This window comes from Hyperolius riggenbachi, chromosome 8 (genome assembly GCF_040937935.1).
Source record: "Hyperolius riggenbachi isolate aHypRig1 chromosome 8, aHypRig1.pri, whole genome shotgun sequence".
NCBI lineage: Eukaryota > Metazoa > Chordata > Amphibia > Anura > Hyperoliidae > Hyperolius > Hyperolius riggenbachi.
The window spans coordinates 9,856,133-10,000,311 of NC_090653.1; the positions used below are offsets into that span (position 1 = coordinate 9,856,133).

Sequence of the window (144,179 nt, forward strand, 5' to 3'; positions counted from 1 at the left end):
CCAGAACCCTATCTAACTAAACACATACCTCCCAACTTTTTGATATGAGAAAGAGGGACACTTAAGCCACACCCCTACCACACCCCCATCACACCCCTAGTCACACATACCATAAAGATTTCATAAGAAAAAGATGTTGTTTTATAATTCAAACCACACTGGTCCTTTCTATCCTGGTTCATTTTCCTTCATATTAACTTTTTAAAATTAGTAATATATCAATTTAAAGGATGGAAATAAAGTTTAGAGTCAAACAAACACATTTTTTTAGTAGAGAAATATACATATTTATATAGAAAGAGGGACAAATGAGCAGGAAAGAGGGACAAATGAGCAGGAAAGAGGGACAGGGATTCCAAAGAGAGACTGCCCCTTTTGGGAGCAATGCTAAACATACGCAAGAAATAAATCAGTGTCATTGTTTTAACAAAAGAAGAGCAAACCATTGCATCTGTAACACTAACAAAGGCCAAGAAGAGAAAAAAAAAAACCAGTGAAAAACAAAAACGTTTTCAAGAATATAAAATTATTCATCAGATAAAATTATTTATCAGATATACCAAATTATGATAATAACAAAATGGGTTAGGCAATCTTATATTTGAGTCTATGTATACCACAGACTTGTTGTGACTAAAATGACCACAAGATGGCAGCAAAGAACTAATTTCCATCCAACTCACATTTTGAATAAAAAAAAATAATAATGATTAGGATTTCATTTAACCACTTGAGGACCCCCCCCCAAAGACCAGGCTATTTTTCATTAAATTGGCCACTGCAGCTTTAAGGCCAAGCTGCAGGGCCACACAGCACAGCACACAAGTGATCAACCCCCCCCCCCCCCCCCCCCCCCCCCGATGTTTGTTTGTTTGCTTATTTATGTGTTTGTGTGTGTGTGGTTTTTTTTTATAAAAATGTGTTTTTTTTTAAAACTGTTGTACACCCCCCTCCCTCCCCCCCTCCAGCCAATCCCTGTGATAAGCTCTCATAGGCTTCAGCCTCTGACAGCTGATCACCTCTGTTCCTTAGGAGGGGACAGCCGTGTCACACAGCTGTCCCCAGTACAACGCTGCTGCAGATCGCAGCACTGTACCAGTAATTAGACAGAGATTACGCTGTCTAACAGTCTCCCAAGCGTCGATCGCTGCTCGGAGACTGAAGGCGTTTCGCTGGTCTGAGCCCGCTTCCTCGGGCCAATAACAGTGCCAAATGAAAAGATCATTATGGCAAAGAGAGGCTCCCTTTGCCATACTGATCTTTTCATTTGGCACTGTTATTGTCCTGAGGAAGCGGGCTCAGACCAGCGAAACACGTTGCCTGCCTGTGCTAAATTAAAAATCTTTTGTAAATTACAGAGATTTTGTCATTGAGGTAAGCTACCTCTTGTTATTTTTCTATTTTAAGCTGTTTTTAGATGCTTTTATCCAACCCGGGCGCCTCTTTCCCCCAGTTGTACCTTGCCTAGAGCCCCGTTACATCTTACTCCATCTCTGTGACCTGCAGATCTTCATGTCAGATCTCCATGGAAATAATTGCATGCTTTAAATATTTTCTCTGTATTTTATTAGTTTTTACAGTTGTGCTTCCTCTGTGCCCAGCTGACAATGTGGATTATTGGTGAGCTGTATAAGTTAATATTAACTGAAAGTCAGTATTTCACCTGCAATAAAATGCAATAGTAACCAGTATCCATGTCCATGTGACACTGCCTGCGCCCTCGTCCACCCCTGAGCTCATATGAGCAGTGCATTGCATATCCATGCCCGTGTGACACTGCCTGCGCCCTCGTCCACCCCTGAGCTCATAGGAGCAGTGCATTGCATATCTAGGAACTGCAAGAGCTTAAAGGGGAACTGAAGTAGGAGATATACGGAGGCTGCCATGTTTATTTCCTTTTAAGCCATACCAGTTGCCTGGCAGCCCTGCTGATCCTCTAATACTATTAGCTATAGCCCCTGAACAAGCATGCAGCAGATCAGGTGTTTCAGACTTTAAAGTCAGATCTGACAAGACTAGCTGCATGCTTGTTTCTGGTGTTATTCAGATACTACTGCAGAGAAATAGACCAGCAGGGCTGCCAGGCAACTGGTATTGATTAAAAGGAAATAAATATGGCAGCCTCCGTATACCTCTTGCCTCTGTTAACAGAGGTGTTTAACTTGAATCCTTGTGCAGATCGCTTGATACTCATCCCTGTATTGCCTGATGAAGCGGGATTGAGCCTGTGAAACGTGTTGCAAAATTTTTGCGGAGTTTCTAATAAATGTGTTTGACTGTCTGAATCGCAGTCGTTGTCGTGTCTGCTTGAGGGAGGTAAGACCACCACTTCCTCCTTCATTTTTGCCATTTAAGTTGGTTTTTAAGCTCATTTAATCCAATTTTATACTTTTGGCGCCTCTGTTCATTGTATACACTTAATGTATTATGTACAGTATATCTACGCCTCTGCAGACTTCATTTTAGCTCCAGGGGCATAGATATATACGTATCTTTGCTGCTACGGCTGCTGTGTGCACTCCCGCTCGCTTGTGTGCACGTTCCTGAGCACGTACTCTCCGCCGCCCATTAGCCCAGAAATCTGAGATCATTCTGAGAAAACAAATGTTTCCCATCCACCATTCACTTCCTGTAAGCGTAATATTACGGTTACAGGATGCATAAAAAATGACTAAGGCCATCTTGTGGCCAAATAGTAAAATTACATCTACCGGTACATACATTTTCTTTTAATAAAAAGACCTACACTTATTTTTAAATTAACTAGTTAATTTTCATACTCTCCCACATTTACCCAATAGAAATATTTGCATAAACTGACAATGAAGAAAAAAAAAACATAACTAGTTACCTTAGGGACTGAACTTAATTAATATGTATGTCAAGAGGGTATATTACTGTTATTTTTTAAATTATGGGGTTGTAAATAGTGATGGACGCAAAACTGAAAAAAAAATGCACCTTTATTTCCAAATAAAATATTGTCACCTTACATTGTGATAGGGATATCATTTAAATGGTGTAATAAACGGGACAAATGGGCAAATAAAATACGTCGTGGCATCCATTATTTTAAAAACTCTAATGGTCGAAAACTGAGAAATAATGATTTTTTTTCATATTATTCCCGTTAAAATGCAATTAGAAAAAAACAATTCTTAGCATAATGTACCACCCAAAGAAAGCCTAAACGATGGCAAAAATACCAAGATATAGATCATTTTGTTGTGATAAGTAGTTATAAAGTTATTGGCGAATGAATGGAAGGAGCGCTGAAAGGTGAAAATCGCTCTGGTGCTCAGGGAGTAAAACCCCTCAGTAGTGGAGTGGTTTAGGCCTCTTTCACAGTGCGATGTTAAAGTCGCACATTAGAAAAAGTTTTAACGTGGACTAGGGGCGCCTCTAGCCATTTTGTCACTCCAGGTGAGAAAACCTGTGGCGCCCCCCCTCCCCCCGGGGGTTAATGCAGCAGCGTTCCACCAGAAAATACACGTATTGCAGAAGCGTTTCACCAGAAAATAACCATATTGCAGCAGCGTTTCACCAGAAAATAATCGTAATGCGGAAGCGTTACCAGAAAATAATCGTAATGCGGCAGCGTTTCACAAGAAATTACAGTTACTGCGGCAGCATTTCACCAGAAAATACACAACGCGATCAGCGTTTCACAAGAAAATGCACACATAGGCAGGGCTCCACTTTCATGAGGCACATGAAGAGGCACAAAGTGGGCAGAAGGAGGAACAGGGAGACATTAGGAGGCACAAAGAGGAAGAGAAAGAGGCACAAAGGGGGGACAGCAGAAGGCAGAGGGGGATGTAAGGAGGTGAAGGGAGACAGAGAGAGGCAGAGGGGGACAGACACAGCCACAGGGAGACAGAAGAAGGCACAAAGGGAGACAAAAGGAGGCACATGAGTATAGAAGGAGGCAGAGTGTGACTGAAGGAGGAACAGGGAGGCAGAGGTAGCTCAAGGGGACAAAGAATGCACAAGGGGACATAAGGAGGCACAAAGGGGCACAGAAGGAGGCAGAGGTGGCACAGGGGGACAGAAGGAGGCACAAAGGGAGATAGGAGGCATAAAGGGAGACAGAAGAACAGACAAGGGGTCAGACATGGCACAAGGGACTAAAGGAGGCACAAGGAGACAGAAGGAGGCACAAAAGGGACAGAAAGAGGCACAAAGGGAAAAGAAAGGATGTACAAGGCACAGAGGGACACAGTGACAGCTGCCTGCAACTTACGCTAAGCAGATGCAGCAGAAGCATGTAATAGAAGAACCATGGGGGTGGGGCTTCTTTCAGGGGGTGGGGCTTCACTCAGGGACAGGGCTTAATCCAGCAACATGGCGCCCCCAGGACCAATGGCACTCCAGGCAATAGCCTGCACTGCCTATGCCTGAAGGCGCCCCTGACGTGGACTAACGCAGAGCAATACTAAGTCTGTGCGACATTCACAGTGCACACGTTGCGTTTGTGTGTAACGTGTAGCGTTATTAGAAAGTACTGCATGCCATGCGTTATACACGTTATTAGCTGCGTTGGACTGTTTGCACATGCTCAGTAATGACCTGGAAGCATACTTTTCATTGCCTGTATGCTCTACTGTATGCAATGATAACATGGCAGAGAGTTGCGTTGTGACATTTTTGGGACGTTGCGCTGTTAGTTTGCGTTGCGACTTTAACGTCGCATCAAAAAGCAACGTCCCAGTGTGAAAGTAGCCTAAATCGCAGAAGGGAGTCACAGATGACACCACCCACATTCCTTTCACTATAGAGTTACTTTATTCTGAGTCTCATTTATAAAGTTGATGGAAAGTGAGTTGGCTGGAAAAGTACCATTAAGTCTGCATTCATTCTGGTGCTTCCCAGATTCATAAAACCGTCTGTAATATTGTTACAATTCAGCCCGGGTATCACCTTTATATACAGTGACCAGATTTTTCAGGGGGGGGAGGGGGGGAGGGGATGTTCGTGGCGCCGAAAAATGGCCGTGGCATTGTATGGGCGGAGCGTAACCGTAACCCCAAAGCAGCAAATATAGGCAACTATGACCATTAAATAATAAATTCAGCAACAGTTACCCCAGAAACCAGAAAATAAACACAATTTGGGCAACATTTCAGCAAAAAACAAACGCATTTTGGACAACATTTCAGCAGAAAATACACACATTTCACCTGCAAAAAAAAAAGAATTTACTCACCTGACAGAATTCTCCTCTCCCGGCCGGCCTCTGGCGCGCAGCTCCCCCGGAGATATTGCTCCTGCATATCTCCCGCGCTGAATGGAATAGCAGGGCTACGGGAAGATGGCGCCCGAAGCCCTGTACTGGAGACACAAATAGTCTCCATTACAGGGCTTCGGACGCCATCTTCCCGTAGCCCTGCTCTGCCTGCCAGAAGAGTATGCAGGCTGGAGCGGAGCTGCGGGCTATGAACTGGCGCGGCGTCTATTAGACATACCGCAGCCTGGGACAGCGGACCCCGAATCCGGGATGCGTCCCGGCTAAAGCGGGATGTCTGGTCACCGTACTTTATATGATCTCAAAATTTCCATGAGAAATCAACGATCCAAACCCATCATAGATGATTACAATAGAGAGAGGTGGAGAAAGCAAGTAGCATGTGAAGAGGAGATGATGTTCTATCGGTAAGGAAGGAGACGTGTGGGGAAGGTATACTACCTGGATGGAGAGTGCAAACTAGCGCGCTACACTCCTCCCAGCCTGACACGTGTTGTGGGCCACGGCCACTTCATCAGAGGCATGTCACCTTTCTTCACCTCTCTCTATTTGTGGAGGTCACTTCTCTACTCCTTTACTCTGTTTTTATGTTTTTTAAGACTTTCATGCGGTAACATATTATTAGCATATCCTGGTGCGACCTTTTGGTTTTTCTCCTTTTGTGCAATCATCAACGATGTTTATCATTTTTCACGCACCCGAATTTGCATACTATGAAGAGATTGTGCAGGTTAGCTCTCAGAGTCACACTACATGGAAGTGGCATACAAAGGCCGGTCATTGCCCAATCTAAATTGTATGTGTGTACCAGGGTTTAGTCCACCGCAGATCACCATCTAACATGTTACTAATCTGACAATATAAAAATGGCGAATGGATTGTAAAAATCTTTTCTCTCTACTCATTTATACATAATTGACCCCCCCCCCCCCCCCCCGCCCTCCAGAGTTCAGCATCTGCTCAGAACTGTCAGAAAAGGGAATGTTTATCAGCAGGATGTACTGTATATTACTTCCCCCTCCCCCATTTTATTACGCAGTGACACACCAGTCACATGTGGGCCAATTCAGCATAAACCTTCAGCGAGCTGAGTAATCTTACAACCCCAATCACCCTCCTGCAGCTAAAAGTCATATTTTTCGGTATTCAGTCACATGACCTGAAGCAGCTTGGCTGAAGGTGGTAAGAGCAGGCTCTGTGGGTGTGGCCGGTGTTTCTGCATTGGCCTCCTTATCTCTTTGTCTGAGAATCAGTCCCCTCCCTTCCTCCACATGTGCAGAATGTGAGGAGTGTGGTTCAGGCTGTCTGAGTGTAAGCAGGCAGCACTCAGTTGCTAAGGATCTATAAACTGGTGCAGTGGTTTCCTTTTTCTTTTCTTTTTTTTTTTTTTTCATTTGCAAAAATTCCTTTTTTTTCCTTTTTACAAAACTTTTTAAAGTTTATTTAAAATATATATATATATATTTTTACAGAAACTGAAGTGGGAGAAAAAAAATGAGATCCTCACTTATGAATTCCGAGGGCTCCCGGAGGTGGCGTAACTTTACTGGGGACAGCAGGGGATGAGGGCACAGAGAGCGGTCCAGGAAGGCTCAACAGGACCCAAATCCTTCCCCTCTCCATAGGTCAGTATCTGTCTTTATTCTTAATCACTACAGATTTGCTTTGCTGCGTTTAAAAAAAATCTGATATAGGAATTTAATGGGTAAAAGTGGACGTTCCCTGTAAGAGAAGTGGCGTTGGTGTGAGCATGGTCACCTTCTCTGTGTGGCCTCGGTTTACCTCCATCCGTCTGGGATGTCCTCAGTACACAGCAGCTCACACAGCGAGCCCCCCCTTCCCCAGACGTGTGTCCAGACTGCAGCCCACTGCTCTCTCTATAGCGTGTTTATCCTCTGCAGGACGCTGCATCCGGCCAGGAATAATACAACTGATTGTCAGATGAAGAGAACGTCCAGTCCCATCATCGTGTGACCGCTCCGCTGACTGAAGGATGAGGACTGAAGATTGCTAACTCGCCATTATTACATCAGCACAGCCAGGTCCAGTCCCCCCCCCCCTCCCCCTTCCCAATTTGGTATGAATGCACAGTGCCCAACAACCAAAAAAAAAAAAAAACACCCTCAGGATAGGTAGGTAGGTAGCCAGGTAGGTGCCCCCAGTATAGGAAGCAACATATAGGTACTCCCAGTATAGCTAGCCAGGTATAGGTGCCCCCAGTATAGCCCCCAGTATAGCTAGCCAGGTACAGGTGCCCCAAGTATAGCTATCCAGGCATAGGTGCCCCCAGTATAGCTGGCCAGGTATAGGTGCCCCTAGTATAGGTAGCCAGGTATAGGTGCCCCTTGTAAAGGTAGCCAGGTATAGGTGCCCCTAGTATAGGTAGCCAGGTATAGGTGCCCCTTGTAAAGGTAGCCAGGTATAGGTGCCCCCAGTATAGGTAGCCAGATAGGTGCCCCCAGTATAGGTAGTCAGGTATATTTGCCCCCAGTATAGCTAGCCAGGTATAGGTGCCCCTAGTATAGGTAGCCAGGTATAGGTGCCCCCTGTATAGGTAGCCAGGTATAGGTGCCCCTAGTATAGGTAGCCAGGTATAGGTGCCCCTTGTAAAGGTAGCCAGGTATAGGTGTCCCCAGTATAGGTAGCCAGATAGGTGCCCCCAGTATAGGTAGTTAGGTATATTTGCCCCCAGTATAGCTAGCCAGGTATAGGTGCCCCTAGTATGTGTAGCCAGGTATAGGTGCCCCTAGTATAGGTAGCCAGGTATAGGTGCCCCTTGTAAAGGTAGCCAGGTATAGGTGTCCCCAGTATAGGTAGCCAGATAGGTGCCCCCAGTATAGGTAGTCAGGTATATTTGCCCCCAGTATAGCTATCCAGGCATAGGTGCCCCTAGTATGTGTAGCCAGGTATAGGTGCCCCTAGTATAGGTAGCCAGGTATAGGTGCCCCTTGTAAAGGTAGCCAGGTATAGGTGCCCCCAGTATAGGTAGCCAGATAGGTGCCCCCAGTATAGGTAGTCAGGTATATTTGCCCCCAGTATAGCTAGCCAGGTATAGTGCCCCTAGTATAGGTAGCCAGGTATAGGTGCCCCCTGTATAGGTAGCCAGGTATAGGTGCCCCCTGTATAGGTAGCCAGGTATAGGTGCCTCCAGTATAGGTAGCCAGGTATAGGTGCCCCCAGTATAGGTAGCCAGGTATAGGTGCCCCTAGTATAGGTAGCCAGGTATAGGTACCCCCAGTATAGGTAGCCAGATAGGTGCCCCCAGTATAGGTAGCCAGATAGGTGCCCCCAGTATAGGTAGTCAGGTATATTTGCCCCCAATATAGCTAGCCAGGTATAGGTGCCCCTAGTATAGGTAGCCAGATATAGATGCCCCCAGTATAGGAAGCAAGGCAAGGTATAGGTGCCCCTAGTATAGGTAGCCAGTTATAGATGCCCCCAATATACGAAGCAAGGCAAGGTATAGGTGCCCCTAGTATAGGTAGCCAGGTATAGATACCACCAGTATAGGAAGCAAGGTAGGTGCCAGAAAAGGGTAGTAAATCTCCAGAATAGGGGGATGCCCCCCCCCCCTTTGTGCTCTGCATTGGGGCAAAGAGGGTGGGGGAGGGGGTGAGCCTGGCTACTTAATACTAGCCTAATAATGTATCTGGGGCACATGACTACTTAACCATTTGCTGACCGCCTAACGCAGGATGGCGTCGGCAGAGCAGCTCTGTTGTTCCTCCGTGACGCCAGATATCTCCCAACACAAGGGGTATTTGAGATCAGGGGGTAAGTGGCAAGCAGAGGGTACACACCAAATGAGTGCTGAGAAACACTGTTCTATCATGCAAATAAAAATATGAACACAGCAGACATTAAAAGGAACCTGAGGTGTGACAAGTATGGAAGCTGCCGTAATTATTTACAATACCAGTTGCCCGGCAGTTTTGCTGATCTTTCTGGTCAGTAGGGTCTAAATCGCACACCTGAAACAAGCATGCAGCTAATCCTGTCAGATTTGTCATAGATATCTCTGATCTGCTGCATGCTTGTTCAGGGTCTATGGCTGAAAGTTTTACAGGCAGAGGATCCGCCGGACAGCCAGGGAAATGTGCATTGCTTAAAAGTACAGTAAATAAACATGTCAGCCTCCATATTCCCTCTCACCTCAAGTTCCCTTTAAAGCTAAATGGGAGAACTAGCATGCAATGATTAGTTGGTCAGTCCTAGGTTTATCATCTCTGCCATGCACTGATGAGGAACAGAATGTCAGAAACAGGCTGTCTGCATGTTGTGTTGCTGTGCCTCTGTAAGATTTATAAGCAGAGAAGACCCATTTGTATTTTGTGGCAGTTATAGAGCTGGCATTCATCTGAAATGGGAAGTTTATTGTTAGTAAGCGCGAATTAGGAAAGGGTTTGTCCAGCAGCGATTGAGGATATGGCTGTTGCTGCTAAAAGCGGAGTCACACTTTACATTTATGCCGCCTCATCTCCAGTAATTGCTCATGCGATATAATCAGACAACGGGGCCAATTAAAGGTTAATCAGTCACTTGAGGGAACGATCTTCTGCCAGACCCTCCAGGTGACTTTCTGGACTTTGCAATGTGTAAAAATCCTCCCCAAAGCCATTAACTGTTCTGTGAAATCATTAGCTGCCGCCGGTCTCCGGAGAGCGACAAAATCACAGCCCGAAACCCCACTGAGAGGTCTCACAACTTATATCCTAAAGGGGAACCACAGAGAAAATGATTAACTTGCTTATTATTTTACAATATTTATTTATAGATTACAGTATTTAGTCAGTGTTTGACCATTGTAGAGTCTTTCCTCTTCCTGATTTACATTCTGAAATGTATCACATGGTGACCTCTACAGAATGTTCGTTTAGGGCTGGGACTACGGGCACTTTGCCACAATCGCAAAGCACCTGTGATTTGATAATTCATGTTGCAATTTCACAGAGATTCCCGGAGTGATCGTGATTTTGCTAAATAGCTATATAGGGAGTGCCCCATATAATTATATGTATATATATATATAATATATATCGTTCTAGCCCTTCCACCAAGAACGATGATACAGGTTCACTTAGGGGGACACCGCCCGGGGGCTTGTCGGGATATAGAATGCCGTTACTGCCAAGCAGGGCTGCCATCAGAAATTTCTGGGCCCCATACTGGGAAAACCTACTGGGCCTGCCGCACTCTCCCCCCCCCCCCCCCCGCCTCCCTATTGAAGGTGGTCACAATCACAAAGCATTGTGACACATGTAAACCAATGGGTTTACTCTCACTGCTGTGCTTGAGAGGTGCTTGTTGTGTGAAAAAATTGCAAATGTGCTGCATGCAGCATTTTCTCAGCGATTATGATTCTCAATCACTGAAATAAGAATGGCAAATCTCAAGCATGGCAAAATCACAAAAAATTGCATTGCAAAAGTCTGTACATTCCGTGACAGATTTGCAGCTGGGGCCCATGTGCGTGGCATTGTTCGCAGGGCCCCCAGACTCATTCGGGCCCCATACTGTAGTCCCACTTGTGATGCCCTGAAGGCGGCCCTGCTGCCACGCACCCAATCAAGCCCTTGCGACAGAGATTTTTCATCATTCCCCATCAATCTTTTTGACCAGTTTTGGTCGGAAATTGATTGAAAAATAGATCTGGTGGCCATGCTGTGGCATCGATTCCCCTCTGATTTAATAAAGTTATCAAATCAAAAGTCGTTCAGCCTTGCAAAATCGAGTGATGTATGAGCACCCTTAATTATCACAACAAAACTTGTAAAGTATCTTTAATCTTGCAATGTGCAGCGTTAGAGATTGGAGAGGAGATTGATTGGTTTCCTCTGGATATTGTCGCTCTCGGTCGGATGCAGTAAGGTGTGAAAGGTGGGGCTTTCATGTGTTGGGAGATATCAGGAAATAATATTTCCTCCAGGATAGAGCAGTGTGTATAGGAAACAGCAGGCAGGGAGGGCAGGCTGGCTGGGCTGGGCGATTGCTGCATATCTGATGAAGAGATTCTCCAGTGGGGAGGGCAGCCTGGCTGGGCAGGGCGATTGCTGCATATCTGATGAAGAGATTCTCCAGTGGGGAGGGCAGGCTGGCTGAGCTGGGCAATTGCTGCATATCTGATGAAGAGATTCTCCAGGCTCTATTATCTCTCTGTCTCTCTCTGCAGAAGATCTCCGGGAAGATAGGCGGCTGGGATGAGGGGGGCTCAGTGGATTATTGCTGTGACATGGACTGTCCTCTCCTGCGGTAAGTCATGGAGCAAGATATATATATATATATATATATATATATATATATATATATATATATATATATATATATATATATATATACAGAGGGTGCTGCAGCACACAACAGGAAAACAGTGACAGGGGCTCTTGGTTACGCTTTAACGCGTTTAAGCTCACCAACTGCGCCAAAGTGTCCCCGATCTGGTGAGTCCTACTCTAACCAGGCAAAAATGCTAGTTTTTATCAGCGTTATACTGGGAACCATGCCAAAAGCCCAGGGGTCAGCTAAATGGGAGAAATGAAATTAAAAACACCTCACCTTCTACTAGCTACTAACTGAACTATGAGCACCGCTCATTTATATGCTTAACTGTGCTAGAGGTGGGCGTGGTTATGCACGCTCACAGGGGAAAATAATATTAGCCAAGGGATGAGCAGCACAAACCAAATTTTATGCAATACTATGCAAAGCATGCACGCAGCACTGGAGAACCCCAATCTCCATAAGAAATATATAAATACAGAGGGTGCTGCAGCACACAACAGGAAAACAGTGACAGGGGCTCTTGGTTACGCTTTAACGCGTTTAAGCTCACCAACTGCGCCAAAGTGTCCCCGATCTGGTGAGTCCTACTCTAACCAGGCAAAAATGCTAGTTTTTATCAGCGTTATACTGGGAACCATGCCAAAAGCCCAGGGGTCAGCTAAATGGGAGAAATGAAATTAAAAACACCTCACCTTCTACTAGCTACTAACTGAACTATGAGCACCGCTCATTTATATGCTTAACTGTGCTAGAGGTGGGCGTGGTTATGCACGCTCACAGGGGAAAATAATATTAGCCAAGGGATGAGCAGCACAAACCAAATTTTATGCAATACTATGCAAAGCATGCACGCAGCACTGGAGAACCCCAATCTCCATAAGAAATATATAAATACAGAGGGTGCTGCAGCACACAACAGGAAAACAGTGACAGGGGCTCTTGGTTACGGTTACTGCAGCACCCTCTGTATTTATATATTTCTTATGGAGATTGGGGTTCTCCAGTGCTGCGTGCATGCTTTGCATAGTATTGCATAAAATTTGGTTTGTGCTGCTCATCCCTTGGCTAATATTATTTTCCCCTGTGAGCGTGCATAACCACGCCCACCTCTAGCACAGTTAAGCATATAAATGAGCGGTGCTCATAGTTCAGTTAGTAGCTAGTAGAAGGTGAGGTGTTTTTAATTTCATTTCTCCCATTTAGCTGACCCCTGGGCTTTTGGCATGGTTCCCAGTATAACGCTGATAAAAACTAGCATTTTTGCCTGGTTAGAGTAGGACTCACCAGATCGGGGACACTTTGGCGCAGTTGGTGAGCTTAAACGCGTTAAAGCGTAACCAAGAGCCCCTGTCACTGTTTTCCTGTTGTGTGCTGCAGCACCCTCTGTATTTATATATTTCTTATGGAGATTGGGGTTCTCCAGTGCTGCGTGCATGCTTTGCATAGTATTGCATAAAATTTGGTTTGTGCTGCTCATCCCTTGGCTAATATTATTTTCCCCTGTGAGCGTGCATAACCACGCCCACCTCTAGCACAGTTAAGCATATAAATGAGCGGTGCTCATAGTTCAGTTAGTAGCTAGTAGAAGGTGAGGTGTTTTTAATTTCATTTCTCCCATTTAGCTGACCCCTGGGCTTTTGGCATGGTTCCCAGTATAACGCTGATAAAAACTAGCATTTTTGCCTGGTTAGAGTAGGACTCACCAGATCGGGGACACTTTGGCGCAGTTGGTGAGCTTAAACGCGTTAAAGCGTAACCAAGAGCCCCTGTCACTGTTTTCCTGTTGTGTGCTGCAGCACCCTCTGTATTTATATATTTCTTATGGAGATTGGGGTTCTCCAGTGCTGCGTGCATGCTTTGCATAGTATTGCATAAAATTTGGTTTGTGCTGCTCATCCCTTGGCTAATATATATATATATATATATATATATATAACATCTTACTAATATTATAAATGGGAAAGTTCGGATGTTTGTTACTCGATCACGCAACAATGGCTGAATGGATGTGAATGAAATTTGGCACACACATAGTACATTACCTGTAATAACATATAGGGTATTTTTTATTCCCATAACCAAAAAGTGGGCAGAGACAAATACAAATTTCACTTGGAAATGTAAACTGCAGCCATAACACTGTTCTCAAACTTTGCCCAGATGGTCACTGGGTGACTGAGATTAATATTCAGAAAGGTGGGTGGAGCCTACAACAGCCAATCAAAATTCACCTATTGATTTTCAAGGGGAATATTTAATTGCTACCATTCTTGCACTGGGTGGAGCCACAAACAGCCAAACAGATTTGTTTCATTTCAATGCAAATTATTGATGCCAAAGACTGCAAAGCTCACAAACTAAGTCATTGAGTCATGGGGCTTGATTCACAAAAGAGTGCTAACTGTTAGCACGCCCGTTTTCGCGTGAATTTTTGCATTGCGCGCGAACGCGAATCTCCGCATGAAACGATAAAGTTTTTCGCACGCAAACGCGAATTTTCCCGCGAAATCGATATCGTTTCCGCGCGACAATTCGCGTTTGTGCGCAAAAACGTTATCGCTTCGCGTGAAAATTCGCGATCGCACGCTATGCGAAAATTCACGCGAAAACGGCCGTGCTAACAGCACTCTTTTGTGAATCAAGCCCATTGTGTGTTAGGATTAGAAAAAAGAATAGCAGACCCAACACCAGCCAAATACATAACCGGGCAACGCCGGGCCATCAGAAGTTATCTTGTATCTTCATCTGCCCTCTGCTATCAGCCATGAAAGCATACTTCTCACTGGCTCTTGTAGGGCCCGTTTCCACTAGCGCGAATCCGCATGCAGACAACGCATGCGGATTCGCATAGGCAATACAAGTGGATGGGACTGTTTCCACTTGTCAGTTTTCATTTGCGTTTTTATGTGCAGGATTTTTATGCACGGTAGACCCCGCAGAATTCGCCTGCGTGTGGAATGCAGGCGAATCACAGGCAATGTATTTAATAGGGAAATTGCCTGCGTTTTTGCCACGAATTCGCATGCGAATTCGCATAGGTACAAATGTAAATCCACACAGGCAGTGACATGGTTAAATTTGCATATACCCTTACCTATGCAAAATCGCACGCGAAATCGCAGCAAAAACGCATGCGGAATCGCATCCGCATGCGATTTCGTCAGCGGTGGAATCCAGGCGATTCTGCACCGCAGTAGTGGAAACGAGCCCTTAAGGAAGTTTTTGGCTTATGAAAAAAGTTTTTTGACCCAATGTATTTTGTTGCAGGTCACTCTGCTGGTATTCCCAGAGATTCTCGCCAAGACCCGACCGTCAGAAACTGCGGCATGAATCCCCCGGTGAGATGTTTGTGTTCATGCCTGACTATAGTGGTGGCCTCATTCTTAGGGTCCCGGGATATGTGCGGGCAGCGAGCAGGGGTTGTCATCAGTCATGGTTCCGGTGATTAGAAGGACCAATGAGCCATCACTTACACCTTGAATAATGGCCAGGGGGCAGCCAGCCATGTTGGGTCAGTAGCAGCTTTCTCCTCCAGCAGGCAGGACCAGTTCTAGTTATAATTGGGCCCCTTGGCAACATTATTCTGCACCCCCCATTCCGAGTGGGATTAGGTGACCCCTCATTGCTGTCAAACCAACCTCCAGGGCCCCCGAGCCGACTGCCAGGCCCCCCGCCAGGTCTACCCCCCACTCTATTGTGGTCTCTGGGACCCGAAGTGTAGCAGCTCCATTTCTCTGTGCACTCCCGTGTTCATCCTCACGGGGCGCCTCTCCTCTGTGATCCAGCACATGCCATTACCTATTGCTGGGACGCTGAGAAACGCAGCCAGCAGGGATGAGGACGGGAACATACAGAGTAATGTAGCTGCGCGCGCAAGATATATAAAAACAGCAGCCGTGATAGTTCTGCCCCGTAGTCCCCCTGCAATATAGTTACGTGATTCAGGGAAGTGACTACAAATCATGGAGCCAGCATCTGTTTAAAATGTGCCACGAAAGCTCGTACACCTCTGACGCTTGCTGTTACTCTCTACTCCAGGGCCCAGTCACACTATGCCTTCCCCTAGGGCAGACATGTCCAAAGTCCGGCCCAGTGCCAAATGTGGCCCAGTCGAGCCATTTCTGGTGGCCCCCAAAGCTTTCTACAGTTGTTAATTCCATGCGGCCCGGAGGCCATAGCTGCAGTGTCACCTGCAGGGGCCAGAAGCAGGAACAGCCACTGATTAGCAGCTGCCACTGTGCCAACAGCACACGGTATATATATTTTATTTGACAAAATGTCACAGGCATAGTGTACCTAACGGCAATCAGCAAAGATTATGTTTAACTTTGCTGGTTCGGCCCCCTAGCACTTGAGAACAGCGAATAGGTCCTTTGCCTAAAAAGTCAGAACATCCCTGGCCTAGGGCATTACATCACTATTGTATCTCCACCCACAATCGCCCAGGCCACACCTAGATAATAGCTCCACCTACTGTCTCCTCAATGCCGAGTCTTCTTCTCAACCCCTTTTGCTTCTATTTGCAACAGTGTTTGTGGCCATTACCATTATTACTATTGTTATTATTATTTTGCCCATGAACCTCACTATCTGTATAATTGATTTTTGCTTCCAGTATCTCCCCAATACTGTGAAGATTTCCACTGAAGACCTGAACAGACTTCGCCAGGAGATGAGGAAATACAATATCAGCGCTTACATCGTCCCGTCCACGGATTCCCACCTGGTGAGAGCGGCTCTATGTGTGTCTCCCCCCCCCCCCCCCCCAGGGCCTGGCATGTATAGCGGATAGGACATAGCGTGTCCCAGATACTGAGTCACACATGGGGCAGCCTGGTGTTCCTAGGTTCTAACAGATGGTTTGTCACTCTCACTAAAGAGGCCCATACACTGGTCGATTTCAGCCATCAATCGATCGATCAGAAATTGATTCTATAGAATTAGCCAATCATTTTGTGTCCAATTTCGATTTGATCTATCTAACTGGATGTAAAATCTAGGTTGATCTGCTGCTGGCAGCAGATCGATGGCCCACATAGAGTTCCATTGCATCTAATGGTCCAATAATGCGTTTAGAACGATTTCCAATAGATTTCATTCTGAAATCTATTGGAAATCTGTTCCTAGTGTGTGGCACACATCAGATAGAATCCTGTCAGATTCCACTTGACATCTGACAGAAATCTATCTGATGGTCGAATCTGCTGAAAATCTATAAGTGTATGGCCACCTTAATAAACTTTTTCAGTTAATTACCAAAGCAGAAGCAGCTCTGTACATGTGACAAAACATCCTGCAGAACACATAAAGTTGTGGCCAGACTGAAGTTACTTTGGTTTCTTCTCTGGATATACAACAACGAAACATTTGTAAAGCACTTTTCTCCCGTAAGACCCAAAGTGCATAAGCTTGTCTCGGATCAGTCTATAATGATGGATTGAAAAGTTATATGATCATAAAGGCCAGACTGAATAGGTGGCTTTTCAGTCCAGGGTTGGAGCTGTATTGATGAAGTTTGGCAAGGCATTCCACAGGGTAGGGGCAGCATGACAGAAAGCTCTGGCTCCAAAGGTTTTTAGTTGGACTCTGGGTGTGGTCAGGTTATTGGATCCTTTTTGATATGAGGGTGTGGAAGGCATGATGCACATGCAGAAAATACTTCAGGTATCCAGGCCTAGGTTGTGTAGGGATTTGAATGTTATCAGGCCAATTTTGAAATGGATGCTCCTATTTTATGGGTAGCCAGTGGAGTGGGCGAAGCTTTGGTGTTATGTGGCAATGATGGGGAGCCATGATTAAACCTGTGCTTTGGATATAGGGGGACATAATCTCTCATAAATAGATACAGCATACTTGTCTCTCCAGGAAGTCTACCAATGATCTCCATTCCTCATCTACCTTCCTCCGCTGGTGTCTTCTCCTCCTCCACCGCCACTTCTGTGTAAGCCATGATGCCTCCGGGGTGACACTCTCCAGCCATGTTTTCCAAAATGGCTCCACTTCCTGCCCCTTCCACACCAATCCTTACTGTGGAATGTACGGGAAGGATTAGATTGACAGATCTGCTACCCTCTTAGAATTCCCATAGTCCCAGCCCTGAAGTCCCCCATAGCATGGGGCCTTGGGGGCTTGCCCTGAAGATGTCATGGAAATGTCCAGAAGACATTGCAGTGAAGTTAGATGTAGGTACTCAAAAATAATAAATTAGTTAAAATCATTTTAAAATGAACAGGATCACACAGTGCATTTCGCAAGGTCAGTAGTGCCGTATGGCAAAAAGAGCTCTGTCTTGAGCTCTGCAGTGGTGTGGCTGGAAAAGACACCTCAGAAGGAAGGTAGAGATTGACCGGGGTGCATCGGGAGACTTCCTGGGAAGATAAGGGCTGTTTCAGTCAGAGTCACACTTTAACCTCTCTCTGTATGTCATATGCAGGGCGAGTACTCAGCAAACCGGGAAAAACGAAGACAATGGCTGACGGGGTTCACAGGAGGGTCAGGTAACCATCCCGAATTCTCTGACAAAATAAACTACAGGTGCTGTTCCTTTAAGGTGAAATTCTACTGTCATAAAAAAAAAGTAATAGTGTGTTTTTGCATTACACAACTCATTTAGAAATTGAATGCGATTAAACATGAAATTTCTATAAACGACAAATGTATTGCACAGGAAGCAGAGATTTTCTAGTGAGTGATCAGAGTTGTTTCTGTGAAATGCAGATGGTTAAATTACTTGAACTGTATAGAAAAGACTTTATCAGCATTATATGGGAAAGTGAAATAGACTTTCTTTCCTCGCGTGTGATTGGATGCTTGGAGAAAGCAGTGAGTACGAGAATAGTGAAACTTTCCTAAATTGTCCGTTTTGAATTTTGCAAACAAAAGGTATATATAAGTGATGTGTATTGAGTGAATTGTGTCACAGCAATTGTTGTCGTTTTAGGTGTTGCTGCCGTGACCCTGACCAGAGCGGCCGTATTCACCGACAGCCGCTATTGGCTGCAGGCCGAGCGCCAGATGGATTGTAACTGGGAATTACAGAAGTCTGGTCAGTCAATGCTATAATATTATGCCATTATCACATGTGGACTGCGGAGGCATAGCATTCAAAGTGATGCTAATATCTGCCACAAATCAATTGAAATGAATGGGATATGTTGGGTATAAAAGAGGTCTAGCAGACTCGAGCAAAAGCGACCAGAAAAGGCAATATGTGTGTGATTACCATGAGCTCAACGTCATTTGTCATTTTGATTTTGTCTTATTATCTTGAGTCACTTTAACCCTATAGCAGCCAATTTATTTAGAGGCTGGCAAGTGCTCCAGGCCAATTTATCTCGGCACATTTTTTATTTCTTATTTGTTATATTCCCTTGCTACTAATTAGTACTGCTGCAATGTGTAATTATGGCCACTTGTCACTAGGGGGCAGTGTGAGACAATAACAGAGGATTTCTGCTTTCATTTCCCATGTTTTCAGCTAGCAGAGAGAGATCAAAGCATACCAAGAATGTACAGCACAACCAGTTCTGCCAGCTGAGGTCAAAAGCAGAGCACTTATCATAAATACATTATCATAGATAACTCTATTGAAGCTGCTAATGGGTTAATGAAGCTGAAGCTCCTCCCAGCTTTGCCCAAAAGTTTCTCATCTGCATCTGGTACAGCAGCCGCTATATATCGGACACTGCGGGCGCCCAAATGCCGGTATTTTTAGGTGCGTATGACGACGCATGAGAATTTGTGAGGGGTTTTTGCCGTGGATGAGGGGTTTTCGCCGTGGATCATTGCATAGTACCACGGCTGGTGAAAATGGGTCCTTAGGTAGCTAGTTTGTGGGGAGGGGGGGGTGTTGTTTAGGTAGGTTTAGGTAGGCAGTTTGTGTGGGGCGGTGGTTAAAGGGTTAGGTGTTATGTAGGAAGTTTGTGGGCGGGGGGGGGGGGGGGGGGGGTAAGGGTTAGACATTAGGTAGGTAGTTTGTGCGGGGGGGGGGGGGAGGTATTTAAGGGTTAGGCGTTAGGTTGCACGGGGGGGAGGGGGTTAGGCATTAGGTAGGTAGTTTGTGTGGGACGGTGATTAAGGGTTAGGTGTGGGGGGAAGGGCTCTGTGTGAGAGCAGGGTTAGGTTTGGTCATAGTAAAATATTGGTATTTAAAGTGAAAAAAAGCTCATGATATAATGAATTGGTTGTGTAGTACGGATAATTAATCAATCATTCAAGGAACAGCCTAATGACCCTTTAAACTTTTCTCTGCAGAAAGACCATAAACAAAGAAGAAACAATGAGAGACATTTGAGATAAGAGCTTCAAAAGACAGTGCTGTCCATGACTTTATAAAGTTGTGGAGCTCAAAGAAGGTCTTTTGCATAAATAACAACTGACGTTTCTTAAAGGGACCCTGAGTAGTAGCTAGAATAAAAAAAATCACCTACTTTGGGCCTCCTCCAGCCCTCCGTAGGCCGCGAGGTCCCCCGGCGTCCTCCTGGCTCCTGTCCGTGTCCCGCCGGCGGCTCCCTTTACCGACTACACCCGGGCCAGGTGTCGGGCGACTCTTCCTGGATCTTGATGCTCGTTGTCATCACGCTGGCTGCTACGTGTCATCACGGCAGACGGCCTGACAGGTCTGCGCATGCGCGGTTTTCTAACTCTAAACCGCGCATGTGCAGACCTGTCACTCCGGCCGTCGTGATGACGCATAGCGGGCAGCATGATGACGATGAGCGTCAAGATACAGGAAAAGTTGCCCGACACCCGCTCCGGGTGTTGCCGGTAACGGACCATGGACAGGAGCCAGGAGAACGCCGGGGGACCTCACGGGCTACGGTGGGCTGGAGGAGGCCCAAGGTAAGTGACATTTTTTTATTCCAGCTACTGCTCAGGGTCCATTTAACTCTTCCTGTACTGGAAACAATATGAGACTCTTATCTGTGCTACTAATGTTGTATTTCTTAGCTGTACTACACATACAAATCATTATCATACGTTTATTTTCACTTCAGATTCCCTTTAATTACCAATATTTTACTATCGGCCTAACTCTGCGCCCAATTTTCCAGGCGCCTTTATGCGTATGCGTGTCCCATGACCGGCTAAGGAGCATGCGAACCTCTCACATCAGAATATATGATGACCAGAATATGGGCTTGATTCAACGGTGATAACTCATATCACGGCAGTTTTTGTGCGCCCAAACGCAAATTTTCATGCGAAAACGATATCGTTTTAGCGTGAAAATTTGTGTTTCCACACAAAAACTCGTGTTTGCACACGCAAATTCACAATCACGTGCAAACGCGAAAATGCATGCGAAAACGCCCGTGATATGAGTTATTACGGTTTAGTGTGTGTTTTATAGAAACAATGTCTCCACGGTCTCTCCAGTCTCCACCACTAGGGATGGTCTGAATTTTCCGCTGGAACAGACATTTCTGACTTTCTGATGGAAAAACGGCTTTTCGACTTGAAAAATTGAAAATCGATGTCGGAAAATTGGATTTCCGTGGAAATCCGATTTAACACAACTCGGTAATTTTAGGCCAATCACAGCCCTGGAAAGCATTCAACCAATCAGAGAGTGTAGAATGTTTAAAGCGAAAAGAGGATTGCTGCGGTAATTATAGGCCAGAAAGACCCGGATACTACCGAGTATTTTCGAGTCTTATGATTGGTCTGAAATTTCCAAGGTTTTCTGATTTTCCCTGTAAATCACTGCATTCTTTGATTGGTCCAATACTACAGAGTATTTCCGATTTTCTGTTTTCCAATTTACCATGAAAATGCGGACAATCGGAATTACTCGGTAGCATTGAACCAATCATAGAATGCGGTGATTTACTGCGAAAATGTGACAACCATGCAAAAAGTCTTTTGATTGGCCTATAATTACCGCGGCAATCTGATTTCAGTTTTAAAAATTCTGCTTTCTTTTATTGGTAGAATTCTGAGTTCGTAAGTATTTAGACAATGAACTGTTTACAAGTATATCACAGAGTAAAGTATTGCTTTTTACAGAATCCGTAATATTTTGTGGATGTCCACAAAAATGATGGTCATCTGCAAAATGTTACGAATTTAGTAAAAACCCAATACATTTTAGGAAATCAGAAATCTTTTTACCGTTGGTATATCGTGGTAACGGAAATCGGCATTTCTGACCATCCTTATCCCCCACCCCTCAGAAGAGCTGATTATTTCTTTATTGCTCTCCCCTCCTTTATAAGTAGGTCCCATACAGTAATGTAGCTTAGAAGCACTGGGCCCCTGTGCGAGTTTTACATTGGGCCCCCTCAAGTGCTCTATACATAACAAGTGATATGGAGACCAAAACCTGCAAAGTACAGCTGCAATGTCAGAGAGGTGTAAGCAGGGGAGGGAACAGCTGCAGTGTCAGAAAGGTGTAAGCAAGAGAGCTGACAGCTGTAGTGTCAGAGAGGTGTAAACAGGGAAGGGGACAGTTGCAGTGTCAGAGAGGTGTAAGCAAGGGAGGGGACAGCTGCAGTGTCAGAGGTGTAACCAGGGAAGGGGACAGCTGCAGTGTCAGAGAGGTGTAAGCAGGGGAGGGGACAGCTGCAGTGTCAAAAAGGTGTAAGCAGGGGAGGGGACAGCTGCAGTGTCAGAAAGGTGTAAGCAAGAGAGGTGACAGCTGTAGTGTCAGCATGGCCGGATTTCTGGCAAGGGCACTGTCACAGGAGCCCTAGTGGCTGACCGCACTTAGCCCTCTAAACGGTGCCAGCGCACAGATCGTGCGAACTCTGGTCGCAGTCAATGCGCAGGAACCGTTAAGAATTAGCCGCAGACAACTCAGAAGGGAGCCTGTGAGACACGGGTGATTACAACTTCACCCACTGGTTCAGAGTAAACTGCCACCACCGCAGTTACCATGGGACCGTGGAGCCCACTAACTGACTGACTAGTCCTGTGAATAAAACGGTTAAACACACGGTATTCTGTCTAGCCAACAACAAACAAACAGTAGCGTATCTCCAGAGACCCGGGATCAGTTCTGCGTGTGCTGATAAGCAGGGTAGCGGACAGTGAATGACTTGGAGAAAGTCGTTTATTCACGCAATATAAATAATTAATATATTCAGACAATTATTAAAATCACAATTATTAAGACAGTAATAGCCAGTATAAAAAATAAAAGAAGGGAGAAAAATACTTAGTTCCTGGAAAGATGTCCTTTTTGTGGGAAAAACAGAGTTCTGGGTTTCAATCAGAGTTCAGAGTTCAGACCAGGTGGATGCCAGCATATCCTCAAGCTGGCACCTGATGAGTTCAAGGTGTTTTCAGGGTGGAGGACACTGAGTTTGGGTCCTCTGCCATTCTTATGCCCCTGCTTCAGTAGGAGGGAGTGAGGGCGGGGAGCCATACACCCCCTTAGAAGATGAGATGAGCCCTCCCCTTGTCCTGGGGGCTAGAAATCATATCTACCCATATATGGGCTCTATCTCACAGAACCGTACAGGTCAGGGCCGATTTATTAACATTTTCAGGTCTGTCTCGATTTACCCAGCGCCCTGATACCAGACATGAGGGGTGGGACCCCTGTGGTATCATCAGGGCATTTTCAAACTGCCTAACTGGCAGTCCTTACCTCAGAATGTTCTGAAACTTCCTCAGAACCAGCACCGGGGCTCATGCTACACTTCCCCCACGTTTGGCGAAGCTGCCATCTCAGGAACCCCAGAAATATGACAGATCTGGGAAGTTATGGATATGCTATGAGACTCAGGTTATTCCCAGGCAAAGGCTCTTTGAAGTTTGGAGCAGCCAGCTAGGTGTCACCTCCCCTGCTGGGAGGGAGCCAGTGGGTCTGGCTTCCCCCCAACTAGATTGCTTCTGCCATGGTGCTTGTCACCTTATACCTGATGGATGGGCCATCAGCACAGCTTGAAGCCAGGGACTCTCCGGGGCAGATTAGGCTCAGGCTCATTAGCATATCAAAAGAGCCATCCAGCCTTTAGGATGGTGCTCTCTCTCTGCTAAGAAAAGGACTTCAGCTGCCCCTACACACTCAATCCAGATTGTATCGATTTGAAGCGTAATCGATGCAGGGAATCGAGTGCGATCGCTTTTTTTCTTCACGGGCGGTTCCAGGACGCGCCTGCGGCCCCGCAACCGTCCGTGACAGGCACATAGGCCATGGCCTAGGGCACCAGATAAACAAGGGGCGGCCTGCAGACAGTGGGCATTATTTGCAGGGCATTATTTGCAAGTGTCCAAACAAATAAAAGTGATCAGGATAACTACACTATTAGTACCAGCTGGCATTTGCCTGTGCTGTGCTACAGGCAGCTGCAGTCCGCGTTAACCAAACGTTTGTGAACAGTGTGTGACTAGCAAAAAGCCAGACCTTGTCCAATGATTAGCAGCTGCAGGCAGTTACAGAAGGCCGGGTCCCCCGCACTTGGTGTGGGGGATGAAAGGACCAGGGGCAGCACCAGCAAATAGTACAGAATACAGAAAGCAGCCTCTTACAGTACCCATTTCTTAATTATTGATGGCCAGCGCTGTTACCTGGAGACAGCAGTGGGTACAGGACTCACTTTTACGTGTTGCTGACCCCACCCAATGTCCAATTGTGAGCCACTTTTGACTATGTGTGTCTGGTGGATGGCTCCCACCACGCCCATCACCTGTAGATCGCTTGATTGACCAGTTCCCCCATGTGACGTGATTGATTCACTTCACGTTGCCATGGAGACCTCGGCACTAGCCCCAATAGTGGACACCATCGGCCCAAAGTTTTTTGGGTGTGTGTGGAGAGAGGTGGTAGGATACGGTTTCGATTGGGGCGGCTGGTAATAGTCGGCCTTGGGCGGTAAGAAGTACAAATCCGGCCCTGAGTGTCAGAGAGGTGTAAACAGGGAAGGGGACAGTTGCAGTGTCAGAGAGGTGTAAGCAAGGGAGGGGACAGCTGCAGTGTCAGAGGTGTAACCAGGGAAGGGGACAGCTGCAGTGTCAGAGAGGTGTAAGTAAGGGAGGGGACAGCTGCAGTGTCAGAGAGGTGGAAGCAGGGGAGGAGACAGCTGCAGTGTCAGAGATGTAAGCAGGGGAGGGGACAGCTGCAGTGTCAGAGAGGTGTAAGCAGGGGAGGGGACAGCTGCAGTGTCAGAGATGTAAGCAGGGGAGGGGACAGCTGCAGTGTCAGAGGTGTAAGCAGGGGAGGGGACAGCTGCAGTGTCAGAGAGGTATAAACAGAGAAGGGGACAGCTGCAGTGTCAGAGAGGTGTAAGCGGGGGAGGGGACAGTTGCAGTGTCAGAGAGGTGTAAACAGGGAAGGGGACAGCTGCAGTGTCAGACGTGTAAGCAGGGGAAGAGACAGCTGCAGTGTCAGAGATGTAAGCAGGGGAGGGGATAGCTGCAGTGTCAGAGAGGTGTAAGCAAGGGAGGGGACAGTTTTAGTGTCAGAGAGGTGTAAGCAGGGGAGGGACAGCTGCAGTGTCAGAGAGGTGTAAGCAGGGGAGGGGACAGCTCCAGTGTCAGAGAGGTGTAAGCAGGGGAGGGGACAGCTGCAGTGTCAGAGAGGTGTAAGCAGGGGAGGGGACAGCTGCAGTGTCAAAGATGTAAGCAGGGGAGGGGAGAGCTGCAGTGTCAGAGAGATGTAGGCTGGTGAGGCAAATAGGTGGTCATTACCAGTAAGAAGCAATAAATAGCTAATGAAGCTGTTGAAGAAAGGCCTCTAGTGCGCCCCTCTGGTCTGGCAGCCCTGGTGCGGTCGCTACTTCTGCATCCTCTATTTCCACTCCACTGGTCCCATAGTTTAGTGCCCCATGAAGAGCCCGGCACTGACTCAGACTTGTGTATGGTTGCAGCCTTATAGCCCTGACTCAGACTTGTGTATGGTTGCAGCCTTATAGCCCTGACTCAGACTTGTGTATGGTTGCAGCCTTATAGCCCTGACTCAGACTTGTGTATGGTTGCAGCCTTATAGCCCTGATTTAGACTTGTGTATGGTTGCAGCCTTATAGTTCTGACTCAGACTTGTTTATGGTGGCAGTCTTATAACCCTGACTCAGACTTGTGTATGGTTGCAGCCTTATAGCCCTGACTCAGACTTGTGTATGGTTGCAGACTTATAGTTCTGACTCAGACTTGTGTATGGTTGCAGCCTTATAGCCCTGACTCAGACTTGTGTATGGTTGCAGCCTTATAACCCTGACTCAGACTTGTGTATGGTTGCAGACTTATAGTTCTGACTCAGACTTGTGTATGGTTGCAGCCTTATAGCCCTGACTCAGACTTGTGTATGGTTGCAGCCTTATAGCCCTGACTCAGACTTGTGTATGGTTGCAGCCTTATAGCCCTGACTCAGACTTGTGTATGGTTGCAGACTTTTAGTTCTGACTCAGACTTGTGTATGGTTGCAGCCTTATAGCCCTGACTCAGACTTGTGTATGGTTGCAGCCTTATAGCCCTGACTCAGACTTGTGTATGGTTGCAGCCTTATAGCCCTGACTCAGACTTGTGTATGGTTGCAGCCTTATAGCCCTGACTCAGACTTGTGTATGGTTGGTTGCAGCCTTATAGCCCTGACTCAGACTTGTGTATGGTTGCAGCATCGTAGCCCTGACTCAGACTTGCGTATGGTTGCAGCCTTATAGCCCTGACTCAGACTTGTGTATGGTTGCAGCCTTATAACCCTGACTCAGACTTGTGTATGGTTGCAGACTTATAGTTCTGACTCAGACTTGTGTATGGTTGCAGCCTTATAGCCCTGACTCAGACTTGTGTATGGTTGCAGCCTTATAGCCCTGAGTCAGACTTGTGTATGGTTGCAGCCTTATAGCCCTGACTCAGACTTGTGTATGGTTGCAGACTTATAGTTCTGACTCAGACTTGTGTATGGTTGCAGCCTTATAGCCCTGACTCAGACTTGTGTATGGTTGCAGCCTTATAGCCCTGACTCAGACTTGTGTATGGTTGCAGCCTTATAGCCCTGACTCAGACTTGTGTATGGTTGCAGCCTTATAGCCCTGACTCAGACTTGTGTATGGTTGCAGACTTATAGTTCTGACTCAGACTTGTGTATGGTTGCAGCCTTACAGCCCTGACTCAGACTTGTGTATGGTTGCAGCCTTATAGCCCTGACTCAGACTTGTGTATGGTTGCAGCCTTATAGCCCTGACTCAGACTTGTGTATGGTTGCAGCCTTATAGCCCTGACTCAGACTTGTGTATGGTTGCAGCCTTATAGCCCTGACTCAGACTTGTGTATGGTTGCAGCCTTATAGCCCTGACTCAGACTTGTGTATGGTTGCAGCCTTATAACCCTGACTCAGACTTGTGTATGGTTGCAGCATCGTAGCCCTGACTCAGACTTGTGTATGGTTGCAGCCTTATAGCCCTGACTCAGACTTGTGCATGGTTGCAGCCTTATAGCCCTGACTCAGACTTGTGTATGGATGCAGCCTTATAGCCCTGACTCAGACTTGTGTATGGTTGCAGCCTTATAGCCCTGACTCAGACTTGTGTATGGTTGCAGCATCGTAGCCCTGACTCAGACTTGTGTATGGTTGCAGCCTTATAGCCCTGACTCAGACTTGTGTATGGTTGCAGCATCTTAGCCCTGACTCAGACTCGTGTATGGTGGCAGCCTTATAGCCCTGACTCAGACTTGTGTATGGTTGCAGCATCGTAGCCCTGACTCAGACTTGTGTATGGTTGCAGCCTTATAACCCTGACTCAGACTTGTGTATGGTTGCAGACTTATAGTTCTGACTCAGACTTGTGTATGGTTGCAGCCTTATAGCCCTGACTCAGACTTGTGTATGGTTGCAGCCTTATAGCCCTGACTCAGACTTGTGTATGGTTGCAGCATCGTAGCCCTGACTCAAACTTGTGTATGGTTGCAGCCTTATAGCCCTGACTCAGACTTGTGTATGGTTGCAGCCTTATAGTTCTGACTCAGACTTGTGTATGGTTGCAGCCTTATAGCCCTGACTCAGACTTGTGTATGGTTGCAGCATCGTAGCCCTGACTCAGACTTGTGTATGGTTGCAGCCTTATAGCCCTGACTCAGACTTGTGTATGGTTGCAGCCTTATAGCCCTGACTCAGACTTGTGTATGGTTGCAGCCTTATAGTTCTGACTCAGACTTGTGTATGGTTGTAGCCTTATAACCCTGACTCAGACTTGTGTATGGTTGCAGCATCGTAGCCCTGACTCAGACTTGTGTATGGTTGCAGCCTTATAGTTCTGACTCAGACTTGTGTATGGTTGCAGCCTTATAGCCCTGACTCAGACTTGTGTATGGTTGTAGCCTTATAGCCCTGACTCAGACTTGTGTATGGATGCAGCCTTATAGCCCTGACTCAGACTTGTGTATGGATGCAGCCTTATAGTTCTGACTCAGACTTGTGTATGGATGCAGCCTTATAGCTCTGACTCAGACTTGTGTATGGATGCAGCCTTATAGCCCTGACTCAGACTTGTGTATGGATGCAGCCTTATAGCTCTGACTCAGACTTGTGTATGGATGCAGCCTTATAACCCTGACTCAGACTTGTGTATGGATGCAGCCTTATAGCCCTGACTCAGACTTGTGTATGGTTGCAGCCTTATAGCCCTGACTCAGACTTGTGTATGGATGCAGCCTTATAGCCCTAACTCAGACTTGTGTATGGTTGCAGCCTTATAGCCCTGACTCAGACTTGTGTATGGTTGGTTGCAGCATCGTATGCCATCTCGGCGGTCTCTGTCGCCTCCTGGATCTTGGAAGAGTTGAGGCCTGGAGAGGAAGTTGGCTTTGATCCCTTCATCTGGTCCATCAGTAAGTTTCCTTTCTGATCTTTTCTGATTTACCCAAGTTCTCCAGACTGAAGATCATTCGTGTTTCGGGCTACAAACCTGGCCTGGATTTAAAAAACAAAGTATTAAGTGGAGAGGGGAAGAGGAAACCGTGGCAGACAAATCAAAGCTGAATGCTAACACATCATCCCACAGCAGTATCCTCTTCAATGTAAGCAAAAACATGCACATTATTTGAATGTAAAACTCAAGATTGTTGTAATCCATCTACAATGGCCTTCCAACAAGCCTGGGTCATATGAAATCAAACCATGGTGAGGGTTGCCAAAAGGCTAGTTACCGACCTGAAAGGAGGTGCCCCAAATATGATAAATGCCTCTAAGATAAGTTTAAAATGTAAAAATTGGCCTTACCTGACATCTTCTGCAGCATGTTACAGAGTACATAGTTATGTCACTGACTGTCCTCAGAGGAGCTCACACTCTAATCCTACCATAGTCATAGTCTAATGTCCTACCATATTATTATTATGTATTTATATAGCACTGACATCTCCTGCAGCACATTACAGAGTACATAGTCATGTCACTGGCTGTCCTCAGAGGAGCTCACAATCTAATCCTACCATAGTCATAGTCTAATGTCCTACCATATTATTATTAAGTATTTATATAGCACTGACATCTCCTGCAGCACTGTACAGAGTACATAGTCATGTCACTGCCTGTTCTCAGAGGAGATCACACTCTAATCCTACCATAGTCATAGTCTAATGTCCTACCATATTATTATTATGTATTTATATAGCACTGACATCTTCTTCAGCACTGTACAGAGTACATAGTCATGTCACTGACTGTCCTCATAGGAGCTCACACTCTAATCCTACCATAGTCATAGTGTAATGTCCTACCATATTATTATTATGTATTTATATAGCACTGACATCTTCTGCAGCACATTACAGAGTACATAGTCATGTCACTGACTGTCCTCAGAGGAGCTCACAATCTAATCCTACCATAGTCATAGCCTAATGTCCTACCATATTAATATGTATTTATATAGCACTGACATCTTCTGCAGCACATTACAGAGTACATAGTCATGTCACTGCCTGTCCTCAGAGGAGATCACACTCTAATCCTACCATAGTCATAGTCTATTGTCCTACCATATTATTATCATTATGTATTTATATAGCACTGACATCTTCTTTAGCACTGTACAGAGTACATAGTCATGTCACCGACTGTCCTCATAGGAGCTCACAATCTAATCCTACCATAGTCATAGTGTAATGTCCTACCATATTATTATTATGTATTTATATAGCACTGGCATCTTCTGCAGCACATTACAGAGTACATAGTCATGTCACTGAATGTCCTCATAGGAGCTTACAATCTAATCCTACCATAGTCATAGTGTAATGTCCTACCATATTATTATTATTTATTTATATAGCACTGACATCTTCTGCAGCACTTTACAGAGTACATAGTCATGTCACTGACTGTCGTTACAAAAATAACATTATGACATACCCACTTGAGTGAGACACTGGACAAGTGAATGACATTATACATATATCTTTAGCTTGACAAATGGAATAGACACATTGCATATAACAAATCCCCATCAGTGTAACGTCTATTCTTCTTGACCTGTAGGTGAATGGGATTTATACAACAATGCATTGCTGGGATCTGAGCGGACTCTGCGCCCCCTTCCCACCAATCTGGTGGATGTAGTGTGGGGGAGTGAGCGCCCCCCTCTGCCTGACAGCGACATCTATGAAGTCCCTAATGAATTTGTGGGTAAGAAACATCATTGTGTTTTTATGTATTCCTGATCAGTTTTAGATTACCCAGAAAGAAGGCAATGCTGGATATGTAAAGACTGTGGGATATTGTTGTTGTTATTGCATCTGTATTCGAAGCCTTTTCGGTAGTTATGATCATAAGCAATCAATTACGATTATGCAAAATTTGGCGTACAATTTTGCAATGACGCCCATAAGTAATTACGATTTGTAAATTCAGTTGATTTTGTGAAATTATTCATAATTTTGTGTAATTTTCACATAATTTCCGCCTAATTTCGTAATGCTGACTTAAAGTGAATGTTTACCGTTTGAAAAAACAAAAAGTCAGATACTCACCTAAGGAGAGGGAAGGCTCGGTCCTAATGAGCCTTCCCTCTCCTCTCCCGGTGCCCGGTCCCGCGCAGGATCCCCCGTGGTAGTATTCGACCAGTTCAGTCAAATACTGCCACTTCCGCATGCCGAAGGGACCTTTCGGAAGCCTTCGGGAGCACTCGGGCTCCCGGGGACGCGGCCGCTCCATACTACGCATGTGCGAGCGCCCTCTATGACGCGCTCACGTGTACGTAGTATGGAGCGGCCCGTCTTCGGAAGCCAGAGTGCTCCCGAAGACCTCCGAAGTCCCTGCGGCGGCGGACGCGAACGGGGGAGCCAGCGCAGCACCGAGGTCACCGGGAGAGGAGAGGGAAGGCTCATTAGGACCGAGCCTTCCCTCTCCTTAGGTGAGTATCTGACTTTTTTTTTTTTATTAGCGGTACCCATTGGCTTTAAACGGTGAATAGTGGATACAAGTTCAATTGTTTCCAAAAAGTCCTTCTAGTCTTTAAAAAAATTGGTTTTAAAAATGCAAAGGAAAAATGTTTTTTTAAACTCAGACAAATGACAGCTAAAAAAACATTTTTCCTTTGCATATTTAAAGGATACCCGAAGTGACATGTGACATGATGAGATATACATGTGTATATCAGTGCTGGTCGTAATGGAGAAAGCTACGCTTACGGATCATTACGCGTAATTTTACGCTATTACGCATTACGAAATTACGCTTATGGCATAGACAGTCAATTTCGGTACATGTCTATAATTACGCATAGCACTTACGCAATTACGCGTAAGTATACCGTAATTCATGTTATTACGTTATAGGTTTACGAGTAAAATCCTACTAGCAATTAATGCGTAAGGTCATGCTGCCAAGCGGAAAAGTTGACGCATGGATCAATGTTAGGTAGCCGCCGACTTTAAGGGTTAATAGCAAAGCCCCCTTAAGTGCTAAGAGCCTCAAATTTGGAGAATATATTAAGGAGATCAGAAGGAATAAGAGGAAAAAATTTTTTTTCAAAAAGACCTTATAGTTTTTGAGAAAATCGATGTTAAAGTTTCAAAGGAAAAATATATACATTTAAAAACCCGCCGACTTTAACGGTTAATAGCAAAGCCTGCTTAAAATTTAGGAACACCAAATTCAAAGGGTATATTAAGGGGATCAGTGGGAATAAGAGGAAAAAATTTTTTTTCAAAAAGACCTTATAGTTTTTGAGAAAATCGATTTTTAAGTTTCAAGGGCGAAAATGTCTTTTAAATGCGGAAAATGTCAGTTTTTTTGGAACAGGTAACAATAGTGTTTTATTTTCATAGATTCCCCCAAGTGGGAAGAGTTTTACTTACTTCGTTCTGAGTGTGGGAAATATAAAAAAAAAAAATGACGTGGGGTCCCCCCTCCCAGACCTCTTTAACCCCTTGTCCCCCATGCAGACTGGGATAGCCAGAATGCGGAGCACCGGCCGCGTGAGGCTCCGCACCCTGACTATACCAGCCCGCATGGTCCATGGATTGGGGGGTCTCGGAAGGGGAGGGGCAGCCAAGCTTTCCCCTCCCCCTCCGAGCCCTTGTCCAATCCAAGGACAAGGGGCTCTTCTCCACCTCCGATGGGCGGTGGAGGTGGAGGCCGCGATTTCCTGGGGAGGGGTTCATGGTGGCATCTGGGAGTCCCCTTTAAAAAGGGGTCCCCCAGATGCCCACCCCCCTCCCAGGAGAAATGAGTATAGAGGTACTTGTAGTACCCCTTACCCATTTCCTTTAAGAGTTAAAAGTAAATAAACACACAAACACATAGAAAAAGTATTTTAATTGAACAAAAAACATAACCACGAAAAAAGTCCTTTAATATTCTTAATTAACCATTAATACTTACCTGTCCCTTTAAAAGCCAGTTCCCACGCAATATCCTCGGAAATATACTAATCAGTTACAATGTAACAAAGTTATTACAATGTAACAACTTTGTTACATTGTAACTACGCCGCACCCGAAGTCACTCACCGCCGCCGCCACCGCGTCTGTGCTGCAGGACCTGACAGAGCTCTGAGCTATAGCTCAGAGCTCTCTAAGCATCTTTGTATTTGGGCTCCAAGGAGCCCCATTGGTCCTTAGCAGACCAATGGGGTTCCTTCAAATCAGAAGGAACCCCATTGGTCTGCTAAGGACCAATGGGGCTCCTTGGAGCCCAAATACAAAGATGCTTAGAGAGCTCTGAGCTATATAGCTCAGAGCTCTGTCGGGTCCTGCAGCACAGAGGCGGTGGCGGTGGCGGCGGTGAGTGACGTCGGGTGCGGCGTAGTTACAATGTAACAAAGTTGTTACATTGTAATAACTTTGTTACATTGTAACTGATTAGTATATTTCCGAGGATATTGCGTGGGAACTGGCTTTTAAAGGGACAGGTAAGTATTAATGGTTAATTAAGAATATTAAAGGACTTTTTTCGTGGTTATGTTTTTTGTTCAATTAAAATACTTTTTCTATGTGTTTGTGTGTTTATTTACTTTTAACTCTTAAAGGAAATGGGTAAGGGGTACTACAAGTACCTCTATACTCATTTCTCCTGGGAGGGGGGTGGACATCTGGGGGACCCCTTTTTAAAGGGGACTCCCAGATGCCACCATGAACCCCTCCCCAGGAAATCGCGGCCTCCACCTCCACCGCCCATCGGAGGTGGAGAAGAGCCCCTTGTCCTTGGATTGGACAAGGGCTCGGAGGGGGAGGGGAAAGCTTGGCTGCCCCTCCCCTTCCGAGACCCCCCAATCCATGGACCATGCGGGCTGGTATAGTCAGGGTGCGGAGCCCCACGCGGCCGGTGCTCCGCATTCTGGCTATCCCAGTCTGCATGGGGGACAAGGGGTTAAAGAGGTCTGGGAGGGGGGACCCCACGTCGTTTTTTTTTTTATATTTCCCACACTCAGAACGAAGTAAGTAAAACTCTTCCCACTTGGGGGAATCTATGAAAATAAAACACTATTGTTACCTGTGCAAAAAAAACTGACATTTTCCGCATTTAAAAGACATTTTCGCCCTTGAAACTTAAAAATCGATTTTCTCAAAAACTATAAGGTCTTTTTGAAAAAATTTTTTTTACTCTTATTCCCACTGATCCCCTTAATATACCCTGTGAATTTGGTGTTCCTAAATTTTAAGCAGGCTTTGCTATTAACCGTTAAAGTCGGCGGGTTTTTAAATGTATATATTTTTCCTTTGAAACTTTAACATCGATTTTCTCAAAAACTATAAGGTCTTTTTGAAAAAAAATTTTTTCCCTCTTATTCCTTCTGATCTCCTTAATATATTCTCCAAATTTGAGGCTCTTAGCACTTAAGGGGGCTTTGCTATTAACCCTTAAAGTCGGCGGCTTTTTTATATTATACGGGAGCGTAATATTACGCGATTACGGCAGACTGTGTAATTTCAATGGGAGTTTACTGTCTTACGCGTAATTTGTTACGCGTAAAACGTAACCCTACGGTCTACGCGTAATTAATTACGCGTAATACCGTAACCTTACACGTAACGCTTACGGTGCATTTGTAGTGAATTACGATGCGTAATTACGCTAATGCGTAATTTCGGCCCAGCACTGGTGTATATCTCATAATAACACTAATAATTGTGCTGTGTTCCTTTTTTTCTTTCTCTGCCTGAAAGAGTTAAATATCAGGTATGTAAGTGGCTGACTCAGTCCTGACTCAGACAGGAAGTGACTACAGTGTGACCCTCACTGATAAGAAATTCCCCTTTTTATCTCTGTCTTGCTCTCAGAAGCCATTTTCTGCTAGGAAAGTGTTTTATAGTTGGAATTTCTTATCAATGAGTCACTTCCTGTCTGAGTCAGGACTGAGTCAGCCACTTACATACCTGATATTTAACTCTTTCAGGCAGAGAAAGAAAAAAAGGAACACAGCACAATTATTAGTGTTATTATGAGATATACACATGTATATCTCATCATGTCACATGTCACTTCGGGTATCCTTTAAATATGCAAAGGAAAAATGTTTTTTTAGCTGTCATTTGTCTGAGTTTAAAAAAACATTTTTCCTTTGCATTTTTAAAACCAATTTTACCTGATATTTAACTATTTCAGGCAGAGAAAGAAAAAAAGGAACACAGCATAGTTATTAGTGTGCTAGGCACTGTACATACACATGTCTATCTCATCATGTCACTCGTCACTCCGGGTATCCTTTAATATCAATTTTCTTAAAAACTACAAAGTCTTTTCGAAAACCTATTTTTTTGACTTGCACCCACTATTGTCCTTAAAATATGTAGCAATTCTGGTGACAATAGCATGTGTGGGGGCTTTGATATTAATAACCACTAAAGTCATCAGAAAATTACACAAAAATTATGCGAAATTATGAATGATTACAACCACAGACGAAATTAACTATGATTTTTCTGAAATTTTCCATTATGATTTTGCATCGTAATTTAAAATATGAATGCAAAATTACGTAAACATGAAATATGTTCTCATCGCTACTTTTTGGGCTTTTGCTAGCCACGCACATTTTATTTGTGATTTGTTGGCCCTTTTTATTTGATAATATCATCCCAAAAGCTCGTAAATGGCGCAGTTTTTACTGACTAACCGAATTCTTTAATCAGATCAGTCAGATTGAATGTTAGGAAGACACAGAACCTAATACGGCCAAATGATCCTGAACGATCGCATTATCGATTGTTATGTTAAACAATTGTCAATCGGTATGGTGGATTTTTTACATTTACGTAAACTAGTTACGATATCGGGAATAGATTGGATTTGTTAATGATGTGGATCACTTGTGGATTTTATTAAATGTGAGTTCTTCCTAGTAGTGTAGTGCCCCCCCCCCCCTCCACCCCAGAGGCCCCCACCCCAGTAGCCTTCCCTGGTAGTGTAATGGTCATCCCTCCTTCCCCTTTAAGCCACATACACACGCTCAACAAAAATCTTTTACTATAAATAACTTTACAAACAACTACAATTAAAAAAGTTGGAAAGATACGTCTTGGCATGCAAAAAACTATTATACACACAGAACGACTTGACAAACAATTTGACGAACAACTACAAATTTACATATCGTTACTCAACTGGTGAATGACTAATATGTTACAGTTAGTAATGGAAGTCATTGAAAAGTCATAGCAGACTTCTGTACACATTGCCATGTTAGACACAACTTCTCTCAGTTGTTCGTCAAGTCAATCCAACTGTTGTTATCAGTTGTTGTTCGCCTCTTATCAGTGATAACGCCTTGACAAAAGTTGTCCAACTTCTTCAAGTTGTTTGATAATTGTGCATTTAAAAGACTTGTGTTGAGCGACGTGTGTATGACACTTTTTAAACATTCCCTTGTAGTCAATTGGAATCCCCCTCCCTCTTTATACTCTCCAGACCCCCTCTTTATAATTCCTATAATCACCATATTCCTTCTTTATAATCACCATATTGCTTTTGGCTGTTGGCCACATATAATACAATTTTTATATAATTTTTTTTTTTAATTCTTGAAACATTTTACATTTTAAAAAATCTGACCAATCTGACCAAGAAACTGACAAACTATCCTACACCATTTAATTTTCATAAAAATTGATCAGAAAAATCAGCCACTCCTGATTGACTCCAATAGTATAAAATCTTTTGATTTTTCTGTACAACCAATCGTTTTTAAAATCTTTTTAGTGTATCATGTGTGGCCACCTTAATTACCACCGTGATTGTCGATCTCTCTGATCGGAGCTTCTGATTGGAGTTTTAGAGTAATTACAGCAAACTAGTAACATTGTGACCACCTCTGCATATTGTGCGCAATCATTTTAAATAAAGTCCATTAACCCTTACTGAGCTGTAACTGTTGCTATGTCCATGCCTCACGTGTCCTCTGTGTTGCAGGCAGCACTTGGCAGCAGAAGGTAACGAATATCCGGGATCAGATGGAAAAACATTCGCAGAAGCCGACCGCCGTCCTGCTGTCCGCGCTGGAGGAAACTGCCTGTAAGTGAGCTGCAGCCAATAACTCTGATTCTGTCCAGTGCGTGAAGATTCACGGAAAAATATAAAACCGATGCCCCTCTGTGTATGGGTGTTCGGGAAACCCATAGCAGCACTTCAAGAGAGTCTGAAGCCTTAAAAAAATATATTTTTTACTTGCCAGTCCTCTTCAGCAATAAGATCATATCTGAAATGCTGCATTCCTGTGGATTCTCAAATCCCCGAGGCAAAATTCGGGGATCGCTTCCTGTTAGAGGTAGAGCTTTGTGCATTAGCTTTGCCTCTGCTGGAGTAAATCTCCTCCGATCTCCGTTTCTCCCCGCCCCTCTCATTCTTCTTTCACTGAGAGGGGCGGGGAGAGGCGGAGAATTTTGCCCCGGGATTTGGGGGCTATAAATACATTGTTCTGCCGCGGGAATGCAGCGTTTCAGCTAGGATCTTATTGCTGAAGAGGACTGGCAAGTAAAAAGATATTTTTTAAGGATTCAGGCTCTCTTTAAAGCGGACCTGAACTCAGAACTCCTATCTGCTCTAAAAGATAAGGAACAGCATAGTAACCTTTAAACAAAAAAAACATTTCTTTTTTACAGCTGATATAAATCTTAAAATAAATCTGCACAACTTCCTGATTCATGGAAGCAGACATATTGTTTACAGCCTGTGCTTTCAAATGGGCTTATCCCCTGTGTCACATGACTGCCATAGCAGATAAGCCCATTTAAATGCACAGGCTGTAAACAATATGGCTGCTTCCATGAATCAGGAAGTAGAAACTGTGCAGATTTCTTTTAGGATCTGTTTCAACTGTGACAAAGAAATGTTTTTTGTTTAGAGGTTATTATGCTGTTGTGTATCTTTTAGAGCAGTGAGGAAGTTCTGAGTTCAGGTCCACTTTAAGTAAACAGGGCTCTGGTATTTGGAAGAAACAAGAAGAGAGTCATGACTTATGAGTGCTTACCATTTCTCAAATGCAGCATGAAAGTGTATGTATAAATGATCAGTGGTTTCTGACCAGAGATCCAGGTTCCTGAAGTAATGTGCAAAGTTCAGCTATAACTGTGAAAAAAACAAAATCTGAGATGAGGTGTGACCACGTTTATAAACAGGCCTCTTTGTTATCCGTGGGCCTGATTCACAAAGCGGTGATAACTCAGTTATCACGCCTAAAAGACTTTAGGCGTGATAAGCTTTGCACCGCTGAGTTAGCACCGATTTGTGCTCTTTATCGCGCGCAAAGTCCAGCGCGCAAAGTTTTACGCGCGCAATCGCGTAATTCTGCGCGCAGCGCCCATAGGGTCTAATAGGCGCATCGCGCGCACTGCACTGAACTGTGCGATTGCTCGCGCAAAACTTTGCGCGCGGGAATTTTGCGCGAGTTTCATTTTATCACACCTAAACTGAGTTTAGGCATGATAAGGGGCTTTTCACAGGCGTGCAAACACTTTGCACCGCTTTGTGAATCAGGCCCCGTGTATCACTCTTCTGGCCATCTATATCTCAGGTATTGCAGTCAGCATCCAACTAGAATGAAGGATGACATAATTCACAATGTTCCAGACAGTCTATTGCATTCAGTTAATCTGTGCAGATTTTCACTGTGCAGAAGTAAATGCTTGCAGTCCTTGTCATTCCATCCGATAATAAATTCATAATCACTTTTTCAATCAAGTCTTTTTCATTCTTTTATAGGGCTCTTTAACCTGCGTGCCCAGGACATTCCAAATAATCCATATTTCTACTCCTACACATTGCTGACCAAGAACAGCATCAGGTACAGAAAAAGCAAAATATACTGGGCTTGCTATAGAGCAGTTATACTATACTGGGAGTGCTATCATGGGAGGAGTGTATTGGGAGTGATAAAATTGGGGTACTGTAATGGGAGCACAGCAATGGCCTTACTATAATGAGAGTCCTATAATAGAGGGTACTGTAATGGGCTTACTATACTGGGAGTGCTATCATGTGAGGGGTGTATTTGGAATTCTATAATCGGGGCACTGTAATGGGAGCACTGCAGTGGCCTTACTATAATGAGAGTCCTATAATAGAGGGTACTGTAATGGGCTTACTATACTGGGAGTGCTATCATGGGAGGGGTGTATTGGGAGTGATATAATCGGGGTACTATAATGGGAGCACTGCAATGGGCTTACTATAATGAGAGTTCTATAATAGAGGGTGCTGTTGGTTGGCTTACTATAATGATCGTTCTATAATGGAGGGTACTGTAATGGGCTTACTATACTGGGAGTGCTATCATGGAAGGTGTGTATTTGGAATTCTATAATCGGGGTACTGTAATGGGAGCACTGCAATGGGCTTACTATAATGAGAGTTCTATAATAGAGGGTGCTGTAATGGGCTTACTATAATGATCGTTCTATAATAGAGGGTACTGTAATGGGCTTACTATACTGGGAGAGCTATCATGGAAGGGGTGTATTTCGAATTCTATAATCGGGGTACTGTAATGGGAGCACTGCAATGGCCTTACTATAATGAGAGTCCTATAATAGAGGGCACTGTAATGGGCTTACTATACTGGGAGTGCTATCATCGGAGGGGTGTATTGAGAGTGATATAATTGGGGTACTGTAATGGGAGCACTGCAATGGCCTTACTATAATGAGAGTCCTATGATAGAGGGTGCTGTAATGGGCTTACTATACTGGGAGGGCTATCATGGGAGGGGTGTATTGGGAGTGTAATAATTGGGGTACTGGAATGCGCGGGCTTTGCAGTGGGGCTACTATAATGGGGCTCAGGGGCGCCTCTGGCCATTTTGTCACTCCAGGCGAGAAAACCTGTGGCACCCCTCCATGATAATAATCTTAATGCTGCAGCATTTCACCAGAAAATAATTGTATTACAGTAGTGGTTCAGTGCAATACTACGAGCCGCCGATCTACCGCCACTATACCACTGTGTCCAATTGAAAAATGTTCTGTTTAATTTACATTTTTATGTATTTTTGCACCGGATTGATCAAAAGAATTATCGATGCGATTTTCTTCTGGCGGACTCAAATTGCTTGAGCTGCAGCCACTAAGAATCACTCAGTAGGCAGTATCAGTGTTAGGGAGTCTTGCCCAAGGTCTTCTACTGAATAGGTGCAGGCTTACTGACTGAGTAGGAATAGCTGAGATTTGCACCCAGATCACGTGTGCCAGAGGCAGAGCCCTTAACAATTACACTATCCAGAGAGAGGGAAGAAAAGCACTGTTATTTAGCTTTCCTGTATGACAAGAAGACAGCCAGCACTACAGGAAGAGGGAAACAAAGGTGAATGAGGGAGTAAAGAGGAGTGGAGAGAGACTGAGAATAGCCTGAGATAGAGCAGAGAGCGTATTTGTATTGCAGTCCCACATCACACAGAGGCTACTTGCTTGCAATAGGACTCCTGTCCCTGCCAATCTCTCACAAAAGGCTGCAGCAGCCCTCCTGGAGTCTAGGGACTGTCAAACTTTTCACCCTGTGTAATACCTTATTCAGCTAACCACATGCAGTCTTTACAATGATGAGAAAGCAGTTTTTTTCTACAGACTCTGCCAGAAGGCAAGCCTTTCTTCTGCATCATGCTGTGTACATTTACCAGCTTGCTATTCCCCTGTACATGTATTTTTATTTCCCTCAGCCAGCCCAGTGCTTCACTTTGCCTTACACACTGTAACAGCAGCCTGGGGGAAAATCTAGTCCCTCCCCCCCCCCCTCCCGGCCAGCCCATTCTGGAATGCCTTGTACCTGCTTCCATAGAAATACACCTTCCTCCTCTTCTGATGTGTTTTCTTTTCAAGGTCATAAGTAGGGGTGGGACAGGAGTGCACAGACAGACACACTCTTGATCCCCAGATAACTAATTAGGTAATGTCATACAAAGTGTTGTAGAGAAAAGGTTTGTAGATTCCTTATGAGAGGCTTAGCAGATGCCTTCATTAGAACTTTTTCTCTCCCCACCCTAGTCTCTAAGGACAGGAAAAGTAAACTTTTTTTTTTCTCCTGGAAGCCCGCCCCTAGATAAAGCTGCTCTCCAGGCAATTAGCTTATCAGCTGGTCCCTAGAGGCGCCTCTGATGGGGCTTGTTTGTGCCTAGCACCCACATCTAAATGTTTGCCATCTACATTTTGATTGCACCTTTTTAATGTAATTGAAGGTATTCTGGAAGCAGACGTAGGGTTAACATCCTGTGTTTACAAATTAGCCGCTCTGCTGTGGCAGAGGAGATTCCTGAGCTGACTCAGCTGAGAGATGAAATTACACTGGTGATTAGATGAGGGTGAATTAGATGAGGCGGAATTAGACAGGCTAATCTCTCTAAATAGATACAGGGTGCATTTCTCTGTTTTTCTTCAGTTCTGTGCAAGAGTTCAGGTACACTTTCACAGTTGTTCACAGTTCGAGGCTTGTGTCCCTAGCAGAGAACAGTCTGTGGTTTTGGTTTATAATGTGGATTATATCTGAGTAAAGTCCAGCAGTTTAGGGTATTGCCTGTGCACCATGGCCGTACTCTTAACATTTAGAGTAATAATGTCACATGGAGGATGGAGGCTCAATCAAACTGTTACTATACAGCTCAGTGATTAGACGTTACAATGTTGCCTCCTTCCTCTTTCTCTGAGTAACAATGCTATAATCAGGTTAATACACAGCTGAGTAACTTTGTCAATGAACAGACTGCACAAGATATATACAATGATTGTTGTGTTGTCTCTGCAGTTTATTTGTGAATGTTAGCCGCATCACAGACACCATCCAAAGGTATCTGAACACTGACTGTCCCGCGTCCACCTGTGTACAAGTCCTGGAGTACGACAAGGTGCAGGACGCCCTCACAGACTATGTGAAGGGCGATGACGTGAAGGTTTGGATTGGATCACAGTACACTAACTACGGATTGTATGAAATTATACCCAGGGTAAGTCACAGCCGGGATCACAAAGTTATGATTTCACTTAAAGGACCACTATCGCAAAAATTGTAAAATTAAAAATACATGTAAACATATACAAATAGGAAGAACATTTCTCTCAGAGTAAAATGAACCATAAATTATTTTTCTCCTATGTTGCTGTCACTTACAGTAAGTAGTAGAAATCTGACAGAACTGACAGGTTTTGGACTAGCCCACATCATTTCATGGGGGAGTCTCAGGGGTTTTTTTATTTTCAAAAGCACTTAGTGAATGGCAGTTGCTCTGTCCAACTGCTAAAAAAAATGTGCAGTGAGTACAGAGGCTGGCCAGCATCTTTATATAAATCCTTTTCAAGGGGTGTCTATAAAAAATAAAGGCCATGCTGAGAATCCCCTATGGAGACATGGACTAGCCCAAAACCTGTCAGTTCTGGTAGAGTTCTACTACCTCCTGTAAGTGACATCAACATAGGAGAAAATAAATGTATGACTCATTTTAATGTGGAAGCATCATACTTCTTATTTTTATGTGTTTACATGTATTTTACATTTTACACTTTTTCGGAGTAGTGATCTTTTAAACCATAATCTTCTTTAAAAATACTTGTGTAAAGAATTTTTACAAGATAAAAAAAACGTTTTTTCTTCTTTCCCAATGACTTCAGTGCATCCTGGTAATGAGGAGGAGTCTTGCACAACATGAGATCTGTATAACATAATATAAAAGAGGTCCTGTAGTGACATATAGTAGAATGCAGTAAAGAGGCCCTGTAGTGACATATAGCAGAATGCAGTAAAGAGGCCCCGTAGTGACATATAGCAGAATGCAGTAAAGAGGCCCTGTAGTGGCATATAGCAGAATGCAGTAAAGAGGCCCTGTAGTGACATATAGCAGAATGCAGTAAAGGGGCCCTGTAGTGACATATAGCAGAATGCAGTAAAGGGGCCCTGTAGTGACATATAGCAGAATGCAGTAAAGAGACCCTGCAGTGACATATAGCAGAATGCAGTAAAGAGGCCCTGTAGTGACATATAGCAGAATGCAGTAAAGAGGCCCTGTAGTGACATATAGTAGAATGCGGTATATTATTCAGGATAACCACCTTTACAGTAATGTTCCTGGTTTCAGCATCATCCAGATACACTTCCTATAGTTATATATTGCTGTATATTAGTATGTAGCCCGGCCCTCCCAGTGATGTCACAGCCTACGCTCATTAGCTATGCAGAATTCTCTTCCTAGAGCACTCTGGGAGACCAGGCATTATTTTCACTGGCTTTGGAACTCTCAGTAAACGAACATTCCCTACAGACCACCTGATCGCCTGTGATACATTTCAGAGTGTAAATCAGGGAGAGGAAAGATTTTACAATCGGCAAACATTCTGTGATTTATTAAATAAAATTGTGAATAAAATAAGCATTTTTATTCATTATATTATTTTCACTACAGTTCCTCTTTAAAGGGAACCTTAACTGAGAAGGATATGGATTTTTCCTTTTAAAATAATACCAGTTGCCTGACTCTCCTGCTGATCCTGTGTCTCTAATACTTTTAGCCACAGCCCCTGAACAAGCATGAAGATCAGGTGCTCTGACTGAAGTCAGACTGGATTAGCTGCATGCTTGTTTCAGGTGTGTGATTCAGACAATACTGCAGCCAAAGAGATCAACAGGACTGCCAGGCAACTGGTATTGTTTAACCCTCTGGGCGATATAATTACATCGCCCAGGAGGGGGCGCTGCACTTTTTTAAAAAAAAATTATTTTTTAAATCATCTGCGCAGCGGCATCCCCCCACCCACTCCAATCGCCTTCGGCGATCAGAGTAAGCAGGAAATCCCGGTCAGAACGGGATTTCCTGCTGGGCTTCCCCAGTCGCCATGGTGACGGGGCGGGATGACGTCACCGACGTCATGGACGTCGTGATGTCAGAGGGAGTCCCGATCCACCCCTCAGCGCTGCCTGGCACTGATTGGCCAGGCTGCGCAAGGGGTCGGGGAGGGGGGGGCTGCGCGGCACGGCGGGTAGCGGTGGATCGGCGGCGAGCGGCGGCGATCGGAAGTTACACGCAGCTAGCAAAGTGCTAGCTGCGTGTAACAAAAAAAATTATGCAAATCGGCCCACCAGGGCCTAAGAACTCCTCCTGCGTGACATACCCCGAGCTCAGCTCGGGATTATCGCCCAGGAGGTTAAAAGGAAACATCCATATCCCTCTCAGTTTAGGTTCCCTTTAGGCCCCGTTCACATCACAGAACGCACGCGCGTTCCGTTCAGAACACAACGCACAGGAACACACGTCATGTGCGTCTCTGTGCGTTGCGTGGCTGATCCCATTCACTGAAAGTGAATGGGACAGCCACGCGTTTTTACAAAAAATGCGTGCAGCATGCGTTCCCGGACCGCACTGGTCCGGGAACACATGCAGTGTGAACATCAGACATTGCACTCTATGCAATGTCTGATGTCGTGCGTGTCGGTCACCTGCACGCGTTTCCAAAACGGGACTGGAAACGCGTGCAGTGTGAACGGGGCCTTAATATTGTTATATCACTGTATGAATTTTTTTTGTTAGTGTCACAGAAGTATGTGAGACTTTAGCTTCAGGGTGATTGTTTTGCTGCCGTTGCAGAGTAAGATGTTGTGGGACAGCTACTCACCCGTCCTGATGACAAAAGCTGTGAAGAATGAGAAGGAGCAGCAGCTGCTGGAGCAATGTCACGTGAGCAAACCTTCCCTTATCCATTTACACACACCTAAAAGGGAATGCAAAAATGTTTAATTGTCATCATATTTATTCGTTATTTATTATTGAAATAATCGGTTTGTGCAATGTGACAGATTTGGAATATTATAGCACTAAATCAAGACAGTTTTCTGTTTACAAAAACTTCCGTCAAGCCAGAAAGTGATCTCCAAAAATAAAACAAAAATTAACATTTTATAAAACCAACAACCCAAAAAAAGAAAAAAAAGTCTTTAAAAAATTCTGAAATCACCACAGAATTTGCTTGGTACTTTTTGCAGTTTCTTCTTTCTTTTGGTGTCTTCATTATTTTGTTGTCCTCCTCTGTATTTCTTTGTTGTTTACTTCTTTGTCTTCTTTTGTGTGTGTTGTTTTTTTTTTATGGACCCTTTTTTTCTTCTTTCTTGTTTCTATATTCGTTGCTTTTTTTTTTTCTTTCTGCATACCTCTGTATTATAATGTATTTCTCTCAAGCCTTCTTTTACTTCTTCTCCAAATTCCTTTTTCTAATGTCTGCTATCTGTTTATTTCTTCCTTGGTGATCTTCCTTCCTTCCTTCTTTCCTTTTTTTTCCTTGGTCATCTTTCTTCCTTCCTTCCTTTTCTTTCTTGGTCATCTTCCTTCCTTCCTTCCTTTTTTTCCTTGGTCATCTTCCTTCCTTCCTTCCTTTTTTTCCTTGGTCATCTTCCTTCCTTCCTTCCTTTTCTTACTTGGTCATCTTCCTTCCTTCCTTCCTTTTTTTCCTTGGTCATCTTCCTTCCTTCTTTCCTTTCCTCCTTGGCCATCTTCCTTCCTCCCCTTTCCTCCTTGGTCATCTTCCTTCCTCCCCTTTCCTCCTTGGTCATCTTCCTTCCTCCCCTCTCCTCCTTGGCCATCTTCCTTCCTCCCCTTTCCTCCTTGGCCATCTTCCTTCCTCCCCTTTCCTCCTTGGCCATCTTCCTTCCTCCCCTTTCCTCCTTGGCCATCTTCCTTCCTCCCCTTTCCTCCTTGGTCATCTTCCTTCCTCCCTTTTCTTTCTTGGTCATCTTTCTTCCTTTTCTTCCTTCGGCCATTTTTCTTCCTTGGCCATCTTCCTTCCTCCCTTTTCCTCCTCTTTCTTCCTTTCTTCTTCTTTTCTTTCTCTTTTCCTTTTCTTAATTTCCTTCAAACTTTTCACTTCTTTTTTTCTCCCACCTTTCCTTCTTTTATATTTTCTTCTTCATCCTTTTTGTATTTCCTTTTTTCCTTATTTTTCCTCTTTCTTCATTCATTCCTCTTGTCCCGAAGCAGGTGAATTTAGTGCAGATGACTGATAACATTTGGCATTTTGGTGTATGCCTTGCATAGTTTGTTATTGTCAGACTTTCCATGCCGTATGAAAGCGATTGTTGCAGAAATAAATCATGACGTTATCGATGCAGAATATTTGCATCAATAGGAAGGATTGAACTTTAGACATTAAAGCTGAATAGAAGGTGAGTATAGGTTGGGTCATGAGATAGGTTAGATCAGGAGGACTAAGGTGCCCATTAACGATGCAGTTTTAGCAAAAAAATCAATCTTCCAATCTGCTAGCAGGGATCAGAAGGAAACAATCAGAATAGAAACTATCAATCCCTAATTGGGATAAAAAATATAATCAATCCAATCATTTTAAATAGAATCAATTCACAAAAAAGACCAATGAGATGATACATAAATCGATCATTTGTTATCGATTGCCACCATCTGCACCATCCAATCTGATCAATTGAAGGGTCGATTGTTCACTAAAATTGCAACGTTAATGGGCAACTTTTGAGTTGGCAAGTTAGGGTGTTAGGGTACGGGGTTATTAGATTACAGTAAGTTGTTAGAGTTAGAAGGTGGAAGTTTAGAGGTTAACATTTTTTTTTGGGGGGGGAGGGGTTTAGGATTAGGTACCACAAATCATATGGGGAGGTTGTTGTATAGATACAGAGGTGCCAAAACAATAAAGGTATCTAAAAAATTTGAGGGAATATGTAAGTAAATTTACTTTATTGAGTAAGTATTGGCATATCTTGTGTCTGCTTGGAGGAGGTAAGTCCACCGCTGCCTCCTCAAATTTTTTACTTTTTAGATACTTTAATTCTTTTGGCGCCTCTGTATACCTATAACATTGTACAAGTCCACCCCTGGTGGAAGGGTGATATCCCCACTTCCTTCCTGTCTACAGAGAGCGACTTGTTAATCCTGAGTGGGGTCAGGTCTAATCTCCCCACCTGCATCTACAGTGGTCGCCTGTAAGGTTGAGTATAACATATTTATCATCTTAATCTCTACTACCAGTACATACTACACTATGTCTATCTCTCTGTTTCCGTTTTGATATAGGGAGGTTGGTTTTAGTTACTTAATGCACATAAACATGTCAGATTTTTATAAACTACGAGTAGTGTTGGGCGAACACCTAGATGTTCGGGTTCGAGAACGTTCGCCGAACATCGCCGCGATGTTCGGGTGTTCGCGCCGAACTCCGAACATAATGGAAGTCAATGGGGACCCGAACTTTCGTGCTTTGAAAAGCTTCCTTACATGCTACATACCCCAAGTTAGCAGGGTATGTGCACCTTGGGAGTGGGTACAAGAGGAAAAAAAAATATTTGAAAAAGAGCTTATAGTTTTTGAGAAAATTGATTGTAAAGTTTCAAAGGAAAAACTGTCTTTTAAATGCGGAAAATGTCATGTTTCTTTGCACAGGTAACATGCTTTTTACCGCCATGCAGTCATAAATGTAATAAAGAGAAGAGGTTCCATAAACAGGGACCGGTAACGCTAACCCAGCAGCAGCAGCAGCACACGTGATGGAACAGGAGGAGGCGCAGGAGGAGAAGGCCACGCTTTGAGACACAACAACCCAGGCCTTGCATGAGGACAAGAAGCGTGCGGATAGCATGCTTTTTACCGCCATGCAGTCATAAATGAAATAAAGAGAAGAGGTTCCATAAACAGGGACCGGTAACGCTAACCCAGCAGCAGCAGACGTGATGGAACAGGAGGAGGCGCAGGAGGAGAAGGCCACGCTTTGTGAGACACAACAACCCAGGCCTTGCATGAGGACAAGAAGCGTGCGGATAGCATGCTTTTTACCGCATGCAGTCATAAATGAAATAAAGAGAAGAGGTTCCATAAACAGGGACCGGTAACGCTAACCCAGCAGCAGCAGCAGCACACGTGATGGAACAGGAGGAGGCGCAGGAGGAGAAGGCCACGCTTTGAGACACAACAACCCGGGCCTTGCGTGAGGACAAGAAGCGTGCGGATAGAATGCTTTTTACTGCCATGCAGTCATAAATGTAATAAAGAGAAGAGGTTCCATAAACAGGGACCGGTAACGTTAACCCAGCAGCAGCAGCAGTACACGTGATGGAACAGGAGGAGGCGCAGGAGGAGAAGGCCACGCTTTGAGACACAACAACCCAGGCCTTGCATGAGGACAAGAAGCGTGCGGATAGCATGCTTTTTACCGCCATGCAGTCATAAATGTAATAAAGATGAGAGGTTCCATAAACAGGGACCGGTAACGCTAACCCAGCAGCAGCAGCAGCAGCAGCACACGTGATGGAACAGGAGGAGGCGCAGGAGGAGAAGGCCACGCTTTGAGACACAACAACCCAGGCCTTGCATGAGGACAAGAAGCGTGCGGATAGCATGCTTTTTACCGCCATGCAGTCATAAATGTAATAAAGAGAAGAGGTTCCATAAACAGGGACCGGTAACGCTAACCCAGCAGCAGCAGCAGCACACGTGATGGAACAGAAGGAGGCGCAGGAGGATAAGGCCACGCTTTGAGACACAACAACCCAGGCCTTGCATTAGGACAAGAAGCGTGCGGATAGCATGCTTTTTACCGCCATGCAGTCATAAATGTAATAAAGATGAGAGGTTCCATAAACAGGGACCGGTAACGCTAACCCAGCAGCAGCAGCAGCACACGTGATGGAACAGGAGGAGGCGCAGGAGGAGAAGGCCACGCTTTGAGACACAACAACCCAGGCCTTGCATGAGGACAAGAAGCGTGTGGATAGCATGCTTTTTACCGCCATGCAGTCATAAATGTAATAAAGAGAAGAGGTTCCATAAACAGGGACCGGTAACGCTAACCCAGCAGCAGCAGCAGCAGCAGCACACGTGATGGAACAGGAGGAGGCGCAGGAGGAGAAGGCCACGCTTTGAGACACAACAACCCAGGCCTTGCATGAGGACAAGAAGCGTGCGGATAGCATGCTTTTTACCGCCATGCAGTCATAAATGAAATAAAGAGAAGAGGTTCCATAAACAGGGACCAGCAACGCTAACCCAGCAGCAGCAGCACACGTGATGGAACAGGAGCAGGTGCAGGAGGAGAAGGCCATGCTTTTTGAGACACAAAAACCCAGGCCTTGCATGAGGACAAAAAGCGTGCGGATATAGCAGCAATGCTTTTTGCCGCCATGCAGTCATAAATGTAATACAGATGAGAGGTTCAATAAACAGGGACCGGAAACGCTAAACCATCCCAGATGTTCATTGGTCAGGTTACTTGGTTGGGGTCCTGGAGTGTTGCGTAGTCCTTTCCAATCCAGGATTGATTCATTTTAATTTGAGTCAGACGGTCTGCATTTTCTGTGGAGAGGCGGATACGCCGATCTGTGACGATGCCTCAGGCAGCACTGAAACAGCGTTCCGACATAACGCTGGCTGCCGGGCAAGCCAGCACCTCTATTGCGTACATTGCCAGTTCGTGCCAGGTGTCTAGCTTCGATACCCAATAGTTGAAGGGTGCAGATGGATTGCTCAACACAGCTACGCCATCTGACATGTAGTCCTTGACCATCTTCTCCAGGCGATCGGTGTTGGAGGTGGATCTGCACGCTTGCTGTTCAGTGGGCTGCTGCTGCATGGGTGTCAGAAAATTTTCCCACTCCAAGGACACTGCCGATACCATTCCCTTTTGGGCACTAGCTGCGGCTTGTGTTGTTTGCTGCCCTCCTGGTCGTCCTGGGTTTGCGGAAGTCAGTCTGTCGGCGTACAACTGGCTAGAGGAGGGGGAGGATGTCAATCTCCTCTCTAAAGTCTCCACAAGGGCCTGCTGGTATTCTTCCATTTTGACCTGTCTGACTCTTTCTTCAAGCAGTTTTGGAACATTGTGTTTGTACCGTGCATCCAGAAGGGTATAAACCCAGTAATTGGTGTTGTCCAGAATGCGCACAATGCGTGGGTCGCGTTCAATGCAGTCTAGCATGAATTGAGCCATGTGTGCCAGAGTCCTACCAGAATCCTCATCATCCTCTTGTGAGCGTTGTGATAGTTGTTGTGATGCATCATAGTCGTCACCTTCTTCCTGGTCTGCTTCTGCTGACCATTCGCGCTAAATTGTGGAAGTCCAACGTGCACCGCTCTGGCCCTCGTCAGTGGTGGCAGGAAATTCCTGCTCCAACTCCAGCTGTTCCTCCTCCTCTTCTTCGTCATAGCTGCTGGGGCCAGCGTTTCCTGAGGCGGATGGCCTGATGTTGGTACCATCACGCTGATCGTTTTCTCCTTCAGATTCCCCCAGTTGCATCATGACAGCTGTTTCCTTGATTTTCAACATTGACCTCTTCAGTAAACACAGCAGTGGTATGGTAATGCTGACTGAAGAGTTGTCACTGCTCACAAGCAACGTGGATTGCTCAAAATTTTGGAGGACTTGGCAGAGGTCCAACATGTTGGCCCAATCGGATCCACAGAAGCTTGGCAGCTGGCCGGATGCGCCTCGGTACTGCGCCGTCATGTACTGGACCACTGCACTCTTCTGCTCGCAAAAGCGGGCTAGCATGTGCAGCGTAGAATTCCAGTGCGTAGGGACATCACACAGCAAGCGATGGTGGGGGAGATTGAAGCGCTCCTGCATCTTGGCGAGTGCCCCCGAAGCAGTACTTGAATTTCTACAATGTTTGGCCACTCGTCGCACCTTCAACAGAAGATCGGCCACGCCTGGGTATTTCTTCAGGAACCGCTGAACTACTAGGTTCATCACGTGCGCCAGGCAAGGGATGTGTGTCAGCTTAGCCAACCTTAAAGCGCGAATGAGATTACTCCCATTATCACACACAACCATGCCCGGTTTCAGGTCCAGCGGTGCCAGCCACAAATCCGTCTGTTCCTTTATTCCCCTCCAAATTTCCTCCCCTGTGTGCTGCTTATCCCCAAGGCAGATCAGCTTCAGCAACGCTTGCTGACGCATGCCAACAGCTGTGCTGCACTGCTTCCATGATCCTACTGCTGCTGGTGCTGGGTTCGCGTTTCCGGATGAGGTGGTACAGCTTTGAGATGCGTTGGAGGAGAAGGAGTCAGAGAGGTAGCTGCTGCTGTTGTTATCCAGTGGGAGGGACGGCGGTGCAGCTCTTTGCGGCGTGGGCAACACCCGCGCCGTAGCAGGTGAGGAATCGCTGCCAGGCTCCACAAGGTTCACCCAGTGTGCGGTAAGGGAGATGTATCGACCCTGGCCGAACGCACTCGTCCAGGTGTTAGTGGTGAGGTGAACCTTGCAGGCAACGGCATTCTTCAAGCTTCGGGTTATTTTGCTGACCACGTGCTCATGCAACTCAGGCACTGCAGAGCGCGCAAAGTGGTAGCGGCTGGGAACCACGTAACGTGGGATGGCCACTGACATCATGCCCTTGAAGCTGTTTGTCTCCACCACTCGATATGGCAGCATTTCGCAGGCCAGAAGCTTGGCTATGCTGGCTGTTACTGCCACGGCCCGGGGGTCATTTGCTGGCAATTTCCTCTTGCGCTCAAACATCTCCGAGACAGACAACTGAACCGTAGGGCTGCACACTGAAGGGCTGTTGGTTGTTGTGTTTGATGAAGACTGGGAGACCTCAAGAGCACTACTCCGGAAAGTGACAGTGTCAGCGTCGTCTGATGTTTGTGAATGTTGTGAACCACGCAATGGCTGGGCTACTGCTGAGGCGGGTCTGGTGGTGAGTCTGGTGAACCCAAGGGAGGCGGTGTTGCTGGTACCCTGTCCTGTCGAGTTTGCCCACAGAGTGGGATGTTTGGATAGCATGTGGCGGCTCATGCTGGTGGTGGAGAGGTTGTTAATACTTTTCCCCCTGCTCAGGCGAGTCTTGCACACCTTGCAAATCACCATGGTACCATCCTCACTGCAGTCTTCAAAGAAAGCCCAGACTTTGGAGCACCTGCCTTGCTGGCGATTTCTGTTTGCGCCTCTTTTGCCTCTCACTTGAACTTCCACGCTTGTGGTGCCTGAAATTTCGCGCCGCCTACCTTGTGGCACAAGGCGAACTCGTGCAGCAGTGGGTTCTTCAACAGACTCATCTGTGCTGCTGCTACGACGGCGATGTTCTCGTTCACAAACAAAATCTGGGTCTCTGTCCACATTGTCCATACCCTCCTCTTCCATCACCTCAAACTCGTCATATGTCATTGTGGGGGGCCGCCGCCGTGGAGTAGAGCTCCCCAGAACAACCTCTGCGCAGCTCACTCCAACGTCGTCTTCCAGAGCTTCTTGGCCGACCTCCTGCAATTGCAACCCCTCCTGCCCAACTTGCTCTGGGATTTGGGTTTCAAAGTCCTCGGACTCGCCTTGTTGTATTTCAGTGCCCGGTGCATTTCCCACAGTTAATGGTTGTGAATCCGGGCACAACATTTCTGGCTGTTCCTCCATTGACCTTTCAAAGGTGGAAGTTTGTTGGCCTGGGAATAGCTCCTGCGAATACCCCATTGTGTCCTGAGGTAATTCATCGGACTGGTTATCTGGCAGTTGTGTGCGTGGTGTCGCTGCCGGTTGTGTCAGCTTTGTGCCCACTGGCTCCTTGTAACTGGCTGAGGACTCGGACCTCGTGCGTGATGTGCTGGTGCTGCTTAACCCACTGCTGGACGCTTGAGAGGTCATCCAAGTAATTATCTGGTCCTGTTCTTTTGGATCTGTGAGGGTTGTTGTCCTGGACAACATGGGCGGTATTGAGTGGGTTTTCTTGGGTGCTCCCCTGTGGCCTGTACGTGAACCGTCAGGGGAAACACCTCTTCCCTTGCCCCTCCCTCTTTCACCGGATTTCTTCCTCATTTCACTTATCCTTAAAGTACACGCTGACTGGCAGCAGTAAAGTGGCAGTACAGAAATGGTATACAGTGGTGGGTGAGCGGTGTACCACTATTGCCAGCAGCGACACAGAGCCCAATGCTATACAGTGGCGGGTGAGCGGTGTACTACTGTTCCCAGCAGACACAGAGTGGCAGTAAACACAATGCTATATAGTGTGGCTGAGCCGTGTACACACAGTGGCAGTAAACAATGCTATATAGTCTGGCTGAGCGGTGTACACAGAGTGGCAGTACACACAATGCTATATAGTCTGGCTGAGCGGTGTACACAGAGTGGCAGTAAACAATGCTATATAGTCTGGCTGAGCGGTGTACACAGAGTGGCAGTACACACAATGCTATATAGTCTGGCTGAGCGGTGTACACAGAGTGGCAGTACACACAATGCTATATAGTCTGGCTGAGCGGTGTACACAGAGTGGCAGTACACACAATGCTATATAGTCTGGCTGAGCCGTGTACACACAGTGGCAGTAAACAATGCTATATAGTCTGGCTGAGCCGTGTACACAGAGTGGCAGTAAACAATGCTATATAGTCTGGCTGAGCGGTGTACACAGAGTGGCAGTACACACAATGCTATATAGTCTGGCTGAGCCGTGTACACAGAGTGGCAGTACACACAATGCTATATAGTCTGGCTGAGCGGTGTACACAGAGTGGCAGTACACACAATGCTATATAGTCTGGCTGAGCGGTGTACACAGAGTGGCAGTAAACAATGCTATATAGTCTGGCTGAGCGGTGTACACAGAGTGGCAGTACACACAATGCTATATAGTCTGGCTGAGCGGTGTACACAGAGTGGCAGTACACACAATGCTATATAGTCTGGCTGAGCGGTGTACACACAGTGGCAGTACACACAATGCTATATAGTCTGGCTGAGCGGTGTACACACAGTGGCAGTACACACAATGTTATATAGTCTGGCTGAGCGGTGTACACAGAGTGGCAGTACACACAATGCTATATAGTCTGGCTGAGCGGTGTACACAGAGTGGCAGTAAACAATGCTATATAGTCTGGCTGAGCGGTGTACACAGAGTGGCAGTAAACAATGCTATATAGTCTGACTGAGCGGTGTACACAGAGTGGCAGTACACACAATGCTATATAGTCTGGCTGAGCCATCTACACACAGTGGCAGTAAACAATGCTATATAGTCTGGCTGAGCGGTGTACACACAGTGGCAGTACACACAATGCTATATAGTCTGGCTGAGCGGTGTACACACAGTGGCAGTACACACAATGCTATATAGTCTGGCTGCGCGGTGTACACAGAGTGGCAGTACACACAATGCTATATAGTCTGGCTGAGCGGTGTACACAGAGTGGCAGTAAACAATGCTATATAGTCTGGCTGAGCGGTGTACACAGAGTGGCAGTACACACAATGCTATATAGTCTGGCTGAGCCGTGTACACACAGTGGCAGTAAACAATGCTATATAGTCTGGCTGAGCGGTGTACACACAGTGGCAGTACACACAATGCTATATAGTCTGGCTGAGCGGTGTACACACAGTGGCAGTACACACAATGCTATATAGTCTGGCTGAGCGGTGTACACAGAGTGGCAGTACACACAATGCTATATAGTCTGGCTGAGCGGTGTACACAGAGTGGCAGTAAACAATGCTATATAGTCTGGCTGAGCGGTGTACACAGAGTGGCAGTACACACAATGCTATATAGTCTGGCTGAGCCGTGTACACACAGTGGCAGTAAACAATGCTATATAGTCTGGCTGAGCGGTGTACACACAGTGGCAGTACACACAATGCTATATAGTCTGGCTGAGCGGTGTACACAGAGTGGCAGTACACACAATGCTATATAGTCTGGCTGAGCGGTGTACACAGAGTGGCAGTACACACAATGCTATATAGTCTGGCTGAGCGGTGTACACAGAGTGGCAGTAAACAATGCTATATAGTCTGGCTGAGCGGTGTACACAGAGTGGCAGTACACACAATGCTATATAGTCTGGCTGAGCCGTGTACACACAGTGGCAGTAAACAATGCTATATAGTCTGGCTGAGCGGTGTACACACAGTGGCAGTACACACAATGCTATATAGTCTGGCTGAGCGGTGTACACAGAGTGGCAGTAAACAATGCTATATAGTCTGGCTGAGCGGTGTACACAGAGTGGCAGTACACACAATGCTATATAGTCTGGCTGAGCCGTGTACACACAGTGGCAGTAAACAATGCTATATAGTCTGGCTGAGCGGTGTACACAGAGTGGCAGTACACACAATGCTATATAGTCTGGCTGAGCGGTGTACACACAGTGGCAGTACACACAATGCTATATAGTCTGGCTGAGCGGTGTTCACAGAGTGGCAGTACACACAATGCTATATAGTCTGGCTGAGCGGTGTACACAGAGTGGCAGTAAACAATGCTATATAGTCTGGCTGAGCGGTGTACACAGAGTGGCTGTACACACAATGCTATATAGTCTGGCTGAGCCGTGTACACACAGTGGCAGTAAACAATGCTATATAGTATGGCTGAGCGGTGTACACAGAGTGGCAGTACACACAATGCTATATAGTCTGGCTGAGCGGTGTACACACAGTGGCAGTACACACAATGCTATATAGTGTGGCTGAGCGAGGTACACAGAGTGGCAGTACACACAATGCTATATAGTCTGGCTGAGCGGTGTACACAGAGTGGCAGTACACACAATGCTATATAGTCTGGCTGAGCGGTGTACACAGAGTGGCAGTAAACAATGCTATATAGTCTGGCTGAGCGGTGTACACAGAGTGGCAGTAAACAATGCTATATAGTCTGGCTGAGCGGTGTACACAGAGTGGCAGTACACACAATGCTATATAGTCTGGCTGAGCCGTGTACACACAGTGGCAGTAAACAATGCTATATATAGCGTGGCTGAGCGAGGTACACAGTGGCAGTACACACAATGCTATATAGTGTGGCTGAGCGAGTGGTGTACTACTGTTCCCAGCAGCGACACACAATGACTGGGGGGGACCCTGGCTAGCGTGGCTGGAGCGCAAACTACCCTGCCTGCCTACCCAAAGCTAAACCCACAGACAAATGGCGGAGATATGACGTGGTTCGGGTATTTATTTACCCGAACCACGTGACCGTTCGGCCAATCAGAGCGCGTTCGGGCCGAATCACGTGACCCGTTCGGCCAATCAGAGCGCGTTCGGGGGCCGAACCACGTGACCCGTTCGGCCAATCACAGCGCTAGCCGAACGTTCGGGGAACGTTCGGCCATGCGCTTTTAGTTCAGCCATGTGGCCGAACGGTTTGGCCGAGCACCATCAGGTGTTCGGCCGAACTCGAACATCACCCGAACAGGGTGATGTTCTGCAGAACCCGAACAGTGGCGAACACTGTTCGCCCAACACTAACTACGAGTCATCAGACCAGCCCGCGGGGCGGTTTTTCTGACGACAGTTTGTCTGCGAGCACGGACTGCCGTCAGGCTGATGAGGCTGGTTTTGACTGATCCACCGTGGGGATACTACTGTGGATACACTGGGGATACCTCTGCCTGGGTATTTAAACGTGCCCCCCTGCCCCCCACATGCTCTGGTCCTTAAGGGGGGATAGGCTGCCGATCCCCTGAAGGTTAATTACCATGGGACTACAGGGGAGCAGAGGGGAAGCAGAGCGGAGACATGTTTGCTACCAACATTGATCATTGGGGCACAGCAGCAATGGCCTGCAGGCCACATGCAATTAAAGACTCAAGAGCTTCAGGGACCATAAGCAAAGCCTCAGCGGGCCGCATTTAGCCCCAGGGCCGGACTTTGGACATGCCTGGCTTACGCTATCCATGTGTTCACTACCTTTTCTTTCTCCTTCATTTTCCTTTTTATCTTCTTTCTTTCTCCGTTTTCTATTTCCCGATCCCTCCCAGTATTTGTATTCTCACTAACGCAGTCTTGATAATTCCTAATGCCCCCGCTGTCCTGCAGATCCGGGATTCTGTGGCGGTCATTGAATATTTGGTCTGGCTGGAGAAAACCGTTCCCACTAACACCGTGACGGAATTGAGTGGCGCCAGTTATGTTGATGAACGAAGAGGGTAAGCTGGGGTATAAGAAGGAGGCGGAGGATTAGCATCACTCCCAAATATTCGCCAAAGCCATTTTCGCCTTAAAGTTGCTATTTTCGGGGAAACACAATGGCCTCATTTCTGGTAGGGTTATCAAACGAATTACCTCATGTGAGGTAATTTACCTCATGAGGTAATGACATTTAGCAATTCTGGTAGGTTTTAGTCATGTTTTACCTCATGAGGTAAATTATGAGGTAATCCATGAGGTAATTTAACAAAAATAGCTATTCTCATGGAAATTAGGGGGCATGTTAGCACATAATTTACCGATCAGTTTAAGACCTGCCTGTCCCTGGAGGTGAAGTCAATTTGTATGCATTTTGCAGTTTTTAGTGGAGTTCCTATTCAGGTTGTGTAATAGAAAAGAATCGTGAAAATAAAACTCCAAATATTTACTGGTTTTTTTTTTTTTGGGATGTCTATAATTATACTTTTCATAGGTTGCTACATAATCAAATACACCTTCCCCCCTCAAAAAAATAAAAAAATCTTTCAAACTTATGGAAGACAAATCCAAATCCTAATTTATGGAAGACAATTAGAGACTAATATTATTTATTTACTGCATGCTTACCACTGAATACCTCGTGTTTTACCTCACTTTATGCATTTACCTCATGTTTTACCTCATGTTCGGAAATGGAGAAAAATCTTTCAGAATTGCTATATAAAGAGGTAAATATCTCATGAGGTATTTTACCTACAAAAAAAATATTTACCTCACATAGCTACCAGAATTGAGGCCAATGGGCTTGATTCACAAAAGGGTGCTAACTCGGGTTGCCACCTTTAGGGTAAAAAAATACCGGCCTGTGGGTGTGGCCTGAGGGGTGTGGTCTAAAAGTGGGAGTGGTTTGTCACGGACTTTTTAAAGGACAACTGACCTGAGAGGGATATGGAGGCTGCCATAATTTATTTACAAATGCACATTTCCTGGCTGTCCTGCTGATCCTCTGCCTCTAGCTATAGCCCCTGAACAAGCATGCAGATCATATTTTTCTGACTAAAAGTCTGACAAGATTAGCTGCATGCTTGTTTCGGGTGTTTGATGCAGACATACTAATGCCAGAAAGCTTAGCTGGAGAGCCAGGCAACTGGCTTTGTTTAAAAGAAAATCAATATGGCAGCCTCCTTATCCCTCTCTCAGGTCAGTTGACCTTTAATGCTAGGTACACACTATACAATTTTCTGACTATTTCCAACAGGTCCGATCGATTTTCTGATTGATTTTCTGTTTATTTCTATGGAAAAAAATAGTCAGTCTGACAGTAAATCAGTCAGAAAATGGTATAGTATGTACCTAGCATTAGGCTAGATCTGGGTCTCTTAGAGGCAGCATTAAAGGGTACCTACACTAAGAAGGAAATGGCTTTTTCCTTTTAAAATAATACCAGTTGCCTGACTCTCCTGCTGATCCTGTGTCTCTAATACTTCTAGCCACAGCCCCTGAACAAGCATGCAGATCAGGTGCTCTGACTGAAGTCAGACTGGATTAGCTGCATGCTTGTTTCAGGCGTGTGATTCAGCCACTACTGCAGCCAAAGAGATCAACAGGGTTGCCAGGCAACTGGTATTGTTTAAAAGGAAACATCCATATACATCTCAGTTTAGGTTCCCTTTAATGGGTGTATTTATATTTACCCGGGGAGCTTCCTCCAGCCCCATGAGGTGCCTGGGTTCCCTAGCCAGCTGCTTCATTCACTTGATATGCTCCCCCAGTAATATCTGGCTGGCCTCGCTCTTCTGTGTCATGCGTCTACCCCCTGTAGTGCTCCCGCAGCGGAGAGCATTCTGCTCCTGTGCAGTAGCGGCCGGGTCGTGTATATGCAGAAGCACATGGCTGGCCGTGATTGTCCAGATTACCGGGGGAGGCGAGAATATCAAGTGAACAGAGAGGCTGCAAGCAAGCCCACACACCTCATGGGGCTGGAAAAAGCCCCCAGGTAAGTATAAATACACCCAATAATAACATTTCAAGCATCAAGTCCTGGGGGAGGACGCTGAATGATGGAGTGGAGTTCCGAGATTAGCCTGCCTGCTTGCGATCGTGGGCGGCAGGCTGTTACACATAAAAAAAAAAATTGTTTATTTACACAGGGGCGGGGGAAGCGGGAAGAGCAAAGTTTCAACTCACCTTCCTCATTCCCCACACACAGCCTCTATCTTCATCCTGTCCCGGCATCTGTTGCATTGGTAAGAGCTCCCCCTGTGATGACATGCTGTTACGTCATCACAGGGGGCACTGTTACCATCGCAAAAGATGCCGGGACAGGATGAAGATAGAGGCTGCTGTGCGGGGATCGAGGAAGGTGAGTTGAAGCTTCGCTCCGGCCGCTTCCCCCACCCCTCCTGCCCAGGGTCGGACTGGGACACTAAGGGTCCACCAGATAAGTTTAAGCCTGAGGCCCACATGCTCAGCCCCCTACCACCTCCCGATTTGGAGCTCACATACGGATTTTGAGCAGATGTCAGTGCTATATAAATACATAATTTGGTAGGACATCAGACTATGACAATGGTAGGGAATAGGTTGTGAGCTCTTCTGAGGACCGTCCATGACAAGGCTATGCAGGTGCTGGATTCACTGTCGTGGGATATGGTTACTTGCGGCGTGCGCATGTAACCATCAGATTCATACCTCAGATCAGCAGCGACCAGAGAGAGGCAGAGTAGGGTGCACACTACCCACCTGGACCTAGTGCACTTCACATGCAGAAAGTGACCAATTACGTCACTTCCACATTTGAAGTGTCCATGTCCTGCACATAGTGTGCGCCCTGCTCTGCCTCTATCTGGTCGCCTGAAGTATAAAGAGAGGCAGTGGGGATTGGGAGCCACACTACGCGGGGGATGGGGGGAGGCGCCATAAGAGAGCAGCGCTGGTGCTATGGCAACTGGCACCTGCACCATTTTTAAAGCATACCTCCCAACAGGACAGGAAAAAAGGGCCAAAAGTGCATACTAGCAGCGGTGACCGGGGGACTGGAGTCGCGCCGGCGGAGCAGGTAATGCATGCCGCTCTATTGTGTCGGTCGTCGGGCAGTCGAACGCCGCTAGCGACGTGTTCCCTACCCGCGGGGGATCGACGGTAATTTTCCGCACGGAGCGATCGGACGAATTGGATCGAAATTCGGCGTGTAGCGCGAACGATTGGCAGCAGATTCGATCCAAGTGATCGAATCTGCTGTCGAAACGGCGGCAAATTGGGCCAGTGTATGGCCAGCTTAAGGGGTGCTTTTCTTCTAAGTGAACAGCAGTGACCAGTTAAACAGCAAGTGGGATGGAATACTATAAATCAGGTCTTCCTTTTTCTTAGTGATAAAACAAGCTTGTGCCAGAGACATTGGAACACTTGATTGATGTGTATCCCATTCTCAAATTAGCTCACTGCAGGGGTTCCCTTTACAACAGGACCACAATGCTGATAACAAGCACTCTCCTCTCCATGCAACAACACATAATCTCACCCTGAAAAGCTATAAAAAAAACCGGCAAAGCTTATCAGCTGCTGTTAATGAAAGCACCAGCACTTTGAAGGACTTTACCTACTTCCAGGCTCTCTCTACTCCAGAGTGACAGCAGCACATTGAGCCAGGCCAGATCACAGCAGGGACTGTGAAGTCTCCATTCAGAAGTCGCTGCCCAGGCATGAACGAGGGGGGAGGGGAGGGCCCTCCTGAGGGCCCGTTTCCACTGTAGCGTTACGAAATCGCCGGCTAATCACCGCAGGCAAATCGCATGCGGGTGCGATTCCGCATGCGTTTTTTGCCGCGATTTCGCATGCGATTTCGCATAGGTAAGGCTGTATGCGATTTTAACCATGTCACTGCCTGTGTGAATTAACATGGGTACCTATGCGAAATCGCATGCGAAATCGCGGCAAAAAACGCATGGGGAAAACGCATGCGATTTCCCTATTAAATACATTGTGTGCGATTCGCCTGCATTCCACACGCAGGCGAATTCTGAGGCCCCTACCCTGCAGATTTTTTCTGCACAGAAAAACGTGCGGGGAAACGCACAAGTGGAAACAGTCCCATCCACTTCTACTGACTGTGCGGATCCGCATGCGTTGCCCGCATGCGGATTCGCGATAGTGGAAACGGGCCCTGAATCTGCACTCACTCGCACAGCTCACTCTCTGTCCTCATGTGAGAGAACTGCAAGCAGTGCAGGGCAGAGGTGATCCCAGCTGACTTCTCTGCAGTGCACATGATTTCTGTAGTGCAGAACTGCGCGGGCTTCTTTGAAATGCTGCCCCTCCCTCCACTTCTTATTGGACATTTGGAGCCACAACAGCAACAGCATTGGCTAGTCCTAAGCTGCTGCTGCTGCTGCTATTGGCCAAACTTCTGATCTGTGAGGAGAGGAGGGCGGGTCTAGTCTCTGCTCCGTGACAGGGAAAATGTGACATTTGTGCAGAAGAGAATTCTACCGCATCTTCAGCGTCTCCCCCTCTGCACTTGTGGAAGTTGGAACAGTCTGTCCAAATTACCGGGCAGATACATTGCCGGTAAAAACATTTTTCCGGCAGCGGCTTTTTAATTGATTTTACGGCTGGGCCGGGGAGATACCGGCTGGGTGGCAACCCTAGTGCTAACATACTTAGCACGCCTAAAAGCTTTGGACGTGCAAACTAGGGTGCTAAGTAGTTTGCACGTCTAAAGCTTTTACTGATCGCACGTTAAGTTGGTGCGCCTGAAACGTCGCACCGTTCGCGTGTAAAATAGCTTATCAAGCTATTTTGTACGCGTACGCTGCAACGTTTTGCGCGCACCAGTGCGACGTGTCGCACACACTGCACAGAGGTAACCTTTGCGCGTGCAAACGCTATCGCTCCTATTAGTGCGTGAAGAGACCGTTTTCGCGTCCTAAGTGCCTCTGCACTAGCATGCTAATTCGCACCCTTTAGTGAATCAAGGCCAATGTATACAACATGGTTACTGAAATGAATAAAAGAAAACAATGCAATTTTATTCTTGAAAATAAGGGCCAGTGTTCACTGTATTTTCTCAGAACTTGCAAAATGATTTTGAAATTCATTTTTCACTCAAAAATCAAATTTTGTATTATTTTCGGGAACATTTGTGAAAAAAAAAGTATTGGCGTCTTTGCAGAACACATGTTGAGCATTAAAGAGAACCCGAGGTGGGTTTGAAGAATATTATCTGCATACAGAGGATGGATCTGCCTATACAGCCCAGCTTCTGTTGCTATCCCAAACCCCCCTAAGGTCCCCCTGCACTCTGCAATCCCTCATAAATCACAGCCATGCTGCTGACAAACAGCTTGTCAGAGCTGGCTGTGTTTATCTCTATAGTGTCAGTCTGCTGCTCTCCCCGCCTCCTGCAGAACTCCAGTCCTCGCCTGCATCCCTTCCCTCCCTGCTGATTGGAGGGAAGGGACGGGGGCAGGGACCGGAGCTATGCAGGAGGCGGGGGAGCAGCTGAGACTGATACTACAGAGGTAAACACAGCCCACACAGCGCGGCTGTGATTTATGAGGGATTGCAGAGTGCAGGGGGACCTTAGGGGGGTTTGGGATAGCAACAGAGGCTGGGCTGTATAGGCAGATCCAGCCTCTGTATGCAGAGAACATTCTTTAAACACACCTCGGGTTCTCTTTAATGCAAAAAAAGCCTTCTATCTAGAGATGGCCAGAACTAAAACATCCGTAAAAGTTTGTGAACAGGGTGAACCGCCATATACTTCAATGGGCAGGATAATTTTAAAACCTACATGGACTGATTCTGGCAACAAAAGTGATGGAAAAGTTGTTTCAAGGCGCCTAACAACTGGACTGTCTGTGGCATGCCGGAGGGGGATCCATGCCAAATGCCTTACCGAAAAGTACGTAGTTGACGCAGAGTTGTGTTTTAATCATTGAAGGGCAGAAATCACATTACATTCCTACATTTGTGGAATAAAGTGCTTTAAAACGTCCGGCATGTGTACACATCCATCAGGCAATGTAAGGGTTATGCCCGCTTCACACTGACAGACCAAACGCTGCGTTTACCGAGATTGAGCGCTAACAGGTCTGTGAGGCCCTTAGGTGTGCAGGTGCTGCATGTGCGCTCAACAGAACAGACCAGCATGGCGTGTAGCAGAGGCCACTAAGGAGCAGACAAACTTCATCTACACTCTAATTTTGAATTTTTATTTTGTAGCCTGTTTGTGATTTGTGAACCCCTCCATGCTAACTAATTACGCGACCATGCAGCCACTCGAGATTGAGCACTAACAGGTCTGGATGTCATGGATATACATTTGACATACCCAAAAATTTATTTATTTAAAAAAAAAAAAAATTCAGCCCTGGTGACACTGATGAGAGATGCAGAGACTTGGCTCTGCACATGATGGTGCAGGTTTACATACAAATGTCATTTGAGAAAAAAATTATAATTTTGTTGCAGCCACTGTAGCAGAAGAAGCCAGACAATGGCCTCAGTTCACTAAGCTTATCTCCTGTCTTTAGTAACGCTTCTAGAGTTATCACCATGGTGATGAGGCATGTCGTATTCAGGAAACATTTTACCTGACGAAAACCTAAAGTTAACTCTTCTGTCTCTAAGTTAACTCTCCAATCCTTAAAATATCTCCAGAATTCTAAAGTTAAAGACAGGCTGCTAATTAACTGCGTGTGAAAATAACTACAGAGGAGGTAACGGAACTACAGAGGAGGTAACGAGATAAGATAACTCTCTCACTGTGAAAACTTCTCTCTACACCGCTTAACGACCGCCTAACGCCGATAGGCGTCGGCAGGTCTTAAAGAGACTCTGAAGCGAGAATAAATCTCGCTTCAGAGCTCATAGTAAGCAGGGGCATGTGTGCCCCTGCTAAAACGCCGCTATCCCGCGGCTAAACGGTGGTCCCTTCACCCCCAAACCCACCCCCGCAAAATCACCGACCAACTTGGTCGTAACATTTTCTCTTCCTGGAGGCAGGGCTAACGGCTGCAGCTCTGCCTCACAGCGCGTCTATCAGACGCGCATCGCCGCCTCTCCCCCGCCCCTCTCAGTGAAGGAAGACAGAGGGGCGGGGGAGAGGCGGAGGTACGCGTCTGATAGACGCGCGGGAGGCAGGGCTGCGGCGGTTAGCCCTGCCCCAATGCGGAAGCCCTCCCCGGCTGCACCGAGGGGATTTGGGGGTAAAGGGACCCCCGTTAAGCCGCGGGATAGCGGCAGTTTAGCAGCGGCACACATGCCCCTGCTATCTATGAGGTCTGAAGCGAGATTTATTCTCGCTTCAGACTCTCTTTAAGTGGTTTTCCATGGATGTCAGTTCACGGAGGGTGTAGCCGTGAACAGCCGGAGAGCCGCCGATGTAAACACGCGGGGAAGAAATCCCCGCTGTTTACATCATACGACGCTGCTGCGCCGCAGCGTCGTAAGGCAGATCGGCGATCCCCGGCCTCTAATTGGCCGGGGATCGCCGGCATATGGTAGGCTGAAGCCTATCCTACAATGCGCAGGACGGATATGCAGCTCATGGAGGGAGAGGGAGGGACAGAGAGGACGGGAGCGCCGAAAACGCTGCGGATGGGGGCTTTGAAGAGCCCCCCCCCCGCAAATCGCAGAGAGCCGGCGGCGATCAGACCCCCCCCCCAGCAGGACATCCCCCTAGTGGGGAAAAAAAGGGGTAAGTCTGATCGCCCTGGCATAATCCTGATCTGTGCTGCGGGCTGGAGAGCCCACGCAGCACAGATCAGGCAAAACACCCCTGGTGTGGAGGTAAGTTTTCTCTTGCCTTATTATCTCCAGCATGATCTTAGTGAATTGAGGCCAATAATTGTCATTTACAAACAAAATGTAAACTTTTTTTTAGAAAATAAATGTTTGTTGGGAATAGTTTGGGCCATCTCTACTCCCATCCAACACATGCATTTAGCAGCTCCCCATCCTTCCCTGACTTATCACGGGGGAGGAAGTGACACGGGATAAAATCTTCCCAGAAACTCAAAGAGGAACTTTACCGAAAGATAGTAGTAGGAGAAACAAATCTTTGCAAAGTGAGAAGTTAAAAGCAGAAGATAGATCAAGAAATGATTGCTACTGGCCATGTCATTCGTTCATGTTGTTTGGCAGGCATGGAAAAAACAGACAGCAGAAACCGGACACAACTGCCATTATCACCAACTGAAAATGTGATAGGCTAAATCCTGGGTGTATATCTATATATATATATTCCCAGAAGAAACTGCCATGGCCCTGTCATCACACTATGACAAGACACAGGACATATATATGCGATTTTTTCCTGGTGGACTCAAAGCACTTCAGGGCTGCAGCCACTAGGGCGCGCTCCAAGGGCAACCAGAGTCATTAGGAAACCTTGCCCAAAGACTCCTTACTGTTTTAGGTTGGTTTGTCGTCTTAAAACAGAAGGAATTTAAGTGAACATCTGTGGTTACCCACAATGCACTGCTACTGAATATGAAAATTATCTCTTTATCCCCCTGATGCCAGGCTTACATCCAGAACTGCTGGTGTATAGCAAGCCTATAGCTTTACATTTTACACACCCACATCAACCCCACATGCACATATTGAAATTCAATTTCCATATTCAAACTCAAATTCTGTTTTCCATCGAACCCATGTCAAAGAGCTTCAAGTGAACCAGAGACGAAGCACCCTCGTGTATTTTACCATATAGATCAGTGGGAACATTATTGAAAACACCTACCTTGCTTTCTGTTTCATTCTGCACTGCACAGCTTGTTTCTTATCAGACCTGATAAAATCCCAGACTGAGCATTCAGTCTGGCATTGCTATAATGACTCAGCTATAATGATTCCTGAGCAGAGCCAGCAGGGTGCAGGCTTGGACTTGAAAAGACATGAGAGAACACAGATTGAGCTATAAATATTCCTGAGCAAAGCCAGACTGAATGCTCAGTTGGGGATTTTATCAGGGCTGATTAGAAGCAGGCTGAGCAGTGAAGGATGAAACAGAAAGCAAGGTAGGTGTTTTCTCTAATGGTCCCACTGACATATATGTTAAAATACATGAGGGTGCTTCGTCTCTGGTTCCCTTTAACTCCCACATCAAAGGCAGCAGCCTTACCAGTGGGTTATCCAGCTGACCACGTGGAAGGGGTTTCACCACAATATCCGCCACACAGACATCCCTGATTATCTATTTGAGAAAAGGTAAAGATTTCTCATGGGAGGGGCATGAAAAAGGGGCACCAGGACATTTGGGAGCCAAATTTTGGCTAACAGAATCTTGGTAAAATCTACCAGTATTCTACATTTTAAAGAGTAAATCACCATGAAAAGATAAAATAAGTAAATACCAATATTTTACTACAGCTTAATCTACCTAACACTATTTTCATACAGAACCCTTCTTTACCAATCCCCAACTTTGACTACGCCATGCCTAAACTTAACCCCCCCACCCCCCCACCCCCCCCCCCCACACACACACACGCCTAACCCATCAAACACCTCCCACAAGCCTAACCTTAACCGTCCCTCAAACGCCAATCTGCCACAATTGTGATCATCTTAGGGCATCATTATAAATTGCGGCTATAGTGTGAAATTTGAGCACCTGCATCGCCTGGTAAATACCTTATTTACTCACGTATAAGCCTAATTTTTCAGCACAAAAAATGTGCTGACAAAGTTACCCCTTCGGCTTATATGCAAGTCAGTTGAGCAGAACAGATGGTGGAGCAGGTTTTGTTACTGGCAGAGGAGTGTAAGGATTGTGCACTAGTGAACCTGCTGTTGCCAGCTGGCTCCCTGCTGTGTCCGTGCCCTCCATCCCCTGCAACATGGTGTGCAGAGTACCCTGCTGAAGGCTACCTGTGTCCCCTGGCTTGTGGAGCAGAGCGTGCAAGCAACGTGTCAGCGGTGCAATGATCGGGGAATCTTCCTGTGTGGCAGTCGCTGTGTCTCATGTTTATGACGCCATCTAGTGGCATCTTGAGACACAGAGGTATCATCCTTGGGGCGCATCTGACTATGGGAAGGGGGGCTGACTTGTACTGGGGGGCACACCTGGCTACTGTGGAGGGGGCTCTGCTGCGGAGGAGGCTTATATGTGAGTCAATCACTTTTTCCTGGTTTCAGAGGGAAAAGTGGGTACCTTACGCAGGTCGGCTGTTATGTGAGTATATTCGGTAGCAATTTTCTAAATTTCACAGTATAGCTGCAATTTATAATGGGGCCGATGGCGGCATCCAAGTTTCTGGCAGTAGCAGGGCCCCACATTTCCTGCTTCAGGTATCGGCTACTGATTGGAATTAAGTTCAATCCTGGGTTAGAGTTCCTCTTTAATCTTTAAAGTGGCTAAACATGCAGCAGACTTAGTGCATCTACCTGATTTTTATTGATTTCTACATCCCCTTTGGAAAGATCTCTTAATTTCTATAGTGTGTCCAGAACAACTAACTAAGAATCTCCACAGCCGGGGTAAGGGGGAGGGGGGGGGGGGGCTCACAGAGAGATCAGTAAAAAACCTGTTTGCTAAGGAACGTGAGGCAAGTGTCCAGTGAATGTCAGACTCACTCCCTGTCCGGTAAGCATTCACAGGAAGAGAGGGCGTTCTCTCCAACAGGGACACAAACAGTAAGAAAATCAGGAGGATGTTCTAAGTTGGTTATTACAATGGACCGCATCTTTTTCCATTGAGCTTGTAAATGCATGACAGTATTTGTTTATGTTGTGAACAGTCATGGTCAATGAGATTCAAATAACTCCGAGCTGATAACGGATTATGTAAATTCTGTATGTAAATTTATGCGACTTGAACACCAGCCAATAAACATGAAATCTCTGTGGTGGGATTTGATTGGTCCATTTTCAAGATGCATATAATTAGCTACAGAATTAGCATAATCCTGCCCCATTTTGGAATTATTTGCATCTCATTGTCCCTCCCTAGTTGTGAACTTATTCACTGACCTCTGGTATCTCCCTGTAGGAGGCAAGAATATTTCAAAGGGCCCAGCTTCTCCACCATCTCGGCCGGGGGTCTCAACGCAGCCCTCCCACATTACAGGTAAAAGCCCACCGCAATATCCCACTTCCTGTACAATATCCCGATGTATGATGTCATTTCCTGAGATCTGCATGGATTTCCAGGAGTTATAATGTGTGATCAGTGGCGTAGCAATAGGGGGTGCAGAGGTTGCGACTGCACCGGGACCCTGAGGGGCCCTCACTCATCCACAATATTAGCTCTTTATTGGTCCTGTGCTGGACTGCTGGTAATAATCATTTCTATAGATGTGTAGAACAGTAGAAATCATTAACCTCCCTGTCGGTAAGCCCAAGCTACTCTTGGACTAGCCACCGGGAGCTCTATGCAGAGTATAGCACGCAGAGGGCGTTTTTACTCACCTACCGGGGGATCCAGAAGTTGGCAGCCGTTCTCCTTTCTGTCCTCTGAAGCTCTGAATCACTCTAGTGAGATTGCCGTTGGTGATCTCACTATAGGGTTACAGCACCACCCAGAGGATTGAGGGAAAATTGCAGCACTGGAGCCCAGGGAGGTGAGTGAGAGCTGGGGCTGCTGCTGGTGTTCTGGTGGCATGATTTTAGGGTCTGAAATGGGCTGAAAACACCCTAAAATCCGGAAATAGTCATACCGCCAGGAGGGTTAACAAACTGTTCCCCATCCTCTTGCACCTCTGACACTGTGGTTGGCAGGTTTTGGTGCGCCATATCAAAGTTCCTTAGCTAAGTAAGCCACTGTGTGTAATCCAGAAAACCTGGACTGGGTTCATTACTAGTTGTTATCATTAGTTGCCACACATTCGGCAATGACCACCAGATCGACCATCAAATCTGATCAGAGAGGGATCTATTTCCTGCCCATGCACTGCAGACAGATTTCATGTCTACTGGACATCATCCTTGCGTCGCCAACCCTGCTTGCCTGACTGCCCCCCGACATGTAATGTAGCCCCTCCCCCCAGGCCCGTGGTGAATGCTGCAGGCTCACGACTACAGGACTTTACTAGAGCTGCCCTCATCCTGTGGAATTCTCTCCCACTGCCCATCAGGCTTGCCCCCTGCTTCAAAACCTTCAAAAAAGCACTCAATACTCACTTCTTCAAGGAGGCATACCCCACATCAACGCTGCCCTAACTCTCTCTGCCAAGAACCTTTTGACGCAGCCCCCCTCCTTTCATATCACCACCCCTCCCTCTAGATTGTAAGCCTTTGGTCCTCTCTCAGTGTATCATACTTGACTGTGCACCCTACCCAGAATATGTGAACTTGTGTTATCAGCACTACCACTCCAGTGTATGATCTAGCATTGTATTACTATCTGCATTGTGTTGTGTATCTTATTGCTTATTACATGTATTGTTGTATCTATTGCTTATTACCTGTATTGCGTTGTGTAGCTTATTGCTTATTACCTGTATTGTGTTGTGTAGCTTATATTGCTTATTACCTGTATTGTGCTGCCACCCATGCTATGATTGTCTGTAATCCTATGTATTGTACAGCGCTGCATAGTATGTTGGTGCTATATAAATCCAATAAATAATAATAATAATGCTGGCATGACTCCAAGCCTCCTCCTGTGTCCGGCATATTTCTCCAGTGCCACTTGTCACCTGTACCATGTGACAAAACTGCATATCCTGACATCACTACATGTGCCAGGGTCACATGGTACAGGCGCTTGTGGTGACAATTCAAAAGGATGCCGGACAAAGGAGGAAGCTTGGAGTCATGCCAGCGTAACTGGTGAGCCTGCAACACTGCAATCCTTACCATGGGGGGGGGGGGGGGGGGTGTCCTCTTTCTAGTTCCTTCGTTCACATCCAGGACTTTTTTGACTGTGGCCATCTTGTGGCCAAATAGTAAACTACACCCACATACATTTTTTATCAAACAATTACATTATATTACATTTAAAATTAGCTGTTTCCCTCCCACACCAAAAATTACCCAAATACATTTTTTAATAAAAAAAAAAATACAATTTAAAAAAAGAAAAACATAGTTACCTAAGGGTCTGAACTTTTTAAATATGCATATCAAGAGAGTATATTATTATATTTTTTTTAAATTATGGGCTTGTAAATAGTGATGGACGCAAATTGAAAAAATACACTTTTATTTCTAAATAAAATATCGGCGCCATAAATTGTAATAGGGACATAATTTAAATGGTGTAATAAGTGGGAAAAATGGGCAAATAAAATACATTAGTTTTAATTACGGTAGCATATATTAATTTCAAACTATAAAAGCCAAAAACTGAGAAATAATGATTTTTTTTCCATTTCTTTCTTAATCTTCCTTTTAAAGTGATTTAGAAAAAAAATAATTCTTAGCAAAATGTACCACCCAAAGAAAGCCTAATTAGTGGCAGAAAAAAACGAGATATAGATCAATTAATTGTGATAAGTAGTGATAAAGTTATTGGCGAATGAATGGGAGGTGAACGCTGCTCGGATGCATAAGGTTTTTCGACACTGTGGGGCTGAAATAGTTAAAGTGTCTTATCTCACTAAGATTATAAATTTGGATGTTTGTTACTCAATCAGATTTGAATGAAATTTGGCACACACACAGTACATTACCTGGAATAACATATAGGATACTTTGTATCCCCATAACCAAAAAGTGGGTGGAGACAAATACAAATTTCACTGGGAAAATGTAAACTGCAGCCATTCTAAAGCTGGCCACTAATGGTCCAATTTCTAGTGAAAAATCGTTCGAGCGATCAGAAATTCTGATCGGATTGGTTGTAAATAATCTCCATTGGTGGAGGCAATCGATTATGAACGAGTGAAAAAAATGTCGCCCGAATGAATTTTCGCCGAAGGAAAATTTGGATTTTCTTGGTGGTCGTGATAGATAGGAGGCAAAGTTAGTAGTTGATGGTGTACTGAACGATTTTTCGTCCGATCAGAATTTCTGATCGCTCGAACGATTTTTCACTAGAAATTGGACAGTTAGTGGCCACCTTTACACTGTTAATGGTAGGGTTCTCAAACTTTGCACAATTGGTCACTGGGTGACTGGGATTAATATTCAGAAAAGTGGATGGAGCCAACAAAAGCCAATCAAAATTCACATATTGATTTTCAAGTAGAATATTTCTGCCAGTCTTGTACTGTTAATGGCACAAGCCTCAAACCTGGTACAGTTGGTCATTGGGTGACTGGTGCTCAAATTCAGAAAAGGGGTGGAGCCACAAACAGCCAATCAGATTTGTTTCATTTCAATGCAAATTACTGATGCCAAAGACCGCAAAGCTCACAAACTTGGACATTAAGTAATTGAGTAATGGGCAGAGCCAACACCAGCCAAATACATATCCGGGCAACGGCAACGCCCTACTCTTACACAGAACCCTCCCCTGATGGCCCCTAACCACCCCCTTGGTGGTGCTTAAAGAAAACCAGAGACATTGGAAAAAAGCTATTATACATACCTGGGGCTTCCTCCAGCACCATAAGCCTGGATCACTCCTGTACTTTCAGCCAGTCGACGCAAGTGCAGTGCGTCACTTGCGGCAGACGCGGCCAACTGTACGCAAGAGCAGGGACTCCTCCATAACCATACGCATGCGCCTCCATACTACGCAGGCGCATGCGTAAGGATATGGAGGGAGTCCCTGCTCTTACGTACAATTGGGCGCGTCCATCGGAAGTGACGGGACACGGTAGCGGCGAAGGCGATAGAGGCAGCGGAGGACGGCGGCGTGGGAGCGATCCAGGCTTATGGGGCTGGAGGAAGCCCCAGGTATGTATAAAAGCTTTTTCATTTTTCCAGTACTGTTCGTCTCTGGTTCCCTTTAACTCTAACCCCCCAGTGGTGCCCAACCCTAGCCCCTCGGTGGTGCCCAACCCTAACCACCCCCCTGGTGGTACCTAACCCTAACCCCTTCCCCCTTGTTGCCTAAAACTAACCGCCACCCAGGTGGTGCCTAACCCTAACTACTCCCCCTGGTGGTGCCTAACCCTAACCACTCCCTCTGCAAAATCACCCTTTTACACATGTAAATGATAATATCTTTGATAACGTAAAATTCGTACATACAAACAAAATAATATAGCAAAAAACTATAACGTTGCAAGCTTCTAAAACGATAACATACTTCTAAAACTGTAATGTTCTAATGTTGTTAACAATATTTATCGTGCTTTCTTTCAGATTTTTTCGCCGTATTAACAATAATTGCATTAGAGTCTAGGGCAGTGCCGTTTTTGTCCACCCTCAGCCAGCACCCTTTTCTCTTGCCCTTCTCAGTTTAGGTTCCCTTTAAGACTAAGTGATCAGCATGTGACATACTACCACCATCACCACCTCCTGGTGTCTCTGTGTTTCCTTAGGAAGTCTGTAGAATCCCTTGGGATAACACGCACCCTCTTTTCTAAGCAGGCAATAGATCTGTCTCTGTTCAGATCCGATGAGAGAGGGATCTCTCTGATGGCCGATCTGGTGGCAGATGAAGACATGTCTGGCTTCCTAGAATCGATGGAGATCTCTGGATGTGACTCCATAAATGACTTCAGCAGGGCCCAGAGGGGTACCACATCCTGATTAAATATTCACTTCTGTCCAGGAGATTGACTATAGTTCATCTGAGCGTCTGTGTGTTCAGTCTGCATTCATTTTCTTTCTGGGACAGTTCATTGTACTTGTCATTACTGAATATTATTCTAACTGCATTTGAATTTTTTCAGGGCAACCAATGAAACCAACAGGCAGCTGAGCCTGCAGGAAATCTACCTGGTGGACTCTGGGGGGCAGTACCTGTGAGTACAGTTTGTATGCAATCTGCATGCAAAGCAGAATTACTTGCATCTCATTGGCTACTCGCTAGTCTGAGCGCAGGTCAGGTGATTGTGGTACCATTTCTCAGGCTTCACTGTAATAATTAAAACATATCATATCTTTAAAATCTGCAGGGATGGAACAACCGACATCACAAGAACCGTTCACTGGGGGAAACCGACCAACTTTGAAAAGGTACAATTTCCTGTAGATTTATACATCCTGGTTAGTGGAAGACATTGCACCATTACAGTCCTTCCTCTAGGGGGAGACATTACACCACCATGGTCCTGTATACCCGCTAGCTGAAATTTGGCTGAGGCGGTCGATAATGATGACCACTGCTGAGATTGCAACGTGTGTATAGCCACCTAATCCCCCCCCCCCCCCAGTCAGCCAGCAATCAGCCTGGCAGATCAGTTCTCCCACCCACCTGGCTCCACAACATCACACCTGCACCGTCCTGTTTACCCTTCTGCATTACACTCCCTTCATAGCCTCACATCTGCACTGCCTCGGCCCTGCAATGTAGCCCGGGGGATCGGGTCCCAATCACTGCCGGGCACCATGCCTCATATGTGTGGATAAGACTTAGTGAGAGACATTACACCATAACTTCCAACATTTAGTGATGTGAAAGCAGGACACTTTAAGACACGCCCCTGCCACACCTCTAACCACACCCCCACCACACCCATCGCCATGCATATCGCAAAGAATTCAGAAACAAAAGTTGTAGTTTTATCGTTCAAACCACACTGGTCCCTTCTATCATCAGTAGTTTTCCTTCATTGTAACATATGAAAATAAGAAATCAATTTAAATGATGGGGATAAAGTTAAGTTAAACACATTTTTCGGTAAGAGAACATATATTTACACAATACAATATAATACAATAACATTTCTATAGCACTTTTCTCCCATAGGACTCAAAGCGCTTAGGCTCTCTCAGATTCAGTAATTAGTAGGATGAAGTATTCACACAACAAAAGTTATATTTCTGCAAATGCCAAACTGAACAGGTGGGTTTTCAGTCTGGATTTAAACACGTCCAGGGATGGAGCTGTCCTGATCTGTTGAGGTAAGGAGTTCCAAAACGTAGGGGCAGCATGACAGAAGGCTCTGGGACCAAAAGTTTCCAAGTGGACTCTGGGTATGACTAGATTATTAGAACCTGTTGATCTGAAAATGTGGGGATTGCTACGCAGCTGCAACATATCTTTCATGTATCCAGGGCCTAAATTATTCAGGGATTTAAATGTCAGTAGGCCGATCTTGAATAGGACCCTCCATTCTATAGGTAGCCAGTGAAGGGAGTGCAGGACTGGCGTTATGGCAGTGACGGGGTTGGTTGGTTAGCAGTCTGGCAGCAGTATTCTGTATCAGCTGTAGTCGGTACAAGACCTTTTTTGGAAGGCCAGTGTAGAGAGCATTGCAGTAGTCCAGTCGGGATGTGATGAAGGCGTGGACTAAGGTTGGCAGATCTTCTGGGGGTATGAGGTGCTTGATTTTTGCAATGTTCTTCAGGTGAAAATAGGATGATTTCACCACAGCAGAGATTTGAGTTCTGAAGTTTAAATCCCAATCAATTAGAACTCCCAGGCTACGCACATGATCAGAGCTGCGCAGATCCGTGCCTCCTATTCCCAGTGGTGAAGACTGCAAGTTAAGTTGTTTTGTTATCATGCTCTGCCCTCCTATCAGAAGGACTTCAGTTTTGTCTGCATTTAGTTTCAGCCAGTTGTCATTCATCCATTGCTGTAGTTCACGTAAGCAGGCGTTTATAGTTAGAGTTGGGTCTGTCACACCAGGCTTGAAGGAAAGATATAGTTGGGTGTCGTCTGCATAGCAGTGGTATGTCAGGCCATGTTTTTGGATTAGTTTTCCCAGCGGTAACATGTAAATCGTGAAAAGCAGGGGAGAGAGGATTGAGCCCTGGGGCACCCCATACTTAAGTGATACAGGGGTGGACAGGAAGGGCCCCATAGACACTTTGTGGGTTCTGCCACTCAAGAAGGATTGGAACCACTGAAGAACTATGCCATCAATGCCGCAGTATTCCTGTAGCCTGTTTATCAAGATGTCATGGTCAACTGTATCAAAGGCTGCAGAAAGGTCTAGCAGTATGAGGATGGAGCACTCTCCTCTGTCTCTTGCCATGAGCAGGTGGTTGCATATTTGGATGAGGGCAGTTTCAGTGCTGTGGTGTTTCCTGAAGCCAGACTGGAATGGGTCATAACTGACCCCCAGAAAGGGGAGGTTAGAGACAGGTCTGTAGCTGGTCATTGCATCTGGGTCCAGGGAGGGTTTTTTGAGGAGAGGCCTGATGATTGCTTCCTTCAGTAAAGCAGGAAATATCCCTGATTTTAAGGAACAGTTAACAATTTTTAGGAATACCGGTACAAACAGGTCGGGGCAGTTCAACATGAACTGTGTTGGGCCAGGATCTAGGTCACAGGTAGTTAGGTGGACGTGAAGGAGGATGCTTGATGTGACTTCTTCATCAATTTCTTTGAAGTTTGACCAAGGTGTTACATTGTCTCTGCTAATGGTCTTCGGCGCTATATTAGGCTCAGATGCTGTAAGTTGGATGGCGGACCTTATAGCGGAGACTTTGTCTGTGAAGAAATGGGCAAATTGGTCACAGAGGTCCTTTGAAGACTCGATGTTAAGTTTTTGACATGCCGGGTTGCAGAGTTTTTCCACTGTGCGGAACAGTTGGGCTGGTTTGTTAACTGTATTTGCAATCTCTTGTGATAGAAAGGTTTTTTTCCCGTGATTACCTTTTGGTAGCTCTTCAAGTGGAGGATTAAGGCATGTTTGTCTTCTGGGGACTGAGATTTGCGCCACAGTCTCTCAAGTTTTCGGCCTTGTCTTTTCAGCTCTTTTATAGCGTTATCAAACCACTGTGCATGATGGTGTGGAGTAAGATATTTGGTGCGCAGAGGAGCAATGGTCTCAAAGGTGGAGGACACACATTTGTTGTATTTAAACACCAGAGTATCAGGGTCCAAGCTGGAGTCAGTCAATTCATCAAAGCTAAGGTTATCTCGGATATGTTGAGGTGTTAGCCCTTTTAAGCGGCGATATTTTATTTGATTCTTGACCTGGTGTTTGACAGCTGGTATTGAGAGGGAGAAGTGGATAGTGTGATGGTCTGACCAGGCAACAGGATTAATTTCCACATTGGCTATTGACAGCCCAGTATGGAATATAAGGTCCAGAGTGTGGCCTTTCCTGTGAGTAGCAGAGCTGATTGATTGGAGGAAGCCCAGTTCATGTAAGGCACGGGGTAGCTCTATTCCAAGTTTTGAAGAGGAGTCATCCACCCATGTATCGAAATCTCCAAGAACAATCCATCTGGGGTGTTCCAGTGTTAGGTTGCATAGGAGGTCTACAAGTTCCTTAAGGAAGCCTGAGTGTTTTTCTGGTGGGCGGTAGATCAGCAATGTGTTAATGTTTTTCTCAGCTGAAAGTTGCACCCCCAAGCATTCAAACGAGTTGGTAGGACCTACAGTAAGTGGTCTGATTTTCAAAGCTGATCTAAAGCAAAGTGCAACCCCTCCTCCCCTGCGTTCTTTCCTGTTGCAGTATATCACGGAATAGTTTGTTGGCACGGCAGCCTCCAGGGTGGGGCCAACTGGTTCAGAAAGCCAGGTTTCAGTCAGGCAGGCCAGATCAGAAGACTCTATTAGATCATGTATGATTGCTGTTTTGTTGTTTATCAATCTGACATTACAGAGGACAGCCTTGATGGGGCTACCCTGGGAGCTAGGGTCTGAGATTGATGACTCCAATACAGAACAGTCTCCAGATGTGTGGCTGTCATCTCTGCTGGATTGTACTGGAGCTATTAGGGTTGTTGGCTGGGTGTACTCTGTAGATTTTGTCACAGAGTTATTTTGGTTCTGCGGTGAAGAATATCTTTTCCCACGTCCTCTCGAGCCTCTCTTTGTCTTTCTGAAGATTCCAACAGACTTCAGTAGAATTATTGTGGATTTGTCAATTGGATAGATATTTCTTGGTTGGTATACAGCTAGAAGTCTCTCTGCTGAATATTGATGTTTACACATTAGGATGGACAAGAGACAGCTCAGGGCTCCTGCTGAGATAGGTCCTATTTAGAGTCAAGGTGTGAACTTTGTCAGCTGTGGCTGGTATCCTGCAGAGATCAAAGGGCCTGTATAGACTGAATTGTCCTTACACAGAGATGTATGGATGGACAGCATGAATTTGAAAACACAGTTCTTTGTTTAGGAATTTGAAGATATAATGTATAATATATCTAGAAAAATATAGTCTATTGAGCATAGATGCTGTAGATAATCGATGAAAGTTACTCACAGGATGGGAGAGGGCAGGCACAAAGAGGCAGAAAGTCTTTAAGGTCTCAGGTCAATTCCAAGGAAGGTGTGCAGTGTTCAGCCGTGTGTGATACCAAGGAAGATCCAATCCAGCTTAAATCTTTGCCATCCCAAGTAATCCAGGTGTTCTGAAAGGTTATAGGTGTTGCTGGAGAAGTGCTACATTAGAATCCACTGAAATTTTGGTCCAGTCTTTTCATTAAGAGGTTTAAAGTAGCAGAAATGAGATGTAATGTCTGGAGCAGCCTTAGAGAGCAGCAGCACCAGTCTGGGCGCGCTCAGTAGAGATCTGTAAGAAAGAAGGGACCAGTGAGGGAGAAAGAGGGACAGAGGGACTGGGTTCGGGAGCAGTGATTACACCACCATGGTCTTTCTTGTAGGGAGAAAGATTAAACCACTGGCTGTCCTTCCTCCAGGGGGAGATATTACACAACCATGGTCCTTCCTCTAGGGGGAGACATTACACCACCATGGTCCTTCCTATAAGGAGGGACATTACACCACCATGGTCCTTCCTCTAGGGGAAGACATTACACCACCATGGTCCTTCCTATAAGGAGGGACATTACACCACAATGGTCCTTTCTCTAGGGGGGGACATTACACCACCATGGTCCTTACTCTAGGGGGAGACATTACATCACCATGGTCCTTCCTCTAGGGGGAGACATTACACCACGACAGTCCTTACACTTTAGTAGGAAGCACTGCTCAAAAGTTTTGACCACTGGTGGTCAGATGTCAACAATGGATTCAAATAGCACCTTTATACAGAGTATGTTCGAAAAGCAGTTTTGGAAAGTAAAATGGATCTCCCAGTCACAGGCGACCACCACCTCCTCTACTTTTCAGTTTGTCCAGGAAAATATATGTGTTACTTACTGGACCTCCTGCTTAGGATGTCCCAATACAGAGATCTGGCCACTGTGGCTCAGTAACCCCCCCCCCCCCTCCTTCCCCGGCAATGCATGCTTACTGTTATTAATGATAGTGATGTCATCAGTGGGCATCCCAAAGATATCAGAACGTAGATAGAACATAGATGAAGAGGCGGGGCTACTTCAGTTGACGAAAGGCCCAAAAACATACGATTTGCAAGGTCTATTGAAAAGACACATCATGATGTTTACTTATTGTATTTTTGGACCAAACGTGGGGGAAAAAGTCACTGCGTCTTATAGTCCAAATGCAGGAAGTTTCTGACTTGTGAACGTCTGCCAGTACCAACCTCCAACCCACTGCAATGTCGGGGGCTCCCTGTACTGTGCCCATGCAGAGGAGGACACAGGGGCACAAACAGAGGACACACAGGGACACAAAGGGGCATAGAGGAGGACACAAGAGGGACAGAGGGGTACATATGGGGGACACAAGAGGTACAAGGGGGCATGAGGTACAAAGGGGACATAATCCAAAAGATGCCCCCTCACCATGGAAGCACCAGGTTTAGTATATATTGTTTCCCCTGGACTTTGTCCTCTAACCTAGGTGCGTCTTATGGTCAGGAACGTCTTATAGTCCGAAAAATATGGTACCTTATTCTCACATTGGGCTCTATTCACAAAACTTCTCATAAATTACTTATTACCTAATTGAGAAAAATAACCTTTCAGCACATTTACAAGCAAAATAATCATCTAAAGTAAGTTGTTCCTGATTAACTTCATTTCAATATGACTTTTCTTACCTTAATTATGTTATATTTTTGCTCTTTGGAAGCATAGATAAGGTGATAACAGAGAAAACTGGTGAAAAAGCTTAGTGAATCCTGCCCATTGTGTCCTTTGCAGGAAGCGTACACCCGGGTGCTGATGGGTAATATTGAGCTGAGCCGGCTGATCTTCCCACCGCGGACATACGGTAAGTCCAGACCTCGTATGTCAGCCACACACTGCATTGCATGGAGCAATGACTATGACGTTACCAGCCGCAGGTCAATTAGTCTCTTGGCTCCTTTATGTAAAGCAGAAAATTTGCCTTTTTAAAACAGAAGCTATTTGTGATTATTCAAGTTGGAGTGAGTATATGATGTCTCCCACAATGCATCACTGCTGAATATGCAAATCATCTCTTTGTTGTCCCTGATAGCTAATATGGCTCTATGTTATATATAGCCTTTTAGTATGAAAGCTTTTCCATCCCTTTCAGCCCCTTTGGGAAGCCATACACTGGTCAATTGTCAATAGATTGACCAACAGATATATCCCTCTCTAATCGAATCTGATTACAAAAGGATCTATTGGCTGCCCATTACTGCACACAAATTTTGAATCGATTTCAGCTTGGAATCGATTCAAAACCTGTGGAGCTGCCGCCTGCCTCCTGCTCGCATCCCCCCCCCCCCGCAGCAATACATTACCTGTCCGCTGGTGCGAGTCCCCGGTCCGTGCTGATACTTTCTCCATCTGGCCTGTCTCCTGCTCACTTCCTGTCCCATCCTGTGACGAGCGAAAGTACAAACAATAGAGGGCGCTGTAGTGTTTGAACTTCAGCTTGTCAGAGGAGGAGACAGGAAGTGAAGAGGAGACAGGCCAGACGGAGAAAGTGTCAGCACGGACCGGGGACTCGCGCCGGCAAACGTAATGTACTGCTGCTGCTATGCTTCGTCAATCGATCGTAGTTAACGACGTGCTCCTGACCCACCCTGGATCGAGCAAAATCTGCCGCCGAGCAGATCGACAGAATCAATAGATTTTGGATAGAAATTGATCGATCGGTCAACATTTGAGTTATCGATTTCACAGCAGATTTGATCACAGTGATCGAATCTGCTGTATATCAGCGGGAAATCGAGGCAGTGTATGGGTAGCTTTACTGACTCCTAGGAGTTGTGGTTCACCATAAGCTTGCTGGGCAATCTGTAACTTTGGCTCCTTTGTCTGATGCCGCACATCCTGGCTGCTGACGTTGCTGTAGACGATGATTGTTGCGTTTTTTTCTCACATTTCTGACTTGTTTGTGCTCGCAGGGAGTGTCATAGAATCCATCGCCCGACAAGCCCTGTGGGAGGTGGGGCTGAATTTCGGCCACGGAACCGGACACGGCATTGGAAATTTTTTCTCTGTTCACGAGGGTGAGTTTTTCCAATTTTTTTTTTTTTTTAGGGTTAAGAAAAAATGTTCCATTTAAAAAGCACATCAAAAAAATGTTCAACTTTTCCTGCTGTTCACATTTCCCTGTCACAGTACTGATGATGAGCTCGAATTTCCCATAATCGTAATTTTTCGATAGAAACACCCAAAAATATATAAAAGAATTAGTAAACTTTGAAAAGGGAGAGGTGTAATTGGCTTAGCTCTCCTGTAGATAACAACAACTCAAATGAGTTTTCAAGAGTTTTAGTGCACAAAATCAGGTCAGTCAATGCATTTCTTGCACATTTCGGGCCTGATTCACAAAGCGGTGCTAACAGTTAGCACCCTGGTGAAAAGCCCTTTATCACGCCTAAACTCAGTTTAGGCATGATAAGTTTAGGTGTGATAAGTTTAGGTGTGATAAGTTTAGGCATGATAAGTTTAGGTGTGATAAGTTTAGGTGTGATAAGTTTAAGCACCAACTGCGTTAGCACCGCAGTGCACAGCTGATCAAAAGTTTTGCGCTAGCAAAGTCTGGTGCACTTCGCATAGAGTTTAATGGTGCTGCTTTGCGTGCGGGACTTTGCACGCTATCTACACTTATCTAAACTTAGCATGCCTAAACTTATCACACCTAAACTTATAACGCCTAAACTGGCTTTTCACCAGTGTGGTGCAAAGGTTATCATGCCTAAAGTCTTTTAGGCGTGATAACTGAGTTATCACCGCTTTGTGAATCAGGCCCTTCCCACTTCATCAGGTTAGCAGAGATACACTGTGACACAATGTAAAGCAGTCAGTGTGCAGCTTGTATAACAGTGTAATATTGTATGATATCTTCTCATGGGACAGCACTGCAGATGTGACGCTGTGACACAATGTAAAGCAGTCAGTGTACAGCTTGTATAACAGTGTAATATTGTATGATATCTTCTCATGGGACAGCACTGCAGATGTGAGTCTGTGATACAATGTAAAGCAGTCAGTGTACAGCTTGTATAACATTGTAAATATTGTATGATATCTTCTCATGGGACAGCACTGCAGATGTGACGCTGTGATACAATGTAAAGCAGTCAGTGTACAACTTGTATAACAGTGTTAATATTGTATGATATCTTCTCATGGGACAGCACTGCAGATGTGACACTGTGATACAATGTAAAGCAGTCAGTGTACAGCTTGTATGACAGTGTAATATTGTATGATATCTTCTCATGGGACAACACTGCAGATGTGACACTGTGACACAATGTAAAGCAGTCAGTGTACAGCTTGTATAACAGTGTTAATATTGTATGATATCTTCTCATGGGACAGCACTGCAGATGTGACACTGTGATACAATGTAAAGCAGTCAGTGTACAGCTTGTATGACAGTGTAATATTGTATGATATCTTCTCATGGGACAGCACTGCAGATGTGACACTGTGACACAATGTAAAGCAGTCAGTGTGCAGCTTGTATAACAGTGTAATATTGTCTGATATCTTCTCATGGGACAGCACTGCAGATGTGACACTGTGACACAATGTAAAGCAGTCAGTGTACAGCTTGTATAACAGTGTAAATAGTGTATGATATCTTCTCATGGGACAGCACTGCAGATGTGACACTGTGATACAATGTAAAGCAGTCAGTGTACAGCTTGTATGGCAGTGTAATATTGTATGATATCTTCTCATGGGACAGCACTGCAGATGTGACACTGTGATACAATGTAAAGCAGTCAGTGTACAGCTTGTATGACAGTGTAATATTGTGTGATATCTTCTCATGGGACAGCACTGCAGATGTGACACTGTGATACAATGTAAAGCAGTCAGTGTACAGCTTGTATGACAGTGTAATATTGTATGATATCTTCTCATGGGACAGCACTGCAGATGTGACACTGTGACACAATGTAAAGCAGTCAGTGTGCAGCTTGTATAACAGTGTAAATAGTGTATGATATCTTCTCATGGGACAGCACTGCAGATGTGACACTGTGATACAATGTAAAGCAGTCAGTGTACAGCTTGTATAACAGTGTAGATATTGTATGATAACTTCTCATGGGACAGCACTGCAGATGCGACACTGTGATACAATGTAAAGCAGTCAATGTACAGGTTGTATAACAGTGTAATAATGTATGATATCTTCTCATGGGACAGCACTGCAGATGTGACACTGTGATACAATGTAAAGCAGTCAGTGCACAGCTTGTATACCAGTGTAAATATTGTATGATATCTTCTCATGGGACAGCACTGCAGATGTGACGCTGGGATACAATGTAAAGCAGTCAGTGTACAGCTTGTATAACAGTGTAATATTGTATGATATCTTCTCATGGGACAACACTGCAGATGTGACACTGTGACACAATCAGGGCCGGCCCTAGACTTTTTGCCGCCTGAGGCAAATTTTAAAAAAAATTGCTGCTGCCGCCTCCCCCCCTGGCTGGAGGGGTAGCGGGCAGGACGGGGGTATTGGGCCTAGCGGCGGGGAGGGGGGTCGGACCCCCCCCCTCCCTCGCCTGGGTCCCCGTCCTCCGCTCCCCTCCAGCCTTAAATACATCAGAACTAGCGCAACTCGTAAGAGGCAGTGGGCGGGGAGGACTCACCTCTTCCTCGCTCGATCCAGCGTGCGCTCCACTGACGTCCCTTCCTGCAGCGCCGTCCATTTACAATACAGTGGGCGCGGCGTGCAGGAAGTGACGTCAGTGGAGCGCACGCTGGATCGAGCGAGGAAGAGGTGAGTCCTCCCCGCCCACTGCCTCTTACGAGTTGCGCTAGTTCTGATGTATTTAAGGCTGGAGGGGAGCGGAGGACGGGGACCCAGGCGAGGGAGGGGGGGGTCCGACCCCCCTCCCCACCACTAGGCCCAATACCCCCGTCCTGCCCGCTACCCCTCCAGCTGGGCGGCCGGCTCCCCGCACCCTCCGACGGGCGGATGCCGCCCCTAGAAATTTGCCGCCTGAGGCAAAAGTTTCACCCCGCCTCATGAGCGGGCCGGCCCTGGACACAATGTAAAGCAGTCAGTGTACAGCTTGTATAACAGTGTAAATATTGTATGATATCTTCTCATGGGACAGCACTGCAGATGTGACACTGTGATACAATGTAAAGCAGTCAGTGTACAGCTTGTGTAACAGTGTAAATATTGTATGATATCTTCTCATGGGACAGCACTGCAGATGTGACACTGTGATACAATGTAAAGCAGTCAGTATACAGCTTGTATAACATTGTAAATATTGTATGATATCTTCTCATGGGACAGCACTGCAGATGTGAGGCTGTGATACAATGTAAAGCAGTCAGTGTACAGCTTGTATAACAGTGTAAATATTGTATGATATCTTCTCATGGGACAGCACTGCAGATGTGACACTGTGATACAATGTAAAGCAGTCAGTGTACAGCTTGTATAACAGTGTAAATATTGTATGATATCTTCTCATGGGACAGCACTGTAGATGTGAGGCTGTGATACAATGTAAAGCAGACAGTATACAGCTTGTATAACAGTGTAAATATTGTATGATATCTTCTCATGGGACAGCACTGCAGATGTGACACTGTGATACAATGTAAAGCAGTCAGTGTACAGCTTGTATAACAGTGTAAATATTGTATGATATCTTCTCATGGGACAGCATTGCAGATGTGACGTTGTGATACAATGTAAAGCAGTCAGTGTACAGCTTGTATAACAGTGTAAATATTGTATGATATCTTCTCATGGGACAGCACTGCAGATGTGAGGCTGTGATACAATGTAAAGCAGTCAGTGTACAGCTTGTATAACAGTGTAAATATTGTATGATATCTTCTCATGGGACAACACTGCAGATGTGACACTGTGATACAATGTAAAGCAGTCAGTGTACAGCTTGTATAACAGTGTAAATATTGTATGATATCTTCTCATGGGACAGCACTGCACATGTGACACTGTGATACAATGTAAAGCAGTCAGTGTACAGCTTGTATAACAGTGTAATATTGTATGATATCTTCTCATGGGACAGCACTGCAGATGTGAGGCTGTGATACAATGTAAAGCAGTCAGTGTACAGCTTGTATAACAGTGTAATATTGTATGATATCTTTTCATGGGACAGCACTGCAGATGTGACACTGTGATACAATGTAAAACAGTCAGTGTACAGCTTGTATAACAGTGTAATATTGTATGATATCTTCTCATGGGACAACACTGCAGATGTGACACTGTGATACAATGTAAAGCAGTCAGTGTACAGCTTGTATAACAGTGTAAATATTGTATGATATCTTCTCATGGGACAACACTGCAGATGTGACACTGTGATACAATGTAAAGCAGTCAGTGTACAGCTTGTATAACAGTGTAATATTGTATGATATCTTCGCATGGGACAGCACTGCAGATGTGCCACTGTGACACAATGTAAAGCAGTCAATGTACAGCTTGTATAACAGTGTAATATTGTATGATATCTTCTCATGGGACAGCACTGCAGATGTGCCACTGTGACACAATGTAAAGCAGTCAATGTACAGCTTGTATAACAGTGTAATATTGTATGATATCTTCTCATGGGACAGCACTGCAGATGTAACACTGTGATACAATGTAAAGCAGTCAGTGTACAGCTTGTATAACAGTGTAATATTGTATGATATCTTCTCATGGGACAGCACTGCAGATGTAACACTGTGATACAATGTAAAGCAGTCAGTGTACAGCTTGTATAACAGTGTAAATATTGTATGATATCTTCTCATGGGACAGCACTGCAGATGTAACACTGTGATACAATGTAAAGCAGTCAGTGTCCAACTTATATAACTGTGTCAATTTGCTGTCCTATCAAAATAACAAACGGCCATTAATGTCTAAACCACTGGCAACAAAAGTGAGTACACCCCTAAGTGTAGAATGTCACAATTGTGCCACCATTATAAACCTGCACGGCTGTATCTCTCTCGGGCATGGAGGTCACTAGAGGAGCCCCTGGAATCCTCTTCCCCTCCTCCATGATGGAGCTGGTGGATGTTAGAGACCTTGCGCTCCTCCACCGTCCATATGAGGACCCCCCACAGATGCTCAGTTGGGTTTAGGTCTGGAGACATGCTTGTTAAAGGGGTAATCACTTTTATGAGATGCTGTATATATGTTGTATCATTTTTTTTTCACTTTTCCTGTGTTTGTTTCCCATCTCCAGGGCCGGTGGGATTTCGGTCAGGGAACATTGCTTTTACCAAAGGAATGTTCACCTCTATAGGTAGGTGTGCTGAGACACTGTAACCCTACGCAGGAGGAATGATCATTGTATAGAACAGGCCCTCATGTTGCCCGTTTGTCCATACTGCTGAAAGGCTTTGTATCTGCTGGATGTGAGTTTTGAAACCCAGTTACAGAAATTAATTTAGATTTAAAGCATCATGAAGAGATTCCTTGAGCAGTGTGTGGTGTTCATTATAGATATTATATCATTATAATCAAGGCCAGATATACATCTTGGGAGCCTCTAGGCACATAAGTTCTGCCCCCCTTAACTCCGCCCTCTGCAACCCACAACTACTGATACAAACATGGTGGGGTTCACCTGCCAAACCGCACCACAAGGGTGTTTTTGACCGGGAATCACCTTCACCTCCCTCCATCATTTTCCCCATATAGGTAACCAGATGTGCCTCAAGTTTTTTTGTTGGATTCCCCCTCCCCCAATCCCCCCCCCCCCCCCCAATATGGATGGCAAATGTACCTCCAGTATTAAGTTGCCCTCCAGCATAGGTAGTCAGATATGCCCCACTATTATGTAGGTCTCCCCCCCCCCCATTATGGACCCAGATGTACCATAAGGTAGGTTCCTCCCAGTATAGGTAACCAGATGTGCCCCCCAGTATTAGATCCCCCCGTATAGGCATCCAGATGCAGAACCGGGACAAGGTCCTCCAGCACCCAAGGCTGAGACACCAAAGTGCGCCCCCCCCCATCCCTCCCCCCCTCCCCACCACAGCCGTCACACACTGATTGCTAATAGACTAAGGCTTAACACACTCCATACAATCTAGGTTGTTCAATCTTACCACTTTCATGTAGTATAAGAGCTTATCCAATCAATCATTCAAGGTATTTTCAATCTGTTAGCCCTTATACTACATAGATTTGGTAAATCTGTCCAACCAAGATTGTATGATGTGTGTTGAGCTTAAAGAGACTCCGTAACAAAAATTGCATCCTGTTTTTTATCATCCTACAAGTTCAAAAAGCTATTCTAATGTGTTCTGGCTTACTGCAGCACTTTCTACTATCACTGTCTCTGTAATAAATCAATGTATCTTTCCCCTGTCAGACTTGTCAGCCTGTGTCTGGAAGGCTGCCACGTTCTTCAGTGTTGTGGTTCTGCTATGAACTCCCCCTTCCAGGCCCTCTATGCACACTGCCTGTGTATTATTTAGGATTAGAGCAGCTTCTCTCTTATCTTTTACAAGCTGGATAAATCGTCCTCTGAGCTGGCTGGGCTTTCACATACTGAGGAAATTCAGACAAGGGCAAAGCTGTTTGCAGGAAGAAAAGAGCAGCCTGAAACTTCTGTGCATGAGAAATGCAGGGGGAAAGAAACACACAAATGATCTCTTGAGATTCAAAAGGAAGGCTGTATACAGCCTGCTTGTGTATGGATGTATTTTCTGTGTGTGGACATATTGTACATCAACCTACTTCCTGTTTTGGTGGCCATTTTGTTTGTTTATAAACAAACTTTTTAAAACTGTTTTTAACCACTTTTAATGCGTCGAGGAGTGGCGAAATTGTGTCAGAGGGTAATAGGAGAAGTCCCCTAACGCACTGGTATGTTTACTTTTGTGCGATTTTAACAATACAGATTCTCTTTAAGAGGCTCCCCAGGGCTCCCAACACCTTAATCTCTAGCTATCTGGCTTGCAGTCACTGCCAGGTATTCCCATGTATTGCTTCTCATCTGCTTCAAACACAATAGGGGAATGATATCTGAGTGAGTTGTGTACCCCCTCCTACACTGCACCCTGAGGCTGGAGCCTCTCTCGCCTCTGCCACGGCCTCGCCCTGCGCCCCCTCCTACACAGCACCCTGAGGCTGGAGCCTCTCGACTCTGCCCGGCACCCCCTCCTACACTGTGCCCTGAGGCTAGAGCCTCTCTCGCCTCTGCGTCGGCCCAGCCCTGTCCAGATGTACCCATGTATTAAGCAGCCCCCCACAGCCAGTATAAGTAGCCAGATGTGCCCCCAATATTAGGTATCCCCCTCCCCAGTAAAGGTGCCCCCATTATTAGGTATCCCCCTCCCCAGTAAAGGTGCCCCCTATATTAGGTAGCCCTCTCTCCCTCAATATGCGGAGTCAAGAGCAGAGAAAATAATCACCTCTCTGCATACGGTATATAGTGCCTTTATCCATATCTATAGGTGCTTGTACCAGTATCTATAGGTGTCTGCACTCATGGAGGGCGGGGGCCCAGGTCCGACTGAAAAGGAAAGGCCTACGCTCGCCTGTCCATGCCATCCTACTAGCAAACGTCTGCTCACTCCCCAACAAACTGGACGAGCTGCTCCTCCTTCTTGACAGCAAACCCCAGATCAGCAGAAACACCCCTGTTCTCTGTTTTACCGAGACCTGGCTGTGCGGCAGCATCCCCGACGACTCCCTACAGGTACCAGGCTACAGCCTCCTAAGAGCAGACCGTGACGCAGCCCTCTCTGGGAAAACGAGAGGCGGCGGAATCTGCTTTTACATAAACACCTCCTGGTGCTCAAACACCACCACTCTCCACAAGGCCTGCACCCCAGACATTGAGCTCCTTGCCATAAACTGCAGACCCCAGTACTCTCCGAGGGAATTCTCTTCCCTTGTCCTCGTTGGAGTCTACATTCCACCCGATGCATGCTCCAAGACCGCCCTGCATGTACTCAGCGACTGTATCTCGCGGTGGGAAACAGCCCTCCCAGAGGCCCTGTTCATCATCTTGGGCGTCTTCAATAAGGCGAACCTTCGGCACGTGAGGCCCCTCTATAAGCAGCACATCTCCTGCCCTACCAGGAACTGTAACACCCTGGACCACTGCTACACGGTCCACAAGAACGCCTACAAGGCTATCCAGGGAGCCCCCCTGGGAAACTCTGACCACAACACAATACACCTGATCCCCACCTACAGGAGGCTCCTGGAGACTTCTAAGCCCATCACCAAAACCGTGAAAAAATGGACAGTGGATGCCAAACTGGGGCTCCAAGCTTGCTTTGAAACCACCGACTGGACGGCTCTGAAGGCACCCACCCTTGATGAATGGGCCGAGAACATCTCATCCTACATTACCTTCTGCGAGGAAGTGTGTATCCCATCCAAGTCCTTCAGGGTCTACCCCAACAACAAGCCTTGGTTCAACGACAGGCTTCGCCGACTTCGGAAACGCAAAGAGGAGGCGCACAGGTCTGGCTCCTTAGAGGATTTCAGAGAGGCTAGGCTCACCCTGAAAAGAGAACTGCGATCGGCAAAGAGGGCCTACGCTGAGAAGCTGGGGCTTTGCCTCCAGTCCACCAACACACGGGAAGTATGGAAGGGCCTGAGAGCAGCCACGAACTTCAAACCAGCATCCCAAACGGCGACCCCGAGCCCTCGACTGGCGGAGGAGCTAAACGAGTTCTACTGCAGGTTCGAGCAACATCCCAACCAGCCCGTGGGCAAATCCGCATCGACCTCGGGTGAACCTGGCGCCCTGGCTCCTAGCGCTGTTATGGAATCAGATGTACTCCGGCATCTCCGGAAGCTGAACCCCAGGAAATCTTCCGGCCCGGACGGAGTGTCGTCTGTCTGCCTGCGAACCTGTGCCGATCAGCTAGCCCCTGTGCTCACCTCCTTATTTAAGCAGTCATTATCTGATGGTACAGTCCCCTCCTGCTTCAAGAGGTCTATAATTGTACCAGTCCCTAAAAAACCAGGCAGTACTGAGCATAATAACTTCCGCCCAGTGGCCCTAACCTCTAACATCATGAAGCTCCTTGAGCGGTTGGTCCTTGCCCACCTGAAGAGGTCCACGGACACCCTTTTAGACCCGCTCCAATTTGCATATAGGGCAAACAGATCCGTGGAGCAGGGGCGGCGCCAGGGGGGTGCTTGGGGGTGCTCGAGCACCCCCTAGAATTGTCCAAGCACCCCCAAAGCACCCCCTGGAGTGAACTGACTTCAGGCGTCTAAAAGACGCCAAGTCAGTTCACACAGCGGCAGCCCGGAGCAGCAGGTAGGGCTACGGTAAGATGGCCGCCCGAAGCCCTGTTCTGCAGACTCGAAAAGTCTGCAGTGCATGGCTTCGGGCGGCCATTTTCCCGTAGCCCTGCTCTCAGCATGCAGGCAGGAAGTCTTGTGACGTCGGGAAGGAAGAGGATCGTGGGCGCGCGGGCGCTTCGCGCCACAAGGAGGTCGGGACAGGAGGTCGGGAAAGAAGGTTTTCTGGCTGTAGGTGAGTAAATGGGTTTTTCTTTTCTTTTTCAGGTGGTGCTGATTGTGCATATTGGGGTCATTTCTGCTACAGATTGTGCATATTGGGGTCATTTCTGCTACGGATTGTGCATATTGGGGTCATTTCTGCTACGGATTGTGCATATTGGGGTCATATCTGCTACGGATTGTGCATATTGGGGTCATTTCTGCTATGGATTGTGCATATTGGGGTCATTTCTGCTACGGATTGTGCATATTGGGGTCATTTCTGCTACGGATTGTGCATATTGGGGTCATATCTGCTACGGATTGTGCATATTAGGGTCATTTCTGCTACGGATTGTGCATATTGGGGTCATATCTGCTACCGATTGTGCATATTGGGGTCATATCTGCTACCGATTGTGCATATTGGGGTCATATCTGCTACCGATTGTGCATATTGGGGTCATATCTGCTACCGATTGTGCATATTGGGGCCATATCTGCTACCGATTGTGCATATTGGGGCCATATCTGCTACCGATTGTGCATATTGGGGTCATATCTGCTACCGATTGTGCATATTGGGGTCATATCTGCTACCGATTGTGCATATTGGGGTCATATCTGCTACCGATTTTGCATATTGGGGCCATATCTGCTACCGATTGTGCATATTGGGGTTATTGAACATGTTTTTTGTTCAAATCTGCTCACATTACGTGTATTTTCTTGAGAAAACCTGCACAATTATGTGAATTTTCTGGGGAAAGGGGCACCAATACTTGGGCCCTCTGTCTTTGCGTTGCACTTTTAAAGGGAACCCGAGGTGAGAATAATATTGAGGCTGCCATATTTATCTCCTTTTAAGTAATACCAGCTGCCGGGCTGCCGTGTTGGTCCTCTGCCTCTAATTCTTTCAACCATAGACCCTGAACAAGCATGCAGCAGGTCAGGGGTTTCTGACAATATTGTCAGAACTGACAAGATTAGCTGCATGCTTGTTTCTGGTGTAATTCAGTTCACTACTACAGCCAAATAGATCAGCTGGGCTGCCAGGCAACTAGAATTGTTTAAAAGGAAATAAATATGGCAGCCACCATATCACTCTCACCCTGGGTTCACGCTAAATTAGTTAGCCCCGCCCTCATCCGGTCATGACCACGCCCATTTTTTTTGCCGCGGGTGGTCAGCTCCCCCGGAAATTAGTCCAGCACCTGCATAGCACCCCCTAAAAAAAATTCCTGGAGCCGCCACTGCCGTGGAGGATGCCATCAATGTCAGCGTGGCACACATCACTGAGCACTTAGACAGCCCGGCCTCCTATGCCAGGATCCTGTTACTAGACTTTAGCTCAGCGTTCAACACGATCTGCCCTGACATCCTGATCACCAACCTGACCCAGCTCGGAGTTGATCCCACTCTCCGAGCATGGATCAAGGACTTCCTGACTAACAGAACGCAACAGGTGAAGCTCGGCAAATACTACTCCAGTGTTCGAACCACCAACACCGGGGCTCCACAAGGCTGTGTTCTGTCACCTCTACTATTCTCCCTCTATACCAACAATTGCATCTCATCCGCTGACTCCGTGAAGGTCATCAAATTTGCAGATGACACCACTATTATTGGCCTAATTGGAAGCAACGGGGAGCACGAATACCGGAGCGAGGTCGAGAGAATATGCAACTGGTGCAGGGTGAACAATCTAGTTCTCAACACAGCAAAGACTGTTGAACTAGTTGTAGACTTCAGGAGGAACCCTCCCCCCCCCCACCTGTCCTCATTGGAGGAACAGAAGTCTCTACGGTGTCATCGGTTCGGTTCCTTGGCACGACTCTCACCAATAACCTGAAATGGGGGCAAAACACCACAAAAATTCTAAAGAAATCCCAGCAGAGGTTGTTCTTCCTGCGCCAACTGAAGAGATTTGGCATGCCCAGGGAACTACTGACCAGCTTCTATACTGCCACCATAGAATCCATCCTCTGCTCCTCAGTCATTGTTTGGTACGCGGGCGCCACGGCAAGTGATAAGCATAAACTGCAGAGGGTCATAGCTGATGCAGAGAGAATCATCGGGTCTCCTCTTCCACCTCTTGACCTCCTCCACTCCACTAGGTTGAGGAAGAGGGCCACCATGATCTCCCGTGACCCCTCTCACCCTGGCAACCACTACTTCAAGCTCCTCCCGTTGGGCCGTCGCTACAGGACTATACCAGCCAAAACCACCAGGCGGAAGAACACTTTCTTCCCCCAAGCCGTTCGGTCACTGAACTCTGACCCTCCCCGGTCCGGCCTGCTTTTCTAATTGCCGGGAGGTCAGCTGGTCCCCGGTCTCAATCCGGAAATGGGGGCCTTTACTAGCATTTACCGGCATCACTATCTGTCTATCTGACTACTGTATTTCAAATTGCATGTGTTTGTGTGTCTCTACTCTGTCTATGCCATGTGTACCACAAATAATTCCGATTATAGCTCCAGCTGTACTTGGCGAAATAAAACTGATTCTGATTCTGATCTTTAAGTGCCTAAACCCATATCTTTAGGTGCGTGTACTGGTATCTATAGGTGCTTGTACCAGTATCTATAGGTTCTGCACTCTTATCTATTGGTGCCTGTTCTCATATCTATAGGTGCCTGCATCTGTATCTATAAGTGCCTGTACCCATTCCTATAGGTGCCTGTGCTCTTATTTAGGCACCTGTACGTGTATCTATGGGTGCCTATACCCGTATCTACAGGTGCCTGTGCTCATATCTACAGGTGCCCGTACTTGTAGCTATAGGTGCCTGTACTCCTATTGATAGGTGCCCGTACTCATATCTATAGGTGCCCGTACTCATATCTATAGGATCCTGTACTCATATCTATAGGATCCTGTACCTGTATCTTTAGGTGACTGTACTCATAGCTATAGGTGTCTGTACTCATATCTATAGGTGCCTGTACTCATATCTATATGTGACTGTACTCGTAGCTACAGGCGCCCATACTCATATCTATAGGTGCCTGTACTTGTATCTATAGGTGCCTCTATGCGTAGCTATAGGTGCCTGTACTTGTATCTATAGGTGCCCATACTCATATCTACATGTGACTGTACTCGTAGCTATAGGTGCCCATACTCATCTATAGGTGCCTGTACTTGTATCTATAGGTGCCTCTATGCGTAGCTATAGGTGCCTGTACTTGTAACTATAGGTGACTGTACTCGTAGCTATAGGTGCCTGTACTCATATCTATATGTGACTGTACTCGTAGCTATAGGTGCCCATACTCATATCTACATGTGACTGTACTCGTAGCTATAGGTGTCCGTACTCATCTATAGGTGCCTGTACATGTATCTATAGGTGCCTCTATGCGTAGCTATAGGTGCCTGTACTTGTATCTATAGGTGCCCATACTCATATCTATAGGTGCCTGTACTTGTATCTATAGGTGCCTCTATGCATAGCTATAGGTGCCAGTACTTGTATCTATAGGTGCCCGTACTCATATCTATAGTCGCCTATACCCGCATCTATAGGTGCCTGTACTCATGATGTCTCTCTCTCTCTCTCTCTCTCTCTCTCTCTCTCTCTCTAGAGCCTGGCTATTACCATGATGGAAGCTTCGGCATTCGTATTGAGGACATCACAGTCGTGGTGGAGGCAGAAACAAAGGTTTTGTGTCACTCTGTTGTCCTTTTCAAACTGTAATTGTCCAATAGAGAGGATCAGTGAGAAGATCTTGTCTGCTTCCATCTGTGTATGAGCGCGTCTGTACTGCTCACGTGCGAGTCCGGTCCACCTATGACTGTTAGTACTGCTCACGTGCGAGTCCGGTCCACCCATGACTGTCAGTACTGCTCACGTGCGAGTCCGGTCTACCCATGACTGTCAGTACTGCTCACGTGCGAGTCCGGTCCACCCATGACTGTCAGTACTGCTCACGTGCGAGTCCGGTCCACCCATGACTGTCAGTACTGCTCACGTGCGAGTCCGGTGCACCCATGACTGTCAGTACTGCTCACGTGCGAGTCCGGTCCACCCATGACTGTCAGTACTGCTCACGTGCGAGTCTGGTCCACCCATGACTGTCAGTACTGCTCACGTGCGAGTCCGGTCCCCATGACTGTCAGTACTGCTCACATGCGAGTCCGGTCCACCCATGACTGTCTGTACTGCTTACGTGCGAGTCCGGTCCACCCATGACTGTCTGTACTGCTCACGTGCGAGTCCGGTCCACCCATCACTGTCAGTACTGCTCACGTGCGAGTCCGGTGCACCCATGACTGTCAGTACTGCTCACGTGCGAGTCCGGTGCACCCATGACTGTCAGTACTGCTCACGTGCGAGTCCGGTCCACCCATGACTGTCAGTACTGCTCACGTGCGAGTCTGGTCCACCCATGACTGTCAGTACTGCTCACGTGCGAGTCCGGTCCCCATGACTGTCAGTACTGCTCACATGCGAGTCCGGTCCACCCATGACTGTCTGTACTGCTCACGTGCGAGTCCGGTCCACCCATGACTGTCTGTACTGCTCACGTGCGAGTCCGGTCCACCCATGACTGTCAGTACTGCTCACGTGCGAGTCCGGTCCACCTATGACTGTCAGTACTGCTCACGTGCGAGTCCGGTCCACCCATGACTATCAGTACTGCTCACGTGCGAGTCCGGTCCACCCATGACTGTCAGTACTGCTCACGTGCGAGTCCGGTCCACCCATGACTGTCTGTACTGCTCACGTGCGAGTCCGGTCCACCCATGACTGTCTGTACTGCTCACGTGCGAGTCCGGTCCACCCATGACTGTCAGTACTGCTCACGTGCGAGTCCGGTCCACCTATGACTGTCAGTACTGCTCACGTGCGAGTCCGGTCCACCCATGACTATCAGTACTGCTCACGTGCGAGTCCGGTCCACCCATGACTGTCAGTACTGCTCACGTGCGAGTCCGGTCCACCCATGACTGTCAGTACTGCTCACGTGCGAGTCCGGTCCACCCATGACTGTCAGTACTGCTCACGTGCGAGTCCGGTCCACCCATGACTGTCAGTACTGCTCACGTGCGAGTCGGTCCACCCATGACTGTCAGTACTGCTCACGTGCGAGTCCGGTCCACCCATGACTGTCAGTACTGCTCACGTGCGAGTCCGGTCCACCCATGACTGTCAGTACTGCTCACGTGCGAGTCCAGTCCACCCATGACTGTCAGAACTGCTCACGTGCGAGTCCGGTCCACCCATGACTGTCAGAACACACGCTCGTGCATGGAGGAAACGCAATGCACGGGAATGGGTGGAGCGTACTCGTACGCAAAACTCAATGATGTTCAGAGGGACCCAGGGCTGGAACCTAGGGCTTACAGAGGGTCGGGGAAGCCTCTGGACCATCCTGCGGCTTCCCTCTAATGTAGTAATTATCCTACTTTTATGCTTGAGGCCCTTTTTACACCTGGTCCGGTGCATTTGCAGTGTGATACTTCACCGCTATCGCATCACACTACAACGCACAAAACATCATTCATATGACCCTGCGGCACTGAGAGGGTCATATGTATAGCTCCGCCCCCACACACGCCCCCCACCCAGTGATGTACTTCCTGCTGGACAGGAAGTACTTCACTGGGATTCACCTGCTTTTCTTCCTTGCAGTACCAATACGGAGGGGAGAAATATCTGACCTTCAAGAAAGTCACCTTGGTGCCGTACGACAGGAATCTGATTGACATCAGCCTAATGACAGATGTGCAGGTGAGCGATGTGATTAGCATGACTTTTTCTCATTAGCAGCATGGTACCTTCGCTTTGCAGTGCTGAAGTTCCGGGTTCATTCTCCGGCCAGGACACTACACTGCGTTCCAAATTATTATTCAAATTGTATTTAAAGTGAACCTCCAGACTAAAAATTTACTCAGCAGCACTGAAAAGGCTTGGGGCCTGATTCGCTAAAGTGTGCTAAGTGTTAGCAGGCCAGTGAAAAGCCCCTTAACATGTGCAAAGTGGTTTGCACGTGCTAATATGCGTGCAAAAGTTTGCGCACGCAACGTTTAAGCACTATTTGGTGCGTGCAGAACGTCGCACCGGTGCGCGCAAAACCTCGCACCGTCCGTGTGCAAAATAGCCTGATAAGCATATTTGCACGCGATGTTTCACGTGCACCAAATAGCGTGCGATCAGTAACAGCTTTGCCCGTGCACACTACTTAGCACCCTAGTTAGCAGCACGTGCAAAGCTTTCAGGCATGCTAACTATGTTAGCACTCTTTAGAGAATCAAGCCCTTGGTGTTTCTTTATCAGTTTCACACCATCAAAACTTTGTTTTTGTTTTTTACCCAAGCCTCATTTTTAGCTAGAGAAGAAAACTGCCCGGGCATTTTCCCCCTGATGCTGTGAAAAGCATGATGGGATTTCTGATGTTGTTGTTCTCGTTCTGCTGTTTTGGGGCAATATTTTTTTCTTTTAATTTGAGATTTGAAGCCTAGCGCACGCACAGTGACGTAGCTAAGGAGCTGTGGGCCCCGATGCAAGTTTTTCAATGGGGCCCCCCAAACACTCTATACATAACAATTGATACGGCGCACCAAAACCTACCAATGGCAACTACAATGTCAGAGGTGCAAGAAGGGGATGGGGAACAGTTTGTTAATGATAACCACTATTCAAAGTATCCATAGAAGTCATTATTATGAGCACAGGAGCAATAGAGATCTAATACTGTAGTTGAGGGAGGGCCCTTCGGGGCCCCTCTGGCCCAAGGGCCCCGATGCGGTCGCAACCTCTGCAACCCCTATTGCTACGCCCCTGCGCACGCAGCTGGGAGGGGTGATCAGGACACAGGACAGTCGGAACTGAGTCTCATGCTCCCTGTCACCTCCTTTCAACCAAAAAGATGGCTGCCATCGTGAAATCACAAACATTTGCCTGTTCTTTCAAAACAGGGTGGGCAAGAGATTATATTGCCTGTCTATTTTAATTAACATAACTAATGTAACTTAATGACAGTATGTTTGTTTAGGCTGAAGTTCCCCTTTAAGTGTCATAAAGATGACATATTTCGTTTTTTAAATTAAACTCATGGAGGGTGCTGTGTCTCAGGGCTGTTTTGATCACTCTCAGACACATCCGATAACCAGTTTGCCAGGTGAGCCCGATAAAAACACTAAAAAAAAAGGGTGTTCCCACATTATTAAGCAGACCACCATTTTCAAGCAGTATATAAAAAAAAGAAATGATCCCTCTGCTGCCGAAAAGTGTGAAATAGTTGAATGCCTTGGACAAGGTACGAAAACCTCAGATATTTCATAAACACCTTAGCATGAGCATCGTACTGTTAAAAGGTTTGTGGCTGAGTCAAAGTACACACGAGTTTGTGCAGATAAAAGCAAAATGAGGAACAGTTCTGCCAAATACATCAGATTAAAAGAACAGCTGATAAAATGCCATTACAAAGCAGCAAACACATATTTGAAGCTGCCGGTGCCTCTGGAGTCCCACAAGCATCAGGGAACAGGATGCTCCAGAGGATTGCAGTTATGCATAAACCTTCTATAAGTCTGATGTTTGTGTCCTGATAGATCCAGCATGTGAATGAACACTACGGGAAGATAAGGAGGATCATGCTGCCGGTGCTGGAGAGGCGGGGCCTGCAGGAGGAATACAAGTGGCTGGAGAGGAACACGCAGCCACTGTCACATGGGACGCTGGCGGTCGCCTCGCTGGGATTACTGACGCTATCGGTCATCCTCAATCTCTTCCTGCAGAACGCACAAATCTGACAGCGACCGCTGACACGGGACAAACGCCACACTGTGACCTGAAACCAACCATGCTGGGGCCTAGAGCGGCGAAATACACCGGCCCAATAAAATGACTTTTCTACGACATGCAGCCTACTCTGTGTTTATTGCTGTTATTTACACCCCGATTCCAAAAACAACAAGGGGGTCTCCTCCCATACCAGAGCCGGGACAAGGTCCTCCAGCACTCAACGCTGAGACACTACAGTGCGCCCCTCCCATCCCTCCCACCCCAGCCTTCATACACTGATTGCTATTAGACTAAGAGCTATCGGATCGCTCCCACGCCGCCGTCCTCCGATGCCTGCAGCTCCCGTATCGGGTCCCGTTACTTCAGCCAGTCGCGGCCAGTCTGTGCAAGACGAAGTGCGCTCTTTACATATCCATCTGGCGGCCGCTGGAGAGATACATAGAGAGCGCACTTCACTTGCGCAGACTGGCAGTGACTGGCTGATGTAACGGGACCCAATACCAGAGCTGCAGGCAGCGGAGGACGGCAGTGTGGGAGAGATCCGTGCGCATGGGGCTGGAGGAAGCACCAGGTATGTATAAAAAGATAAGTATCGTTGGTCTCTGGTACACTTTAAAGAAAACCTATATTGATAAAAAGTTCCCCTGGGGGGTACTCACCTCAGGTGGGGGAAGCCTCCGGATCCTATGGAGGCTTCCCCAGTCCTCCTGTGTCCCACGGCAGTGGTAATAAAGCTCCCGGAATTACGGGGATGTCAAATTCCCGGCTCCAGCGCAGTATTGGCTCTCCACTCGGAGATAGGCGGAAATAGCCGATCGCTGTCGGGCCGCTCTACTGTGCAGGCGCAAGTCTCCTGCGCCTGCATAGTAGAGCAGACCCGACGGAGATCGGCTATTTCCGCCTATCTCCGAGGTGGAGAGCCACAACAGCGCCACCCGCTGGAGCCAGGGAAGGTAAATGTATCAAGCCTTCTCAGGCTTGTCGAGCCAGGATTGCGGGCCGCTTCGGAGGAGCCAGCGCTGGATTGCCTGCTGCTACAGGGGAGGGGGGAAGCCTCATTGGGAACCTGAGGATTCCCCCTCCCGAGGTGAGTACCCCCCAGGGGAACTGTTTTTTGTTTCAGAGTCTCTTTTTAAGTTTTAAACAATGGTTTTGTAACTTCAGTCCAAACACACCAATACATATGCTGTCTAATGAAAATCATTTTTAATTTTTGTAGAAAATGACTGTAAAGGGAAACGTTATTGCGACATTGTGAAAGATGTAACTTTATTAAGTGCGATAACGTGTGCCATGATCGGCGCCCACACTCAGCCCACACATTAGATGCTGCAAATTGCGATTATCTGGTAGAGATCTGGACTGTGGTGCAAATTCTGAGAAACAGAACAAAGAGATCTGACCTCGGTGAGATGCGGAAGATAACTGGACTCGTGTCAGCCGTCACTGACCGGCGAGAGCTAACCCTGCGGGACTGAGCTACACTCGGGGCAAAGCGATGCTTCTGATCTGGCTGAACACTAAAGAGTTCAACTAACTGGAATATATGTATTTTTTACATTCTTCAGAAAAGATTTACTAAAGTTTCTCCGGAGATCCAGTGAGGAACAATGTTTTAGGCCTCTTGCACGCTACTTGCAATTACGATTTTTTTATACGATCCGATTTTTGATTCCAATTAATAAAGGTACTGCATGCTGCTACGTTTTTTAATCGGAAATCATAAATTGGATCGTATAAAAAAATTGGGGATCGCGGGTAGCGTGCAAGAGGCCAAAAAACCCAAAGTGATCCTCTGCCTCTTGGGCTTTCTTCACATCTATAATCGCAATCGCTGAGGTAAGCGTTTTGTGATTTTGTGAGTGATTTTTATCCCCTCCCTGCGCTTACCTGCGCGCTTCGATTTTGTATAAAGCGCCTTTCTAAGGCCCCATTCATACTTGCAAAACGCTAGCGATTTTGCTAGCGTTTTGCTCTGGCGATTTTTGGCGATTAATGCCAAAAATCGCCATTCACACTTGGGGTGATTTTCCACGATCGCGATTAGCGTTTTTGTAGCACCAAACGCGATCGCCGGAAAATCGCCTGAAAATGGTGCAGGATACACATTTTTTTGAGCGATTTGCGTTAATTGCAGGCGATTAACGCAAATCGCCTAAGTGAGACCAGGCCCATAAGTTTCAATTGCACTAGTGCTTTCAAAAGTGTTAGTGCTTGAGCGTTTTGCCGAAATCGCTGGCAAAACGCTCAGGTGTGAATGGGGCCTAAAGGCTTTTGCAGAACGGTTCTGTTTGTTCACTTCCTGACATCAGCCAGGAAGTGAACTCTTTCCCCCGGAAATGAATAAATACAATGTATTTATTCATGAAAGCGCCAACTACAATCGCCGCATAAAGCAATTTTGTGAGCGTTTTGCGCTTTACCTATACCTTCCATTATAGCAAAATTGTACCCAAAATGGTGCAGGCGACGCTTTGGTCAGCGGAAAGCAGATGAAATGCACAGATATGAACAGTCCCATAAGGAATCATTGTGCAATCGCTTTTAGGGCGATTTTGAAAATCGCTGGCGCTGAAAAAACGGTGAACACGCCCTTATACCTTTAGCCACAGACCCTAAACAAGTATGCAGATCAGGTGCTCTGACTGGAGTGTGACTAGATTAGCTGCATGCTTGTTCCAGGGTTGTGATTCAGACAATACTGACCGGAAGGCAGGGTTCACATTTATCCCAGCGATTTTAGGCCACATTACTCCAAACACGTTTTTTCTGGCCACTATTCACATTCATATGCATTTTTTCACGTGCATTTAAATCGCATGTCCTGTGCAAATGTATGCTTCAAGAAGTACCATGTTCCCCAGTGGCTTGCAAAAGTATTCAGCCCCCTTGAAGTTTTCCACATTTTGTCACATTACTGCCACAAACATGCATCAATGTTATTGGAATTCCATGTGAAAGACCAATACAAAGTGGTGTACATGTGAGAAGTGGAACGAAAATCATACATGATCCCAAACATTTTTTTACAAATCAATAACTGCAAAGTGGGGTGTGGGTAATTATTCGGCCCCCTGAGTCAATACTTTGTAGAAACACCTTTTGCTGCAATTACAGCTGCTAGTCTTTTAGGGTATGTCTCTACCAGATTTGCACATCTAGAGACTGAAATCCTTGCCCATTGTTCTTTGCAAAACAGCTCCAGCTCAGTCAGATTAGATGGACAGCATTTGTGAACAGCAGTTTTCAGATCTTGCCAAGTTGCCACAGATTCTTAATTGGATTTAGATCTGGACTTTGACTGGGCCATTGTAACACATAGATATGTTTTGTTTTCAACCATTCTATTGTTGCCCTGGCTTTATGTTTAGGGTCATTGTCCTGCTGGAAGGTGAACCTCCGCCCCAGTCTCAAGTCTTTTGCAGTCTCCAAGAGGTTTTCTTCCAAGTTTGCCCTGTATTTGGCTCCATCCATCTTCCCATCAACTCTGACCAGCTTCCCTGTCCCTGCTGAATACAAGCACCCTCAGAGCATGATGCTGCCACCACCATATTTGACAGTGGGGATGGTGTGTTCAGAGTGATGTGCAGTATAAGTTTTTCGCCACACATAGCGTTTTGCATTTTGGCCAAAAAGTTCAATTTTGGTCTTATCTGACCAGAGCACAAATGGGACTTCTTATGCTTTCTGTTAACAATGCCTTTCTTCTTGCCACTCTTCCATAAAGGGCAACTTTGTACAGTGCATGACTAATAGTTGTCCTATGGACAGAGTCTCCCACCTGAGCTGTAGATCTCTGCAGCACGTCCTGAGTCACCATGGGCCTCTTGACTGCATTTCTGATCAGTGCTCTCCTTGCTCGGCCTGTGAGTTTAGGTGGATGGCCTTGTCTTGGTAGGTTTACAGTTGTGCTATACTCCTTCCATTTCTGAATGATCGCTTGAACAGTGCTCCGTGGGATGTTCAAAGCTTTGGAAATCTTTTTGTAGCCTAAGCCTGCTTTACATTTCTCAATAACTTTATCCCTGACCTGTCTGGTGTGTTCTTTGGACTTCATGGTGTTGTTGCTCCCAATATTCTCTTAGACAACCTCTGAGGCCGTCACAGAGCAGCTGTATTTGTACTGACATTAGATTACACACAGGTACACTTTATTTAGTCATTAGCACTCATCAGGCAATGTCTATGGGCAACTGACTGCACTCAGACCAAAGGGGGCTGAATAATTACGCACACACCACTTTGCAGTTATTGATGTGTAAAAAGTGTTTGGAATCATGTATGATTTTCGTTCCACTTCTCACGCGTACACCACTTTGTATTGGTCTTTCACGTGGAATTCCAATAACATTGATTCATGTTTGTAGCAGTAATGTGACAAAATGTGGAAAACTTCAAGGGGGCTGAATACTTTTGCAACCCACTGTATTTCCTTTTAAGCAATACCAGATGCCTGGCTGTCCTGCTGATCCTCTGCCTCTAATATCCCCCCCCTCCCCCCCTCAGATTAGTCACCTGATCAACAATTAGAAAACACAGCTTCATTGCCATGCTCCTGCCCTGAGCTGAACTATCATCATTGTTTGTCTTTATAATACTGCTTTAATATTATACCACTCTTAAAAAGTCCCAGTAGAGGCCACTAGTAGACAAACTTCACACTGCATACATTCATAACACATACAACCTTCAACCTTCCCAATTTATATCTTTACCCAGCTATTCACCATACCCCAAGCGCCATTCATCCGCCCTGGTCCCCTCCCCAACACACCTCCCCCCAGGGGGCAGCCCTTATTTTCCTATTATTTCCAGCCATTCTGATTGCCATTTATTCAGAATTTTGCAGGTTGCTCACTCATCTTCTTCCCATTCCTCTAATTCCAGGAACTTACCCATCTCCCTCAACCACTCATTTAGGTCGGGTGCTGTTATGTTTTTCCATTTTTGAGAAATTAGTCTTTTAGCCACTATTGCCGCCGGTATAGTCACATTAGAACCATCTCCTATCCCTAAAATTACTGCTTGTTCAATGAATTTACAAGAATTTTGTACCTGCCAATTGCAAAAAGTTTCAATTTCCACCCAAAATGTTTTACTAATGGGACAACCCCACCACATATCAACCCCTTATCAATATGGCATCTCCAACATAAAGTCGCTCGTACCTTGCCCCATCCTTCCCAGTCATGCGGGCTAGTGTTGGGCGAACAGTGTTCGCCACTGTTCGGGTTCTGCAGAACATCACCCTGTTCGGGTGATGTTCGAGTTCGGCCGAACACCTGATGGTGTTCGGCCAAACCGTTCGGCCACATGACCGAACTAAGAGCGTATGGCCGAACGTTCCCCGAACGTTCGGCTAGCGCTGTGATTGGCCGAACGGGTCACGTGGTTCGGACCCGAACGCGCTCTGATTGGCCGAACTGTCACGTGGTTCGGGTAAATAAATACCGGAACCACGTCATATCTCCGCCATTTGTCTGTGGGTTTAGCTTTGGGTAGGCAGGCAGGGTAGTTCGCGCTCCAGCCACGCTAGCCAGGGTCTCCCCAGTCATTGTGTGTCGCTGCTGGGAACAGTAGTACACCGCTCGCTCAGCCACACTATATAGCATTGTGTTTACTGCCACTCTGTGTACCTCGCTCAGCCACACTATATAGCATTGTGTTTACTGCCACTCTGTGTACCTCGCTCAGCCACACTATATAGCATTGTGTTTACTGCCACTCTGTCTCTGCTGGGAACAGTAGTACACTGCTCGCTCAGCCACACTATATAGCATTGTGTTTACTGCCACTCTGTGTACCTCGCTCAGCCACACTATATAGCATTGTGTTTACTGCCACTCTGTGTCTGCTGGGAACAGTAGTACACTGCTCGCTCAGCCACACTATATAGCATTGTGTTTACTGCCACTCTGTGTACCTCGCTCAGCCACACTATATAGCATTGTGTTTACTGCCACTCTGTGTCTCAAAAAGCGTGGCCTTCTCCTCCTGCGCCTCCTCCTGTTCCATCACGTGTGCTGCTGCTGCTGCTGCTGGGTTAGCGTTGCCGGTCCCTGTTTATTGAACCTCTCATCTTTATTACATTTATGACTGCATGGCGGCAAAAAGCATTGCTATATCCGCACGCTATTTGTCCTCATGCAAGGCCTGGGATGTTGTGTCTCAAAAAGCGTGGCCTTCTCCTCCTGCGCCTCCTCCTGTTCCATCACGTGTGCTGCTGCTGCTGCTGGGTTAGCATTTCCGGTCTCTGTTTATTGAACCTCTCATCTGTATTACATTTATGACTGCATGGCGGCAAAAAGCATTGCTATATCCGCACGCTTTTTGTCCTCATGCAAGGCCTGGGTTGCGTCTCAAAAAGCGTGGCCTTCTCCTCCTCCTGCGCCTGCTCCTGTTCCATCACGTGTGCTGCTGCTGCTGGGTTAGCTTTGCCGGTCCCTGTTTATTGAACCTCTCATCTTTATTACATTTATGACTGCATGGCAGCAAAAAGCATTGCTATATCCGCACGCTATTTGTCCTCATGCAAGGCCTGGGATGTTGTGTCTTAAAAAGCGTGGCCTTCTCCTCCTGCGCCTCCTCCTGTTCCATCACGTGTTCTGCTGCTTGTGCTGGGTTAGCGTTACCGGTCCCTTTTCCTGGAACCTCTCTTTATTACATTTATGACTGCATGGCGGTAAAAAGCATGTTACCTGTGCAAAGAAACATGACATTTTCCGCATTTAAAAGACAGTTTTTCCTTTGAAACTTTACAATCAATTTTCTCAAAAACTATACGCTCTTTTTCAAATATTTTTTTCCCCTTGTACCCACTCCAAAGGTGCACATACCCTGCAAATTTGGGGTATGTAGCATGTAAGGAAGCTTTACAAAGCACGAAAGTTCGGGTCCCCATTGACTTCCATTATGTTCGGAGTTCGGCGCGAACACCCGAACATCGCGGCGATGTTCGGCGAACGTTCGCGAACCCGAACATCTAGGTGTTCGCCCAACACTAATGCGGGCGAGACATACCATCTTGCCACTAACTTATAGTTGACCAACTGGTACCCGGTGTTATGTGGTAACCGGATATTTTTAAAGATTTTACCCCAATCTAAAACACCTAAAGCTGGGGTGCCCATTAGGTAGATCGCAAAGGACTTCTTGGTAGATCCCGACCCCCACTACATTTTCTATTCTGGATATACAAGTGGGCTCCTAAAATTGTACATGGGTGTGAAGAAACGCGGAAAAGCCGCCGCATGAACGCAGGATGAGGCAGCTGTTTCCACGGCTGGCATAGCGGAACGCGGAGAAACCGCCGCATCTGACGCGGCAGTTTGCGCGCACAGGCCTGCTACTGTTGGTCACACCAGGCGCGGGGAGGCCACCGCATGTGCAGATAGCGGTGCGTCTCACCCCGCGTGCAGGCCAACAGAGACATTGCAATGCGTGACTGGTGTGGCTGGGACTGGTAGTCCACACAGGTTCAGAATGACGCGCGCGCGCACTGAGAGACAGAGTTTATATGACAGCCAGAAGAAGGTCAGCTGACCAAGCTGGTCAGCTGACATCTCCACCACTTTTCATTGGTCCAGCACTTAAGGGTGGCGGTGGAGAGCGCTATAGTATATATACTGGGTGCTGGTCATTCTCTGGTTGTCTGTCGTTGCGATCACTACGTGGTAGCACTCAGGCCTTGTCTGTTTCTGTGTTCTAGCATAGTTTCCAAAGGTGTTGACATCAAGGAGCTCACACCTTAGCATTAGGAATATTGTATTGTATTATTTGTTATGACCTTCTGCCTGCCTGACTATTCCTCTGAACTCTGATTCTGTACCTTGCTATTTCTGATATCCTGTTGCCAATCTCTGCTCGTTCCTGGACTCTGTACCTGCCTCCTGATTCTGTACCTCGTTATTCTAATTCTCCGTTGCCTGACCCTGCCTGTTATTAGATTCCGTATCTGCCTTCTGATTCTGTACTTTATCTGTCTGTGTGTTGACGACCTGGCTTGGCCGACCTCGAGAACTAGCCTTACTGTTAGAGGCAGTTCCCAGATCTGTTAGTGACACCCGCTCGTTGGTGTCACTCACGCTCTGTCCTTCCCACATTCTGCTTAGCTCCGCCCCCGGGAGAGTCTAGGCTTACGGAAGAAGCATACTTCTGTGCAGTATTCCTTACTGCCTCTGTACCTACTCCGTAGGTACAGTCCACTGTGTTACTGTTACACCCAATCACTCACTTCTCTCTCAGGTGTCCAGAGGTTAGTAGATATATCTGATTATCGGTGATACTGCAGATCATCAATAATCGGGTATATTCTGCATTCTCGGTGATACTGCAGATCACCGGTAATCAGACCCTCTTTGTGTTACACCGATCGTTACAATGGGTAGATGATTTTGACTTGCTAATTTTTCAAAGTAGCTCACAAGCCAAAAGAGTGTGGGCGCCTCTGACCTAAAGGTTGAGCTATTTTTCCCATTTTATACAAAAGGATAGTAGAAGCAGTAAAGTGTAAATGGTATCATCCTGATTCAAAACTTCTTGCTTGTACAAAAGGATGGGAGAGGAGAGTCAAAACAACAACCTATGAAATTGTACAAATGGGAGATCGATTTCTCCATTTTTATGGACGTGTGAAAGCATTTTTCAAAAGAGTTTAACTGTTTACTAATTTTACCTTTAATCTTAGAAAGGAAATTCGTTAGTTGAAGATATTGAAAATCCTTTTCCTTCTTCTTCCTTTTCTCTCCTCACCTGAAAGCTCTAGAATCGTTGTCGTCGGGGTAAGCACACTACCCTTATACCAGAGTAAATTTAGACCAGGCCCAAAGTCAGGATTATTTCCTATTGTCCTAAGAAGAGAGATTTCTCTTTTTTGTACTGTAAATCCAGCAGTTCCTTAAATATCTGGAGGGTGGGAGCAAAAAGAGGGTGGGAGACCTCCCATGATAGCTTTGTTACTGTTATTGGATGCCAAGATTCTACCAAAGAAAAATCCACTAACTCCTTCTAATATTGGGCCTAGAACTTTTGAGGAGACGCTATCCTAATATCTAATAGCCTAACTGTATGGTTTTATAACAATGCCAGATATTGGGAACACACAGGGGTCGAGTCCTGCGTGAACGCGGGTGAACGGCGTCCACCCACTTTTTCTTCAAAGTGAACGCCGTCCCCCCATCCCTCACCTTTGTGCTCCCCTTCCTGCCTCTCCCCTCCGGCGTTTTTAAGTGTCGGGCCCGGCGGCGAAAGTGGGCGGAGACTTTCTGCATTCCAGTCACATGGGACGCTCCGCTCTGTGTGCGGCTAGTCTGGTCTTCTAGCCGCACACAGAGCGGAGCGTCCCATGCGACTGGAACGAGGTAAGTCTCCGCCCACTTTCTCCGCCGGGCCGACACTTAAAAACGCCGGAGGGGAGAGGCACGAAGGGGAGCACAAAGGTGAGGGATGGGGGGGGAGATGTCCGCTCATCCCCGCTGTCCCCATAGCTTGCCTTCCCTGCTCTGCTCCCTCCGGGTGGGGGCACACCTGGCTACCTGGGCACATATACCCCTGCCTACATATACTGGGGATATATACACCTGCCTACATATGCTGGGGACATATACACCTGCCTACATATACTGGGGACATATACCCCTGGTTACATATACTGGGCACATATACCCCTGCCTACATATACTGGGGACATATACACCTGCCTACATATACTGGCCACATATACACCTGGCTACATATACTGGGGACATATACCCCTGCCTACATATACTGGGCACATATACCCCTGCCTACATATACTGGGGACATATACACCTGCCTACATATACTGGGGACATATACACCTGCCTACATATACTGAGGACATACCCCTGCCTACATATACTGGGGACATATACCCCTGCCTACATATACTGGGCACATATACCCCTGCCTACATATACTGGGGACATATACACCTGCCTACATATACTGAGGACTTATACACCTGCCTACATATACTGGGGACATATACACCTGCCTACATATACTGGGGACATATACACCTGCCTACATATACTGGGGACATATACACCTGCCTACATATACTGGGGACATATACACCTGCCTACATATACTGGGGACATATACCCCTGCCTACATATACTGGGGACATATACTCCTGCCTACATATACTGGGGACATATACACCTGCCTACATATACTGGGGACATATACACCTGCCTACATATACTGGGGACATATACCCCTGCCTACATATACTGGGGACATATACACCTGCCTACATATACTGGGGACATATACACCTGCCTACATATACTGGGGACATATACCCCTCGCTACATATACTGGGGACATATACCCCTGCCTACATATACTGGGCACATATACCCCTGCCTACATATACTGGGGACATATACACCTGCCTACATATACTGGGGACATATATCCCTGCCTACATATACTGGGGACATATACACCTGCCTACATATACTGGGGACATATACCCCTGCCTACATATACTGGGGACATATACACCTGCCTACATATACTGGGCATATATACCCCTGCCTACATATACTGGGCATATATACCCCTCGCTACATATACTGGGGACATATACACCTGCCTACATATACTGGGGACATATACCCCTGCCTACATATACTGGGGACATATACCCCTGCCTACATATACTGGGCACATATACCCCTGGCTACATATACTGGGGACATATACACCTGCCTACATATACTGGGGACATATACACCTGCCTACATATACTGGGGACATATACCCCTGCCTACATATACTGGGGACATATACCCCTGCCTACATATACTGGGGACATATCCCACTGGCTACATATACTGGGCACATATACCCCTGGCTACATATACTAGGCAACTATACCTCTGGCTACATATACTGGGGATATATACCCCTGGCTACATATACTAGGCACATATACCTCTGGCTACATATACTGGGGACTACTATACTCATGGCTACTTATACTGGGGACACCTATAGACCTGGCTACCTGGGGGTACCTATTTTGGGGGAACTGCTGTCAGATTATCTGCATTTTTGTGGAATCGCTGTTATGTATTTTGGGGAACAGCTGCCAGATTATGTGTATGTTAGGGGAACGGCTGCTGCCAGATTACGTGTATTTTGGGGAACTGCTGCCAGATTGTGTATGTTTGGGGGACCACTACTGCCAGATTATATGTCCTTTGGGTGTTACGTATATTTTGGGTGATCCGCTGCCAGGTTTCGCGTATTTTGGGGAACTGCTTCCAAATTGTGTGTATGTTGGTGGAACTGCTGCTGCCACATTGTCTATTTTGGGGGAACCACTTCCATATTATCTGTATTTTGGAGGAACTTCTACCAGATTATGTGTCTTTTTGGTGAAATGCTGTCAGATTACATCTATTTTTGGGGGATACACTACGGCAGAGCTCAAACTTCCCCGGCAGACCTTTTACATCACTGCTAAGCTCATGTATATTTGGCCCCACCCATGACCACGCCCACAGTGTGCTTGACCACGCCCATTTTTTGGCGCCCGCAGAGGTTCTCCAGGTGAGTCCACTCACTTCTTTTCCCAGGACTAGACCACTGGGAACACACATCCCTCCCATGTTTTTGAGCCGATTCGTTTTGAAATATATCCTATGTTTACTTTTTTTTTTGCCTTTAATACTTTTAGCCATAGCCCCTGAACAAGCATGCAGCAGATCAGGTGTTTCTGACATTATTATCAGATCTGACTGGATTAGCTGTATACTTGTTTTATGTGTGTGATTTACAGATAGATTTACAATAGACATTACTGAAGCCAAAGAGATCAGCATGGCTGCCGGGCAACTGGTATTGTTTAAAAGGAAATAAATATTGCAGCCTCAATATTACTCTCACCTTGGGTTCACGTTAACTGCTGTTTGGCCGCCCGCAGGTGGACTTTCAGAGCTCTCCACCAAAAGTCAGTCCAACACTTGTCTCATGAGACATGTCCTTTAACTGATCGGTAGATACCAGAGCTGAGGCTGATGTGATAAGGATAAAAATATGATAAAAGTAAAAAACTCTACAGTAGATAACCTGTATCAGTTAGATTGTGATGTCTGCTCTTGATGTTCTACATGTGTACAATTTACGCCGATTGCTGAAATGTCATTGACGTATATTCTTTCCACGTAGCGGCTGTTCTGCTGCAGAAGGACAGGAAATCTCTGCAAGTTACTGAAGTACACAGACAGAGCAGTTCAGCAACTACTACTTCATCCAAATGCTATTGGCTGCATAGTGTGACTTCGGATACAGGAGACCTAGATTCAAATCTCGGCTCTGCCTGCTCAGTAGAGTCAGCACCTATTCAGTAGGAGACCTTAGGCAAGTCTCCCTAACACTGCTACTGCCTATTGAGCTCCCCCTAGTGGCTGCAGCTCTGGCCTAACACTGCTACTGCCTATAGAGCTCCCCCTAGTGGCTGCAGCTCTGGCCTAACACTGCTACTGCCTATAGAGCGCCCCCTAGTGGCTGCGACTCCGGCCTAACACTGCTACTACCTATAGAGCGCCCCTAGTGGCTGCAGCTCTGGCTTAACACCGCTACTGCCTATAGAGCGCCCCCTAGTGGCTGCAGCTCTGGCCTAACACTGATACTGCATATAGAGGGTGTCCTAGTGGCTGCAGCTCTGGCATAACACTGCTACTGCCTATAGAGCGCCCCCTAGTGGCTGCAGCTCTGGCCTAACACTGCTACTGCCTATAGAGCTCCCCCTAGTGGCTGCAGCTCTGGCCTAACACTGCTACTGCCTATAGAGCGCCCCCTAGTGGCTGCGACTCCGGCCTAACACTGCTACTACCTATAGAGCGCCCCTAGTGGCTGCAGCTCTGGCTTAACACCGCTACTGCCTATAGAGCTCCCCCTAGTGGCTGCAGCTCTGGTCTAACACTGCTACTACCTATAGAGCGCCCCTAGTAGCTGCAGCTCTCACTGGCGAACTGAGGGGGCTGTTCCGGGTGTCTGGAACCTCCCCCCTGCACTGAGCTGTGTATTCAGCCAGGGAAGCCCGCATAATATAAACAGCCTCATTCTCCCTCCCTTCTTACTTCTGGTGCTTCCCTCCAGCTAATAGAATGAGAGAGGCAGCCCATCTTACCTCACAAGAAGATGCAGCCTGCAGTGAGAGAATGTTGGTTATGGAGTCCTGGACTCTCCACAGCACAGAAGTGTCTGACATGATGAAATTAGAGTGCAGGCAAGCTGGTAAAATATGCACAGCATGATGCAGAGCTTGCCTGGACTCAGGGTCCGTGGGCAAACATCTGTCTGGTCTCTCCCCATTGTTATAATGACTGCATGTGTGGGTAAGGTGTTTAACAAGCTGAAAAGTTTTTGACAGTCCCTAGACTCCAGGAGGGCTTCTTTCTGACTTGTGTGAGAGACTGACAGGGACAGGAGTCCGATTACAGGCAAGTAGCCTGTCTGACGTGGGACTGCAATACAGATAAGTTCTCTGCTCCATCTCAGGCTATTCTCAATTTCTCCACTCCTCTCTCTGGGCTAGTGCACGCCAAAATGACAATAGCAATCGCTAGCAATTTGTGAGTGTGATTTTGTGAAGTGATTTTCAGAGCGATTTTTGAATGAATTGCTCAAAAACATGCTACATGCAGTATACCTGCGATTTTGAAAAAATCACAACGCTGCTGTGGGAACACCCACATAGGGTAACATTAGTCAAGCGCTTTTCAAATCACTGTTGATTTGAAAAACGCTCAGAAGCACTCTTGGTGTGCACCAGCCTCCTTCATTTACCTTTGTTTCCCTCTTCCCCTAGAGCTGGCTGTGTCTTCTTGTCATACAGGAAAGCTAAATAAAAGTGCAATCCTGGTGAGGCAAAATATTATTATTTAGTATTTATATAGCGCCGCCATCTTCCGCAGATGCATATATCCCTGCATCATATGGCTATCGCTTGCGCTATGTGACACTATGTAGCATATTCCACTGAATTGTCCAAACTAAGTCTATCTCCCGTTCCTCTCTCGGGGAGTTGTTCCAGCGCTGTACCCCGTTCACATTTGCTGCTACCAGAAGCCCTCAGAAACACTCGTGTCCTTGAGTACTTCCAAAGATAGGCAGCTCCGTAATACGCCAGCGCACTTTTGTGCATGGGCAGTATGGAGCCACCTGTATTCGGAAGCACTCGGGGACATACGTGCTTCTGGACCTTTCAGGAACCCCCCCCTTAAAAATCCTGCGTTTGCCCCTGGCTCTGGCCTTACACTGCTACTGCCTATAGAGCTCCCCCTAGTGGCTGCAGCTCTGGCCTAACACTGCTACTGCCTATAGAGTGCCCCCTAGTGGCTGCAGCTCTGGCCTAACACTGCTACTGCCTATAGAGCTCCACCTAGTGGCTGCAGCTCTGGCCTAACACTACTACTGCCTATAGAGCGCCCCCTAGTGGCTGCAGCTCTGGCCTAACACTGCTACTGCCTATAGAGCATCCCCTAGTGGCTGCAGCTCTGGCCTAACACTGCTACTGCCTATAGAGCTCCCCCTAGTGGCTGCAGCTCTGGCCTAGCACTGCTACTGCCTATAGAGCACCTCCTAGTGCCTGCAGCTCCGGCCTAACACTGCTACTGCCTATAGAGCATCCCCTAGTGGCTGCAGCTCTGGCCTAACACTGCTACTGCCTATAGAGCTCCCCCTAGTGGCTGCAGCTCTGGCCTAGCACTGCTACTGCCTATAGAGCACCTCCTAGTGCCTGCAGCTCCGGCCTAACACTGCTACTGCCTATAGAGCTCCCCCTAGTGGCTGCAGCTCCGGCCTAACACTGCTACTGCCTATAGAGCGCCCCCTAGTGGCTGCAGCTCTGGCCTAACACTGCTACTGCCTATAGAGCGCCCCCTAGTGGCTGCAGCTCTGGCCTAACACTGCTACTGTCTATAGAGCGCCCCCTAGTGGCTGCAGCTCTGGCCTAACGCTGCTACTGCCTATACAGCGCCCCTAGTGGCTGCAGCTCTGGCCTAACACTGCTACTGCCTATAGAGCGTCCCCTAGTGGCTGCAGCTCTGGCCTAACACTGCTACTGCCTATAGTGCACCCCCTAGTGACTGCAGCTCTGGCCTAACACTGCTACTGCCTATAGAGCGTCTCTAGTGGCTGCGGCTCTGGCCTAACACTGCTACTGCCTATAGTGCACCCTCTAGTGGCTGCAGCTCTGGCCTAACACTGCTACTGCCTATAGAGCGCCCCCTAGTGGCTGCCGCTCTGGCCTAACACTGCTACTGCCTATAGAGCGCCCCCTAGTAGCTGCAGCTCTGGCCTAACACTGCTACTGCCTATAGAGCACCTCCTAGTGGCTGCAGCTCTGGCCTAACACTGCTACTGCCTATAGAGCACCTTCTAGTGGCTGCAGCTCTGGCCTAACACTGCTACTGCCTATAGAGCACCTCCTAGTGGCTGCAGCTCTGGCCTAACACTGCTACTGCCTATAGTGCACCCTCTAGTGGCTGCAGCTCTGGGCTAACACTGCTACTGCCTATAGAGCATCCCCTAGTGCCTGCAGCTCCGGCCTAACACTGCTACTGCCTATAGAGCTCTCCCTAGTGGCTGCAGCTCTGGCCTAACACTGCTACTGCCTATAGAGCACCTCCTAGTGGCTGCAGCTCTGGCCTAACACTGCTACTGCCTATAGAGCGCCCCCTAGTGGCTGCAGCTCTGGCCTAACACTGCTACTGCCTATAGAGCGCCCCCTAGTGGCTGCAGCTCTGGCCTAACACTGCTACTGCCTATAGAGTGTGCCCTAGTGCCTACAGCTCTGGCCTAACACTGCTACCGCCTATAGAGCACCCCCTAGTGGCTGCAGCTCTGGCCTAACACTGCTACTGCCTATAGAGTGTCCCCTAGTGGCTGCAGCTCTGGCCTAACGCTGCTACTGCCTATAGAGCGCCCCTAGTGGCTGCAGCTCTGGCCTAACACTGCTACTGCCTATAGAGCGCCCCCTAGTGGCTGCAGCTCTGGTCTAACACTGCTACTGCCTATAGTGCACCCTCTAGTGGCTGCAGCTCTGGCCTAACACTGCTACTGCCTATAGAGCGTCCCTAGTGGCAGATGCTCTGACCTAACACTGCTACTACCTATAGAGCACCCCTAGTGGCTGCAGCTCTGGCCTAACACTGCTACTGCCTATAGAGCGCCCCCTAGTGGCTGCAGCTCTGGCCTAACACTGCTACTACCTATAGAGCGCCTCTAGTGGCTGCAGCTCTGGCCTAACACTGCTACTGCCTATAGAGCGCCCCCTAGTGGCTGCAGCTCTGGTCTAACACTGCTACTGCCTATAGTGCACCCTCTAGTGGCTGCAGCTCTGGCCTAACACTGCTACTGCCTATAGAGCGTCCCTAGTGGCAGATGCTCTGACCTAACACTGCTACTACCTATAGAGCACCTCCTAGTGGCTGCAGCTCTGGCCTAACACTGATACTACCTATAGAGCTCCCCCTAGTGGCTGCAGCTCTGGCCTAACACTGCTACTACCTATAGAGCGCCTCTAGTGGCTGCAGCTCTGGCCTAACACTGCTACTGCCTATAGAGCGCCCCCTAGTGGCTGCAGCTCTGGTCTAACACTGCTACTGCCTATAGTGCACCCTCTAGTGGCTGCAGCTCTGGCCTAACACTGCTACTGCCTATAGAGCGTCCCTAGTGGCAGATGCTCTGACCTAACACTGCTACTACCTATAGAGCACCCCTAGTGGCTGCAGCTCTGGCCTAACACTGCTACTGCCTATAGAGCGCCCCCTAGTGGCTGCAGCTCTGGCCTAACACTGCTACTGCCTATAGAGTGCATCCTAGTGGCTGCAGCTCTGGCCTAACACTGCTACTGCCTATAGAGCGCCCCCTAGTGGATGCAGCTCTGGCATAACACTGCTACTGCTTATAGAGCGCTCCCTAGAGGCTGCAGCTCTGGCCTAACACTGCTACTGCCTATAGAGCATCCCCTAGTGGCTGCAGCTCTGGCCTAACACTGCTACTGCCTATAGAGTGCCCCCTAGTGGCTGCAGCTCTGGCCTAACACTGCTACTGCCTATAGAGCGCCCCCTAGTGGCTGCAGCTCTGGCCTAACACTGCTACTGCCTATAGAGCGCCCCCTAGTGGCTGCAGCTCTGGCCTAACACTGCTACTGCCTATAGAGCTCCCCCTAGTGGCTGCAGCTCCGGCCTAACACTGCTACAGCCTATAGAGCGCCTCTAGTGGCTGCAGCTCTGGCCTAACACTGCTACTACCTATAGAGCGCCTCTAGTGGCTGCAGCTCTGGCCTAACACTGCTACTGCCTATAGAGCGCCCCCTAGTGGCTGCAGCTCTGGTCTAACACTGCTACTGCCTATAGTGCACCCTCTAGTGGCTGCAGCTCTGGCCTAACACTGCTACTGCCTATAGAGCGTCCCTAGTGGCAGATGCTCTGACCTAACACTGCTACTACCTATAGAGCACCTCCTAGTGGCTGCAGCTCTGGCCTAACACTGATACTACCTATAGAGCTCCCCCTAGTGGCTGCAGCTCTGGCCTAACACTGCTACTACCTATAGAGCGCCTCTAGTGGCTGCAGCTCTGGCCTAACACTGCTACTGCCTATAGAGCGCCCCCTAGTGGCTGCAGCTCTGGTCTAACACTGCTACTGCCTATAGTGCACCCTCTAGTGGCTGCAGCTCTGGCCTAACACTGCTACTGCCTATAGAGCGTCCCTAGTGGCAGATGCTCTGACCTAACACTGCTACTACCTATAGAGCACCCCTAGTGGCTGCAGCTCTGGCCTAACACTGCTACTGCCTATAGAGCGCCCCCTAGTGGCTGCAGCTCTGGCCTAACACTGCTACTGCCTATAGAGTGCATCCTAGTGGCTGCAGCTCTGGCCTAACACTGCTACTGCCTATAGAGCGCCCCCTAGTGGATGCAGCTCTGGCTTAACACTGCTACTGCTTATAGAGCGCTCCCTAGTGGCTGCAGCTCTGGCCTAACACTGCTACTGCCTATAGAGCATCCCCTAGTGGCTGCAGCTCTGGCCTAACACTGCTACTGCCTATAGAGTGCCCCCTAGTGGCTGCAGCTCTGGCCTAACACTGCTACTGCCTATAGAGCGCCCCCTAGTGGCTGCAGCTCTGGCTTAACACTGCTACTGCTTATAGAGCGCTCCCTAGTGGCTGCAGCTCTGGCCTAACACTGCTACTGCCTATAGAGCATCCCCTAGTGGCTGCAGCTCTGGCCTAACACTGCTACTGCCTATAGAGTGCCCCCTAGTGGCTGCAGCTCTGGCCTAACACTGCTACTGCCTATAGAGCGCCCCCTAGTGGCTGCAGCTCTGGCCTAACACTGCTACTGCCTATAGAGCGCCCCCTAGTGGCTGCAGCTCTGGCCTAACACTGCTACTGCCTATAGAGCTCCCCCTAGTGGCTGCAGCTCCTGCCTAACACTGCTACTGCATATAGAGCACCTCCTAGTGGCTGCAGCTCTGGCCTAACACTGCTACTGCCTATAGAGCACCCCCTAGTGGCTGCAGCTCTGGCCTAACACTGCTACTGCCTATAGAGAGCCCCCTAGTGCCTGCAGCTCTGGCCTAACACTGCTACTGCCTATAGAGCGGCCCCTAGTGGCTGCAGCTCTGGCCTAACACTGCTACTGCCTATAGAGCGCCCCCTAGTGGCTGCAGCTCTGGCCTAACACTGCTACTGCCTATAGAGTGCCCCCTAGTGCCTACAGCTCTGACCTAACACTGCTACTGCCTATAGAGCGCCCCCTAGTGCCTGCAGCTCTGGCCTAACACTGCTACTGCCTATAGAGCGCCCACTAGTGGCTGCAGCTCTGGTCTAACACTGCTACTGCCTATAGAGCGCCCCCTAGTGGCTGCAGCTCTGGCCTAACACTGCTACTACCTATAGAGCGCCTCTAGTGGCTGCAGCTCTGGCCTAACACTGCTACTGCCTATAGAGTGCCTCCTAGTGGCTGCAGCTCTGGCCTAACACTGCTACTGCCTATAGAGCATCCCCTAGTGGCTGCAGCTCTGGCCTAACACTGCTACTGCATACTAAGTGCCCCCTAGTGGCTGCAGCTCCGGCCTAACACTGCTACTGCCTATAGAGTGCCCCCTAGTGGCTGCAGCTCTGGCCTAACACTGCTACTGCCTATAGAGCATCCCCTGGTGGCTGCAGCTCTAGCCTAACACTGCTACTGCCTATAGAGCGTCCCCTAGTGGCTGCAGCTCTGGCCTAACACTGCTACTGCCTATAGAACGCCCCCTAGTGGCTGCAGCTCTGGCCTAACACTGCTACTGCCTATAGAGTGCCCCCTAGTGGCTGCAGCTCTGGCCTAACACTGCTACTGTCTATAGAGCACCCCCTAGTGGCTGCAGCTCTGGCCTAACACTGCTACTGCCTATAGAGAGCCCCCTAGTGCCTGCAGCTCTGGCCTAACACTGCTACTGCCTATAGAGCGGCCCCTAGTGGCTGCAGCTCTGGCCTAACACTGCTACTGCCTATAGAGCGCCCCCTAGTGGCTGCAGCTCTGGCCTAACACTGCTACTGCCTATAGAGTGCCCCCTAGTGCCTACAGCTCTGGCCTAACACTGCTACTGCCTATAGAGCGCCCCCTAGTGCCTGCAGCTCTGGCCTAACACTGCTACTGCCTATAGAGCGCCCACTAGTGGCTGCAGCTCTGGTCTAACACTGCTACTGCCTATAGAGCGCCCCCTAGTGGCTGCAGCTCTGGCCTAACACTGCTACTACCTATAGAGCGCCTCTAGTGGCTGCAGCTCTGGCCTAACACTGCTACTGCCTATAGAGCATCCCCTAGTGGCTGCAGCTCTGGCCTAACACTGCTACTGCATACTAAGTGCCCCCTAGTGGCTGCAGCTCCGGCCTAACACTGCTACTGCCTATAGAGTGCCCCCTAGTGGCTGCAGCTCTGGCCTAACACTGCTACTGCCTATAGAGCATCCCCTGGTGGCTGCAGCTCTAGCCTAACACTGCTACTGCCTATAGAGCGTCCCCTAGTGGCTGCAGCTCTGGCCTAACACTGCTACTGCCTATAGAACGCCCCCTAGTGGCTGCAGCTCTGGCCTAACACTGCTACTGCCTATAGAGTGCCCCCTAGTGGCTGCAGCTCTGGCCTAACACTGCTACTGTCTATAGAGCACCTTCTGGTGGCTGCAGCTCTAGCCTAACACTGCTACTGCCTATAGAGCGCCCCCTAGTGGCTGCAGCTCTGGCCTAACACTGCTACTGCCTATAGAACGCCCCCTAGTGGCTGCAGCTCTGGCCTAACACTGCTACTGCCTATAGAGTGTGCCCTAGTGGCTGCAGCTCTGGCCTAACACTACTACTGCCTATAGAGCGCCCCCGAGTGGCTGCAGCTCTGGCCTAACACTGCTACTGCCTATAGAGCTCTCCCTAGTGGCTGCAGCTCTGGCCTAACACTGCTACTGCCTATAGAGTGCCCCCTAGTGCCTACAGCTCTGACCTAACAATGCTACTGCCTATAGAGCGCCCCCTAGTGGCTGCAGCCCTGGCCTAACACTGCTCCTGCCTATAGAGTGCCCCCTAGTGCCTACAGCTCTGACCTAACAATGCTACTGCCTATAGAGCGCCCCCCAGTGGCTGCAGCTCTGGCCTAACACTGATACTGCCTATAGAGCACTCCCTAGTGGATGCAGCTCTGGCCTAACACTGCTACTGCCTATAGTGCACCCTCTAGTGGCTGCAGCTCTGGCCTAACACTGCTACTGCCTATAGAGCGTCCCTAGTGGCAGATGCTCTGACCTAACACTACTACTGCCTATAGAGCTCCCCCTAGTGGCTGCAGCTCTGGCCTAACACTGATACTGCCTATAGAGCACTCCCTAGTGGATGCAGCTCTGGCCTAACACTGCTACTGCCTATAGTGCACCCTCTAGTGGCTGCAGCTCTGGCCTAACACTGCTACTGCCTATAGAGCACGTCCTAGTGGCTGCAGCTCTTGCCTAACACTGCTCCTGCCTATAGAGCATCCCTTAGTGCCTGCAGCTCTGGCCTAACACTGCTACTGCCTATAGAGCGCCCCCTGGTGGCTGCGGCTCTGGCCTAACACTGCTACTGCCTATAGAGCGCCCCCTAGTGGCTGCAGCTCTGGCCTAACACTGCTACTGCCTATAAAGCGGCCCCTAGTGGCTGCAGCTCTGGCCTAACACTGCTACTGCCTATAGAGCGCCCCCTAGTGGCTGCAGCTCTGGCCTAACACTGCTACTGCCTATAGTGCACCCTCTAGTGGCTGCAGCTCTGGCCTAACACTGCTACTGCCTATAGAGCGTTCCTAGTGGCAGATGCTCTGACCTAACACTGCTACTACCTATAGAGTGCCTCTAGTGGCTGCAGCTCTGGCCTAACACTGCTCCTGCCTATAGAGTGCCCCCTAGTGCCTACAGCTCTGACCTAACAATGCTACTGCCTATAGAGCACCCCCTAGTGGCTGCAGCTCTGGCCTAACACTGCTACTGCCTATAGAACGCCCCCTAGTGGCTGCAGCTCTGGCCTAACAGTGCCACTGCCTATAGAGCGCCCCCGAGTGGCTGCAGCTCTGGCCTAACACTGCTCCTGCCTATAGAGCGCCCCCTAGTGGCTGCAGCTCTGGCCTAACACTGCTACTGCCTATAGTGCGCCCCCTAGTGGCTGCAGCTCTGGCCTAACACTGCTACTGCCTATAGAGCACCCCCTAGTGGCTGAAGCTCTGGACTAACACTGCTACTGCCTATAGAGCACCTCCTAGTGGCTGCAGCTCTGGCCTAACACTGCCACTGCCTATAGAGCTCCCCCTAGTGGCTGCAGCTCTGGCCTAACACTGCTACCGCCTATAGAGCACCCCCTAGTGGCTGCAGCTCTGGCCTAACACTGCTACTGCCTATAGAGCGCCCCCTAGTGGCTGCAGCTCTGGCGCTTTGAAAAGCGTGATATGAATGTTATTTGTCTTGTCTGTCTTGTCTAGTCATGAGAATCTGGGGGACAGCTATGGATGTGGCTAGAACCTTGGAAATCTCAGAGTTGTAGCAGTAGAGTGTTGAACTATATTGCCCATCAGCAAAAGCAAAAAGTTTTGAATCAGGATACCATTTACTGGCTAACTTAAAAATAAGAGTAAGCTTTCCGATATTCTGCCTTCATCAGACTGGAATCCTGTATGCTGACAAGATATTGGAGCACACAGCTATTTACATACAAGATAAACAGAGGAACACCAAGAGCCCCAATAGTGTAGTATGTATTGACAAAGGGGGTAATGACAAAGAGTAATCGTTGTTATACTCACAAACATGGGTCACCAATAGGCAACCACTGTAAAGGCAGGTGGGAAGATTATCCTGACCCCACTCAGGAATAAGAAGTCGCTCTCTGTAGATAGTAGAAAAGCGTCGCAACCCTCCACCCAGGGAGGATACAATATTATATAGGAGAGAACAGAGGCGCCAAAAGGATAAAAGCAACGCGTTTCATGGGTTAGCGCCCGCTTCCTCAGGCAATAGAAAAAGGAGTTACAGCATCTAGCAAAACAAACAACACTCGGTACCCCTGTCCGACAGACAGAGGTGCCGAGTGTTGTTTGTTTTGCTAGATGCTGTAACTCCTTTTCTATTGCCTGAGGAAGCGGGCGCTGACCCGTGAAATGCGTTGCTTTGTTTTATCTGGAGTTCGTTAATAAATAGACTGAATGTACAGTCGTGTTGTGTCTGCTTGGAGGGAGTAAGTCCACCACTGCCTCCTCTAATTACCAAGTTTTGGCTTTTAAGCTCCTTTAAAACCCCTTTTATCCTTTTGGCGCCTCTGTTCTCTCCTATATAACAGCTATTTACATGCTACATCAAAAGGGAATACATGGATTTTTTGGGAATCATAAATACATGTCATTAAGATGCCTAGATTGAAACCAGACATCCAGAGTCTTGAAAGGATGTCAGCTGTTTTATGACAAAGAGATAAGAAAAATCTCATAAACGTACCCATGTACTGTTGTTACCTGGGGTGTAACAATAGACTCTGCAAGGGTTGCCTCCACAGGGGGGCCCAGAAGCCACAGGGGGCCTGTGCGGGGGGGGGGGGGGGGGGGGGGGACTTGAGAGACTGACAGCTAAGGGCATGGAGAGAAAAAAATGTATTCTGCTCTCGCACCATTGTTATATTGACTGCATGTGTCCACCACACAGATAAGGAATCATACACACTTTGGAATTTCTACACTGTCCCTTCTCCCTAGGGTTCTTAAAAAACATCTGTCTCACACTGCTGCGAAGTTCTGATGACTTCATGTACAACGTTAAAAACAAAGAAGTCACATTTTGACTGTCCCTTAGCAATCACTCAAAGAGATTCCTAGATTCTTATCACACACAGGCTAGTGACCTTATGGTGTCTGATTACTTTTACAACACAATGGAGTGGGTAAGATTGATGTCTGACTGTTGCTGTCTCATTGTTGTCTCATACTGAGTCCAAGACCCTGTAATTACAGTACCAATCAGTGACTTTCTGAATGTTACAGTGAATACTATATCTTATGTTCAGCATGTCACTATTGTTCCTCCACATAGCATGTGCTCTCATGTAGTAAAATAATATGTCTGTGTGTGTATGTATGTACTGGGAGCAGAGCTGCAACGAGGGACTTGTCGGCTGCAAGGGGCTGGAGGAAGCCCCGGGTAAGTAGATCTGGGGGTAGCATAGATTGCCTGACATTTCCTTTGAGTCTGAGTGTTTTTATCTGCATTGGGAAAACACATTGTTTTTCCTGTGCAGAAAGCGAGGGGGGTGGGGGGCCCCATCCAAAGTTTCAAGGGGGGGGGGGGCATCCAAAGTTTTGCAGGGGGGCCCAGTGATGTCTAGTTACGCCCCTGGTTGTTACAGATTGCCCAGCAAGCTCACGGTGAACCAGAACTCCTCAGAGCCCGCTCCAATCTGAATACTGGTAGTTGCAAATACCTTCTGTTTTAAGAAGGCAAACTTCTGGTTTTCATATCAACACCCATGAACTCTAGCTCAGAGTTCCCCATCCCTGTCCTCAAGGCCCACCAACAATACATGTTTTGCAGGAAACCACACAGAATCACGGGTGGGGTAATTAGTGCATCAGCATAGCTCATTAACTGGGCCGCACGGTGGCGTAGTGGTTAGCTCTCTCGCCTTGCAGGGCTGGGTCCCTGGTTCGAATCTCAGCCAGGGCACTATCTGCAAAGAGTTTGTATGTTCTCTCCGTGTCTGCGTGGGTTTCCTCCGGGCACTCCGGTTTCCTCCCACATTCCAAAAACGGATAAGTTAATTGGCTCCCCCCTAAAAATTGGCCCTAGACTACAGTACTTACACTACATAATATAGACACATGGCAATGGTAGGGATTAGATTGTGAGCTCCTTTGAGGGACAGTTAGCGACAAGACAATATATATATATATATATATATATATATATATATATATATATACATACACTGTACAGCGCTGCGTAATATGTCAGCGCTATATAAATACTAAATAATAATAATAATAATAATAACTACCTCCGTGGATTTATACAAAACATGCACTGTGGGTGAGCCCTGAGGACAGGGTTGGGGAACACTGCTTAGCTGATATTTCATCTTCCCGGAGATTTATGTCGCAGGCAGAACTTTAAAAGTGGCTCGCCATACATCTCTCGTTCTGTCACCAGGTCAACCATCAGATAGATCCTTCACACTGCAGACCAAATCTATTGGGAATCGTCCTAGTGCCTCCACCTGCCAGGCCGCTACTCATGTAGTAGTGTGTACCTTAAGGGATTTGTTTTAAATTGTTCTTTATTGAGCATCTATGAATTTTCTAATGCACATAATGCACATTTTCTCCTATGTCCTTGTCGGAGTGTACATCTCTCCTACTGAGCTGCCCATCTTTCGGGAGCACTTGGGCTCCTGAAGACATCCGAAACCTTCTGCATCGGCAGAGAGCCTACGAGCGGGGGTGACAGCCACTGATGATTGTAATCAGCTAATTACGATTACGCAAACTTTTGTGCAAATTTTCGCTTTTACGCTTATACGTAATTACGATTTGTAAATGCAATTGATTTCGTATAGTGATTTGTAATTTCACCTAAAATAAAGCGTAATTTTTGCGTGATTTCATGCCAACTTTGGCGGTGATTGGTGAATAGTAAAGCCCTCATACATAATAGTGACACCAAAATTGCTACATATGTTAAGGAGAATAGTGAGCACAAGTCAATTTTCCAAAAACACCCTGTAGTTTCTGAGAAAATCGATTTTAAAAATGCAAAGAAAAAATGTTTTTTTAAACTAAAAATATGTGTAACGATTTGTGTCAGCAAGGGACAGAATTCTGATTATTAGGTGATCTGCAGTATCACCTATAATGCAGATATATACCTGATTATATGGTGATCTGCAGAATCACCTATAATACTGGTATATCAGAAGCTGATGTGACAACAAATAGCAATGAGTGATTGGTGCAACAGTAATACTGATAAGAGCTATACCTCACCAGAGGAGCTGGTGGGTATTAACAGTACAGCGCCTCTCACCAGAGACAAGGGCCCTCTGGTGAGAGTAGAGTGGTCAGACTAATCGGGTTGGCAACAGACAGACAGATGCAGTATAAAATCGGAAGGCAGAGACAGAAAGGTATAAACAGGCAGAGTCAGCAGCAAGATCAGGTGGGCAGAGGTACAGAATCACTGAGCAGAAGAGTAGTCAGAACGAACCAGAGTCAAGCACAGATAATAACACAGTAATGAATAATATTATAGCTATCAAACAATTCCTATCTTATGTGAAATCCCCAGTTTCCTCCCGGATCAAAGCACACCGGATCTAAGGTCTGAGCGCTAACACCAAGTATTCGCAACAGCAGACAAGTTGCCAGTGATTCAGCTAGGCTTTTGAAGCAGAGAAGATCCCTCCGTCACGCCCACTCCTCTCAGCCAATGAGGAGCGACGAGTGTCTCCTCTGACGTCAGCCGACTGGCCGGTCAGCTGACGCGCCTCCTCCCCGCATAAAGGTCCTGTCTGTGTGCAACTGACTAACCAGTCCTTTTTAATTTGTACCCAATATTCTCCTTAACAAATCTAGCAATTTTGGTAGCAATGGACTGTATGGGGGCTGTGCTATTAACAGCTAAAGTCGCAAAATTGCGCGGAAATTAAACGGAAAATTCTGCAAAATTATAAAATATTACTATTACATATAAAATGAATGACGATTTTTCTGAAATTTCTCGTTACGATTACGATGTGTAAATGCGAATTTCGATGCGAAATTTCGGCCCATCACTGGTGACACCGCTAGAACAAGGGATCCGAAAGAGGAGAGGGAAGGCTCTATAGGACCGGGACAAATGGGCAAATACATTTCATGGGTTTTAATTACAGTAGCATGCATTGTTTAAAAACTATAATGGCCGAAAACTGAAAAATAATGAATTTTTTCCCACCTTTTTTTCCTTTTTTCCCATTAAAACACATTTAGAATAAAATAATTCTTGGCATAATGTCCCACCTAAAGAAAGCCTAATTGGTGGCGAAAAAAACAAGATATAGTTCATTTCATTGTGATAAGTAATAATAAAGTTATAGACGAATGAATGGAAGGAGCGCTGAAAGGTGAAAATTGCTCTGGTGCTCAAGGGATAAAAACCCTCTGTTGTGAAGTGGTTAATATTTAGGTCACCTCAGGTTTGGGGTTGAGAGAGCCATACTTTATTATGGGGGCAAGTAACTCCCTCCTGTCCATGGGCCTCCATTTGCACTATAATCCCAGAATATTTGCTCCAAGTTTGGTGGCTGTAGCTTCAAAACTTTATGAGTGGCTGTGATTTGATTATAGCTAAACTTTAATTTAGCTCTGCCCGCTTTTGGCTACCAACCAAAAAGTCACATAGGACACTCGCCCCAGACCCCGCATATGACACTCGCCCCAGACCCCGCGTACACTACGGCCGCCTCTGTTGGAAGGAGATCAGAGAATTTTGCTTATTTAGAATGAATTTTCAAAGTCTGCGCACAGCTTCCTTTGCAACACTCAGACACAGACTCGTTAGTTTTTGTAATGCATTTATTAGCAGATTGCTTCAAGTGAGTACATGAGAACTGCGGTTATTGGCGAGTAACGCATGCGTAATCTTTCTGTACAATTAGCATTTTCATTACACTGACGCATTTTTACATGCTTGTTTTATAGATACAGAAAAGTTTTTTATATATATATATTTGACTAGAGGGGGACGGTCAGATGCAAATACTTCTGTCTTGCAATCAAATTGTATGCAGCTTGGCATTGGATCAATCAAATGTACGTCCTGTGGACTTTGGTTGGCCATATTCCAAGCGGCATACAAAATGCATTACATTTGTAGGAAAGACATTATTATCATCTCCTTTACAAGATGTATTATTTATCTACAAATAAGTAGCCAAAGCACAAAGTGAAACCAGATAACTAGTTGGATTCGAATGGTAAAGTCACAAATAGGAATGTTCAGTGAGATGCAAATCATTACGAATTGATGCAGGATTATGCAAATTGTGTATGCAAATTTATGCAGCTTGGAAATTTTACCTCAGCAGGATTTGATTGGTTAATCAATCTACAGCTAACTTTAGCTGAATGCAGCAACAACTCAAAATTGTTTGCATCTCATGGACCACCCCTAGTCACAAAACATCAGCCACGTTTCATGGGGTTGAGTGGACCTGTCATTTGGTGGCAATTAGGGATGATCCTACTACCAATTACTGAATCTGAGAGAGCCTGAAGGTGCGTAAACACATGCGACGATCGTTCCCCGATCATTTCAAACGACGATTGTTTGAAAAAAAGCAGCGAACGACCATGAAGTCTAACGATGGGCGAGCTAGATCGTTCAAAACGAACGATCTAGCTTGGCGGATTTTTCCCAACGACGATCGTTTGCAAAAGTAGTACATCGTTGGAAACGATCGTTCGTACTAAGCTTGACATACGCATTTCGCTATTTCTCCATGGAACTTTTCATTTTTATGCGCAAGCGAAATAGTTGCTTTATGTAATGTAACGTTCGTTTTAACGATCAGATCGTTACACACCTTTTAAAACTAACTTTACTTAGGTTGTTCTTTCTTAAATTAAAAGTTCGTTCATCGTTCATAACGAACGATCGTTGTTGCATGTGTGTACGTAGCTTAAGCGCTTTGAGTCCTATGGGAGAAAAGCGCTATAGAAATGTTATTGTATTGTTTTGTATTGTATGATCAATGATATGCAGATATTTTGGCATTTATGCAGATGTATGTACATTTTTTTGCAAATACGTATATGCAGCTAGAAAATAGACCAATCCATTTGAATGTGGGTGAGACTTGGTTGGTCCATTTTCAAGCTGCATATATTTGCATAATATTTACATAAATTTGCATGAACTTGGAAATATTTGCATCCTCCCTAGTGGTAATGTCTATTGGTCATTCAGTAGCAATGATAATTGCCCATTTAGTATTGAGAAGTGTTGAATACTAATTAGTGATGAGCGTTGGATCATAAGTAGGGATGGTCGGTGATGCTGATTTTCGATTCCACGGAAATTCCGATTTCTGCCAATGCTGAATCTGCGGATTTCCGACTTTTGACTTTCCGATTTTTAGGAGTCTTTTTTTCGGGTGACTTTTTGCATTCGCCGATTGGCCAATACTTCTAAGTTGACTCTGCATTTTTCTGATTGGTCGAACGCTTCCAAGTTTTGTGATTGGGCTAAAATGACTAAGTTGCGGTAGTGCGGTATTTACACGGAAATCTGATTTTCTTTTTCTGATCAGAAATGTGGATTTCCAATCGGGAATGTGAAAATTTGAATTCCCTGAGATCTGAATGAGCGTACCTAATCATTAGTGAGGATTGTTAGCCATTTAGTAGAAATAATTGTTGGAAATTCAGTGTTATCGGTTGTTGGTCATTCAGTAAGGGCTGGTACACTCCAGAGCGGTTCTGGAGCGTTTTTAAACTATCTGGCTAGTTTGAAAACCGCTTGGGTAATGTATTTCAATGGGCTGGCGCACACCAGAGCGGTTCATTTTTTCCACAAACGCAAACTCGGGGGCTGCAGCATTTCTTTAGATTTCGGAAGCGGTTCTGCCTCAATGATATGTACTGTATAGGAAAGGGGAAAACCGCTCTGAAAGACGCTAGATCAGAGCGGTTTTCCAGGCGTTTTTGCTTCAGTAACTGTAACAATATATGAAATCTGCTACACAAAAACGCTCCCAAAACCACTAGGCATGTGTAGAAAACGTCTCTAAACATGCCTAGAATCGCTCTGAAATCTGCTCCACAACCTTCTAGCGTTTTGCGGATCTGCTAGAGGTTTTTGGTGTGCACTGGGCCTAAGGGTTATTATTGGATATTCAGGTCCATGTGCAATTAACGGTTTTCCTTAGTTTTCTCCCAGGTGCTATTCTCACAACTTGTCAATAAAATTCATTTGAAACCACCAGCAAGCAAGAAAATACCAACAATAATTTTGATAGCCCCTATTCACCTGCTTTTTGGTACTTTTTTAATTGAAGAGCGCTGAAAAGTTACTTAAAAGAGAAGATGAAATATGATCTCCTAGGAGAAAAAACTCAGCAGAAAATGTTCATTACATATGGACCTCAGTGTCAGTGACATTTGTACGGTAGTGACTGTTGAATACTCAGTTGGGGTGATAGTTGGTTAGTCAGTGTCAGTGGCTGTTGGATATTCAGTGTCAGTGATTGTTGGTTATTCAGTGTCTGTTGGATATTCAGTGTCAGTGATTGCTCATCATTCAGTGTCAGTGATTGCTGGTCATTCAGTGTCGGTGATTGCTGGTCATTCAGTGTCAGTGATTGCTGGTCATTCAGTGTAGGTGATTGCTGGTCATTCAGTGTCAGTGATTGCTGGTCATTCAGTGTCAGTGATTGCTGGTCATTCAGTGTCAGTGATTGCTGGTCATTCAGTGTCAGTGATTGCTGGTCATTCAGTGTCTGTGATTGCTGGTCATTCAGTGTCGGTGATTGTTGGTCATTCAGTGTCGGTGATTGCTGGTCATTCAGTGTCGGTGATTGTTGGATATTCAGTGTTGGTGATTGCTGGTCATTCAGTGTCGGTGATTGCTGGCCATTCAGTGTCGGTGATTGTTGGATATTCAGTGTCGGTGATTGCTGGTCATTCAGTGTCGGTGATTGCTGGCCATTCAGTGTCGGTGATTGCTGGTCATTGAGTGTCGGTGATTGCTGGTCATTCAGTGTCGGTGATTGTTGGATATTCAGTGTCGGTGATTGTTGGATATTCAGTGTCGGTGATTGCTGGTCATTCAGTGTCGGTGATTGCTGGCCATTCAGTGTCGGTGATTGCTGGCCATTCAGTGTCGGTGATTGCTGGCCATTGAGTGTCGGTGATTGCTGGTCATTCAGTGTCGGTGATTGTTGGATATTCAGTGTCGGTGATTGCTGGTCATTCAGTCTCAGTGATTGCTGGTCATTAAGTGTCGGTGATTGCTGGTCATTGAGTGTCGGTGATTGCTGGTCATTGAGTGTCGGTGATTGCTGGTCATTGAGTGTTGGTGATTGCTGATCATTGAGTGTCGGTGATTGTTGGTCATTGAGTGTCGGTGATTGCTGGTCATTGAGTGTCGGTGATTGTTGGTCATTGAGTGTCGGTGATTGCTGGTCATTGAGTGTTGGTGATTGTTGGTCATTGAGTGTCGGTGATTGTTGGTCATTGAGTGTCGGTGATTGCTGGTCATTCAGTGTCAGTGATTGCTGGTCATTGAGTGTCGGTGATTGCTGGCCATTCAGTGTCGGTGATTGCTGGTCATTGAGTGTCGGTGATTGTTGGTCATTGAGTGTCGGTGTTTGTTGGTCATTGAGTGTCGGTGATTGCTGGTCATTGAGTGTCGGTGATTGCTGGTCATTCAGTGTCAGTGATTGCTGGCCATTCAGTGTCGGTGATTGCTGGTCATTGAGTGTCGGTGATTGCTGGTCATTGAGTGTCGGTGAATGTTGGTCATCGAGTGTCGGTGAATGTTGGTCATTGAGTGTCGGTGATTGCTGGCCATTGAGTGTCGGTGATTGCTGGCCATTGAGTGTCGGTGATTGCTGGTCATTGAGTGTCGGTGATTTCTGGTCATTCACATTTAGTTTCGGTGATTGTTGGTCATTCCGTTCAGTGACCAACCCAGAGAAGTTGCACATAAACAAGAGATACTTGAACAATGGAATACACTTACTAAGAAGATAATTTATTATGGAACTGTGCATCAAAAAGATAAAAACATCAAAAGAACCATAATATCTCCTCATATACTGTATGTACCATGTAAGGTAATTAAAGGTTGTCTGCTTATAATTGATGAGCCCAAAAATAAGCTGTTTTCAATTATAATGAATACATTTGCAACAATAATTGGATAAAAGCTTGGTATGTACAAAAACTATGTGAAAGCTAAGAAATAAATAATACACAAATACATATTATGCTTGCTAAAAAGTGCTTGAGTTGTCACAATCAATATCAATCAATTGAATGTAATAAGGTGCTAAGTTCTAGTAAATACTATATGACTGCTGATAACACAACTAACCACAGACATTGCTGCTGGGGTGTATTGCAGAATGTAAATTAATCAAGTCCTAATTGTGCAAATAAAGCATAAGGGCTGAAACCCACAGGAGCGCTTTTGGCAGCGTTTTGGCAGCGCTGCGATATGCTAGCACTTTGCCAAAATGCTGGGCTAATGTTAATGGATGGGGCAACTTCCACAGGAGCGATTGCGTTTCCCAGAAACGCAAACGCAGGACCTGCAGCATTTTGGGAGCGTTAGCGCTTCAATGTAAAGTATTGAAATGCTAGCGGAAATGCTCAGCAAAACCTAAACTGAGCGGTTTTGCTAGCGTTTTGCGGTTCAGCACACTGTAGCAAAATGAAAAATAATTCACAGGACCAATCAGGATAAAAACGCGAAATGCAAAACGCTACGCAACCGCTGAGCAAACAAATACAATGTTGCAAAACGCGACCGAAAACGCGCATGAATCCGCTTGCAAACCGCTCAGACAAAACGCTAGCGGTAGCGTTTCGCGTTTGCTGATTTCAGTGGGTTCCAGGCCTAAGGGAAAATGTGTATAAAGCACAAAAAGCTGCAATTAATTATAATTAATACAGTTGCAACAATAATTAGATAAGAACAGTATGTGTAAAAAAAAAAAAAAAAACCCACAAAAAAAATTTGAACTGTCAAAATCAATATCAATAAAATGAATGCAATGAGGTCCCAAGTCCTCCATGGAAGTTGCACATAGCTGTGAGTGTGTAAGGCCCGCCCCTGACCACGGTTGCACCGCAGGGACTCTATGGGCCCTGACACACCAAGTGTTTTGTGGGCCCTTTTTTAATTTTTGAAAAACGCCTCCATTGACTTACAATACAGTTGCGGTAAAATCACTGCAAAATTGCCAGCATCTTGATATTTTGAAAAATCGCAATCACGGCAATTTTAATGTAAGTCAATAGGGGTGCTTTTTTTAAAAGATGAAAAGGACCCGGCCACAAAAAGCTCTTTGGTGTGTCAGGGCCCTATCTCTTGCTACAGGCTGTGAGCACACTGGGCATTGCAGGAACCAATGTATTTTCTGCATTGTGCATTTTTATTTTTTGCATTTTTGTATGTTTACGATTACACTTCACTTTTGCGTTATTTTATTGAGCTTTTTGTGGGTTTCACATTTGCATTTTTTAGGAATTTCCCTAATCAATGGAGTAAAATACAGTAACATTAAAAATAAAAAGCATGTAAAAACGCATTCCTCTGCGTCTCCCTTCAGATACATTATGTGCATTTTACATGCGTTTTTGAAAATTATGCAGCAAGTTATGCATTTTCAAAAACGCGGGTACGTGCATTTTTACATGCGGTCCATAGACTTTCATTATCGCCAAAAATGCTAGTGCTTCTGCCTAGTGAGTTTCCTATCCACACTCATTGCAGGGCCCACTCTGCCGGGTAAGGCCTCTACCAGACAAGAGGCTGTGTATTTGACGGGAGGCTGTGTGTTTGCCAAACAGTTCAACCTCCCATCTGCTGCCCACGGGTGCAATTTAGGTGTAATTGAAATGCAGCCGAATTTCAGCGGTAGTAGCACCACGCGTGCCAAGCGCTGAGACGTGGTGGCGTTACTCAGCTGCAGAGGACCGTGACATGTCGAGTCTGAGCACAGCTGCACTCGGATATGACCCCAGGGGGAGTGCCTGTGCTGCGCTGGTACCGAACGCTAATAAGCGCCCAGCTGGTGTAGAAGAACAAATGACAGACGGTGACTTCACTGCCTGTCAGTTGCCCATCTGAAAGGCATGGGACCCACTACAAATCACAAATTGCTAGCGCAATCGCTAGCGTTTTTAAGTAGCGTTTTGTAAGTGATGTCATGAGCGTTTTCTGCCGATTTTGGTAGCGATTTTAAAAAGTGTAAGCTTTTTGCCATCGATTGTGATAAGGATATGCGATTAGCCTTTTTAATTCTGATTGGTTCTTTCAAATTATTGTAATTTTTTTTACAGTTTGCAGTAATTTAAAATACCTTACATTGAAGCTCAAACGCTCCCAAAATGCTGCATGTCCTGCAATTGCGATTTTGCTGATCGCAATCTCTACTGTGGAATTTGTTACATATATCTACATTGGCAGAGCATTTACAGAAATTGCTAGCGATTTAAAGCACTGCCTAAATGCTCAAAAAAGCGATTTATTAGGTTCCAGGCCAAAGTTTTTAAAGCACATTGTACTTTATGCACACTGTACCTTAGGGTTTAAGCCCATTAGCAGCCTTTTCTAGAGGTGCGTACACACATGCGACTATAGTCGTTTGAAACGATCGTTCCCCGATCGTTTCAAACGACGATCGTTTAAAAAAAAAGCTGACAACGACCATTAAGTCTAACGACGGACGAGCTAGATCGTTAAAAAGGAATGATCTAGCTTGGCGGATTTTTTCCAACGACGATCGTTTGCAAAAGTGGTACATCGTTGGAAACGGTCGATCGTAGTAGGCTTGACATTCGCATTTCGCTATTTCTCCATGGAACTTTTCATTTTTATGTGAACGCACAATAGTTGCTTTACGTGATGTAACGTTCGTTCTAATGATCAGATCGTTACACACTTTTAAAAACTAACTTTACTTAGGTCGTTCTTTTGTCAATTAACAGTTCATTCATCGTTCACAACGAACGATCGTTGTCGCATGTGTGTACGTAGCTTTAGCGCTAGTGATTTGAAAAAGCTCTTGCTAATGCAATGCTACGGGGGATTTTTATAAAATCCCATCGCTCCAGTGGGATCACACACATAGCATTACATTAGCAAGAGCTTCTCACATCACAAAGCGCTCAGAAAATCGCTCCTAGTGGGTACCAGGCCTTATGCTTTTCTCAACAATTAGAACTTTATCATTTCACAGTCTACAATACACACCAGCAGCAATGTGCCCGTGATTAGTTGATTTCGAATTGTTACAAGCAGTCTTAAGGTGCGTACACACATGCGACTATAGTCGTTTGTAACGATCGTTCCCCGATCTTTACCAACGACGATCGTTACAAAAAACAAACCACCGACTATTAAGGCAAACGACGAACGAGCCAAATCGCTACAAAAGAAAGTTCTGTCTCGGCGGATTTTAACCAACGACGATCGTTTGCAAAAGTAGTACATCGTTGGAAACGATCGTTCGTACTAGGCTTGACATGCACATTTCACTATTTCTCCGTGGAACTTCTCATTTTTATGCGCAGGCGCAATAGTTGCTTTCTGTGATGTAACGTTCGTTCTAACGATCAGATCGTTACACACATTTTAAAACTATCTTTACTTAGGTCGTTCTTTCATCAATTAAAAGTTCGTTCGTCGTTCTTAACGAACGATCGTTGTCACATGTGTGTACGTAGCATTATAGTATTTACTTAGCGCCTCATTGCATTCATTTTATTGATATTGATTCTGACAGTTCAAGCATTTTTTTTTTTTTTGCGAGCATAATATGTATTTGTATATTTGTTTTTGACTTATTACCTTTCACATATTTATTTATTTTTTTTACACAAGTTCTTATTTAATTGTTGTTGCCTATTTATTCATTATAATTAATTGGACATTTTTATAATTTATGCACATTGCACCTTAGGCTTTCTTTTTTTTGCATAATTATGACTTGATTATTCCACATACTACAAAACACACTATACATATAATTTATTTTTGGGCTCATACATCTATAATAAGCGGACAGCCTTTACTTACCTTACATGGTACATATATAGGGCTGGAACCCACAAGAGCGTTTTTTTGAGCATTTTGGCAGCGCTGCGATACGCTAGCGTTTTGCCAAAACGCTCAGCTGCTGTTAATGGATGGGGCAACTTCCACAGGAGCGTTTGCGTTTCCCAGAAACGCAAACGCAAGACCTGCAGCATTTTGGGAGCTTTAGCGCTTCAATGTAAAGTATTGAAACGCTAGCAGAAACGCTCAGCAAAACCTAAACTGAGCGGTTTTGCTAGCGTTTTGCGGTTCAGCACACTGTAACAAAATTAAAAATAATTCACAGGACCAATCAGGATAAAAACGCGAAACGCAAAACGCTACACAACCGCTGAGGAAAAAAATACACTGTTGCAAAACGCGACCGAAAACTCGCATGAATCCGCTTGCAAACCGCTCATGCAAAACGCTAGCGGTTGCGTTTTGCGTTTGTGGATTTCAGTGGGTTCCAGGCCATAGGGAGATTTTATTTATTTATTTTAATGTTTTTATCTTTTTGATGGACACATCATTCAGTGTCAGTGACTGTTGGATATTCAGTGTCGGTGATAATTAGATATTCATTGTCAGTGATTGTTGGTCATTCAATGTCAAGGATTGTTGGATATTCAGTATTGGTTGATTGTTGGTCATTTAGTGTCGGCGGTGATTGTTGGTCATTCAGGGTCAGTGATTGTTGGTCATTCAGTGGCGGTGATTGTTGGATATTCCTTGTCGATGATTATTGGATATTCAGTGTCGTGATTGTTGGTCATTCAATGACGGTGGTTGTTGGATATTCCGTATTGGTGATTGTTGGTCATTCAGTGTCAGTGATTGGTGGTCATTCGGTGTCTGTGATTATTTGATATTCACAGTGTCGGCGATTGTTGGTAATTCAGTGTCGGTGATTTTTAGTTATTCAGTGTTGGTGATTGTTGGTTATTCATTGGCGGTGATTGTTGGTCATTCAGTGTCTGTGATTCTTTGATATTCAGTGTTAGGCCCAGTGCACACCAAGCGGTTTTTGGAGCGATCCGCCGGCCGCATCCGCCTATAAAAACGCTTGTCTAATGTATTGCAATGGGATGGTGCACGCCGGCGGTTTGCGGTTTTTGCCAAGCCGCAAACGCGCCTCCTGCTGCGCGTTTGCGGATTTCGGAAGCGTTTTGTCCTCAATGTAAAGTATAGGAAAAACGCAAACCGCTCTGAAAAACGCTACTTCAGAGCGGTTTGCCAGGCATTTTTGTTACAGTAGCTGTTCAGTAACAGCTTTTACTGTAACAATATGTGTAATCTGCTACACAAAAACGCACCCAAAACCGCTAGGTATGTTTAGAAAACCTCTCTAAACATACCTAGAATCGCTCTGAAATCAGCTCCCAAAACCGCTAGCGTATTGCGGATCTGCTAGCGGTTTTGGTGTGCACTGGGCCATAGTGATTGTTGTTAATTCAGTGTCGGTGATTGTTGGTAATTCAGTGTCAGGCCCAGTGCACACCAAAACCGCTAGCAGATCGTCAAAACGCTAGCAGTTTTGGGAGCAGAGAGCCGATATTTGCTGGGTGCACACCGAGCGGATTTTGTATGTGATCCGCCGGCCGCATCTGCATCAGCATCCGCGTGGCTAATGTATCTCTATGGGCTGGTGCACACCGGCGGTTTGAGGTTTTAAGCAAACCGCAAACGTGCAGCAGGAGGCACGTTTGCGGCTTGCTAAAAACCTCATACCGCCGGTGTGCACCAGCAAATAGAGATACATTAGCCACGCAGATTTTCAGGCGGATTCGGCCGGCGGATCCGCCCGGTGTTCACTGGGCCTCAGTGATTGTTGATAATTCAGTGTCAGTGATTTTTGGTCATTCATTGGCGGTGATTGTTGGTCATTCAGCGTCAGTGATTTTTAGTCATTCCGTGTCTGAGCGTTTTTTAAAACGCTTGGGGGTAGAAAACAGCTTGGCTAATGTATTTCAATGGGCTGGTGCACACCAGAGCGGTTCATTTGTTCCCGACGCGCAAACTCGGTTCCTGCAGCATTTTTGAGATTTCTGAGGCGCTTTTGCCTCAATGTTAAAATTAGAAAAGTAGAAAACTGCTCTGAAAAACGCTAGATCAGAGTGGTTTTTCTTACAGAAGCTGTTCAGGTACAGCTTTACTGTAACAAAATATCAAATCTGCTACACAAAAACTCTCCAAAAAACGCTAGGCACTCGCTCTAAACATGCCTAGAATCGCTCTGAAAAACCTCTTTAAAAATAGCTAGAGTTTGCGGACCCGCTAGCGGATTTTAGTGTGCACTGGCCCTGTGATTGTTGGATATTCAGTGTCGGTGATTATTGGTCATTCAATGGCGGAGATTGTTGGTCATTCATTGGCGGAGATTGTTGGTCATTCATTGGCGGAGATTGTTGGTCATTCATTGGCGGAGATTGTTGGTCATTCAGTGTGGGTAATTTTTAGTCATTCCGTGTCGGTGATTGTTGGATATTCAGTGATGGTGATTGTTGGTCATTCAGTGATGGTGATTGCTGGTCATTCAGTGATGGTGATTGCTGGTCATTCAGTGATGGTGATTGCTGGTCATTCAGTGATGGTGATTGCTGGTCATTCAGTGTCGGTGATTGTTGGATATATTGTGTTGGTGACCATTGGAAATTCAGTGTCGGTGATTGTTGGTCATTCAGGGGTGGTAATGGTTGGTCATTCTGTGTTGTTGACTGTTGGATATCCAATGATGGTGATCGTTGGTTATTCAGTGTTGGTGATTGCTGGTCATTGATTGGTGGTTATTGTTGGTCATTCAGGGGCAGTGAATGTTGGTCATTTAGTGTCAATGTTTCTTTAATATTCAGTGGTAGTGATTGTTGGTCATTCAGGAGCGGTGATTGCTGTATATTCAGTGTCAGTGATTGTTGGTCATTCAGTGTCAGTGATTGTTGGTCATTCAGTGTCGGTGTTTGTAGGTTTTTTAGTGCCTGTGATTGATGGTCATTCATGTCGATGGTTGTTGGTCATTCATTGTTGGGAATTGTTGGTCATTCTGTGATGGTGATTGTTGGATATTCAGTGTGTGGGGTCACTGGTCATTCAGTGTCCGTGATTGTTGGTCATTCAGTGATGGTGATTGCTGGTCATTGAGCGTCGATGATTGTTGGTTATTCAGTGATGGTGTTTACTTATTAAGTAGTGGCTATAATTGGTCACTAAGTAGCAATAATTGTTGGTGATTCTGTAGCACAACTGTAAAAACTTTGCACAAAACAAGCCCCCAATAGGAAAAAAAAATGATCATAACCAGGGATGCTCTGACGAGTAGCTACTAGGTAAGTCTTGTAGCTACTTGGATTTGAAATGTTAATTAATGTTAATTAAACAGCTGTGACCGCAGGAGATGGGGGGTTAACTTACCCATGTACCCTATGCGTTCCATTCGCGTCAAAAATCGCATTCCATGACACTCCCATACTGCCTCCTTCAAGCCGGAAGTAGGAAGCGCAGGAGTGACGTGGAATGTGACGTGTTACGCGAATGGAACGCGTAGGGCGCATGGGTAAGTTACTTCCCCGTCTCCTGTGGTCGCAGCTGTTTAATTAACATTCACATTTCAAATCTGAGTAGCTACGAGACTTGTAGCTACTCGTAAGAGTATCCCTGGTCATAACTAGGGATGGTCAATGAGATATTAAAAAAAGTACGTTCATTTATATGGAAATGTATGCAGCTTGAAAATAGCTCAATCAAGTGCCGCAGCAGCTTTGTTCTATGAGTCCATGTTCAAACGACTACAATTAACATAAATTTGCATAAAATCTGCATCAACTAGAATTATTTGCGTCTTATTGACCATCCGAATGGTATTTTTCTACGACAACTTTTTAGTAGATTTGCACTTTAACACACAGCTGACGTAGCATAATATTCTCCTGTCACTCGCATTGCCCGTGATGGAAATTCTCTGAATAACCGCAAACTGGAATGTCAGCGTCCGCCTTGTCCTCCTGCAGCTCCTCAACGTAACAGACTTTCCCCAGCTCTCCTTCTGCAAAGCGCAAGAAATGGTGCACAAACGGTTTGACTTTGAACTCTTCAGTCCCATGGCAGTGTTCATACTGTAAAGAGATAATGTCAACACTGTGAATAATGTATGCAGCCAGTATATAGATCAATAAATATGTAGAGAAATACAAGCACAGCAGATTATGGGGTGAGTACAATTAGATGCATAACGCTTCACACAATGGAGTAGAGCAGGGCCGGCCTTAGGTTTTACAGCGCCCTGAGCGAAGCCAGATTATGGTGCCCCCCCCCCCCCCCTCATCCTACACACACACACACAATAGGTAATATTGGGATGGACAGACAGACAAATATATATATACATTGAGAGAGAGATAGAGACACACAGATATAGGGATGGATGGAGGGAGGGAGGGGGGGAGAGAGAGAGACATACAGAGAGAGAGAGAGAGAGAGACATACAGAGAGAGAGAGAGAGAGACATAGAGAGAGAGACATAGAGAGAGAGAGAGAGAGAGAGAGAGAGAGAGAGACAGAGAGAGAGAGAGAGAGAGAGAGAGAGAGGAGGAAAGAGAGAGAGAGAGAGAGAGAGAGAGAGAGGAGGAGGAAAGAGAGAGAGACAGAGAGAGGAGGAGGAAAGAGACAGAGACAGAGGGGAGGAAAGAGAGACAGAGGGGAGGAAAGAGAGACAGAGGGGAGGAAAGAGAGACAGAGGGAGGAGGGAGAGACAGAGAGGAGAGAGAGACAGAGAGGAGAGAGAGACAGAGAGAGGAGAGAGAGACAGAGAGAGGAGAGAGAGACAGAGAGAGGAGAGAGAGACAGAGAGAGGAGAGAGAGACAGAGAGAGGAGAGAGAGACAGAGAGAGGAGGGAGAGACAGAGAGAGGAGGGAGAGACAGAGAGAGGAGGGAGAGACAGAGAGGAGGAAAGAGAGAGGATGAGAGAGACAGACAGATATAGGGAAGGAGGGATAGGAGGGAGAAAAAGAGAGAGAGAAAACATGGGGGGGGGGGTGAGAGAGAGGGATGGATGGATAGATAGATAGATAGATAGATAGATAGATAGGATATAGGAATAGATAATCTAGGGACATATATGAGAGAGAGAGACAGAGCTATAGGGATGGATGTATGTTTGGGGAGAGAGAGACAGACAGATAAAGATGGATGGATGGATGGATGGATGGATGGGAGGAGTAGAGAGAGAGACAGATATATAGGGATAGATGGATGCATGGGGAGATAGAGAGACAGACAGATATAGGGATGGATGGATGGATGGTAGGAGTAGAGAGAGGGGGAAGAGAGACAGAGAGAGAGAGAGAGAGTGAGTGAGTGTGTGTGTGTGTGTGCTGCACAAAGTCCGGTCCATTAAGGCTGCATTTTGATCTATGTAGAGCCCCCTGAGTGACTGACCTGCCTCTCTGCTGTCCCCCTTGCTTGCAGTTTGCTGGCACTCTGTGGGAGCTGGGCGATGTGCTCCTGTCACACAGACCTGTGGGCTGCAACAAGTTCCCCTCTGTGGTGGCTCCCTCCATCCCCAGCACTCAGACTGCCAGCCATGTAGTTCAGTGGTGGGTGGTCCAGCAGCATTGATGGCAGAGCGAGGGAAGCCGCTGTATACTTCAAATACAGGAAGTGCTCATTCAGGAAAGCACTTCCTGTATTTGAGATACACAGCGCCACCACTGGGCTCCCTCTGTCATCACAGCTGCCGATTCACCCACAGCTGAACAGGGCTGACAGTGAGTGCCGGAGATCGGAAGGAGCCGCGAGTGAGGGGAATAGAAACCCCTGCACATGCGCCCCTTGGAGGCCGGCGCCCTGTGCGACCGCTCCGGTCGCACAGGTCAAAGGCCGGCCGTGGAGTAGAGTGTAATGTAATGTATTGCATGTGATGGAACGTTTTTGTTTTTTTGACATATAAGATGCTCTGGACTATAAGAATAAACATACATATATCCAGGCACATCGCCTCTAGTTAGGACATTAAATAAATTATTAGGGAAAGGGAGGTGCTGAAGGGGGTGTGGCTAGAAAACAGCAAAAATCTATTAACCCTTCGCACACTCACATGCAAATGTTCACACAATTGCATTCACACATTCACTCATCCAGGCACAACTGTTATCCCTACAGCTAAATTAAAAGCCAGGGTTTTAGTTCACAGAAGAATGCATTCTTATGCTTAATCACCTACACTGCGCAGAAGTACCCAGGTAAACATAGGTGTCCTAACTCTGGCCCTGTAACATGCATAGTGCAGACATGCAAACACATTCATTGCATCAAACCTATCAATGGATTAGGAGCACACATCCTAACTTCCTCTCCTGGGAAAGACAGTGCATCTTACCAATCGCACAAGGGAGCTAATGTTATGTGTCCATGTGCACAATGCGCATACACCAGCATAAGCTGTCTGCATGCTGACAAACATACAGGGGAAGGGGGAGTGCACCGAATTGGACCCTAGCCACAGGGGTCAATGATAAGAATAAACATACATATATCCAGGCACATCGCCTCTAGTTAGGACATTAAATAAATTATTAGGGAAAGGGAGGTGCTGAAGGGGGTGTGGCTAGAAAACAGCAAAAATCTATTAACCCTTCGCACACTCAGATGCAAATGTTCACACAATTGCATTCACACATTCACTCATCCAGGCACAACTGTTATCCCTACAGCTAAATTAAAAGCCAGGGCACTATGCATGTTACAGGGCCAGAGTTAGGACACCTATGTTTACCTGGGTACTTCTGTGCAGTATAGGTGATTAAGCATAAGAATGCATTCTTCTGTGAACTAAAACCCTGGCTTTTAATTTAGCTGTAGGGATAACAGTTGTGCCTGGATGAGTGAATGTGTGAATGCAATTGTGTGAACATTTGCATGTGAGTGTGCGAAGGGTTAATAGATTTTTGCTGTTTTCTAGCCACACCCCCTTCAGCACCTCCCTTTCCCTAATAATTTATTTAATGTCCTAACTAGAGGCGATGTGCCTGGATATATGTATGTTTATTCTTATCATTGACCCCTGTGGCTAGGGTCCAATTCGGTGCACTCCCCCTTCCCCTGTATGTTTGTCAGCATGCAGACAGCTTATGCTGGTGTATGCGCATTGTGCACATGGACACATAACATTAGCTCCCTTGTGCGATTGGTAAGATGCACTGTCTTTCCCAGGAGAGGAAGTTAGGATGTGTGCTCCTAATCCATTGATAGGTTTGATGCAATGAATGTGTTTGCATGTCTGCACTATGCATGTTACAGGGCCAGAGTTAGGACACCTATGTTTACCTGGGTACTTCTGCGCAGTATAGGTGATTAAGCATAAGAATGCATTCTTCTGTGAACTAAAACCCTGGCTTTTAATTTAGCTGTAGGGATAACAGTTGTGCCTGGATGAGTGAATGTGTGAATGCAATTGTGTGAACATTTGCATGTGAGTGTGCGAAGGGTTAATAGATTTTTGCTCTGGACTATAAGACACACCTAGGTTTAAAGGGCAAAAACCAGGGGAAAAATACAGTTGGGTGCGAAAAGTTTGGGAAACCTTATTAATCATCATGATTTTCCTGTATAAATCGTTGGTTGTTACGATAAAAAATTTCAGTTAAATATATCATATAGGAGACACACACAGGGATATTTGAGAAGTGAAATGAAGTTTATTGGATTTACAGAAAGTGCGCAATAATTGTTTAAATAAAATTAGGCAGGTGCATAAATTTGGGCACTGTTGTCATTTTGATTCCAAAACCTTTAGAACTAATTATTGGAACTAAAATTAGCTTGGTAAGCTCAGCAACCCCTGACGTACATACACAGGTGAATCCAATTATGAGAAAAAGTATTTAAGGGGGTCCAATGTAAGTTTCCCTCCTCTTTTAATTTTCTCTGAAGAGTAGCAACATGGGGGTCTCAAATGACCTGAAGACAAAGATTGTTTCCCATCATGGTTTAGGGGAAGGATACACTAAGCTGTCTCAGAGATTTAATCTGTTTCCACAGTTAGCAACTGTAACGGTTGTGGAACTTTCTCCGTGATCAGCGCACAACGCGTGCGCTGACACGGCGGAAATCCTCCACAAGCGTATATTTGCAGGCACCCAGCAAAAGGTGCTACGCACCTGTAGAGGGAAAATTCCTGTCGGCAGATGGCGCTGGGGAGTGCAGAGGAACCAATCCTCTGTACCTCCACAAATGCCAGAAAGGAATTGTACGAAGCGCAGAACGCAATCGCAAGAGAGGCGATTGCGAATGAGACGAGCAAAGGGACAGGTTGTATGTGTGTGCACCAACCTAGTCGCCACCCCGCGACAGTGCACACACAACAGCAGATATGAAACAGGAACGCGATCGCGAGAGGTGCGATCGCCAGACGTGACACAAGGCAGATCAGAACAGAATACGAGGTTAGCAAAGGCACAGCAAATAATACAATGAGGAGATACGGAAAATAACAAACGCTAGCTAACCGCGAACACCGCACTCATTCGCAACAGTGCACGCGGTTATGCGCGGTCTCCACGTGATAAGCACAATAGAGACAAGCACGCCTGACTAACCATTGACAGACAAACATGAAACAGAGGACGCGAGCGCTTGCTTAACGGTTACCTCACCGAGCCTCCAGCAAGCGTTCGTAGCAGACAAGACAGATACACGAAAACAGGGACAAGCGAGAGATAGGATCCACAGCATTAGCGGAAAGTGGCTAGTGCGATCCCGGTAGACAGGACAGAAGGATCCACAGCGCTAGCGAAAAGTGGCTAGCGCGATCCAAGGAGACAGATCAGAAGAGATAGCTGGTAGCAACCGCTGCACCAGCTATACTCCAAGAACAGAGATCAGAACCATTTCCTGTCGACCACCGTTGGGACAGGACAATGGCAACAGAACAAACAAACAGATAAGCAATCCTAACTGCACTAAGAAAACCTGACTAGTGCAGTTTTCCAGGAATTACTCTAAGCTGATCTTCAAACAGAGAGTAAGGCTGACACTCCTCCGGGAGTGTTACATAGGACAAAATCCTTATGAACAGCCAAGCATTGTGGGACACACATAGTACTTATAGTACACGCCTCCAATGAATGTGGCCAGGCAATTTGCATGACAACGCATGCAAATTCCTCTGCAAGCACAAGCTGCAAAACTGACAGAAGCTCTTCTTTCCTAAACAATGCAGACCTAAACAATGGTCAGAAAGCTGCCTGCCTGCACAGGCAGCTGAGCAAATCATCACAGCAACATATTGAAAAAATGGAAGACCACAGGCTCAGTTCAAGTTAAGGCTTGAAGTGGCAGACCAAGAAAAATCTCGGATAAAAAGAAGCGACAAATGGTGAGAACAGTCAGTCAACCCAAAGACCAGCACCAAAGACCTACAACATCATCTTGCTGCAGACGGAATTACTGTGCATCGTTCAACCATTCGGTGCACTTTACACAAGGAGATGCTGTATGCGAGAGTGATGCAGAGGAAGCCTTTTCTCCGCCTACAGCAAAAACAGAGCTACTTGAGGTATGCTAAAGCACATTTGGACAAGTCAACTTCATTTTGGAATAAGGTGCTTTGGACTGCTGAAACTAAAATTGAGTTATTTGGGCATAACAAGGGGCGTTATGCATGGAGGAAAAACACATTTCAAGAAAAACACCTGCTACCTACAGTAAAATATGGTGGTGGTTCCATCATGCTGTGGGGCTGTGTGGCCAGTGCAGGGACTGGGAATCTTGTCAAAGTTGAGGGCGCATGGATTCCACTCAGTATCAGCAGATTCTGGAGACCAATGTCCAGGAATCGGTGACAAAGCTGAAGCTGCACCAGGGCTGGATCTTTCAACAAGACAACAACTGTAAATACTGCTCAAAATCCACTAAGGCATTCATGCAGATTGCAGAGGAACAAGTACAACGTTCTGGAATTGCCATCTCAGTCCCCAGACCTGACTATAATTGAAAATCTGTGGTGTGAGTTAGAGAGCTGTCCATGCTCAGAAGCCATCAAACCTGAATGAACTAGAGATGTTTTATAAAGAGGAATGGTCCAAAATACCTTCAAGCAGAATCCAGACTCTCATTGGAACCTACAGGAAGGGTTTAGAGGCTGTAATTTCTGCAAAAGGAGGATCTACTAAATATTGATTTTGTTTCTTTTTTGTGGGGCCCAAATGTATTCACCTGTCTAATTTTATTTAAACAATTATTTCTGTAACTCCAGTAAACTTCATTTCACTTCTCAAATATCACAGTGTGGGTCTCCTATATGAAATATTTAACTGACATTTTTGATCGTAACAACCAACGATTTATACAGGTAAATCATGACGATTAACAAGGTTGCCCAAACTTTCGCATCCCACTGTATGTATACTGTACTAAACCTGGTGCGTCCATGGTCCAGGAGCATCTTGTAGATTTTCTCCCCAAATTATGGTGTCCAAAAGATACCAGTATGTTCCATAAAGTTCTAATTACACTGAAAATTAGAAATTTGGTAACAAGTATAACATATTTTTCTCAAAATGACCTTGTACTTTTTGGGAAAAGCAATAAAAAAAAAAAAAAAAGAAAAGAAAAAGAAAAACTTTTTTTAGGCACTGGGTTTTTACCCCTTAAAGGGACACTTAAGTCAAACAAAAAAAATGAGTTTTACTCACCTGGGGCTTCCAATAGCCCCCTGCAGCTGTCCGGTGCCCTCGCCGTCTCCTTCCGATCCTCCTGGCCCCGCCGGCAGCCACTTCCTGTTTCGGTGACAGGAGCTGACAGGCTGGGGACGCGAGTGATTCTTCGCGTTCCTGGCCACAATAGCGCCATCTATGCTGCTATAGCATATATCATATACCATATAGCAGCATAGAGGGTGCTAGTGTGTCTGGGAACGCGAAGAATCACTCGCGTCCCCAGCCTGTCAGCTCCTGTCACCGAAACAGGAAGTGGCTGCCGGTAGTGTTGGGCGAACACCTAGATGTTCGAGAACGTTCGCCGAACATCGCCGCGATGTTCGGGTGTTCGCACCGAACTCCGAACATAATGGAAGTCAATGGGGACCCGAACTTTCGTGCTTTGTAAAGCTTCCTTACATGCTACATACCCCAAATTAGCAGGGTATGTGCACCTTGGGAGTGGGTACAAGAGGAAAAAAAAATATTTGAAAAAGAGCTTATAGTTTTTGAGAAAATTGATTGTAAAGTTTCAAAGGAAAAACTGTCTTTTAAATGCTGAAAATGTCATGTTTCTTTGCACAGGTAACATGGTTTTTACCGCCAGGCAGTCATCTATATATATAAAATCGGATGTATGTGTGTGTGTGTGTATGTATGTATGTGTGTGTGTATGTGCCGCGATCACGCGAAAACGGCTTGACCGATTTGAACGAAACTTGGTACACAGATCCCTTACTACCTGGGATGATATGTTCTGGGGGTCTCGCGGCCCCCCTGCACACCTGGGCGGAGCTACAAACAGCAAATCAGATTCCACCCATTCAAGTCAATGGAAAAAATGTAAAAGGCTGCCATTCTCACAGTAATCAAGCCAGAGTCCCCACACATGGCACAGTTGGTCACTTGGTGACCGAGGTTACAAATCCAGGAAAAGTGGGCGGAGCATAAAACAGCCAATCAAATTTCAGCCGTTCATTTTAAATGGGAAAATGTAAACTGCAGCCATTCTTAGACTGTTAATCGCAGGGTTTTCAAACTTGGCACACTTGGTCACTGGGTGAATGTGATTAAGATTCAAGAAAATGGGTGGAGCCTACAACAGCCAATCAAAATTCACCTGTTGATTTTCAAGGGGAATATTTAAACTGCTGCTATTCTTACACTTTTAATGGTAGAGGCTTCAAACTTGCTACAGTCGGTCATTGGGTGACTGGGGTCCACATTCACTAAAGGGGCGGGGCCACATACAGCCAATCAGATTTCATTGGTGGATAAACTGCTTCCATTCACACATTTTTGATGCCAGGAACCTGAAAGCTCACAAACTTGGTCATTGAGTGACTGTGCGTCAAGGTTACAAAAAGTGGGCGGAGCCAAAACAACTTTTACTGGGAAAATATAAACTGCAGCCATTCTTACACCGTTAATGGCAGAGTTCTCAAA

At 46.3% G+C, this 144,179-nt stretch overlaps 1 protein-coding gene across 2 annotated transcripts; it reads left to right on the forward strand.

Moving 5' to 3' along the window:
- The first annotated feature begins 6,717 nt into the window (after nucleotides 1–6,717).
- LOC137528025 (xaa-Pro aminopeptidase 2-like) lies at nucleotides 6,718–96,795 on the forward strand. Of its 2 annotated transcripts, none has more exons than XM_068249244.1 (22): nucleotides 6,718–6,870; nucleotides 11,415–11,494; nucleotides 14,792–14,862; nucleotides 16,140–16,250; nucleotides 17,958–18,021; nucleotides 18,465–18,569; nucleotides 28,196–28,294; nucleotides 29,946–30,092; nucleotides 36,318–36,419; nucleotides 38,106–38,187; nucleotides 41,133–41,331; nucleotides 43,960–44,049; nucleotides 56,138–56,247; nucleotides 67,224–67,301; nucleotides 71,962–72,033; nucleotides 72,187–72,247; nucleotides 78,209–78,278; nucleotides 79,387–79,491; nucleotides 84,694–84,753; nucleotides 92,516–92,592; nucleotides 94,567–94,665; nucleotides 96,489–96,795. In XM_068249244.1, exons 2-22 carry the CDS (start codon nucleotides 11,443–11,445, stop codon nucleotides 96,687–96,689), a joined length of 2,055 nt encoding a protein of 684 aa, XP_068105345.1. In that variant the 5' UTR covers nucleotides 6,718–6,870; nucleotides 11,415–11,442; the 3' UTR covers nucleotides 96,690–96,795. The 2 variants fall into 2 exon arrangements, with proteins under 2 accessions (XP_068105345.1, XP_068105346.1); XM_068249245.1 differs by lacking the exon at nucleotides 6,718–6,870 and adding an exon at nucleotides 9,904–9,940.
- Nucleotides 96,796–144,179: the final 47,384 nt, after the last annotated feature.

Bases quoted from the DNA above. Each gene is read 5' to 3' on its own strand.
- LOC137528025 (XM_068249244.1), top strand. From the start codon at position 11,443: ATGAGGGGGGCTCAGTGGATTATTGCTGTGACATGGACTGTCCTCTCC. The intron at 18,570-28,195 runs GTCAGTCAATGC...GGTTGGTTGCAG, and splicing joins CTGGGAATTACAGAAGTCTG to CATCGTATGCCATCTCGGCG. The intron at 56,248-67,223 runs GTAAGCTGGGGT...ATCTCCCTGTAG, and splicing joins TATGTTGATGAACGAAGAGG to GAGGCAAGAATATTTCAAAG.